Below are 144,179 nucleotides of genomic sequence, written 5' to 3'. Positions count from 1 at the left end.
GATAATGTGACTATAAGCTGGTTCGAAGGCCTGGGCCATAAGTAACACTATAATCTTGGACTACAGTACCTGATATTACTGTGAAACCAGTTTTAAAAATGCTTATAATATGAACAGCATTTAAATTTGCATATTCTTTTTTTGTCTTTTCTGTTAACACCACCAATACTAAAAATACTGAATACATAATTCAGTGACTCTACAGCTATGGCCAAAAGTTTTGCCTCACCCTATAGAATTAACTAATTTTGCTTCATAAAGTTGAATGAAACCTGCTGAATAATGTTACGTTAACATATCAAATTACATACCGCTTTGTAGTTGTGACATTTTTTAATCTAACATGAACTATTGTACTATGGTTATGGCTTCTGATAGACTTGTGCAACATCATTTTGTAGTTTATTTGATGTTCAATAAAAGTTCTAAATTATGTTCATATAGATTTTTAATTTTATTATTTTTTTTAATTGTCTCAATTTTAAAATTGCAAAACTGTTGACCATAGCTGTACAATAGCAGTGCTTCATGTTTTTTGTTTTTTTAATCCCAGAAATATATTTATTTAACAGTTTTCAAAAAAGCAACTTTTATGAACATGTATTTAAGATTATCATTTTTAAGCAAGTGACGAATGTAATTACTGGCTTATGTTAACAGTTTCTGGTTATGTCTTGCTAAGCTACCTGTCAAAATAAAATTTGCCTCAGTGCTTTCTTACTTCCTGGATAAAAATACTTGAACTTGAACTTGAAAACAGAAAGTTCACATGATGGGTGGTCCAGAATGAATCACACAGAAACCACATGTATCTTCTGGAACAGAGACTAAGTAAATCTGAGGTAGTCATTGTTCACAGAGTACAATAACTGAAACCACACATGTGTATTGAAAATGTGAAAATTGTAACTGTGTTCTACATAGCTGCCATCACACGACTGCTGCCATCATCTTGTGAAAACCTTATGCTGCTGACTCATTGCAAGCTTGTCATCTCATCTTTCAGACTAAATTAAAAACGGAAAACAATGGAGAAACTAAATTAAGTGGGGGAGAGTCACTTGAAGATATGTCTTCTCCTTCCAATATATTTACAGCCACTGGGGTTTAATGTGATCTATAAACTCATCTGTCTGTTTACATACCAGCAAATGTATGTCTCTCTGATCCACTTACATCTTGAAGCCTAATGTATACACAGAGCATTGACGTTGTGTATACAAGACACAGAGATAGCTGGGGGCTGTGTGCTGTCCCTGCTTTTACAGCATACTGTCACTCTAATAAATAAAGCATTCATTTGGTTAAAGAGTCTCTGAGAGCCAGAGAGCCACATTGCGTGCAAATCCAGTTCAGTGCTTGAGCTTCCTTGTAGTTGAGGCTAATCCTTACTGACATGTTACAGTAAAAATACTTTATAAAATCAATATTAAATTCACAGCCTTTGACATCATGGGACATCTAAGATGAAGGGGAAATAAGGCGTAAGGTAAATAGTCCTGTAGCTATGTCAGTTGCTCAAGGAGGAAACCAAGGGGAGACACAGGAGACCATGGGGTAAATTAGTGCCATGCTAGTCATGTTTTATACCAAGGTCTTGACATCAATGAAAACATTATAAAACGGCACGCAAACTCTTACAGCTAAAAAAAACAAAACAAAACAAAAAAAAAAACCAGGAAAGATCTGTGAAGTCGTGTAAGCATACAGTCTGTAAATAATATAGCAAGAAGGAAATCTGAGGTGACAATGCATATGACTAGCTTACAATTAACATTAACAAATAACTTTTTACATTTCCCATCCTACCGCAACAACCTTCTTCTTTAAAATATTGATGTCACTGTTTTAAGTTCATGTATTTAAGTACAATGTATGTATTATGGGATTTCATAATATGTCTAAAACACAAGGACTTTCTTGAAATGGAGGGTATTTCAATGTGCGATCCACAGGAGTGGAAATGTTGATAGGCTGTGCAAAGGCAAGACATGCAGCACTGCCTTTGGGTAAATGTTCAATGATGAAAATATAAAACAGTTTTTATAGCTCCTTAATTTGTTCACACATTTTTGGGTTTGCAGATGAAAAAATAATTAATACCTAATTAAAATGTACTTACTGGTATATGAGATTTGTGCTATTCTTTTGTTTTATTGTAATTAAGCATTGATATGTTGTGAAAATCTGGTGCTTTATTAATGCTTGGTATTGTTCATGTAGTATTCAGTGTTAAGTAATACTTAATTTTACACTAATCAAGCAATCAATCAATACAAATGCACTTATGCCTCCATACACTCCACGTTCAATAGCTTGCATAAGAAAGTTGCATTAGATAAGTGGTTCTTAGATAGCTGTAAATATGTAAGTATGACACATAAATCTGATAGAGGGACAGACAGTCATTTGTTAAATAATCTTCCTGGCAAGCTTCATAACAGCTGGTTAAGCAGTTCTCAAGATGTGTGTAAAACAGTATTTATGAATGCTGGGGGTGGATAACAAGAGGAGGCTTAAAGAAATATAAAGTTTCTCTGAAACAGCATTGTAGGTGATACAATATTCCTTCATTATAATGCATAGTTATGAGACGTGTGCATAAAAATTAGAAAGTGTGAGTGAATGGAATTAGATAGGAACCTGGAGTGCCACAACACCTTATAACTTGGTCTGTGCTACAATAGGGTTGCATTACAAGGAGGACGCTGCTGTGGAAAACCTGAATTAAAAAGTGAACGAGGTTGGGTGGCACCTCAATATTTCTGTGTTGGCGACAGCTTTTGAAACGGTGGGAGGCTGTCACAATGTCTTGTTGTGTGGGTGTGTATGCAGTGTTTTTGGAATCATGAATACTAATCTATGATCTAAAGATGGAGTTCTGCTATAATCACCCAGAGTATGTTTTCGGATCCCCAGATCCTCTTAAAATGCCCTTTTAAGTCCAGACATACTGTAGGACATTTTATATAAATAAGCTTAATGGACAAAGGCCGGGGAATGATGAGCATATTAGAAATGTGCAACCATTTCTCGTATCCTCAAATCATTTTAAAATCACTTCAAACGCACTGAGCTAAACCAGTTACAACTGAGTTGACTTTATGGTGATTAAAATAAGCATTAAAACATGGACTTATAGCACTATTCCGGTTTATAAAAGTGTTTCTAATTCAAAAGCATTCTCAATATACTGTGCATGTACAACACATTATCATAATTCAAGGAAAAGAAAGCTGTAAACAGAAGGCCTCAACATGACCCTGCTTTATTTGGTGCTTTTACAGGACAAGTGAAGTTGAGATTTGTTGAACGAGGTGCTAAGTACCACGATGTTCAACTCCTGCCTTTGAATGACACCGGTTACCTGGTCACAAATGAGGTTTCATGAAATGTTAAACAGGCTGATCTGTGTGGATGTGACGTCAGCAGGGAATTAAAATCTGCCTTTGTTGGTTTTTATCCAGCCTCACGCACATGAAAAGGCCAAACTCAATGCTAAGCTCCAGGCCATGTGTCAGCCTGAAATATTACTGGTCTTGTTTTTGCATGCAAGAGCAGAGCTGCGAGAGCCCATACACACAGTGGCCCATCCACAGACATTCAATTAATTCAAATTAACAATATATGTTAATTTAAAACAATTAAAACCTAATTACAACAGTGATTACTGTACATTCATATTCATACATATATATATATATATATATAGTAATAGATCCCACAACTCACACGGTTCGTTGCCCCTTTAATTCAGGACCCAGGACACCAGAAATGGAGTTTAAGCGCTTAAGCGCTATTTTTAATACACAAAATAAAACAAACAAAATAAACAAAACAAACACCTAGCTCTTTCTTGAGCACTAACTACTACACACAGAAACCTAATTAACTCACAGGACGGCTAAGCCGTTTACCTGTCACACAAACACAAATCACCGTACTTTTCTTTCGACTGCTCGGACACAGAGCACACCTTCTGTCTCCCTCTACTCAGCAGTCCAGAGCAGTTTATCTGCCTCTCTTAAATACCCTGCACCTGGGTTTAATTTAACAATAGCTACCAGGTGCGGGGGGTAATTAATAATAAAACAATTAACAAAAATGTGCATATGCACATGTTTTCTGCAGGGAGGATATTAACCTCCTCCCTGCTGCATTACAATATATATATAATTTTTATACACTGCAGTGATATCTCTTTCCAAAACCACACACACACACACACACACACACATGTATATATAATAGCCTTTTATGCTTTACAAATTTTACAACATTTACTATTGGATTTCTCTTAGACCTGCAGCACTGGCAAAAGCAAAAAAATCCACTTATGGTCTGATGTCATGTACTCTACAAGCCATTCCACAGGTTACACTCATTTAGATCTCATACCAAGCATAGACAAGCATGATACAGTATAGAAATGTATTGTAATGTATGCAAAACTCTAAAGAGTAAAGAGCATTCAAATACAGCACATGGGACAAAATGGAAATCTTCAAATGAGTGGAGAGCTTTTGTAAGAATAGGTAAATGGTATACTGTAGTTTTAAACAATCAACAATCAACAAGCATCATTCAATATTCTAACAATAAACTGTTATGCAATGAATTTAACATGCCCAGTGTTGTAAATTAAGTTATCTTAAATCATTTCAAAGCAACCTTATTTTAAAGTACGTTATACCAACTGTGCCCACATTGCAGGTTAAAACCTGCAGTATCTAAAGATAACACTAATAGGAACAATGAAAAAAAAAAAAAGTGTTTGGAAAATCTTTTGTCCCATGAGCCCTATCCTATCGCATATCAATCTAGTATTCTAATCCAGAATGCTTGTTTTGCAATGCTAGAACATAGATAAAACTGTCCTGAAAGACGGGGGATATTTTACATGCTCTGTTAATACCTGGTGATGAAAGATTTCTGACTTTCTTGTTTTGACAAGTACAACTTTCCATCATGAGAGAAAGAGGGCCTTCTTCCCTTTCATTTTGTGGATGCAATCACAGCACAATTTTGTGTTACCTTGTATTAGTGTCAGACTGCAGAATGTCAGTGGTTGAGATTAACTCTCTAATGGCAAGATTTTATACATACCCTGCTGTTCCATCCAGAAATGTAAGGTTGCATTGCAGCACCATGGGAAATGGCGATACACATCAAAATACAGGTACATTAACTATATTGTAATTACTCTGTTCTTATACACTATACATTATTTTAAACACATATACATGGTGTTAATATATGGAGTACATACAATCACAGAATTTAGCACCCATGATAAATATTAGTAAATGTAATATTTGTAATCCAAATGGCTCTTTCTAACCCGCTAAACATAAACAACAGATATTGCTAAGATACTGGACCCTGGAGATGATTCCCAGGATGGCTAGTCTGTCTGGACCAGTAGAGGTTGCGGTGGTGACAGGTTCAACTTTAAGGTTTCATGTCCAACCATCTGTAAACTAGCAAACTGTAAACTAGTGTGCTGATGGTGCCAAATACTTATTTTGCAATTAAGCTCTGCTCTCTACAAAAATACTGTTTATCATTGGGCCTCAAAGGATTTCCTTTTAATCCATCCATCCATCATCAATAACCACTTTTTCTTTTTACAGGGTTGCTGTGAGCTGGAGCCTAACCTGGCCACTATGCCACCGTGCTGCCATTTCCTTTTAATGCCAGTGAAAAAAATAAATATCCCAGTGCACAAGTTATAAAATGTGTCCAGTATTAGATAAGCACTGCTAATAATGCTTTTATTGTAGTTTTCCTTTTATCTTTAAATACGTGTAAAACATCATACACAACACAAGGGAATATCAAGACAATACAACATCTTTATCTGAGTTTATGACCTGACCTAAAAATCAACTTTGCTTTAGCTCTGCATTAGTGTGACTACACAGTGTAGCTGTGAAAACCCAGTCAAACCACAGTCTATTTTTAGCATTTCACTTTCTACTTCACTGCTGCTCATTCAAAGACATTAAGTAAATGTGCACCTATGACTGACGCTTTTAGGACAAGTAAACACACTATGCTGGATGTAGTCAAGCCGTTTGTGGACAATCCGCATCAGGGTTGATTGAGTTCTTACTGTTGCTCCATCTTGATTGAAGGCTGATCAGACCACCCACAGTGCAATAGGCACTAAGACATGCCAGAATGAATTGTGTTTAGCTACAGATTTCTACAATGATTTAGTGGGCACAGTTAATTGATGTTATTGTTGCAGAAACATAGCACCAGGCAGATGCAAATGAGAGATGGGAAGTCAAGCAAATAAAGAAAGGAACGAAACATAAATTGAGTCCAACGAATTCTAAATCAAACTTGTCAAACCCAATTTCATTGCACTTTAACACTGAATGGATATTTGGCTTATTCAATGTTTTTTTTTTCTATCAGTCATACGATTTAGTCGTTTAGATAATCAAATGTGTGGGATGGATATTTGTTGAAATTGTACTTGCATCTTAACACTTTATGTAATGAACACACTTTCTTTACAGCACTTCTTTTACTATTACAAACGTCACTGTCATGCTCATGTGGATGTTGGCTTGAGTACACAACGTTATCTCACTAAGCTCAGTTATAATTCTAACCACCAGAACAAGATGCCAAATGTTTGATTTGGTTTAAAGTTTAGAGGAGTGATAATAACACACCTCCAGTCTTAACTCCAGTTTCACCATTGGTAGTTCTGCACACTGCAACACCTGCCATCAAATGACATATTTTTTAACATACCTGCTGTGTAATGATCACTCTGATGATCCCCCATTCTATTTCTTATTAGCTGGCGAGGGTTTGGATTCTGAAAATCACAGAGCATTTATCATCGACCTGAATAGAGGGCCTTGCTTTGTCAAGGAGCTGTCAACTGATTTACTGTAAATTACCATGTTGTTCGCTTATTAGGTCCCTGTCCATGTACTGCTGGGTAGTGATGTCTGAAACACTGGTGTGTATTCTTTTGCTATAAACTTGAACCTTCTGTGGCATGTTGTTTGTTTAAGACAATCATAGATGATTATTAAGGATTAATAGCAAATATGAAATATGTAATGAACAGTTTTATCCCTAGGCTCTCGTTCATCTCAAAAATTGTTTAATCGCTTCTTGCATATCATAGAAATAATATATATTATTCGAACTAATAGTGTTTGATATGTATGTCAAGCACACAGTAGGTTAATACATGGTTTATGAGTACGGTACAGATTCTAATACATTTTCTTCACAGCAAAACTGACACCACTGAAATAAAAAGATTTGATTTATTTTTATAACCATAAATAATATATATATATATATATATATATATATATATATATATATTATATATATCTATATATATATTATATATATATATATATATATACATACACCTACTGACACACCTACTGTAGCAAAATCCCTAAATGTATTCCATAACATGGAACAGATTTCAAAGCTTTTTATTTTTTAATTCCTAATTGTTATAAGCAGATTCCAAAAGCTAAAGAGCTTTGAGAATCTCATATAAAAACCTATAACCTGATTTATAGTATAACAAAAAAACCTATAGCATAACAAACAAACAACAGGTAATTTAAATCACCGTATGATTGTAGGCCACAATCTGTTTCCTAACTCAAAGCCAGAATACATCCATGTCTACATTACTTCTTAAAGGATGTAAATAAATAATTGTTTGATTAAAAAATGATATTTTATTTTAGAAATCTATCTATCTATCTATCTATCTATCTATCTATCTATCTATCTATCTATCTATCTATCTATCTATCTATCTATCTATCTATCTATCTTTATATATTATTTATCTGTTTATTCACATCGTGTACCTATATTTCCTTTTTCTTTTTGGTACACAGCAGTTTTCCTTGTATGTTGTATATATATATATATATATATATATATATATATATATATATATACAGTGCTCCCTCGCTATAACTTGGGTCTCAGGGACACACAATATGAACGTTATGACCAAGGAGCATTATAAACGGGGGAGGGGGTGGGAGGCGCCGCGGGACACATAACACACATCTGACTAAAATACATAATAAAATAACTCCCTCTCTATAATGGACATATAGTGAAGCAAAAATGTAACTTTCCATGAATTAACCATGCGCCATGTAATCAAAGCTATATTTTTTACAACTAAAAAAATATATAAAAAAAGGTAACATTCCCATTAGTGGATCATTTTAATTAGCATTTTAATATATGTTATCATCAAATGAATATACAAAATACTTGCAATAATTAAATAATAATGTAAAACATCACATCTTCAGTGTGCACAGTAGTCTTTAAAGGTTGCCATAGCAACAGCCCCACACATTCTCAATGAGCAGTGCAGTGAGTCGGCGCTCTCTGAGATGGAAAGCACACAGACACAACATGCCTTTATTAATGGATTGACTTGTGGGAGAAGAAAATCCTGCTCTGTGTATATACTGAATAGTGGACCCATTCTGTACTAACATCTCTACATTGTTGTGCTTGCTTGCCTTCAAAAGCATCAGTACTAAAACAAATAGCAAGGAGGGTTCTCTGTCTGTGATTTCAATTGGTTTTGTAAACTGTACAGATAATTACTGTATTCTTCATTAAAGATTTAGGAGAACAAAATCTAGTTGAGAAATGATTATGAGAATATGTTCATATTATTCGTATTTCTATCTTAGTTAAAACAACTATTTTATTGACTACGATCCTGCATTCCTAAAGCAGAAGCACTGCTATAAATGGAATGTTGTTCTTATGCGTAAACCCTATCTTTCCATGTGATTCACACGTAATAGTTTTGTGCTCAAATTATTGGATCTGTAAATCACAAAATGTTACTTTATTCCTCCTTTAGGCAGAAGTTACCAGGGGTCAACAGGAAGTTGAATGACAGATATGACTGATTTTCATTAATGACATAAAAGCCTGCAGCTAATATATTGATCTAAAACATGCCTAAACATATAGCATATATGGTTGACTCCAAACCATCTATCATGCCATATTATTATTATTATTATTATTATTATTATTATTATTATTATTATTATTATAACTATATACTACTACTACTACTACTACTACTACTAATAATAATAATAATAATAATAATAATAATAAATAATAATAATAATAATAATAATAAAATTGTGGGATTGTTAATGTACATTGGTTCATTTTTACACATGTCAGTACAATGCAATAAAACCTGAAAAACAAATAATATTGATTATATCCTCTAGACTGTATGCTATTTGAACTCATTACCTGCAATAAAGGCTTTTACAAACCTATCCCCTCCAATGGATCATCTGATAATACAAAGTTGTTTTCTATAATACACGCTTCATTTTTTTGACAGTATAATACCGTATCTGTTGCAGTGCCTCTAAAATCACTATCTTAACTTTCTTCATTTCAATGCCAATTTTGTTACAGTCTCAAACCACAACATGGTTAAAAACCGTCTAATGCCTCTTTAAATACATAAACAACATCAACAGTTTGAAGGGAGTGGGCATGGGGAATGAGTCGTGGTACCTTTAAAAAAATAAACAAAAATAGAAATCAACTGTACCTGCAGTCACAACTGATTGTGTAACATTTGCCTTATGAATTGAGGCCCTTTCAACAAGTAGCTTTATGTGTGATCTCACGAACAGGCGTGCCTATAATTCATTCCTTCTCGTTAACGAGTAGTCCTTTGTGCAGGGGGTGATGGACAGCTCATTCCACCCAAGGGGACAGGGCTTGTTAGCAAAGCTCTCTAATAAAGAGTATCAGCAGCACATTTCATCCTAACTATTAGTATCTCTGTTTCCTTTCAGTGAGAAGCTCAGTGTCTCTTTGAAGCAGTGGGAAATAAACCGCTACATCTGAAGTGCCAGCCTGTCTTGTAGACAGCTGGACAGTAAATGTCACACCGTGTACAGAATGTCCATTATCAGAGCTAGTTATTTGTTCTGCTTTTTTTTCTTTTTCGTTGTATTTTTTCTTTTTTCTCAGCAAGCTAATGTAATACAAAATTGACGAATCAAGCCGGGTCTGTGACAAAATATAATGAACGAGAAAGCAGGAGCCAATTCAACACTATTCTCTCGGACCTAATTGGCCTAGTCATCAAAGATGTCACTCAACAAAAGACTTTCTTTAAGTAAATTTTCTCCCTTGTTACGAGTCTATTAAACAGACCACTGAGTTACCATACGCACACACACACACAAAAAAAATATAATAATAAAACTAACAGCAAGCAAAATTTTGTCAATTAAAAACATTATTAACAGCCTCTGTCATATACCAACAATTCAAATTTAGTACTCAAGAAGGCCCATCATATACTGTAGTAACAAGGCAAAAGTGGCTGTTTTTTTAACAATACATTTAAGAAATGTTATGAAATATTTTATTCTTTATCTTAAATATTACATGAAATCCAATGTCTCTGTTCTGTTTGGCACTTTGGCATGTTATGTTGTTTTTTAGACTCTGCAAAATATAATTAAATATTACATTAAAGTTTCACTATAAAACATTTATAATGCCAGTTTATATTACAAAGCACGAACAGTTGTGTAATTACATTGTAATAACAGAGTACTTACTAACGGTTACTGTTCTTACACAGTAACTATTGTGTAATTACATGGTGTTGGGTTTGTGAACAACATTTGTATTTACCTGATGTAATTATATGTGGTACAGGCTAGTTCCTTGTAATTACACACTTATTCCGTGTGAGAACACTAACCATTGATAGTTAGCTTGTTATTCCGATGCTATTACATCATTATATATGCCTAAATCTAAAGTGTTACCAAATCTCCTTGTAAGAAGGCTACATTAACTTCCAAATTTGTTGGCTTCAACATCAGCCATAGTATGGCCAGAGTCACTGCCCCATGAGACAGACAACAGTGTTACAGAGAAATACAACAAAAACAAATGGAAAGGCAGTTCTTTAAAAAGAAAAGATTATTTGCTTTCACTATGGCATTAGTCACTGCTCTGCCTCCACATCACACTAATGCTTTAGATTTTGCCAAATGCAAAAGGAGTCCAGGGTTATACTGTACAGTCATTGTGTGTGACCTACCACACATCTATTTTAGTTTTTTAATATAAATAAATCTGTTGTTGTAAATGTTTAATAAGTAGTTCATATTTTAGTAGTTAATATTATGTTAATATTATGTTTATAATGCGTAATACTTTTAAAAAGTATTAAGCATTGTAAACATAAAATGGGAGGCTTAAATCATATTTCATTTTGTATCCACATACTGTATAATATAATGCAGAACATGTAGCTGAATTTCTGCAAAGCTCTCTAAATTAAATCACAAAAAACCAATCAAATTCTGTTATGATGATAATCACCTTTAATTTGAATGCACAACTTCTGAAGCAAAAGGCTTGGTAGTTTTGAACTGTGAGTGTATACTTCTCTGGGCAATCATGCTTTGTTTGAATTGGGTAATTATTGTAAATTATAATGCATTTCCTTTTAACTCTGTATTTGTATTTGTCTTGCCATGTACATGATTTTGAATGAGCTGCTGCACTTAAATGAGCCTCTATGTACAAAACACTGTCTGCCATCCTTAACCCATCAGAGCTTTGTATCTAAATGTACAGCATCAGCCTTTCCATTGAACTGTTTACAAGCAGAGTTAAGCTTAGAATCGACTCAGGAGCCATTTTTGACACAAACAACTGTGTGCTATGGAGGTTTTAGTATGTGGCTTAGGCATAGAAAGAATTCAGTTCAGTTACGTCTCAGCTTCAAGCCATTTAAGGTTTTTAAGAATTTAGCCTTGCAAAATCAAATGTAGAAAGCCAGGTTTAAACTGTGAGTTAGGAATTAGTGCTGTATAAATTTGAGTTTATTCTAGTAAAGACAACTTTGACAAGGGTATTTTACAGTGAAAAAGACCAGCTTAGGCCTAGAAAGAGTTAAACAAAGTTTCCATTTTCGTATCGCACAAGCCACAGTGTTATAATGACCAAAATGATAAAAACACAACAGAAGAAATTCACAATACAATTTACTGCAATGTACAACATACACATTCTTACTTCAGCTCCCTTCAGCAGGACTAACAGGTTTTACAAGCTCCATAAACAGCCACTTGGCTGGCAGAGGGAAAAGAAACATTAGCAGTTGGCCCAACTGACAATTGATGCATGTAAAACACTGACATGCAATAGGCAACTCATACAAGCAGATATTAAGCAAGACAAGAAGGTAATTGTGCAGTTGGTTGCAGCTTGAGAAAAGGCTTTTTTTTGTTTTTTGCTTTACTGCATAAATGGATAGAATGTATCTTCAGGACTAAAATACAGTATAAAAAGAAAAAAAAAGGCCTTATTTAAAAAAAAAACAAAAAAACTAAAAACTAAATAAATAAAATAATAAATAAAAAAAGCCATTTACTGTTACAAACCTCTGAGAACACTTTCCTTTGTACTTGTACTTGTACAAGCTGAGAACATGTTTGTGTTTGGTTCTATTTGACTTTCTGTGAATCTACAGGGAGCAATCCATTTCATTCTTATAGTTGCATCTATAGTAAAACCCAACAAATAGCTGACCTACAGAATGCTTTCTAACACAATTCTAAAAGCTTTTACTTTTCAGCATTGCTCTTGCGGACTCCATGCTAAATGACTGAACGTTTTTATACACTTGGTACAGGCTGTTCTCAGATTAACTTATAGCAGCTGCCAAAACCCTGTCAGATTTCTGAATACTTGATTACAAAACTCAAAGAAACATGAACTAGAATGAAATATCCACTTATTATGTACTTATTTTAAATACTTCATTGCATGGTTATCAAAGGCCTTGCTACCTAGGAGGATGAGTGGTTTAAGAAGGTATTCTCATGTTCATGCTTAGCTACCTAATAGCCTCTCAGTTCTAGTCTAGCCCCTGCCCCACAATGACACGTTCATCTACCGCAATACTAATTAATTTAATTAGAACAGTGGGAGGGCAGTGGGCTTGCTCTGACTAATGGCATCATCAAGTAACGAAGTAAATTCACACATATTGGTTATTCTGGTTAGTTTTTCTTCTTGGTCCTGTTATCCAGAAGCCCCGTCAAATAGTAATTATTTTAGACAGCGCCAAATTGCTTGTTACCAAATTTAACAATTGACTGTGATAACTGGTTCTCATGGAAGGCATGTGCCATGTGTTACCGATTGTGCACAACCATTTATGAAGTGATTAATTAACCTGTATTCCTTTAGGCAGGGGGATTTTTCAAGACCTTTTCTTTTTCTCAGGTGGGAAGCAAAAAAAGTTGAAGAATAAAACATATTAATGTACAAATGAGGTGTATTTAAAAAAATGTAAGGCGTTACAGGTAGGACTTATTTCATTGGTGATTGCAACAAGTGTTATTTTTCTTTTATTTATGTTGTTCCCTTCTGCAACAATTTGGGGTTTGCAGTCCCACACAATAAAATATACAGTAATATTTTCAGTCCAGGGTGCCAGTGCTTGTGCTCTGTGGTGCTGTACTCCTTGGTAGTGCTATGATGGTGTGGATGCTCGGGGTGGTGCTGTACTCCTTGGTAGTGCTATGATGGTGTGGATGCTCGGGGTGGTGCTGTACTCCTTGGTAGTGCTATGATGGTGTGGATGCTCGGGGTGGTGCTGTACTCCTTGGTAGTGCTATGATGGTGTGGATGCTCGGGGTGGTGCTGTACTCCTTGGTAGTGCTATGATGGTGCGGGTGCTCAGGATGTGCTGGCTTATTAGCAATGGCTCCTGTTCTCTCCGTCTTCAAAATCAAAAAAGAAACAAAAGCAAAACGTAAGGGGCCATACTCGCATAGCTGTGTCCACTTTGTATTGCTAAACTCCTCCCTGTGATCAGTGCGGTGCCACGCTCTATCCAATCTCTGCATGGCTTTAAGAACGTCCTCGATGGCATCAATTTTAATGTAGTTTGTAGTGTATTTATTTGATATCAATATTATTTGTGTCTGTCCCATCTTGCCAACTCGTTCACTATTCACTCTGGCCTGCTATTATAGTTGTGAAATTCTCTGGTACAGACTCCCTTGCAGTGCAGGCTGGCTCCTACCAATCAGATTGGATTAGAACTATCTTTTGTCTCTTGGTATCCTGTCTTACTTGTTCACTGGATGAACAAGTAAGTCTTAAGCTTTTGACACAAACTTTTCGAGCAGCTGTTATTTTTATAACTCAAATGGATGTGAATAAAAAATTAAACAGTTTTGTGGGCAGTTTAATTGATGTAAATTAAACATCCCACAAAAACCCTCAACGGAGTGGCGAAATAGTCAGATTTTAAAACGTCATTGTTCAGAACTAAGTATTTAAATGTGTAGGTGGGCTTAATTTTACATTGTCATTGTAAAACTGAATGACTGTACACATCATCCGATGCAGAGGAGTGTGAGATATCTATGGGTTGTAATTTTATTTTAATACATCAATTAGAAACACATACATATGTCTCCAGTTTTAACTTAAGGATACATCTATGAATGTAACTTTGCTTATTTTACTGTTCCATGTTATATATATATATATATATATATATATATATATATATATATATATATATATATATATATATATATATATATATATATATATATATATATAGTTTTGTTTTTTTACCTATAGTTGTTTTTTTACCTGATATGGGAAGATTTGAGAATTATGAAGTTAATTATTTTCAGGTATAGTACAGATAACACCAGATGATTTAGATTTAGAATCTTGCTGTTCAATAGCAACACCTGGTGGGAGAGGGCTGTAACTATCTGTAGTTTTTCACACAACTGTTACCTGCCCACTGCCAGCGGCTGCTTCTTCTAGGCTGCGCTGCAATTACCATTTGATAACACATAAACAAACACTCCACATAATATGCTTTTATATGTGTAGTATTTCATTTAACATTCCGTTTTCATTTTCTTCTTCGAAATGTTTATATTTTTCGCATGGTTGACTTGTGCCATGTTTTAAAATGGAAGGCTTTGATGAAAGATGGAACGCTGTTGGCTGTAATGTCTATCAGTAGTTCCAAAGGCTCCCACAATACATCTGTGCTGCGCGATCAGGAAACTGCTAGGCAGATGGGGTGCTGCAGTTGCCACATACCAAAGGAACACTATGACTGACTTTGATCAAAACATTGCCTAATTGATTTGAGGGGACTAGGTTTATTATTTCTGGTACAACCTTGATAGTTTTATATATTTCATGGGTCTAAAAATGCTAATGCATTTTTGACGTTCAAATATTATGCCAAACACACCAAGCATTTTGAAACATCACAATAAGACTACACTATAATTAGTAAATCTTCAATTTATTTAAAAATATCTTCAAAAAAAAAAAAAAAAAAAAAAAAAATTCTACTCAAGGTCATTACATTTTTACATTGTACTTTTGCATATACATATACACGGTGACAAATACTTGCCCCCCCCCCCCCCCCACACACACATTTTCACAAAGCATGCATCAAATGTGCTTAGAAATAGCTGTTTCCATAGCAACAGTCTCTCACTGCTATCTGAACATCTTTTGTCACTGTGACTGAAATGGGGTGCTTAAAATGTATAAAATATCACAAATTCTCAAGGGCAACCTTTCCAATTGAATGTAACATTTTTATCTTTTTAAATAGGCCAGAATATATAAGCTCAAATGCCTTTCTGATGCAGACATTTTTTAAAAACATAATTAGCAGCTGAGACTGTTGAAGCAATTTTTTACTGTAGCTGTGTGCCTTAACAAACAGCAGCAGTATGTTTGTGAAAACACTCACCTTGTACTGCATCTCCAGTTTCTGGGTTATATTCAAATATCTGAATTGTTTTTATGTCGAGCTAGCATGCTTTGAGCTGCTGTTAACCCCCCCCCCCCCCCCCCCCCCCCCCCCCCCCCCCCCGCCCCCCCCCAAAAATAAACTAAAAATCAAGCTACGTAATAAAACAACCTTGGAATGAAAATACTTCACACAATTTGCAATATATTTAATTTTTCTAAATGTTTGCAATCTAAATACTGTCTCTTTTTAAACAATAACAGGCCCAAGGTTATGAAAACCACACTTCCAACACCGTATGCTTGCCATTTCCATTATTTATGTATGTAGAAATATTAAGATTTTTTTTTTAGTGATGTAAATGATGAATCTGTTTAGATCAACTGAATTTTGTAATTTTGCTATGCCTGGTAAAGTGCTACTGTAGGCTACATATTCTATCTATATACACCCTCCTTATTAGTCCTTCAGTCGTGCCCTAGTATATGACAGTGAAGTTCACTCACAAGTCCAAAATAAGTTAATGCTGAGCATTTAGTTTGATATAAAACTGTAAGTTATAACATTTTTAAACACATAAACAAATGCAAAGGCGACCAGCAATAAGTCACATGTAGGATGAGTTCTTATTTTACCTTTTCATTTGACTAAGGTCTTCATCAAAGATGCCAATCCAATAGCCTCTACATTTCCATGACTAAGTAAGACTAAATATATTGAGGCGCAAAATAAAGTACTTTATGAGTCAAAATACAATTAGAATACAGCCACAACCATAGATAAAAGGTTGTGACATATCACAAGAACAAAAGATAGTTGTATTTTCATAAAACAGAGCTAAAAAAAACAAAGCAAAAAAGACCAAAAGCAAAGCTTTCAAAATACACGTCATTAATATGATGAGTCCTTGTCAGCATCTGTTGAGTCTTTTAAGTATATACAGACAAAGGCGTGAAGTTTAGGTAAGCAGGTCAATCCACACTTCTTTTAATTTTCTCCAATCTACCTTGAAATACCATGGCATAGAATATGTTTTTTTTGGGTCATTATGTATGATTAATCCATAAGCCATGTGTTTCATCGCACATAACAAAGCCCTGTTGCAGGTGCTCTTCTTTTAGCCAGTTATTTATTGTGTTCCTTAACAAGAAAGCCATTGGCAATACAGTATGTTGTTGACATATCTAATTATCTTTTTCAGTACTAGCGCTCAGCTCCTGCTGAAAGCACTGCTTGAAACTTGGCTACCAAAACTTTAGCTTGTTCCTTTAAAAAAAAAAAACCAGCATACCTTTGAGCTGAGATTATACTATCTATCTATCTATCTATCTATCTATCTATCTATCTATCTATCTATCTATCTATCTATCTATCTATAGCAAGCATTACACAGTGCTCTATTGAATAGTTCTATGTGTAGTATTATAAAAAAAAAAAAAGCTTTTATTTACTGAGTAATTGCTCTTATAGTAGGAAATACAGAGGACAAAGCAATCAGCAGAAGGTCATTCTGCAAAAAAAGCCCCCAGGGTAGTGATTATTTAATAACATTATTGTTATGTTCTAAACTGAGCCATACTGCAAGTTGCAAATCCATTACATTTCAAAAAGAAAAGAAAAAAAAACCACATTATTTTTATAGGATCGTAGCTTTACTTTTCAGCACAACTCAACTAATAGTAACAGTACATTTGAAAAAGTTTGTCTTTCCTGTGGCCAATTTGATTTTGTTCCCTTTTTTCTGTTAATATTTGATATTGAATTTTAAATCAATTAGGCTAAAAACATTTCCAGATGACAGCCGATGGCTGTTTTTATATCACAAACATATGTTTATACTGTTTATATAAATACATTAAATAATATACTACACACCAGCGAAAACCCAGTAACCCAGAGGCGTGTTTAATTGACAATGAGATGCAGGATGTGTTTCTAGCCCTACATGGTATATATATATATACCCCTGTTCTTCATCAGTCACTTCCAGACACATATAGATGTTTGCCATCCCAGCTGTAAAAAAGGATTCCTATTGAAATGTGTAGTAACCTTCTAGATTAGGGATTGGGAAATGACATGAATTAAATTATATATTTGAGACCAAGGGATAAAGTAAACCTATATGGCTTTCACTACAAATATCTATATGGCTTTCACTACATTTTATTTCATTTAACCTCTATTCAAAACTTTTAATAGTGTTAAAAAAAAAGAAAAAAAAAAAAAGATTGAAGCTGAACATGTTTTTGGTTGGCATTAACGAATATGTTCAGTCAAAGATGATTCATTTGCTTATTTTTACATTTGTCATTACTGTAGCTATTGTGCACATGTCACTGACTGAAGTTAAAAATACACTGACATTATCCTCCTGAGCCAGAATTACTTTGTCTTTAAACAATCATAACTAGTATCTGCAAGACAAATGCAAACTACATCCATCCTGTAAGGTACAGTAACATGCAGGAATCTCTATGGGTAGCAGACACATTGTAATGCTGTCTCAGCCTGTCCTGCTCCTCTGCTGGAGTATTGATGGCATGATTACCTGTAGCATAAAAGCATCACTGAGTCAGAGTGAACACCAAAAGAAATCTACAGCAACAACTTGAGAGAATGCTGAGCTAAGGTAAGAAAGTGGCTTTAAAGCATTTGGTTGGTGCCCCTGAACCACATGCGATACTCAACCTGCACAGTCAGGCCAGCAAATTAGCAGTGTATCTGCTGTAGTAGTTGTTATACCTTTTTTCTCCAGTAGGTGGCCCACATGAGGCTTGTGGATAGAGGAATCCTGCATTGTGATTGAGAGGGAGGTAAAACGGTCAAATAAAACTAAAACAAAAGAAGCATGAGCTCAGAATTGTCAATGCTTTATGTATGGCAGAAGTTTTTCTGTTGTACCCCTACAGGTAAAACTGCTGTAATTCCAGAGATTTGTGCAAACTGTAGCATGCCACTCAGCACTCCCTGGAAAAGAGAATTGTATGAGTGGAGTGTAATGGAGTCTACTAATAATGTTAGTTACATCTACCATGGTTGTAAAAACAGCCTTTATAAAACATGATATATCAACACAGTCATGGTAATTACTAAAGCTTTGCTTACTCTAATGTCAAATTGAATCATCTTTATTTCCTGCCTTCTTGATAGTAGGCCACTGTTTAGATAAAGCATTCTTCCACAAAAAATAATTAACAAAAAAAAATTGTTTCCATAACCTCTCTATAGCTAATAGTAGACTCTTTTTTTAAGCAAACACTGCTGGCTAGACTGAAGTCTTATTTGGGCATGAAGCCAAACAAATCTCCCTAAAGCCCTTTTGTATTTGTTTGCTGTTTCAGAAAGTTGAACTGACTGGCAGAATAGTCACCAGAGATTTGCAGGGCAGTGTCTGCTATTAAACCACAACCTTTGAGAAAAGGATCTAAGAAGCTGGAAACTGAATGACTTCGGGTCCGTGTGTGTATAGAATCATAAAATAAATGTATGTAATATTATAAATGCTGTTTAAACAATATACTGTGCATAATAAATATTTAGTCATCACTTTTGCTTTAATGTCTTTTTAATGATTGTTTTTTTTTTTTTACATTTAATTTTTTTAAATTGACATTTACTCTTATTGGGATTGATTCCTAACAAACAGCGCCACCTATTAGTTGAATGTTGTAATTGCACAAACTACCTTAAAGGATCACTAGTGTGTCGATGCAAAACTATTATAATATTTAACTGTATTTTGACGTTAATACAAATTAACAAATAGAAGCTTTGCTGCTAAGTAATAGCTGTGTAAAGCAGTTTCCACATTAACCACTCGTGTCACTCTGTTGTGTTGCTTCCCAAACTTGCCTCTAGATGTCAGTGCAGTACATAAAGTGAGCAACAACGGCAAAGTTCAGAATATATTTATTTTGATGTTTTTTTCCTAAAGCACAAAGGAACATACAGATGAACCCGCTTTTTGTCATGATTGCGGTGCAGCTATAATTCGTGATAAAAGCGAGTTGCACGTTTGCCTATGACAGCACATTACGAGTGAGAGAGAGAGAGAGAGAGAGAGAGAGAGAGAGAGAGAGAGAGAGAGAGAGAGAGAGAGAGAGAGAGAGAGAGAGAGAGAGAAAAGAAAACCAATTAAAGAGTAGTTATTTTAATGCTGTACATTTAGTCGTTCTTTACATTTAAACAAATGGATTTATTTTACTACAGGACACATACGCTTTGTGTCATTAACTGGAACGAAACAGTTTGTGTCATTATCTAGAAAAGGCATGAATTGTCGACTGATGAGAGCTATCGATTAGGCGGGACACTTGGAGGTGTGTGTGTGCGTGCGTGCGAGCGTGCCTGTGTGCGCTTAATATGTTAAAGAAGAACAATTTGGTGACGTTGCTGTTTTGTAACCGAGCTTTATCAAGTTAAGACCGCCCACACAGCATTTGACGGGCTGCATAAAATTTCAGTTTATCAGCCGAGCAGATTATTAGTTATTAGTTGCGTTGGAAATTAAATATTTAGTGTGGTTACTTAGCAAAGCCGGACCACGCAATATTTAACAGGCTGCACACAACGTGACAATATCAGGTTTGTGAGATGATATTAGGAGATGTAGTTTCTCAAAGAACCTATGGTGCATGGCGAGTGGTTTTTAAAAAAATCGTAATAACAAACGGGGTATGATATTAAGCGAGGTGATAGAAAACTGTTTCATCTGTATATGTAAGTTCTTAATTTAAATCTCATTAACAGATAGATGAAAGGATCTTAAAATGCCAGAATTCACATTTCAAACATTGTAAATAGGTTATATGTCAAATTAGCTGGAGGCATAATTAATATCAAGAGTAATGGCTTTGTCAGTTACATAGTAACACCATGGTACAGACCATGTCCATGTTATTACACACTTACTACACTAGCTACCATGTAAAAATCAGAAGTTTTGGTATTTACTCAGGTAATACAAGTTGCCCTATTTTTTGTTTATGTGTGTGGTTAATGCGATTGTGGTATTTGTTTAATGTGGTTAATGCAATAAAATTATATATATATTTTTAAATCAGGTACAATCTATTTCAAGTTGCCTTCTGGTAGCAGTGCACAAACCCAGAACTGAGTCACATAAACACAAATCTTTGCATAACAGACACAAGCTGATGTATTGAGTAAGTACAGTGAGTGAGGAGCTGCAGATGCTCCAGTGAAGTTTAAAAAAGCCCCTGTTTTTCCAAACTTGTGGCTTTTAGTCTTCAGACAAAAATGATTCTGGAAAAGTAACGATAATGAAATACAGAGATATGGTAGCAGAGACTATATTTGACTTTTTTAATGGTAATTTAACAACAACTGCAAAAACACAACAACTACACACACCTGTGGTTTTGTCTGCCCATTAACCCGTAAGGTAGGGGTCTACTCTATCTTGGTATCCTTGAATAAAGAATCTTTGCAATTTCAAAACAGGAAAATATATTTTAGTAAGCAAGACGTCCCACAAGTATTGTGACACCCCAAATGTTATCCTTTTGTTTTTTCTTACTAATACAGAACACTGTGTGGCATTTGTTCTATATTTGACCCTCCAGAAATGAGTTAATGCAAAGGTGACTGCCAACGCAGGACTAACATACAGTGTGTACAGCCTTTAAGGTACAAGGCTTTTAGCAATCACTGTATTTAGCAAATTGTAACAAGCGTTAGAGTAATGAATTTGTAAATTAGTGACCACCAGGGAGCCATAACCTATAAACGGCAATCAGCTTTTAGTCTTGTCTAATGAAAAAAAAAAAAAAAAAAAAAAAAAAAAAAAAAAAAAAAACATACACACTGAAAGTAATAAACAGGTATACTGGGAATCAGAGGTTTGCAAATCCTAATTTAAGGAGAGGGATTGATGAATATGAGGATATGAGAGCTCCTGAAACAGCCCAGCAAACCAGCATTATGTGTTTTAGCTAGTTTGACAATGAATGTTCACTATAACGTGGAAGAATCCCTGATACTAACTGTGAACTATAACATGCCAATATAGAGCAGATTGGTAGCATTCTGTGTTACTCCCATTCAACCAACTATGAATTTGCACACACAGACCAAAGTCAAAAACTTCGATTTAGCTGCCAAATCAACACAATTGGCTGCATGCCATCTAAAAGGATGTTATCACCGGGCCAAACTCAAATACAATACAGTATATATGTTACATTCACTTATTTAAGAACTGACTGTAAGGTTTGTCTTCCTAATTCAGAATTGGTCCCCAATGCCTTGTTGTCCATTGAATTTGCTATCTGAGATAAAGAAAGTTGGAAAGATACAGAAACCTTTCCAAATCTTTAATCTCTTAAGACCAGGAAAAGAGAACATGCCTATCAGATCCCTTGGTAACGGTACTCAATGTTCCCAAAAAAAAATTCTTGCCGTCTGCTTCGTTAATTAGAATTGTACAGAACTAACTACAATATGTTCCTGTTTCTTAGGTTGATTCTCCTTAGGGGATTTGATGATATTTATAAGACATATGTTTTATTTATTTATTCATTAATGTATCTTTTTTGAGAAATGGATGAATAAACCATTGAAATCCAAACAATAATCATTCAAAATCTAGTATCATACTCTGCAGTCACTTTTTACAAAAAGCATTTAAAGTAAAACCAAGAGAATTAGGAGTATTGTAAGAAACAATGGAAAATAGGTACCAGTTCTTTAAAGACGTATGTTTGGAAGATACTGGTAAGTGACAGGTACAGAACAGACAAGTATACAAACAAACAGACAAACAAACAAAAACAACAACAAAAAAATATATTATGACAATGACACAAAACAAATGCATTTAATTGTATAAAAACAAGCATAAAACATCTGAACCTTGGAATTACACATCCTCTTTTCAGCACTAAATAAATATTTCCTTTAAAAAAAAGTGTTACTTTACAAGCAAAAATAAATAGAAGAAACTGTAATTAAATCTCAAATGCTGCTGAGTATGTCTTCAGCAAAGCAATAATTACACAGAGATGTCATAATGGTCTATTAATTCATATCTTATGTGGCACATTCAGATCCTTTTCTGCTTAAGTAGCTCACTAGGAAGAGTGGGATTTTTATCACATTTTACTTCAGCTCTGATGGACTTTACACCCAAACACATTCACAGCATACACAAGCGTTCAGTGTGAGATGTTTTTTTTTTTTTTTTTTTTTTGTTGCATTATTGTTCAGTAATTAAAACAAAAAAACAAAAAACAAAAAGCAGAGCTTTTGGGATACTGCTACACAAACTGAATAATCATATCACCTGAGATACTGGGTTTCTGTCTGTATGTACAAACCTCCATCTGCATGTCACACTTTCATTTCTGCATATACTTTATCTGGGGCACTGTTATCAAATTGTCATGAAAGTGACTATTGACATTTTTTAGCATGTTAATTAGAGAGTCACATTCTGGGGATGTTGGTGTGTGTTTGTATGTAACACATACATTTTTGCATTATCTTGAGAATTGCTTATCAAATTGTGATAAAAGTGTTTAATGGCTAATTCTTTTTTATGCTATTCTGTTTATACTGTTTCATCATACTGATATGCTTAGTTCTGAATATACAGCCGTGGTGGGGGGGTGTATGTTACTGACACGATGCATCTTGAGACTGCAAGCTGCTTATTTCAGGATCTGTTTGCCTTTCTCGTGAGCTTTGCTCATTTCCTTGACAACATGTAGCCTTGGGCTTAATAAATGGAGTGCTGCTGGCGCATGAAGCATTTACTGTTCATCTTTTAAAACGTGTTGCTCAGATGGGAATTTGTTTGAAAATGTACCTTTAATATTACCTGATTTAGTCATCAATGGTATCTGTTTGCAAAGATATGTGCAGCTCTCCAATTGATCTAAATGGTAGGGAATCTAAATACTGTTGTTTGAATCATTAAAATAGTGATTTTACCTGAATATTATCAGAAAACCTGAATATTATCAGAAAATGAAGAAGAAGATAATTATGTAAATGGTAGTAGTTAGATTAGTTGAATAGACCCTCATGGTGTGTTGCATTTGCAAGGGTTTCTACATTTTTTTTTTATTAATTAATTTATAGCTTATAACCCTTTTAATTTGAACAAGAATGACACACTAAACATCTCATTTTTTAAGGAGGACAGGTAGATGCAGTGTTACCATCCAACTTGTAAAAACTCTTTGGTAGAACAAGTCTGGAAATGGATCAATCCCCCGCTGTTTATACAGCTACTCATAATAAAAACAATGTTGTCAAAGACTGAGCAAGAGTTACATATTTATGACAGCATGTGCTGACTCTAAGAAGTATCTAGTTCCAATGCTCAATTAGCCTTCTCATCCAATTATTTCCAGGAGTATAAAGAGCAGTTCTTTCTCTGTATGCCTGTGCGCACCTGAAGCTTGGTTCAATGCAGCTGCTCACCAACATTAAACATGCCAGTTCCTCATGAAAAACAAAACAAAAAACCTAGAGACATTTCCGTTGCAGCACCTGGAATAATTACAGTGGTCTCTTGGATAATGTGTAAGAGGTGCTGTTAAATCTGCCAATCATCCTACTGCTAATGGTCTGTCAAAAGATGTTCCCTCAACCTTTGTTTTTTTGTTTAATCCCAGCCTCTTCTCTCTCTTTCAGTACATTTAGCAGAAAAGCAAGCCATCCGCCCACACAAAATCTCAGTTTCCCTTTCATCCTTTACAATGGCAGACAATAGCACAGAGGTAGGACATTTAGATGAATGGCTTGCAATCAACGAACACATTCAAATAATCTGCATATCTTTTTATTTATGTGGGTGTGTGTTTCCCGGGTTGCACTTTGTCTGGTAATAAATAATAGAGCTCTTCCGCAGCTGCACAACATTTGCAGGGTTTGAAATGACAAACAGCTTGATTTTGCCAATGCCAATGTTGCACCATTTTAGGGGTAAACAAGAAACTTAGTTTGGTCAATAAATGATCTGTAAGATAATGTGTCTGTAGGCTGTTTAAAACAAATATCCTTAATAAGCTGTTTCGATATGTTGATGAAATGCGTAATACCAAACATTATTTACAGCTGATATTTTGATATGAGTAATAGAATGAGTGGCAATGTTGCAATAATTGCTGGCTCATTTGAGGTTGTTTAGCTTGTGCACCAAGCAAGATGGTTAATGAGCACAGCTTCTTATGGCAATTAGTGGAACAGTAGTATCTCACAGATGATTTGCAGCTTGCAAAATATACATAGTAAGTTCTTGTGGTTATGATGGCACTAAAACAGAAACACTGCAGAGGAGTAATGTTGACTTGAGTGTGTGTTTACCTTCACATGGCAGATAACATACAATGGCTGAGAGGTGAGAGGTAAATACTGGAATACAATGATGACAGCAGAACTGCATATTAAACTGTATGACATTAGGAAGCTTTAGTTTATCCTGGTGACTGATATACTTTCCTGTAATCAAATATTAGTCAATACAAACATTTGACAGTATCTATCTTTCTATCCATATATGGTATGTTTCCATTTTCTATTCCATATTAATATATATATAATATATATATATATATATATATATATATATATATATATATATATATATATATATATATATATATATATATATATGGCACTACAATGGCAATGGTTTAGTTAGTGGAGCTAGTCACAATGTCAGCTATGCATGAGCTATTGATATAATGGTCAAAGGGATAACATTTTCCTATTCGGCACACAAATGGTACCAATACAGACTTGCAATGCAATGCATTACCATGGTACCATATTGTACAAGCAGTGTGCTATCATATCAGGACCACATGCATTTTGTTAGTGGTGGGTTCTTGCCTGCTCCCTCAGTACCCTGATAGACATGGTGGGTTGCTGTGCTATAACTACACTATTTTACATAATGTCATCGTGATCCAGTTTAGTAGAAGATAATATAGTACCAAAATGATAAAGAATCAGACTAATGAAATCCTAAAAGTATAAATGATTTTAAATAAGGTTTACTATTCCCAATAAAGCAACCACACACTATACTGTAGGCCCAGAATTAGGTTCATGCTCGCTGTATTATCAGTAAATACATATTGATTCCACGTCTATAACATTGGCCATCCATTGCATATGCCAAATTGTATTCTTGCTTCTATTTTAGATAAAAAACAGGTCAGAGAAGAAATTAATACTTATAATGGCAGGTATTCAGAGACCATGACCTTCCAGTGTAGTGTGCTTCATTGCTTCTTCTTATGGGTAAAGCAGACAATGGCAACCAATACTAATTCATAATGTTGCTTGTTTGTCTCCAATACAGTGTCACAAGTCTAAACCCTTATACCAGTACACAAAAAACATGGACTTACTGAATCTTCATATACTATAGAACATACAGTATTGTGTAGGTGAATTACACCGTGTAACAAATTTTTATTTTTTTTGTTCCTGGGTAGTAAGTGTTATTTCCTAATTGCTTATGCCTCAAAAGTATAGAAAATGGCTATTATTCCCCACAAACTTTGCTTTTGTGACCAGGACAGTGATATTTTGAAATTTACCTATTTTCCAGAACATTCCAGATAGATTCAGTGCTGAATAAACTTGAAGTAACTTCTAGAACTTTCTAGAACTTTCCAGTAATATAAATAGTAGTATAAATACAGGGGCCTTAAGCCCACCAGTTCAGTTTAGTTCCAGCTGCCTACATATCTGCATTTTTCTGAGATGGCATCAAGAGGCTGCAATGGTGGCATCCTGATGGGTCTCCAAGGCGGTTTTACCAAGTTTCCCTGCTATCTTTGCCTTTGGGACAGCAGGGACACCAAGGCGCACTACCACAGGCGGGACTGGCCACAGCGGACCGAGTTCTCTGTGGGGAGGAACAACGTCAAGTGGGAGCCACTGGTGGACCCCCGGAAGGTGCTGATGCCACCACTGCACATCAAATTGGGCCTTATGAAACAATTTGTCAGAGCTCTAGATAAGGAGTCGGCAGCCTTCAAGTACCTTCAAGACTTCTTCCCTAAGCTGTCTGAGGCAAAGGTCAAAGCCGGTGTCTTCGTCGGACCACAGACAAAGAAGATCCTGGAGTGCAATGAATTCCCCAAGAAGCTCACTAGTAAGGAGAAAGTGGCTTGGAACAGCTTTGTCACAGTGGTTCGGGGCTTCCTGGGCAATCACAAGGCTGAAAACTATGTGGAGCTGGTTGAGACTCTGGTGAAGAACTACGGCACAATGGGCTGTAGGATGTCCCTCAAAGTCCATATCCTTGATGCTTATCTTGATAAATTCAAGGAGAACATGGAAGCGGACTCGGAGGAGCAAATCGAGCGCTTCCACCAGGATATACTGGACTTTGAACACCGCTACCAAGGACAGTATAACGAGAACATTATGGGAGACTACATTTGGGGGCTGATTCGTGAAAGTGATTTACAGTATAATCATAAATCTCGAAAAACTACTCACTTCTAAGTCTTTTGTAGTCATTTTTGTATTACTTTAGTATAAATACATGTTCATTTGGATTCATATGCTGTTTTTTTCTGACTTTATGTGAACGAAAAGACACAAATTCGCCCGTTTTCTCATTGGAAATAGGTAAATTTCAAAATATCACTGTCCTGGTCACAAAAGCAAAGTTTGTGGGGAATAATAGCCATTTTCTATACTTTTGAGGCATAAGCAAGTAGGAAATAACACTTACTACCCAGGAACAAAAATTGTGTTACATAGTGTTATCAATGGAAAGTGCTTGGGGCTCAGTTCATACAGAAGGAATTCCCAATACCAACAGTCCAACAGCAAAAATGGTCAAGTGTCAAAATCCCAAATAAATCATTTCAAAATGATTTTCTTTTAATCTGGACAGAACATGCACATGAATCATGTATTGAAATAGTAACATAACCCTGAACAAACTTCATATCTTTCATGTCTTGTCTGACGGTCAGAAAAGAAACCTTCAAATGAAGTTTTAGTCTCTTCCACTAGCTATTGACATCTTATCTGATAAATATTTAACAGTTAATAGACTAATCAAGAAACACATTTATTCAAGTTTTAATTGGTGACATTTAGGTTCTCTTTGTTCAGAATGCTAATTTTACCAAGGGGTTTGGAATATATTTGCTTACTTTTACACTAACATGTTTTTTGTTTTATGTCAATAACTACTCAAAAGTGCCTTTGAACTTAAAGTGATTCTTTGTATTCTTTACATTTGTGGAATTTTTTAGTTCTTATCCGTTTAATATCCTATGACGGGTGCATTCTGTAATTTGACTGTTTCAGCCTAAATCAGTAATACAGCCAGTGGAAAGTGAAAAACATTTTGTTGCAATAGTAAGTAAGAATCATAAATAAGGATCTAAACCAGAGTCCAGCATTTTTATCAAAAAGAGCCACACTCGACCGATGGTCACGGAGAACTTAAGAGCCATAAACACAAAACAAAAAAGGCTGTTTAGCCAGACGGCTTCAGTATTTTATACCCATTAAACACGTTTCCTGACATATTATAATATATAATTTAATAGCCATCTGTTGCACAGCCCTGATCTAAACAAACACAACAAAAGACAGATCAGCATAGGTGATATATAATGTAGATGACATAAAACATCCATTTAAAATAAAGCACAGGTTGACAAACGTGGTATTGTGATGCACACATGGAGTAGTTTAAGAGTGAGAATATTTTGCTCTGGGTGAAACACACAAATGGCAATATTGGTAACTAGTGGTTTCTTTGTTATACCTTAAGAACTTACAGTCTGACTATACAGTATCATTGCCTTCTTGTGCCCTTTGTGTTATTATTATTCTCAAGGTTACAGAAGGTTGTTTTGCCTTTTAAATTAATGTCCTTTTTTGGTTCTGCTCTGCATTATAATCTTCATCTAAAAAAGACTGCTAATTGAAAAATCCTTATTGCATTGAAGTACTTGTAAAAGGCATCTTGTGCTCTCCTTCAAAAGCAGCATTTTAATGACTAATTATCTTTTATGACCTTCAGTTGATTGGGCTAATCTAATAGAGATTAAGGATTACAGGCTGTGAAACCAGCTACATTGGTTACCCATGCCAAGGTTAAACAATGCCAAGGACAGGGACTTTTCAGATCAAAAACCTATTGTTGAAATTTCTACTGAAACTGACCAGTATATTGCAAGACTGAAATGTCTCCATATAAAGTACAGAACAGAGCTTTCCCCGAGAGTAGTTTTCCCAAGAGTTAGCAGGCATTCAGCCACATGTGTTCTAAGACTGGCATCAAGGGGCTAGGTTGATGCAACAGAAATCAAGATTGCAGCCCACAGCGATCCAATCCAAAGGTGGCTATCCAAACCACCACACCCTCTGGGTGGTGCAGAACCTTATGGTAAAGATTTCAAGGGCAGGGCCTCCTCTAGTGGCAATGCACAGAACCACGAGTCTGATGGTGGTGCTTTTATAAAGTTACTTTTTTATATCAAGATGTGCCGGTGTCAAAATCAATAATTGCTTCTGTCTCTTGATAAAACTAAACAAGTTCTTGTGATGCGCTTAGGGAAGTATATTTCAAACCACCACTGAAAATGTTTGCATGTGTTTACCATAAGAAATATGTTTAGCTGTTGTTTTTTGCTGCGGGTAATTGCTTACTTAACAATATGCATCTTATGGGAATAGAGATTTTCCATTGCTTTCTTGTTCTTTATTTCACCCCCATGGTGCATAGGCAGCAATACAGTAACAGACAACAAATGTTTTTTTTAAAAAGTAGCATTATTTTCATACGTTGCTTTATTAGAGAGAAGGTGCTGTATTCTCTATTGCTGTTTCTGTTTAGCTGAATTTATGAAGTGAGGTTTTGGAGAGGACCACTAGAGGTCTGCAACATTCATTTCTGCCCCTTTGCGACTGTGGTTTTGTATAGTAATTTTCCATTGACTAAGTCACAGGTGATGGAAATTACTTCAGAAATTCAGTTTATTAGTCTTTTCAGAAGCAAACCCTGTAGTTGAAAAATGACACATTAAACAAATATCTAAACAGAAACAACAAATGGGAATTATATTAAAATATAATAAGATATAAAACAGATAAGAAATAAAGTACTCTTAAATTGTGAAGCCAATTCTGAAAATCTGTGAACCCTAGCACACTAGAAAATGAAATGCCAGCAAGCCACCTATTGGCACACCTGATGCTCACATCAATACAACCCTGAGAGTTTTATATGTCAGCCAATACATCTCAGAAAGTAAACTAAGGTCTTGTAAATTTTTCTACCTGATTAACTGTTATACATTATGACTTGCTCAGCAAATAATTTTTCTGATTTGAATTAAACATTTTAATGAATTATGGATGGATAAAACATTTACATGGCAGATTTATGCAATGAATTAAGTATCGTATACTAAACAGGCAAATGAAAAGAACCAGCCTTCAAAGTTGGGATTACATGTGAATGACCTTGCAGGCTCAATCATAAATCATCACTCTGTCAATTAACACAGAAACAGCAAAAAGTGTCAAATAAATACAGAATTGACATGTTTAATAAAGTCTGTTGAAAAAGACTGTAATAAATGAATATCTGTATCATTCTAGTGTACTATAATATATCTACACACACACACACACACCGCCCAAACAAAATGTTGTCAGTAATTTATCAAGGTTTTGCACTAAATGTTAGTTTGATTACACCATTCTAAAGCCTAATAAAACACATGCTAGTTCTCAACTTCTCATTTATATTGTCATTTAATTATGGAACAAATTTTCCTTGTGCAGACCATGAAATAACAATCACATTTGCAGAGCACCAATAAGATGACATAAGCTCTTTTGTCAGCTAGAGTGACTTTGCTGCTATATCCATAGGTTGTCAGTAACTGACATTGTGTAAATTACTGTCTGGTATATTCAAATGATACAAAGGGGGAGAAATGGTTGAAAAATAGTATATTAGAAATACTCAATATTATACTGCAATTTATTCAGAAAATATGGTATTACTGATTAGATATCTATGAAAAAACATTGTATATATACCTATACCTATGTCTATATTATCTATGACATTCAGTTGGGTATCACCAGCTGGCTGTTTTGCAAAGTTTCAGCTGCTGATGTCATGTCTGTAAGAAATTACAATTGTTACACAAGTGTTACACAGAGTTACACAGGGGCGAGGAGCAGGACTCATGTGACTGCACCCTAGGGCAAGATTGCAACACCCCCTCCCCTTATAAACAAGCTGTATGATAATTAAGGTTAAAGGAAGCATTGGATTAACACATAGCAAAACAGCAGGACTGCCCGGCCTAAATTAAACTTACTATAATGGTTATTAAAAATGAACCATAATTTAACAGTTTACCATGCTGTTGTGCTTGTAATATTTAGCTTTTTTTTTTTTTTTTGCTATGCTTTTATCAAAGTTTACCACAGATCGGAAAATAATGATTAAAATAAATCCCTTTTGGAGTGACAGTTATGGCTGGTACCTATCTCAAGATAAATGATTGTTACCAGGATATGGGTATTCTTCAATAATAATACAGTATGTTTATTTTGTGTAGCGCCTTTCAATAAAAGAAATCCCAAAGCGCTTTACAGCAACCAATACTGGGCACCTTGCATCATCATGAGGTGTCCTCCATACATGCTCCAAACAGCAAAGTGATAAAAGAATAGTTAGACTAGAGGTTAGACTATCCCAGTTGTACGTTTCAAAAACGTACCCACATTAGCACTGGATAGTCAATCAATGAAAACTGCATTCTTAACATATCAGTCATTTGAACTCCTAAAACTGCAGACAAACTATAATTCATGGTATAGAGACTGCAAATAAGCAGCCTGAAGGTAATCATGAACAATCACAAGATTTGTGTCTTGTTATTTAAAAATGTGTCATCTTTAACTCCCTGTATCTGAAGAAATATGCTAAAGCCTGAGATTTTATTAATATATACTATATATATATTATATATATATATATATATATAATATATATAATATTATATATATATATATATATATATATATATATATATATATACAAGTAATATACTAAATTAACAACATGTGTCAATATGTCAGTGACAATAAAACTAATTGCTGTCAGTGAAGAAGCTGTATAATAAAGTAAAGCCTTATCTCAAAAAAGTGCTCCTTAAAATAATGTGTTACCAACAATTGCTATAGAATAAAAGATAAGCTATAGGTATCCATACAAATGTCCCTGTTAAAAGCAGTTCAACAGGGTGTGACTATACTTACAGAGTTGCAATAATATAGTTTCTTTGCCTACATGTGCAGTCACATCTTCTAAACAACAGATCATAAATAATGAGATACCAACAAACCAACTGTCAGTGAGGTAGTAATTATTATGTTTGTTCTTCTCCGCTCCAACGGCTCCTTCCTTTCACTGTGAGACATGCAAACATAACACACAATTAGAGAAATAATTGATGATCAGTACCTTGGAAGCTTGTGGGGACCTGACTTATGCTTCATAAGTCTAATAATGAGAATGCCAGTTACTTAGTCATTAGGACTCTGCATGTTGCTCTGATGATGCTCGAGAGGTACAACCATATTATACAAAAGGTCTTTATCTGTCCCTTCCTGCGTTAGTTAGTCCCTAATGAACTGAACCGTTGTCCCTTGCTGTTTTTAGATTCCAATTAAAGTTGTTTATGGAAGAGAAAAATAATTAAATGTGTACTTTGTTTTTTCTCTCTCTCTCGCTCGCTCTGAGCTGGGTTGCTGGCAGCAGTGTTGCAATATGTTTTGTGATGTTTACTATTCAATTTCCCTGTTTAAATATTAAAAAGAAAAACAGGTGTCAGCCACAGTAATGGAATATTGCATTGTCTTCATAAACATGCAGTCATCCTCAGTTCTAGTGTAACTAATTATGCCTTTATTAAATGATCGCCTGTCTCACTTGGTGACAAAGGCATATATATATATATATATATATATATATATATATATATATATATATATATATATATATATATATATATATATATATATATATATATATATATAATATAATATATATATATATATATATATATATATATATATATATATATAGATATATATATATATATATATCTTAAAAAAAATATCGTTTGTAATATATATATCTTAAAAAAACCTATCGTTTGTAAGTAATTGTACAGGAGTAAGCAGCACAAAGACTAGTTTAGAAGCTTTTAGAAGCTCTTAATTAAAGGCTCACTGTCTCTAAGTTTAACCTAAGCATCATCTGAAAACACATACAGCTATGGCCAAAAGTTTTGCGTCTAGAATTTAGAATTTTAAGATTCAGACATAATTAAAAAAATATACGATATTGCAAAAGTCTAGAGGAAGCCATAAAAGTAGTACAGTATTTTATATTAGATTTTGAAATGCCACATTTTTTAATTGTTGTCAGTTTTACATTCTGTATGTGGAAAACTACAACACGGTATGCAATTCAGTATGTTAACATAACATTATTCAGCAGGTTTCATTCAACTTTATGAAGCAAATTTAGTTAATTCTATAGGGTGATTGAAAACATGTGGCCACAGCTGTACATAATTAACCTCACAGAGTTTATTACCCACGTTTATCTGAGGCTATTTGTATATATTTTTTTCAGTTTTGGTTTTACTGAATATCTAATTGAATGCCATCAATATTGGTACACTATTAGTTTTCTACTGGATTTTGTATTTATGATAACTGATTTGAAGAGTTGATACTGTTTATTGGATGACCTGTTATCACCAAACACTAGCTTGTTTATTTATGTATTTAATTATTTATTAGTAGACAATTCCACATCTGTAAAGTTCAATATCCAACATAGCATAGTCAGTCAGGACTATTTTGTTGGTGTAGTTTACATTAATGTATAGTATGTGTATAAACTATCCCTATTATAGTGTCCCAATACTTGTTGCACAATTTAAGTTCACAATGCATTACACTACATAGGAATTTTGCATGTGCTGTAGTTGTTGTAAGTGGGTAGGCAGTGGGTTCTGGAAGCTAGCAAAAGAGCTCTGATTGGCTGTAGCTAGTAAATCCCACAGGATCCTAACTGTAACATATACTGTATGTCAATAACATACTGTACTCCCACCCGCCAGAGATGTAAATTCAAAATGATGATACAGTTTCTGACCATGACATATATCTACAGTGTTAACAGAATAGTATAGAATAATAATTAACAAGTTTCATAACAATTTGATAAGTGATTATCCAATTATAAGAGTGATGGGTGAACTAACAGACCCCCAACCCCCTTCTGTATCTCCAGAATCTGATACTCTCAAGAACTTAAACTAAATAATGTGAATACCAAGTTTCTTGACAACTGCACTGTATAAACGACTGCCCAGATATATGTAACGATGTAAGTGAGACATACAGACAACCCCATATAGCTGCAGAATCCATGCTCACACAGTGCTTTTCAAACACTTGACCATTTTTCTCTATACTATTCTACACCTGCTTATGCTTTTACCATGGAATGCCATGGTTTCATAACGAATTGTTGGTCGTTAAAATTAAACTATTACAATAAAATGTACTTCACAATGCTTTTGGGGTCAGCAATTTGCTGTTTCACATTACCCCAAGCTTGGCGTGACATATTTGCTAATGATATAGTGCAACACCTTTCTACAATATTACTAGTGAAAACAATTTACATTTTTGTAATTAATTGTCTCAAACTCTGTGTTTTGATATTTGCAAAAATGAAATGCATGTGTGTTAATTAGTTGTTGAGTGTTTAATTAAAGTAAAATTAAATAATAATCAGATAATTCTCAGTTTTCAGGTTCTGCGATTATATGAAACTCACAGCAAAGAAAGCAGGCAAGACAAGACTTGTATAATAAACCAATACATTCCTTTAAATGGTCATTTAACAAACACTGTAAGACATTTCCCATCATATTGTGAACATGTTATTCACTGGCAATAAATTGATGAAAGTCACAAACAATTTGTTTCACAGAAGTCATAAATAAAATCCCTATTCAGTTATTTTTATTACAAACAAAATTCCCCCAAATAAGTTTGCTGAGAACATTGAGAATGTAATTTACAGACAGTGTCTGAAATATCCATGTATTTATATTACTAAACTTCTAAACTGTCTTCTATGAAGGAGGGAGAAATTACAAACAATTCTCCAATTGAACAGTCATAAGTGGGAAGACAGTGTTGTATGAGGGAGGGAGCATACAAAATTGTATGTAATTACAAGTACTGAACACAAGGGTTCTGGTGGATTCACCCTATTTGACATAACTGTATGTAACTGCTGAGATTATTTCTACCCCAAAGTCCAGTAAGTCTTACAGAGCCAACTGTACATATTACATTAAATTGTATACTTTAGTTACAAATGTCACACATTATAAACACAAATCGCATATGACATGCAGTGTTGCATATTATAATAGATCCTAAGGTACTAAGGGTTAATAAGTTATGGTGAAAGCCTTACTTGACAAGTGTCAGTTACTTATTACTTAATAGACTACTGTACTGCTGAGAGTTTGCAAATATGATCTGAATAACACTTATGTAATTTTAATGACAACGGAATAGCATATCAGTTATTTTAAATGTTAACAACTTGCTAAAGTGTCATGTTTTGCCCTAATTTATGTTATTTTAGATTTCTGCATTATATCTGAACAGCAGGCATGGCTACAGTGACAAAACTGCCATTGCACTGGGAATGAGTTATAATGAAGATGTGATTTTAAAAATGAACTTTGGAGGGCTCTATGGTATAAGGTATAGTAGCTTGCAAATTAATTGAAGCAAAAGATTCCATCCTCAGGTAAGGATTCCCAGGGCTGTTTATTATCAATGCAACCAGATATTTCACATGGGGGAATATAAAAACAATTAGGAAGCATTCACAGATAGCATGGAAAAGTATACAGCAGCATTGCCAAATATGCAGGTAACAGGTTTTAAATAATGCAAAGTATCAAATAGTGTCTAAGGGTTTTATCTGAAAAAATACGATTTAAAAAAAAAAAAAAAATTACATTTTAGAATGATGTTGACTCTACTTAAAAGCACCAAATAATATATTGCAAAGGTTTAAAATGCTGCTTTTTGCACATATTTGGAAAACCAATCCTCCTGTTGTCATTCACCTTTGTATTCATTAATTTGCTTGTAATTTAGCAGCTCATTTTATTTGCTGTTTTTGCATGGGTCAACATGCAATTATAGATACTATCCATGTTATATGCAGTAATACAGAGTTGCATGTGTAAACAACATGCATTTTGTAATTACACATACTGTATATTTGCATAGTTACTACTGTACATAACCATCTGTGTAATTACTAAAGAAACAAGGAAACATGAAAACTCCAAAAATCAACAAAACCAACCATACGTTGAAACTGTTGGATCGTCTCGTTACAAGATAAAATCTCTTAAATATTAAAAGACACTTAATAAATTGTAACAAATGTTTGGACTTGAAGCGTTTCTTGTGACAATTTTCAAAGAGGGCCGGTTGCCTAAAAGAACCAATTTTGGAATTCACATAAGCAACAGGCAAGCAGTGCAACATTTATTCAGGGAATCACAGAATGTTAACATGAAAGAGACAAAAGACTTGGTAACCAAGGTTACACCAGAACAGCATAACACGATTACACATTAAAGCAAGATGAAGCAGGGGAACATCTCAATAACTCGAGGTAAGAGGGACCAGCAGTGAATATGGAATAACAGGCACTAGAATGCAAATTACAGTCTTTTGTTGTTTCAGAATTAAGCTTATGCCTTTTAATTGATTCAATGGGCAAGCAAGAATAGTGTGTATTAAATATCCAGCAGGTAAACAAGTATGTCAGCAACATGTAATACATCTCAAGCTGTAAATTCAAAATGATCAGTATGATAAACTATCAGCATGATGGAAAAGTTGAAAACCATGACATAGCAGTAGTGTATACAGAATAGTATAGAATAGAATTAGCAATGTAATGTTTAATCACAATTTGATAAGAGATTCTCCAAAGAGATGCAAAAAAAGTGTGACATAGTGATGGATGTCTGCACCATTTCAAAAGCCGTTCTTCAGAAAAAGGTATACAGACAAGTTCCACTGGCTCGGACTGTCCCCATACCCAGCCTGTGTTCTTGGCGATCTGGAGTTCCCATCTCGTTTTGTGGGGTATGAATTTATGACAAAACCTCTCTAGATTGCAGAAGGGGAACATCTTTTCAGATCTCCAAGTTGATATTACATGTGATAGGGGCTGTGGGTAATCTGGTGACAAATGGAGAGGACAGTACAGTTAAAATGTTTTTCAGGCGCTCAAGATTAATAATAATAATAATAATAATAATAATAATAATAATAATCTTTATATATGGTCTTTCGTAGTGGACCACCATCACAAACCGCTTTACAAGATAGGAAACTAGGGTGTGAACTATGCATCAGTTGCAGAGTCACTTACAAGAATGTCTCACCCAAAAGACAGAGCACAAGGAGGTTAAGTGTCTTGCTCAGGGACACACAATAGGTCAGTGGAGTTGGGATTTGAACCACCTGGTTACAAGTCTGGGATTTGAACCTCCTGGTTACAGGCCTGTTTCTTTAACCACTGGACCACACAGCCTCCTATATTGGTTAATAAGACAACACACAAAACTAAATCAGGTACAAAAATGTTAGCCTCATCACAATAATACCTATATTAGTTTATGTTTCAGCCCATTTTATAAGCACAATGAACAGAAATTAGATTCTGTGTGAAAAAGTTTATTAAATACTTTTTTGAAAAAACTTGTGTATTTATAAATATTCTTTTATGTACATCTATAACTATTTGAGTCCTAAAATAGTGAGAGTACACCAATTGTACAACAGAGCATGTAAATAATATAAGTTTACATAAAGATTAACTTATCAAGTATTATCAAAACTCATTAAATAACTGCAGCCTGTACAAAATTAATCAACCAGGGACATTTGGATGACTAATCCTTTTGTAGCCCCGAAGCAGCCATTACTTTGCATAATCTCGCTTTTAAAATGAAAGGGAGGCGAGTTGGCTTGGATGTTTAATGAAGGGTCCTTATCATGTCAGCCTTCAGCCAGTGATGCAAGAACAGAAGGATGTATAAATGGGAATCAATACTTACATTATATAAGGTTTGATGTGCAGTCAGCAACAAATATGTACTCTGGATTTACAAAAAAAAAGTCTCACCCACAGCAATGTGTCAGGGCATGCTTTAGAAAATACATAGAAACTGCTTCCAGCTGACTTCCCCTTTATCTATGCCAATGTATATAATGGCCCAAAGTGTTCTGCTATGACCCTGTGGGTACTGCTCTACTGATGTCTATGATTATCAGCACTGGTTTCAAATGTTTTGTGTTAGCGTTAATCTTGTGTTGCCTTCTATATCATCTAAAAAGTGGATCTCAGCACTGTTACTGGCTTTTACAAGACACATTTCCCCTATTATTATGAACTTACATAATTCAGAGAATGTAGATTAGTGCTGAATTAGGAGTTACAGAATCCCCTGGGACTTGTAAAGCATGTGAAACATATAGTTGCAAATTAAAAAAAGAAAAAAATAATTTCCCATCTCATTTCCATAAACAACGTGAAATAGAGCAAAGTAAAATTGTCATGTAAAAAAAGTGAAACGTACGGCCGAGTTCACTGAAGAGCTAAAAGTCGAATATACAGGTTTGTATAAGTTACAAAAACTAGACATATATTCAACAATCGCAACAACTTCTATTATACAGTGATAGTTCTGCTTATCCGGAGGATATTGCTGTTCAAAATGCGCCAGGTCCTTGAAGGATAGATAATAGAAGTTTCCTATGGAGGAGACACAATCTTGTTGAGTCAAATAACTGAACAGTTCAGTCAACTGCAATACAATGAATTTACCAAGATCCGTACATCGGTGATGAGAGAGATTAAAATAACAGAGTGCAGCCCGTTCTTTTGCATTTACAACACTGAGTTTCTTTCTGTCAGTCTTGTCATTCTAGTAGAATATTAATATGAACAGAGTTAATTGCTGGGTAGAGGAAGATCTCAAGCAGTTGAAGTGAAAAGGAAGTGCTTAACTGAAATCTGTCAGTTTTGACAAGATGTAATTTATTTTCTCTTCATGATACATACTTACAGTTCTTAAACCTCACTCTTGTTCATTACATAAATTGCAATGAACAAAATTGCTATGACATTTGACACAGGGTCTTCACCTGCTTTATCATACGCATATAAAGGCTTTTATTATCTCCAGGAAATGTGCTGACAAAATGACAGCCAGGGAATTCTTTTAATTTGCCAATTACTGATAACTTTTTCCCTCCACATCCACTCCAATTTAAAATCTACAATAAAAGATTATTTCACTTTATGACAGATGTAATTTTAGACTAATTTGTTTGGAGATAATGTCTGCTTCATTAGGAGGATGTATTCTTGTTTTAGAGTGACCTTGCAATTAAGCAAACTTCTGTTTTTATTTCCAGCAAATATTTTGATTTTATTGTTATGTATTTATCTATATTACAAGGACATATACATATGCTTTTTTTTGTTAGATTTTTACTTCAACCTTTGCTACCCTTAGCTTAATCCAAATTGACAATACATATTGTCATACAACATTATGTATACTTGGAACAATGATGTCACATACATTTCCAATTTTAAAAAAAAAAGATCACCACAGATGCGCTATTGATGTTTGTCTTTGTAGAAGATATAAAAATGTGACATTACATGGGCTACAACACATCACCATCCATTTTAATAATCTGCACGGGACCTGTCCAGGCCATTTTGTAATACTGCCTACATTGGATTACAGGCCTAATTGACTCTGTATTGTGCAGCACTGTCTTCCCTCTTGCCTATTTTCTGTGACTATACAATTCTTCCATGACTCTGTCAATCATGCAGGCAAAGCATGAACAATTCCTCACAGGAAGCTGTTGATTTTTAAGAATTTCCTGTTACCGCTACTATAAACTATTGCTCTCATAAATTGTGAAGATTTAATAAACAAGAAAAAAGCCAAGCAAATAACACCGCCATCTATGTTTAGTTTTACAATAATATTCTTTGTATCTCTTTATTCCATTCTGTCATAGTTTAGCCTCACTCTGCTATATTAGAAATATACATTGTTTAGACCAGTTTATTTACATGCGGTATTTACTCATAGACAACATGTTCCTGCCTCTTGGTGTAATTGATCTTTTATCACTACTATTGCTGTAAGCATAAGCAGGAGCATGGCTTATATTTGTTAACAGTGTCTTATTAATGAATTTCTCATGCATGTAAATCTTCAAAACCATAAGGGGGAACTACCCCTGTTCTAATGAGGTTTGTGCTGCACAGGGTCATACAGAGTATGTGTAGTCAGGGACCTGTATTCAGAAAGTAGAAGGAGAAAGAAACTATCACTTCTGGTTAGATCTAAGGATGGTTGTTTGTAAGGATTGCCCTGCAGCACTGCAATGCTGTTTTTCTGCTTCATTTCCTTTTGGCTAGGTGATACGTCTGCATTTATTGAGCAGGTCATCTGGAAGCATCAAAGACAGGCAGCATCTGTTGGGCTCAAAAAAAAACAACAAAAAAAAAAAACAAATGCTAAACCAATTGAAAAGATTGGCAATAGCACTCTCTTTCTAACTATTGTATGTGTCCCTTGCACAATAACCAAGTCATTTGCTATCCATGTCTTTGGCTTACTGAAGAACAGTAGACTGGTATCCATAGCAATTAAACTATATTTGTGTCAGCCTGCACTAAGCTCCCTATTTCAATCTCTGAAAAGACATGTGTAGCATTCATCGGTGCTTTCAGAAGCTATTGTAAAAGAAACTGCTTGCAAGATAAGAATGGACTTGCTTGTCAAAGCTTTTCTTTGAACATCACTCTGAAGTTTTTTTTTTTTAAAAGTGATAGTCAGTGGGGACTCCGGATAATGATCTTAGATCTTGGTGGAATTCTACCTGGATTCTATTAGGAACCAAATTTTGAAAAAGGACAATTCAGCATTTTGGCAATGCTCCTGTTTCTGTGTCACATTTCTAGATTCTACAGTTACAGTTACTATATCTATATATATATATATATATATATATATATATATATATATATATATATATATATATATATATATATATATATATATATATCTGTGTAAATGCAACCCAGTACATTTGTAAAGTTATACTGTGGATCAGACTAGAAAAGATCACAACAACCAGTAAAAGGGCTCATTTACTAGGATGTGATGCTGGTCTCAGTTTTGGAGCCCATGTCTAGCTGCTCCCCTTATAAATCTCACACACTAATTGTTCAGTTATTAACACAGGCTCCTTCATTTCCTCCTCATTTCAATATTAAAATGCCACTTCGTGAAAAGCAATATTGGAATTATGACATACTGACTGAGAATGTGGTTAGGGGCAATCAATGTCTATACATTGTTTACTTTAATAGGTCACCCCTTTGCTCCGACTTTATGCTTTATTAAGATATGGACCACTGGATGCCAATAAGGAACATATGAAAAATAAAGATAAACGAATTGGCAGTTTGAAGGTGTTACAGTAAAAGAAAAAAAAAAGAACTTTGTTTTAAAGTTCTGAAACGTTACAACATAAGCTCTTTAAAAAGAAGTCCACAAATACATCATTTATATCACCCTCCGAAACTTAAATCCGATGGACATTTGAGGAGCCAAGGGGAATATATAATGGCAACGTAACTATAGAAATACTATCTGTCACTTCAGCCGGAGATCTTCTAGTCTCTGTGCTCCATTTAACTGAATTCAGGTATGTTTTTGTAATGAATAACAAGAGTCAAACAAAGCACCATAGCCGAATGTGTGCACTATGTAGTCATTATACTGTAGTTCAAGAAATATCCCATCAATGTTATTAAAAATTAAATACTGTGGGGGCAAAAGGGCAATGGTTAAAGAAGGAATAACAGATTTTTCAAGTGATTCCCTCAGAGCGCTTGATATGCTCCAATTGCTTTCCCTACCTAGGTTTTCAAGGTCATGCTGATATCACAATTACTACTTCAATATTATGTTAAAGAAGGAGGAACATACAGCAATAACGTAGAATACTGCTGGAAAAAAAGAATATATATTGATATGCAACCTTAAAGAGATATCATTAACAAGGGAAAATAGCCATTACATACTGTATAAAAAAGGCCAGTAAAACATCCTATTTGTGGCAGACAATTTAATGTATTAGGACTTCAAATGGGGCTCTGTTTCAGTCTCAGTCTCTACCAGTGAGTTATAAGAAAACTTAAAAACTCTGACGCCAAATTCTGAGGTAGTGCTATCAAATATGGTTTAAATACAGTTATTATTATGAACAACATACCTATTCCTGATCTGTTCCTTTGTTAGGTGGTCATAGGAACATTGTATATAAGTGTACGTATTAGGTGCCTGGAGATGGAGATTGAACAGCTTGGAATCTAGAAACTGGGGAGTTTATAGACAAGTTGACAGACACTACTGGTCTTGAATAGCCTTACAACAGGACAAGGTGATAATATGAATTTTAAAGCAAAGTATCTATTGAGAGCACTGTGAAACACAACTCTGATCGCAGGTGGGTAATGATGAGTTAAGCCCCCGGACACGTGTAACACAGTGTATAAAGTAAACCCCTTCAACATGCTTCATATTCATCTGGTAACAGCTTAAATGAGGTATGAGACATGCATTATTTATTTACTGTATAGTAAATGGAAGCTGAAATCTGAAATATGACAACTGAAATCCACCTTAATGAAAGTGTAAATCAGGGGACATTTACACCACTACACAGACTCTGATCAAAATGGTTTATCATCTTAAAGTCTAACTTAAACACTAAAAAGTATACAACTCTTGTACGAGTCTCTGTGTTTACAAGCACACAACATGTACTGAATAATTTGGTGATATTGTCCACAGCACTAGAGACAGCGTTATGTTAATGTCAGTCAGCCTTTTTAAATTTTTTTTTTTTACAGACTATGTTGTGTTTACTTACATCCAGCAGGTGGTGATAGAGGTGTCAAAAGTTTGCAGAAGTTTTGTGAAAGGTGGGGGATAGTTCACCTTTGATTAGCAAGGCGATCCATTAGTTCTCAAGCAATTCTGAAATACCGGGTTCAAGCGAAACTAACTCGTGGTGTTAGGTAGATACTCCAAGTGGACATCTTTCACATCCCAAAACCACAATTGTCAGTTTCTGCTTAAAAAAGATCCCTGGCTCATGAGGGTTTTCTGGACAAGCTTTGTCAAACAGCTTTTGATGTTTGCTTACTTCTGCCATCGAACAAATGTAATGTTCTTAGAGTCCAGCAGATGGGATAATTACATGAATATGCGTCAATGCGCATGATATTTAATATAAGTTCTATTCGTGTACAATCTATTTTATTTTATTACACCACTTTTCTTATAATTACGTACTAAGTACATTATTTTCTTTAAGATTGTGAACATGTTACTTATTTCTTAAGGATACTCTGTTCCGTTAATTTATTGATTTTTAAAGACAGTTGCTTTAAATGAAGACCAAGTGCAAATCAGCTGTATATTCTCACAGAAGGCTAAAATTATTTAAGGTATAAAAATACCAAGAAACTGCTTCCTTCTTGACCATTTTGTGTCACTAGGTGCGTTTTATTCCTCTCGAAACATTTACCTAGAGTACGAGACTGGCAATACGTTCCTTGGCTTGGGGTGTATCCACACTTATCTTGCTGAAGTAAAGTGCTAATTATTGGAACTGGCAAAGAACATAAAAGGAATTAATGATGAATTAACCAATTTCCTCTGATTGCATTTTTTTAAATATGTGGAATCTGGATCCAGGTAGGCTATGCTAATGCTGATTAAAGTGCTAGGCATGCGGTTAAATACTACGACTACTACTATAATAATAATAGTTAAAAGGTCCCTTATTAATAGAGAGTGCTCTAAATATATGCTGGGGTTCAAATAATCTCTGGATATTCAGTAAAAATGGTGTTCTGATACATAACTTTTACTGGTCTGAAGTGAAAAAAGCACTAATGTAAAAGCAATTACCTATGAAACTAAAACAATAAGAATGTCTTAAACAAATATATATATATATATATATATATATATATATATATATATATATATATATATATATATATATATATATATGTGAAAGTTCGCCTATTTTCTATAGTTTAGTTTCGGTCTGTTATTGTTAATCCCTCCCATGTAATTATCTATGCGCTGATTGTGTTTTTTTCTTTCTTTTCTGATGATTGAATACATCCGTTTTGTCATTCCCAGTCAAACAGCACTGCTGTGAAGTAGCCTGCAGCTCAGTTTAGCTCAGCTCAGACAGGCTTCCTTATTCAAAGCGGTTCAAGAATCAGCAATCAGACTCAATACAGTATAGTGACACTTGCGGTGCATGTTCGTACTTACTTCGGTGCATAGATAGACATTTTATGCTTGCTATTATAATATAATATATATTTATATATATATATATATATATATATATATATATATATATATATATATATATATTTTCGTATCACATGCAGTGTAGTCCCACTAGTGTGTGTTCTTCATGCATTACTGGCAGACTGACACTCTCCTGTAACTGCAAATAGGATTTCACGATTTAGAGAAAACGCAGAAGCCCCATTGAAACAAAAGTTTATGGCAATAATATATCACATAGGTCCCTATTAGATGATACTGTTTGTATCACTCACGGTGCTGCATTAGTGGGGGTAATTGAGAAGAGGCGGGATCTGAACGTTTCAACATCTATGCCGTCTAGTGGCTTGATCATCGCCTTTCATTCTTTACAACTGACCGCTTTCCAGTACCTCAGTGCTTTCCTGTTTTCATCCTCTGTTGCGCGCTTTCCTCGTCATTTTCCTCTCGGATCGGGAGGGGGTTTAAAGTTTGTTTTTAAATCCTAAACTTTTCTTTTTCTAAAGTTTTTTGTTTTATTGTTTTGACATTTGGAGGATTCTCATGAGTGTCCCTCCGGTGATCCGTCCTCCGAGCCCCATCCCGGGTGCACAAGGTATCTCTTTCCAAATTCAGATCGGGCTAAGCAGGGAACCGGTGCTCCTTGACTCCAGTGACTTTACCCTGTCACACGTCAGGGAGATGGCATGCTCCATCGTCGACCAGAAGGTAACAAAAACACAAACATTTCCATTTAAAAAAAAATGTAAACTGATGCAACTGGACTTGATTGCAAGTTGATTGCAAACTTTTTAAATCCGCAGTCTCGTGTATGCTGTTTACATTGAGGAAGTTTCGTTTAATACGCAGGACATTAGGCTTGTTGTGCACTGCACCTTCTTTCCAGGTTTTCATGTTGCACTAGTGAGCAGAATCTTATATTGTTGAGACAGAACGCAGTCATGTTGCAAATAAGGCCGAAGCTCAATGCAGCTGTGGAAGATTGATTATTTTGAAGTTACTTTGCAGTATTGGAAGATGTAAGCGCGGCTGGATAATGCGTAACATGTGGTCAGCTGTCAAAATAACAAACATTGCAGGACACAATGCGCCTTTCATAGATGTTGCCTTGGCTAATTAAAAAACAAACAAACAAACAAACAAAAAAAAAACATAAGTCTATTTATCGATTGTTCACCATCATGATCAATATTTTCATGTAAGATAGGTCGAGCAGAAGATTTGACATATGTAAATGTGCAGGACTAAATGCTGTACTTTTTTTGTTTGGTTTAAAACTGCTGAAACAAGTGCGACCATTCAGGAGCTATACAGTTACGTGAAAAAAAGCATTAACTTACTGAAAGTTGAGTTACCAGTACGTCACGAAGAGGTCTCGTGGGCTGACACGAGCCTATATAGTAATTCAATATGAGCTGCACAGTATAGCTTGAAACTATTTACAAGAAAAGGAAACGGGATTTCTAAATAGATTTTATAACAAAATCGCATTATACGTCACAATGTCATTTTAATAAAATGGTAATACATGTTTAACATAAGGTTCTGTATTCTGTGATATTCTGTAGTCTATTTTGTGTTGTGATGGCAGGCTCATTTATTTTAAAGACGTTTGTATTGTTTTGGATTTGTAAGATTTAGTTTGGACAATGACAGACGCATCTCTGGCTTCAGTCAGGTCAGTTTGAATAACTTTGTCAACAGCATTGCTTTCCATACCATATGGTAAAATAATGGGACTTGTTTATTGAACAAGCAATCTTTTTGCACTCAGAATCTAAACAAATTAAACAAAACAAGTGACCCCCATTTAAAAGTGTTTAAGTATGACATTTTACTGTATTTGTTGCTATACATTTACCAGTGGCCATAGAGTAACAACAGTGTTTCAAAATGTTTCAAAACCTTAAGAATGTAATAGTGTTATATGGAAAACCTTCTACTTTGGGGCAAAACTTCAACTTACCAGTTGATATAGGCCTAAATACTGGAGACATTTTGCATATTTACAGTAAAGACAAATGGTGTTCATAAGGAATTCATGCAATAGTTAATTTGTCATATGAGTACAAAAAATTGATAAAAGCCACTTGTGTATCACATGACCACAAGAGGCCAAGATTAGTTGAGGCTATACTGCTATTGCTTAGAAGCAACTGGCAATGCAGATTGCCATTTAGAAGCTGAGGAGGTTATAATGGCAGTTTGATCCATAGGCTGTCAAAACGTATTTAGCTTCCTGTGCTAATGACCTTTGAGCTACTTCCTGGGTATGTAAAATTAAGGGAGAAAAGACACTAATAACACAAAACCATTAAGAATAAATAAACACACACACAGTGATAATATTGCAACTCACTGGCATTTAATTCATACACTGAGCAACTAAAATGACCAGCTTTGATGTCACCAGTTGCACACAAGGTTTCACGTCTACTGTTCATGTCCCTCAAGTTAGATTGCTTTTTTAAATTAAAAAGTAAGGCATCAGAGTTTTAGACTCTGTACACTAGAGACCCTTTTTGATCTATGAAGGTAAATATATTTTGGCCGCCTTTTGTTAAAACAATACTGTAAATCCCATTAAGAAATTGTAAAACAAAGCAAAGGAAGATGTGCTTCTGGGAGCTTGCTATACAATGCAATGTTAATTAAAAATAAGTGCATCAATGTCATGACTCATTGCTGTTGAAAGAACTGCTGTGATGCCTATTCCTATTAGCTTTCAATGAAGTGTTCTGTAGGAACAACTGCAGTTACTCTGTTATATTGCGGTGCTGGCTCTAAAAAAGTGCATTTATAAAACAAATAAAGTGCCTTGGTCTAGATGTAATCCAAATTATGGCTGTACCATAAATTATATAGAATATACTGTAGCTATGGCACCATACTTGTCATATTCTGATTTGTATCTCTGAGAATTTCTGTGCCCTTGTTGTTGGTACACGGTCAGATAAGTTGTTTGAATATGGTGCCATCAGTGAATGACAAGTCACTGTCTTCATGTGCATTGCAGTAATGTGCTGAATTCAAGAAAATTACTGGAAAATGTATTACTGAGGCAGATCTGTTTATGTCTTATGTGTTCAGCAGTGAAAAATTAATGAAAAAATACTATAATTGTTGTTTTAGCTATTTCCCACATCTGAAATGATTTGATTAGTATTACCAATAATTGTGTAATGTGTACACATAACTCAAAATGGTTGTGTATTTGAGTTTTGGTCAGTGGGTACCATATCACCCACGTTTTAGAAATATATATATATATATATATATATATATATATATATATATATATATATATATATATATATATATATAGTACAGGATGTAGCAGGACAGGGGGCCTGCAAACTGAAAAATGTTTTTTTATGGCAGGGACAGAGTTAAAGCCTCCCTGCCAAGGTAATTGTTTTGTTTAATTGTTTAATTATCACCTGCATCTGGCAATTATTAAAAATTAGAGCCTGAAATACAGTAATACAGTAAATAAATGCAGTAATAATAGCAGTGTTTACAAAGTATCCATTCAGCTTGAGTAGAACCCACAAGCTTGTATATTTGGAACAAGGGCTGCTTGAGGCTGTTACTAGACAGGTCAACTTAGAGTTCAAGCTGCTGCTGCAAATTAGTATTGAAACAGGATATCTATACATATGAAATGGGGAATAAAAGTCAGTGAAATGTTTTATTCATAAGACAGAGTTGTTTTTAACTGCTAGAATTACAGTACTGTTACGTTTCACAATTTTCTACGTAGAACTAAAGGCACCGCCAAAATTGGCACCCTTGATAAAGATGAGCAGAAAAGGCAGCATAAAGTAAACACAGGTAATGAGCTATTCTGTAATTTTTCAACATGTGGAATATATTGTACTTTATTAATGATTCATGGGAACCAACCAAAATTACACATTTCTCAAATTATAAATGTATTTCCGAAAAAACATTAAGTGTCACAATTATTGGCACCCTTGTTTTCAGTACTTTGTGCACCCTCCCCTTGCAAGGATAACGGCACTGAGCCTTTTTCTATAATTTTTTATGAGATTGGAGAACATATTGGAAGGAATCTTAGACCATTCCTCCATACAGAATCTTTCCAGATCCTTGATATCCTTTGGTCTGCGCTTATGGACTGCCCTCTTCAACTCAAACCACAGGTTTTCAATGGGATTCAAGTCCGGAGACTGAGATGGCCATTGCAAAATGTTGATTTTGTGGTCAATTAACCATTTCTTTGTGGATTTTGATGTGTGCTTAGGGTCTTGCTGGAAGATCCACTTGTGGCCAAGCTTCAGCCTCCTGGCAGAGGCAACCAGGTTTTTGGCTAAAATGTCCTGGTACTTGGTAGAGTTCATGATGCCGTTGACCTTAACAAGGGCCTGTCACGAAGATGGCGGTAGTGGGTGACGTCAGACCAGAAAAAGGAACCAGGAAATAAACAACAGAGCGGTGGAGTTTGGTGAAGCTGAGCGATTGGTTTCGCTCAGCGTTTAATAATGTAACAGACAGAAAATAAAAGGTTGTAAAGACAAAACACACAGGACACGGCACTTTCACCAAAATAAAGAGACAAACAAAATGGACTACACAGACAAACACGATGAGCTGATATGTAACAATTATTATTATTATTATTATTATTATTATTATTATAACCTCCGTCTCCAATCCTGTTCTCCACTCACCGAACACACAACCCCAAGTGGGTGAAAACATGCTGCTTTTATGCAGCTCGATTGCTAATCAATCATTCAATTGGAGTCGCGGTACAACTGCACGTGAATTAATAAAGTGCAATTCCCCGTGCTCGCATATTATTACATTTTACCTGCACGTGAAGTGCTGTGCAATCCTCGTGCCTAAATACGACTATACATTTTAAACAACTCGTGTTCCACGGACCCATTTATATCCTGTGTACCAATGACTATTCACCAACACACAACACGCAACATATAACATTGAAATACACACAGGGGCGGGCAGCATTGCCACAGGCCCCAGGACCAGTGGAAGCAAAACAGCCCATAACATCAAAAATCCACCACCATATTTTAAAGTAGGTGTGAGGTTCTTTTCTGCATATGCATCCTTCTTTCAACACCAAACCCACCACTGGTGTGCGTGGCCAGAGCTCTATTTTCGTCTCATCTGACAGTAGCATCCTCTACCAGGCAGATTTAGCACTGTTCCACTGGTTTTGAACTTCTTAAATATTGCCCTAATAGTGGCAAGTGGTATATTTAGGATTTTAGCTATTTTTTTGTACCCATTGCCTGATTTATGAAGGTCAACAACCATTTCTCTCTTTTCATTTGTGAGTTCTTTGCCTTTCCCCATGGTGATGGATGACAAATGGATTTTACATGTGTGGTATCTCATTTTTATACCCCAGTGAAACAGGAAGCTATGGAAGGCTACAATACAGTTCCTTAATACTGAGATGTACTTAAAAAAATAGAATGTTAATGCAGATTTAATTTTGTTTGATTTTATTTATATGAATATTTAGGGGTGCCAATAATTTTGACACCTATCTGTTTGAGAAAAAAAAAAATATTACTTGTTAAAAATGAACGTTTTCTCAAAGCAATTTTATTAGTATAAAAGAATATAGTTTTTTTTTTCATATTTTTTTGCATGAAATATAGCTTATTACCAGTGTTGTTTATTTTATACAGCCTTTTTTACTCTTCTTTATCAAGGGTGCCAATAATTTTGGAGGTTGCTGTATGTGATTCCTGCCTTAGTCTGGAAGGTATGTTTTGATTAGATTCTATGTAGAATCAGAATTCTTACATACAGTAGTCTAAAACAAACCCCAGTAAGATAACTTTATGAACTGCATACTGGTATCAGCCCCAAGAATATTGTGTTGAAAATCAACAGTAGTTATAAACTTAGAAACAGCAGACACAGTCCATGTATTGAAAGCAATGCAAGATTTAGGGTGGAGGGCAGGGTCCAGGGTAAATATGGAGTGAGAGTCACTCCTATTGTATAAAAATGAGGAAGTCTACATAAAGCAGTATACTTTAACTCTATAACTGATTGTGATGGTTAAGAAGCAGGGCTTGCAAGCACTAGGTACTAAGTTTGCCCCTAGTTTCCTCTTGGCATGGGTGGCCTTTTTGTGTCGATCCCCACTTCTGCATTTTAAACACTTATGTAAACCGGAATACATTTCTGTATTATTTTGCATAGGGTAGGAGATACAGCTAATTTGTGTTGAGATCATTAAAAGCCTACATGAGGACTCCATCGCCTGCATTAGAATGCATCTGCTCCCGTTTTTTATCCTTGACCACAGTAATTGGGATGAGTAAACTAAAAGGGATCACCCACACTGATTCCCTTATTAATAATACTTTTCCAACTGCCACCTTCAAAATCCTCACCTCCACATTAATTATTTGGCATTAGAAATGGCTATAGTACATAAACCCATTGCTCCCTTGTGGTTTATACACTTTTTAAAAACAGTATCACAAATACTATATTTCCATCTGCACCATGAGTCCCAAGCTGTAAAAGTAAATCTCATCTCACTTAAAAATCAAATTGAGCCTAGTGTTTTGTTAAATGGACATTGAATCACGTGCTTCAAAGTGATTTGATCTCAGTGTGCTCCCTATGGAAACAAGAAGGTCTGCTTTTAAATGACTTTCAATTCAGTCCTAGTGGAATACAGTAACAAGGGTAACGAGGTAAAGAGTAACAAGGGTAATGATTCTTGGTGACAAGTCCCCCTCCTGACCTGTAAGGGCGCTGTGAAAAGGGAACAGAGTGCCCTGGACTGGATGGCCAGATAATTAATTCCCAGGGTTAGGCAGAGGTCGGCCTTCTAGAAAGGGTGCAGGGCTACGGTACACTAAATCATTGACTCGGAAGGGAAACGATGTGCTAGCCGCGGATTGGAGGAGCGGTTGCAGTCTTTAACCAAGTGAGTTTATAGTATAGTGAGGTGATCTGTTCCTTTGTTATGGTGAACGCTAACACAGAAGGAGAAGTATGTTAAAGTATCACAAGTGTTTTGTTTGTTTTGTTGTGTCTAATTATATACCTGTTTGTTATTAATTAGACGGCTAACACGATCTGGAGCTGTCGCTTAAGGTCAGCACAAACCTGGACAACACTGCAGTATTGTTAACAGATCATTTGTATTTGCCCCATTAGCACTAATAGAACTCACCCTGGCCTTGGACCCGTGTTTGTGTATTGTGAGTGTTTAAATACTGTGTTTATGAGTTGGGGACTGAACCCTGTGTTTATTTAGCCTAGCAGCACACATTGTTGTATACTGCCAGTCCTACATTTATTGTTTACTGTTGTCATCAGACTATTGGATTACAAAATAAACCATCATTGCACCAGAAATGTTGTTGTCATTCTCTTGAGCAATACATCACCTCTATACCTGTGCACTGCAAACCACTCTGCCACAGGGTGTCATTTAGGGTAAATTGGCAGCTTATAGATTAACCACTTACTCACACACTCAGAAGTCTACAGTTTGATCCAATATAATGCCCAATGAAAAATTCAGAATAAAGTCCCCCCCCCTTCAATAAACCTTGCTATGTATCTCTCCCAAGCTGTAAGTGCAACTATAAATATGTGAAGACAAGTCTAATTGATGTGTCAAAATAGGCATTTGTACACAGAATGAGACAGGCTGTTTGTAAAGAACTATATGAAAACTTAGCAATTTGTAACAAGTTGTTCTTTTCATTTTGTATTGACAGCCAGGACTTTAGCATTTGTGGTTCTTCAGGAAAGTGTGACACATCACAGTTAAGTTCTGTTTATCTAAATCGAGCCCAGTTTCTTTGCTTGCAGTAAAAATTAACACAATGCAAACAACCATCTGTCAACGTCCGGAAATTTATAATACAGTGTGTAGTTTGTTTCATTTTCTTTAAATAGGTCCTTCAGGCAAGAGTAGAAGATATTCCACCTAAATGCTGGTTTACATAATTTATGAGTTTAAAATAAGTGGGATATGTCTGCTGTTTGTATGACATATGTCTCTTGTATGTGTCATGTGTAAAACATGTAACTGGGATAGACTGGGCTAAGGAATGAATCCCTTCATTTTGTAGTAGAAATTCCAGCCTAACAGATGATTAGGCCTAAGTACTAAAAATTATGGCATTGCAGTAACACATTCAAAACAAAACAAAACTTCCTTTCAGAAATCGCTTAGGTCACTAAATACATCTCTGACCAAAAGTGGCAAATTAATTTGTGCCTACATTCAAATAGGAATAGGAATAGGTAATAGAAATATTCAATATTACAATTTACTATTTTCTCTAATAATAAACTAAGCTCTTTTAGTAAATCTAGAGTGGGGATGTGTAATGTGTCATTTTGTAGGCCTGAAGATAGAAATACTTATATCTGCATTTATAATGCAGATATAAATACTGCAGGATAGCATTGACATCTGGTAGTACCCTAATTTACAACTCCGGCAGCAAGACATGTAATTTAATAGATTTTAGATTATAAAACAGAATATTAAGTATTCAGATCACACTGTTGTTTCTAGTTCACTCATACAGTTACAGTAATTTATGGTACAGGTCGGTTTACAGTCTGGGACTGTTGAGCCTCTAACACAGGTTTTCAGTCTTTTCTTTTAAAACTGTACCCCTTCTGTCAGGAGGCTTCAGCTAAAGTACCCTTTACAATTGTCTCTCTACTGAATGGTACCACAGTTGCAATAGACAAATTAAATAAATAATCAGTTAACTATTTTTTCCCCATTTATTTAATAGTTTTTCACAACAGTTTGGGACTGACAAACTGCTGGTTTAGACAGAATACCAAACAAAAGGCTTAATTCTCAAAATTTAATATCTTTGGATGCACAGCATTAAAATACAGTATTTGGGAATCTTTTTGGAAACACTGGCATTCGCTTTCTATTTGGCAAAGTTATTATAAATAATACAAAATAGTCTGCATTGTAAACGTTTAGCAAATTACCATTTACTTTCCATGTCAGCATAATTTTGTCTGCCATTTTAAATGTTTACAACATCAAAAACATTAACCTGAAGATAAAACTATAATAACTAACAATGATAAACTTTTTTTTTTATTAAAGCCAACAAAAAAAATATCCAAAGGGACTCTGTATAACTCATACCTGTCAATACTTTTCAAAATAAGTATTAGTTTTCAAAATAAAGGATCTTTTCTAAACTGATATCTTAGTGGCTGAATTGAAGTGAATACCTACATAAGACAAGGGTTACAGCTACTTTATTACTTGGTGCTCCTTCTAATTTAAAAGGGAAAACATGTCAAAACCGAAAAAATAACCATGAAATGCTTCACACTCAAATTCTGTCTTGGCCTCTGTGGTTCTTATTGTACAGTTGCATGTGGCTGATACTTGTAAACAGGTCAATAAGTCCATCATACATTTAAAAAAAAAAGTACACAACAACCTGGTATTGCAACATTGTTCATTACACTACACATGTTATCAATCAACCTGCTCAATGGCACCAACATCCCCCCCAAACAGCATCAAAATTGGAAGAGGTCAGGCCAGAAACCTTCCTGAAGTGATTGATTTGATATGGACTGACCCAATTCTTTTGTTTTATTTTGTTTAAGAAAATATGGTGCAAATTTGGCCAAGTGGTAAATGTTTTGTGAACATGGCCCTCCTCTTCCCTGAAATTTCTGTACTCAGTATTTGTTTTTCTTGGGCTCTGTAATTCTTAAGTGTGTGTGTGTGTGTGTGTGTGTATATATATATATGATATATATATAAGGTGTGTATATTCCCTGAATATATATATATATATATATATATATATATATTAATATATATACGACCTACAAACCTACAGCGTGACTACAAACCAACAGCAATGCACACAGTCTGTTAGCTTTGACCGGACTGCTGCATGAAGGGTCTTTATTTTGTAACCTAAAGATATCTGCTTCATGTCACATGACTTCTATTGAAGGAATACAGTAGGTTGGCAAAAATCATAAAATCTTATACATTATTGTTGGACAGTGATAAAAAATAGCTTGTGTTTGAAGACAGGAAAATCTAAATGAAAACAGCTGGAGAAGACTGTACAATTGCTTTGATATTGTAAGATAGAGTCTGTTGGAAGCAGTGAAATCTGTTGGAACTCAGTAGTGAAACATATTCAGAAAATGTTGAGGCTTAGTTACAATGGGGCAGACGTGAGCTGACATAAATATCTGTAAATCTTGTCATATGAGACTCGCCATGAATGTACTTTTTGTTTTGGCTGCTCTCAGCACATTGAATTGCTCCATAGCAACTGGCGCGTGGAGATGTACTTGAAGAGAAAATAAAAAAAATGCTGGGGATGTTGGAAAAAATGCTTTCATCAAGTGGAAAAAATGTACTATTCCTTTTTCAATTAGAAAAGAAAGGAGCTTTTGAAAAAGCAGCCCCCAACTCTGCATTGTGGCCTTCTGGTAATGCACAAAACATTCTTCACCGCAAAAAAATGAGGAAAACATTAAGCTATAAACAAAGAGCTTTAGAAATGTGTGTTGTGAAGCACAATCCAAGGAAATAATAATAATGTTGTTTTTGTTGTATATTGGTATTTCAGAACTGGGCTCCTAGCTTTCCACACCTGAAGGCTGAAATTGGCATTAGTGTGGGAAGATTGGGTACTGGCCATAGCTGTGCTCACTCAATTACCAACAGATGTTGGAAACCTTACACAGCATGCATAGTCCTCTTTCAGAAAGAACTGATGGAAGCTTTTTGAGCTGCTGAAAGAAGTTGCTATGCAGCTGCTGTTTCACACATTTTACTCTGGGACTGGATCCAGGGTTCTAAAATGGAACTACTCAAATGTTGCATTGTGAATGGACTGTGTTTGTATTCAAATATTGTAATTATGGTGTAGTGTCACTATAGACAGAATGAATGGTTCTGAAGCCTGCAAGGCATTTGAATTTATTCTGGAGCGATACAGCAGTACTTTTTCTGTAGCGATACAGCAGTACTTTTTTATTGCCCCTGATTATTGCCCCTAATCCCTTCTGAAACGGAGGTGGAATCTGCAGGCTGTTTTTCAAAATGCCCCACGACTGAGATGTTGTTCAAACCCACTAACTCTAAAGTGACCTGTAAAGGGAAGTCCAGAGCTTCAGGAAAAGAGCAAATGTCCATAAGGTTGGCCAAGTGCAGTTTAAAAGTGGTTCTGAACTTGGAGACACAGTTTTCATCGCAAAGGGCAGTGGCTAATAAAGGTACAGTACCTCACTTGAAATGTTATAGAACAGCCTGCAATGTTTAGAATCAATGCATATCACAGCAAAATAATTTTAAACAATATCCAAATTGCTTTGATATTTATAGTCACACATCATGGGCGAAAATCAGCTGAGGAATACATTCACCTTTGCTAAGAGAGAGAAGGAATTTACCTCCCACAAATACCAGAGTATCAGATATTGCTTCTTTGTGCAACAATGCTGGTGCTCTGATTGAAATGAGTGGAACTAAAAAAAAAACAAAAACAAGCATAATTGTAGGTGGGAGCATGATGTGGGTATTCTGCAATGTTTACAAGAGAATTCCACAGGTGATGCATTATTCATGATGTGTATACAAGTATCAAAACAATCGTGATTATGTTTGACAATAAGTTGATATAATACAGGTAATGCAGTAGGGTGTTCTGTATTAACACTTTGACATTCACATTGGGACTGATCTGTATAAAGTATATTATTGTGTGTATCTGGGTTGGGTTGGGTTGGGTTGGGGTGGGGTGGGTTGTTGGGGTTGGGTTTGGATTTATTAGTGGTGGATTTCTATTTAAATGCTAACCAGCTATTAAAGACTGCCATGTTAAATAACATGGATACAAAGGCCATCTGTAAAGTAAGACGATTTTCACATGTAGACGGTGCCTTGTTAATGTGTTTTTTTAAAAACAGGTTATACTTTATATTGTTTAGATTTTAGGTTTTGTGAGTTCTACAAAACCTTAGAAGAACACACTTTGTACAAGCTCAGCAAAGACCTTCATAGATTGGTGGTCTTTTGTTATAAGACTTACACTACCAGAACACAGAACAAAGAATGTAATGCATTTTATGTTAACAAAACAGCTACAACAAGTTTCTCTGGATCATCGATTTTAATTTACATTCTATTTTGAATTTTTCTTTCTTACCATGTTTCCTCTCAGGATAAACGTCTGATGCTATACTTGATTCAAGCAACTGCTTTAGCGTTGTGCTGTGGGTACAGATAATTTGACAGTTTGAATGATTTTTTAATGTTTAACGACTGTGCTTTTGTTGTTAAACATTATTAAAAATACGTCCCCACAGAACAGGGAAATAGCTTGGGCCATAAAGTGACGCTTTTTGGTAGTAAATCAATTTATAAAGGTTCCTTTATGAGTCATGAGCCCGCCATTGAATAGTGCTAATATAATTCTACTAGAGAGTTGCTTCCTAACCCTAGACGTTAGCAGAGATTTTGCTGATAATTTCCCTGAACATTTTTTTATTTGCTCTTGCTCACCATCATATGGGCACAGCAGGTATTTATAATCTTGTTAAACAACGCTGTCAGCACCTGTTTCCTCTCCATTAGGAAAGTAAGAATCAAAGCATCCATCTGGTTCAAGTTGAAGTTTTTATTTAACAAGTGTATACCTTTTAGACAGGTGGCCATAGAGATTTGCCTACCCCTCATAAGAATGATGTTTAATAGTAGAAAAACTGAATACTGAATACATGACTTCCCAATGAAGTGGTGTCTATGCTAAGAACTTTCATCAGCTTAATGTGTTACAGACCATCCTGCAGTGTTTACATGAAACACATCATGTTATCTATGCTATGTATTGCTTTTGTATTTTCAACATATTGCAGACTGTTAGGGCCCTATTCATAAAAGTACTTGCCGCTTGCTGTAATAAAACTAATTTTGTTTAAAACTAACGAAAGTCATCTATATTTCTATTCATAAAGTGATCTGAGAATACGGGCGATTGTCGCAAACCACTTTATGAATGGGTATACAGTCGTTCAAGAACGAAAATCCGCCTCTTTTTGATGACATCATCAGCATGTTCCCTGGGTGGCGTCGGTAGCTGTTGCAAAAAATATAAAATGGAACTCACCCACAGTACTACTGATACCTGAGTCTGCTACTCCAGTCATGGGCAGTTTGCAAAAGATTCCGATGAAAACAAGAAAAAACAAATAGGTCAATATTTCTTTAAATGCAATAGTAGAACACATGTTTTTTAACACCAGGTTACATTACAACAGGGGTTATTTACCCATATTTTGTCAGAGATCGAACAAGCATTTAATACCAATATACTTTACGTAACTGTTTTCAACTTCTCTGTATGTTATTATTCTTACCAGGACTCTTTTTGAAGCTCAAACAAAAATATATTAATTGCCCGTGTTTATATTTAGTTACACAGTGCAACATTTTCCTCGTATAGAGGGTGATGTAAAAATCAGCGCAAAGTGATTTGCGGGAGCAAAACCCCCACAATGTTGCCTTAAGTCTGATTTCACTGGCCACTAAATGTAGGGCGTATGTAAAGAATGGTGTTCTTCTGACTTTCTGCAACCACTCTCAAATGTTCACTTTGCCATCATTAATCCATTAAAATGATATTAAAATGCATTCAAATGAAGAAAGCATGGAATTGGGTGGGCTTTGGATACTAAGTGGGTGCAAACATTATAATGGGATGTAAGGATTTTTCCTTGCACTTAGGCAATTGCTGACCCTCCAAAAACACCTCTTCTTACAAGGTGCAAACCATTGTAGAAGCGAGCAACTAAGTGCTGTATAAAAGCACACACCTGCAGACCTGTCATTGGCCTCAGGATGGCTGCTGTGGTTCACTTCCTGATGCGGTGACACTTGGCTCTTGTTGAGGAGAGGCAGGAACATGTTCGGAGGAGGAGGGCACGATGAGATGTTTGGGATGTCAGAGGATGCGGTGCTAAAGCGTTATCGTCTCACTCTGCATGTCATCCTTGACCTCATAGCTGAATTGAGGGATGAGCTAGACCCCAGCGTCAATCTAGGAACTGCTATCCCTGCACAAGTGAAAGGGCTGTGTTGTCTGCACTACTTTGCAATTTGTTGAAAAGTACATTGCAATCTCAGTATAAAAAAATAAAACAAAAGACTGTACATTTAGTGTGGTACTGATTGAGAATAGTACTCTGAAAAAGTTAATTAACAGGCTGTGGTCCCAGCTGGTTTGGATTAGCGAGTACTGAACCAATAATTGGCTCGTTGAATAACACTAATTATTGCAATATCAATACAGATCATCCGAACACTGGGATGTGTCTCGTAATAGTTTACTTCTTGATATTATCTTCACCCGATTCACAAAATTGTGAAAACAGAAATGGAAGTACAACAGAATGTTGTGTCTAAAACAAAAAGCCTTCTGTTTTTCATTCTGTATATTAAGTAAGTGTATGACTGTCTGGCTGTAACAACGTGCACTGAAAGCTGCACACCCAGCTTCCCCTCCTTCTGTTACCCTGATAAGTATTTTGATTGTTTCAGCTGTATCCTCTGCATGCACTGGGCTTTGTTAACAGCTCTCCAAACAAATCCTTATAAGGGAGTTTAGAAGTGGCAGTGTGGTTTAATGCATGTAACCACAATGTAATTGTGTAAATGTGTATATTCTAGGACTGAAGTGTTTAATGACTTACGGAGAACATAGACATTACATTAACCTTGAGATATACTTTATGTCTTCAGTTGAAATCACTTTACTGACAGCCAATACAAATACTGGTGGCCTATTTGAATCCTAAAACATAACATCCAAGTCCATTCAAACCTACACCCTGCGCTGTGCTCACATTGAACATTAACACATTTAATTCAGTTTATTTGTACAGTAGTATGTACACAATTTCTGCTACTTATGTGTATAATTCTTCTCAGTTTTGTTTCACATGTTTTATTTTGCCTATATTTGTCTCTGTATAGACCCAAGTGCCCAGGTACAGCATACAGTATGTGCACAGGCCTATTCTCTGTAGTCTGGCAGGGACACGTCATTGAATTCAGAACTGACTTGCACTCACAAAGCAACAATCTTCCATCAATTCAGCTCCAGTTTTGTAAACAAACAGGAAATGTGTGCTTCAATTGATTATTTTTATTTCCTGTTTTGCCACATAGCACAACACCACGTGTCTGGTGTGACTGGCAATAATGAGACACAATACACTGTATTCTTAAAGAAAATGGTACAGAGAGTTTATTGTGTATGGCATCCAACAGGGTTTAGGACCCAGGAGAGCCCTGTGGCAGGCATGCATTCAGTGTGTGAGGCAAGCACACATAGTCAACAAAGGAGGTTGTGTGGTCCAGTGGTTGAAGGAAAGGTCCTGTAACCAGGAGTTTCCCGGTTCAAATCCCGGCTCACTCACTGACTCACTGTGTGACCCTGGGCAATCCACTTAACCTCCTTGTGCTCCATCTTTTGGGTGAGATGTTGTTGTAAGTGACTCTGCAGCTGATGCATAGTTCACACACCCTAGCCTCTGTAAATTGCCTTGGATAAAGGCATCTGCTAAATAAACTCATAATAATAATAATCTACAATGATTGCACATGCAATAAGCTCTCCTGGTCTGGTAAAAAAATAAAATAATGTTGATCCAAATGTCAAGCTTCTTGGACCAAAACATAATCCTAAGCAATGTTGGAAAAAGACATACTTCCAGTAAACTATGGAGGACTGATTTTAACAGAGGTTCGTGGGAGCAAGAATGATGATGTGTATGGTAAGCACGAAAGCACCAAAAAGCCAGTAACGCTCAGAAAACCAGCGCTTCAATAACATGTTTTGTTGCCAAAGGAAAAACAGAGATGCAGAGACCTTTGCATGTTGTGACTAGTTCAGCAAATTTGTAGGCATGTTCCCAGACTCACACATTGCAGAGCATTCTGCCAGAAAGTCTAAAAGCCACACAAACAGAGAAAGAGAAGCATTTCCTTTACAATTTCAGCATCAACCATACTTTAGAAATTCTGATTGATTGATAATATGTGTTTATATACAGCAATAGTGTGTTCATTTAAAATAGCCGATAGTTGACAATGAAATGTAACTGACAGTAGTGATCCGCCACATGTGTGCAGTATGATGATTAACATTGCAGCATCACGTTGTTGTGTATTTTGGCTTTTTTTAATATTGTTTTTATCATGGTGTGGCGGAGTGCCCCTTTATGTTTATTATTGTTTTATGTTGTATGCAGTGTGTTAATGTTGGTGTTTATGTATAAAATACACGGGATATAAATATGGGTTATGAGCACAAGTGTTTAAAATGTATATTTGTATTTAGGCACGAGGATTACACGTGCAGGTAAAATGTAATATGTGAGCACGAGAAATTACATTTAATTAATTCACGTGCAGTTGTACCGAGACTCCAATTGAATGATTGATTAGCAATCGAGTCTCGGTACAGCTGCATAAAAGCAGCATGTTTTCACTCACTCTGGGTTGTGTGTTCGGGAAGTGCAGAATGGGTGAGAGAGAGGAGAGTTAATTTAAAAATATAAGCAATTGCTACAGTGTGCTGGCTAAAAACCAACATGGCACTTGTTTGTTGGGTTCGTCAATGTCCGTTTTGCATTTTGTCTGTTTGTTTGGCCAACGTGCCCTTTATTTTCAGTTGTGAGTTTTGTTTAAATTTTTTGTTTGTTTTTTATTTAATAAAACACTGGACGCCGTAGCGTCTCAGGTTCACCGCCATTACCTGTTTTGGTTTCTGTGTTCTTCCGGGTTTGACATCACCACTACAGTCATTCTGGTTACAGATGGACTTTGAATTTAGAATTTTTTTCTTGTTATAAAGTAGGTGCCATAGTTCGTTCGTTGATGACAAGGTCAGCCTTTAGGTTTGTTGTGTGATGAAAGTAACATTGCCAGCTGGACCTGTTTACTGTATAGGCTGCTGCCAGATTATTGTGCTGCTACAACTACAGCACAATAACAACCACAGGGGCCAAGAGAGAACTGGATTGTGAAGCATGCCATGGTTGTTTTTCTGTTTGATATTTTTCCTTTTTAAACACAATTAGAAGGAAGTAATAAAGTACAATAGTTGTATGCCTTTGTCTTATGTAGGTATTCACTTCAATTTAGGCCACTAAGATTTCAGTTTACTGAAATAAGCTCCCTTATTTTGAAAACTCAATGTTGAAAGGTATGGTTGTATCATGAGTTGGTCAACTCCAGGCTTTATCAATCTGGCTGTGACTTGCATGACCCAATCAAACATTTGCTGGAAATTTTGACCCATTCAAATGAAAAGCAGTGGATATTTTATAATTACTTTTATCAGCTGGAGTGCAAAGTAGCCTGGTTGACCTTAAGTCTGAAAGCGTATGCATTAGCATTGGGCATGGGTCAAGGGTTAATGCCAGTAAATTTATTCTGCAACATGTAATTGTGAAAATCTGCTGATGTTAACAATAGGCCCCCTCTGTCACATTACTGCCTTCACTATCTAACCTTTTCAGCCATGAAGTATAAGGACAACGTGACACTGAAAAACAAATATAAAATCTGGATAATGACAAAATGCGGACAAAATAATATCAACATTTTTCAGTTCTTTTATGGAGATGTTTAGCCATTAAAACCCCATATAATATTCCAGTATAATTGGTTTGATTTCTAACATTACAGCATATCATATATAAGAAATCATGTGCACCAGTCTGCAAAATACCAGCACATCTGTATCTTACAGAAGCTAAACCATGCAGAAAACATTGGAATTCTAATGTTTAAAAACAGCACTTTTTTGTTTAAATGAAGAGCATTATTTTAATGGTAGTTGGGCATTTCATCTGTAAAAACAGGGCCAAAATATTAATGACAACATCCCCCTGCCACCTTTAGTCCTGTTTACAGTTAGACCAAAGTGCAGAATTTGTAACTTTGGGGTGATTTACAGCTGTGAAAAGGCAACATTAGTGCTACTTTGCTTCATTAAAAAAAGTAATTAGAGCAGATTTTATTGAGTAAAATTAGGCCAGTGATGCTGATGTTTAAATACTGTTCTCACCATTCCTATTGAGTCCTTATTAGTCACTGAGCTATTCGTTAATCCTGGCAAGTGTGAACGTATTCCTTCTGTCAGGCCTTACAGTGTAGCTGTGAATAAGTTTTCACACATCCACCCCGGCTTGCTGAAGTATTGTACCATCCCTTCTCTTTTATCTTTATTCTGTTTATACTGTCACACCTTTCTTAACTAAATTTATATAACAGAACCCCAAATAAAAAAAAAAAAGCGCTGTTCCAGTAATTATGTTTTTGTTCCAGGCTTTTGGACACAATTGTATATAGTTATTTTGCCATATTACCTTGTGATATTAAAACCAAAGTTGTAGGTATATCTTATCTATGTAATGGACAGAGAGCAAATTACCTTTATTCTTGTATGAAAAACCAATACTACTTTTCATATAGAGAATTTTTTTTCCCCCAGAGTAATCAGAGTTTAACTCGCATGTTTTTTTGTGGACTGGTTCATCCTCTCTAAAATGATGATATTGGTATTCTCTGCCTGGATAATGTTGTTGCTCAGCAACACATTGTGATTTACTCTAAAGTGGTTATTTCAACTGCATTAGTTTGGAGAGGGCAATGTTTGTAATTGTAAGATGATGTTCATGTAACTGTGGTTACCAAATTTTAAGAAGGTGTCATTCTGAGTATGATAAACCATCATTTACAAGATATTCAAGCACTAAATTCCTCAGCAGGCTTTACTGGTTTCTTTGGGCTTATGACAACTATTATAGACTTGCAAGACTGTAGTTCACTGTATGTTTGACTCAATTTTGTTTACTTGCCGGTAGACCCAAATTATTCTTATTGTGATCAAAGATTCTACACAGAATTTATTGTTATTAGCAATCCCTTATGTTATCCCTCTTCTAAAGGACACATCAACTTAATAAGACATTGGAGTGTTACGCAGTATTTAGCAAGTCAGTGAAATCAGTATAGTTCGTGTGGGTTGTTCAGGGTATCACCATCAGAATAATCAAAACATCTAAAAGTACTTCTCTATGGAATTGAATTAGGAAACCACATGGACGTAATTAGTCCTGTGCTCAAGTACAACGAACGTCTAGATTTGAAAAAAAAGATTTATAACGTTTTATGCCCATGATATTGTACCAGATGCTCTGTAAGTATATTTTTGCAAAATAGTTGTGCTAATGTACGGCATCAATAATTTGAAACTAATTGAACTGAAGTGTAATGTAATAGAAACTATGCTTTGTAGCATTACTCTGGAATAATGTGTCCTCTTTCCAGATCACTGAGCTGAAACCAAACTGCACAATTAGCTTGATTTCCTCTAAGCAACAACCCTTCACAGCCAGTGTCACCGGCAGGTGACAGGAAGAACAATGTTTTTTACTCATGTTAGTTAAAGACAAACACACATGAAATGCAAGGGTTGGACTTAATTTTCACATAATTTGGCTTATAGTGTTGCTGCATCTAAAAGAAAATGTATTAGAAAATGGGTAGTCATTATTATTCTTTGGAATGTAAATTCAAACACAGAAGTGACTTAACTTCCCCACAATTGCTGTATTCCTTAAGGAACCAATCATAATACACGAGAATAATCTTAAAAACACATTAAAATAATTATAATTAGAGGAAGCATGCCTAAAAGACATTTGAGGGGGTATTTTATACATAGTATAATTCATCCTCATACAGTATGATGTTTGTGTCAGTTTTCAATCGGCTGATCTGCTTTCCTCGCCTCTCTGTACTCAAGTGCATACAGGAAAAACAGGGTAAAAGGATAAGGAAGCACGTTCCCCAAATAGACTTGTGTTGCAGGAAATGTGTGAAAGAACATAAGCCATTATCATGCTAAGTTTTATGACACGCATCTCATGACATGAGACTTTCTTTCACAGTTATGTATTACGTGCCTAAACTCCAGGATAAACAGCACTGCAAACACTGACTTGGAGTGTGCAGGTATGTATGGCGTGCTATTTTAACTGAAGAAAAACACATATCACACAATACAGCTGTCGAATTCAGCTGAAGTTTTATTTCTAGTCTTTATGTCAGTTTGACCTCCACTCGTTGCTCATAGAGGTTTATCATGTCAATAGAGACTTTTCATATCTCGCAAACCGCAATGCAACTTAGCTATGCCATGTTATAGGTTACGTTCATCTTTGCACGTGGAGCTGTTTCCAACCTGTGTGTCTACTTTTACAATGTTGTTACATCAGCATCTAGTGATCAATGGTAATTAAAACAGTAGGACCAGATTCTGCATTGCCTTGGCCCACAACCATGTTGAAATCACTGCCTCTTAGTGATGTTTTGCAGATTTAATCTACTGGAGTCCATGTCAATGTCATTGAATATACTGCAGTCCATGACAATGTGAATGTCAATTAATCTACTGCGTTCCAAATGCAGTTCAAATGAGTGCTAACCAGTGCTTTAAAATCAATTTTATTTCTTACCTTTTATTTTTGTTTATGAGCATAATTTCTGCTGCCCTAGGTTTAAACAGTTCTGTTGGTTTTATTTCTTTAGAAAATTGTTTTACAACATGGTGTATAAGTGGCAATTATGAGGGTATACTGCAATCATACATTTTACAGTCTTTTAAATAATGTGTGGTTTGCAAATTAAGGAATTTGACAGTTGTGCTGCTGTTTTGCAAACCATGAGCAGACATGTGATACAAGAACGTCCAAACATAAATTCATAGGAGGAAAGGTGTGCACAGCCTATTTACACAAATAGACTAAAATTATCACAAAGCTGTAACACATATCTCTGGTTTATTTTAATTGACAAATTGTGCTGTTATTTTTCTGTATTTGAAATTACCCATTTCAATTAAGGCAGTACAGAAACTTTTTTTTTTCCCCCAAGTATGCTGAACCTTTAAGTCATTTTAGTGTTCATCAATGTCTCTTATTATATCTCTTTTATCTAGCAATACAGGATATCCTTTAAATACTACAAAGGAGATGAAAACTCATTAATTAAAGTCTATTGTGTACAATAGCCCACATTATCTCTGAATTGTTGTTAGAGGTTCTTAAGGAAACATAGGATGCTACATTAATTGATTTCTAGAATTTCTGGAATTAAACCCTGACATTATTTATGAGGAAATTGAGCAATTTGCGTAAAGGCTATCTAATTTTCTTTTTATTATAAGTGTGTTATTTTTCCACTTCTTATCTTATCTTTGGTATTCACAACCTGTAAAATGTGGGATCTGTTTAATTACCTTTCTGGACATGAGCAAGGCTATCATATTTAAAATGCCAGGTCATATACACTCACCATGTTCTCAAATGTGTGTGTTGATATAACACAACACGATTGAACATAAGGGAGCTGTGTGAGATATGTTATTCACAATTGTTACAGAAATGTATCTAACTCACCCAGTGACAAAAAATGCTGTAGCATTCATATTTTTAGCAGATTTCTGTGGCATGGGAAAGCTGTGAAAAGCTTAGTAATCGGGAAGATTTTAGTGCCAAATCCATAATCATTTTCTGCTCTAGTAAATATTGCTGTGAGTCTGACGCAAGATACTATTAAAAGAAGTAAAGGAAAACTAGACCTAAAAGCTGTTATTATGGGCACCAGAACTACCCCTGAAAAACTAGTTAACTAGAATTAAACACCTGTTCATAAAGTTGAACCACTTCATCACTGGTGTAACATGACTTAAAAACTGAAGTGTTCGTATATTCGTGCAAATACTGTACTTTATTGTATGCGTTTGCATAGTTTTAGGAGTAGGGGAATGTCCTTTGTCATGCAGCAACTGTGTGTTCATGCATTTGATGAACAGCATAGACTTATCTTGTCTTAAAAGAGCTGCTCCTAGCAACCACTGTCTTGCTGTATCACTGAGAGAGAATGCAAATGGATCTTAGTCCTACTTGCAGACTCTTCCAGCATCAAAAAACTTTACGTGAATTATACAGAGGTTGAGTGTATAGCACACACTTGTGCACACTACTGATTATTTGTTATGCAAATAGAGGCCATTACAGAAATTTCAGTGAGAATGGGTAGGACAGCAGGTCTTTTGTAATAGGTTTGTTGGCAGGTGATGACTGTGGGCCATTTCCATGTTGGAAAAAACAAGCTGTATTAATTAAGAAATGGACACTGCAGAACAATTTACACAAACCTGCAGTCTCGTCTCATTAAAAAACACTACTGGCAAAGCAGTGATGATTTCGCTCATTTCCATCTAGCTGCTGTAGAAGGTCATTTGCTCATTCCATTAATTACAAAAATGTATTATAATCATAAATATCACTGTCAATCTGCATTCTCAATATCACATTTGTGTAAAGCGTCTTTCTTTTGGATAGATCAGACATATTTTGTTTTCATCGCCTAATGTTCCCATCCTTGCATTCGTTAAAAGGTTTGATTGGACAGCCAGAATGATACACGTTTGTAGGTCAGACTTAATTAGAGTGTCATTATTGCCATTATACAGCATCCTTTCATTTTAATTTTAAAACTGCTAACCTGTGAAATCTGGCCTCATAGACATGATGAGAGAACACGGAAGGAATGTGGAATTTTTTTACAATCATCAATTTAAATTGCCCCTGTCCGGTTTGAGTGTATAATTCTAATGAAGAGTCATAGTTTTGAAAAAGCCCACAAGCCCACTGTAATTTTGTCTCTGCAGATTGGAAGTAACTAGTGGATGTCAAATGGGTGTGAGAATGTCATTGCAACACTTGCAAAGTAGTCACTAATAATGTGTGACCGTGTATAATTATAGTGATTAAGGTGACAATGAGAAGAACTAATGGTCACCTTCTATTAGCAATCAGATTCTTGCCCAAGTGAAAAGTTTAGAAAATGAACTAGAGACTATTTGAAAAGAAAAAAAAAATGTGTGTCTAAGGAATACAAACCTATTCCTAAGTAAGATCTTTTCATAATACATCGTTTGTTTACATTACATTTTCCAGAGTAATTTCGGAAATCTATTTTAATTTGCTCATTTTCAATATATGAAATGTGATGGCCAGTTTCAGACATTTATATATTGCAGAATACACATAATGGATTCTATTTTCATAGCAAAACGAATCAGTCATGGGCAGTTCATGTGAGGCATGGCCAGCTTCCTCAAGCACATGCTGTAATTTTTTTTAATGCTCTGTATAATCCACAAAACATTTTCAAGTGTGCTAAATACAAAGTATGCCGTTTAGTATAATTATAGTGTTCTGTAAAGTGTACTATATGTTCTACGATAGTATAGAATTGGTGCACACACTATGTGATGGGATGGATGCAATAGTTCACTTGGACTGAGAGCTGGAAGATTTTAAGATCATTTATCTAGTGTTACTTTATGAGGTTTCTCCCTCAAAATCCTGTCAAGCCACATCTACTTAGCCTCAGAAGCACACTCCTGGATAGTGTTAGCCTTGTATACTCTCTACTTAGTTTCTGTGTTTTTGTTCTGGCCTGTCTGGGCTGAAACACACAATTGTGTTTTCAATTTGTACTGAATGTGGCAGTGGTTTAGTTACAGTGGTTTAAGTGTTAGCCATGACTACCTGGCCTTTAGACTGGTGGGATTCATTTGACATAGATGCCAAAGGGCTGGCAAATAGCAATGTATCTGAGATGACTCGTATCTGATTCCTTTCCTCAGAAATCAATGAATGGTATTTAAGAGTGTATTTTCAAATTATGATAAATTAAGCATGTGTTAAGGGAAGAGATGAAGAAACAGCACTGGTGACTACCAGGGCCTCAGTATAGAGATACAACCTGAAAAGCAGGAACCTCATATTTAAACCTGGGGTTTTAATACTTTATAGAGGTTTAAGTGCTATTCAAACATATACAATTTTGCCTAAACTTAAAAGGTTTAAACATACAAAAATATTAATTTTAAACAGAGCTGTTAACCTCATGGGGTGATCTGATCAACCTATGTCATGCAGGTATATACCACAGAAGGTATTATTTTAAATGATTTAACATCCAAAAATAAGTGGTTGTTGCAAACCAGGGAGATTCCCCAGTGCTGTAAATTTTTTAAAAAATCCAGTTTGGCTATCCCTGTGAGGTATAGGTTGATACAATCAAGCCATTATTGTTTATATATTTGAGCTTAAACAGAACAAGGATAATTTATTTAATATGTATTCATGCTGTAACCATTTAGTGTTCTATACATAATGCTGCAGGAAAAAAAGCATGGCTTCGCATGTTTGGTTAAAATGAAAAAAAAAAAAGGTTTAGAAAGGAGTTTAGGAAATTAAATAAAATCTAACATGCCTAGTTCAAATCACCTTGGGCTTCTTTTAAGCAAAATAATTATTAAGTTCTGATTTATCATATGTATTTTGTAGCTAGAACATTGTGAGTCTCTCTTGTAACATTCTAATGATTCTACAGGAGACAATCAGAGAAAGACATGTAAAAGGACCATCATTGAAAACTGTTATGTTTTTAGAATAATGTTCTTAGAATTATCAACTAGGTATCTAATGTGATAAAATAATACTGTAATCATTTAATCAGATACAATTATTATCATGTACCTGGGTTGTTGTTAAAAAAACTAACAAACAAAAAAACAAACAACAGGGGAGCGTTTTTTTTTTTTCATTTTACCGAGCATTATTATTAATGTACTGCATTTACTGAAGCCCTTTGGAAATTAGATCACTAAGTAAACCAGACAACAGGCTTTCATTTGAATGTGTTTTTCGAGACCACTGGCAACATAAAATGTTTACAGCAAGATACTGGTCATTAGTGTTTTTAGGAGGTTGTTGGTTCCATACCCACTGTAGCTGGGGTTAATGAAGAAAGAGCTGAACGGGAAGCTCTCATGGTACCTGACTGCAGTCAGTTCCAAGGTCCCTCGTTTTATTAGCACTATAAAGTGTCTTTTGGAAGCAGATGCATTTACCTCAGAGAGGCATGTGTCAGGTTAAGCTTGCCCACAAACGCGTCTTCAAAGAAAGCAGGCATTATTTTGGAATGCAGCTTTCCAATCATCCTGTTCAGAACTGCCGTCTATTCACTTGATCTCTTAATAGGTTTGGGGATCAGAACATCAGTAATGGGGGTACTGTACTCTCTGAATGTCTTCAAAGAGGCTCTGCCTAGGGTTTCACCTGATACTTGAGCCTCAACATATTGTCATCATTAGCTGAGTCGTCACTAAGATGCTTAGTGGGAATAGAGTTTTTATTAATTGGAAATTTAAGATATTCAAGGCTGATTGCATTGGAATGGAATCACACGATGTCCTTACACAATGACAACTGGAAGTGAAACAAGTGGGTGACAGTTTCACTTCTAGGATATCGGGGGTTGTTGGCCAGTCCGCCAACAACCCCCAAACTGTAAAATAAGAATTTGTAAATAATCCTTATTAACTCCAATACCGCAGGAATCATCTAATCTAATTTTATACCAGCATAAGAAATAATCTCCAATACTGCACTCTGAACCCTTTAAAAGTGGAGTGGCATTAACTGGCACAACACTGGCTGGTTTTGTGGATGGATGACATTCTTGTTTTGCTTTCTTCAGCTGGTTCTAGGCGTTAATATAAAGTTAGTTTTGACAGATTTAAAAAACAAAAAACAAAAAAACAAAAAAACATTGATAGTCATATAAATCACACAGTGGGTTTGTGTTTGTACAGGTGTAATTGTGACCATAAGTGAACAAAAGGTGATCATTTTATTTTCTTTGTAAACAGTAATTACATCTTTGTTCTTGTGGAAGACTGCTGTTTGAGCAGCCCTCCTACTTGCTCAATTGTATATTGAAATGTATAAAATACAATGATATCATATTAGTGTTTATATTATGAATTACACATTGGAGAACTCCTGCACATAAAATACATTCTATCACATTTATTCATCCATTGCATTGCCTCAGAATCACTACAGGTGTTTATTACTGTGCAGTAAAATAAAAATAAAATACTGTTTTTGATGTTTCTTAGCTTACTCAAACTGTGGACATTTTTTTGAGCTATACACCACTTATAAGTTACACCCACAATAACAAAAAAAAGGCTCTATGGAAATACTGGTCCTCAAGGACCTCCTAACTTTTTGAATGAGAGGCTTAGGTCTGCAGCGTTTACACAAGTTTTCAAGATATTGTTTGTTACTGTATGTGTGGTTACTTGGTTTTAAACATTTGTCATTTGGATAACATACGGTATATTCGAGACTAATGTAGGAATCCCTTTCCTGGAGAAAACAGCACTACAGCAAGCTCTATTATCTTTTTTTTTGTAAATGCTCCCCAAGCGTAGGCCTTTCACCACTATTGCACACCAGAAGAGCCCACTCTGTGGGTTGTACAGCACTGTGCCTACATAATGACACAAGCTCTCAGGTCGCACTGAAGCGTTAAGTGTCACTGTATGCCACAACATGGGAATGAAGTGGAACTAAAATGTTGTCATTAACCAGTGATCCAGCAGATATCCTTTACTGTAAAATCACCACCATATAAACCAAGCCTTTTTTTAAACATTTGTAATAAAGCTATCTTTAGATATTTCGGAATTCTCCAGGGCTAAAACTGCTCTAATAAACCCAGTGGTGGTTTATGCCAGAAGGGATAAACCATCGCTGAAAATTTAATTTTTTCTTTAAAAACACAAAATTATTGTTGTACATCAGATGTGATAACTTGATATTTTCCAATTTAGAAATACTGAACCTTACTTGGGTTGTTTCAGGGCAATTTTACACCCTTCTTTTTGTATAATTACTGTATAACTGTGTGAGGTAAGCATAGCCTACGCAATTGTATATTTCTAGAATTCCTTTTTTGACCCATGGATTCAATATTATCGTATTTGGTGAAATGTGTTGACAACATCCAGGTGGCCATTTGTGCAAAATAATCACATATGCAATATTGATTAAGTCTGCAAGAGCCAGCAGTAAAGCCACATGTTTATAAAGAGAATGTTCACTGCTGTGATACTTCTGGAACTGATTACTATGGACTAATCTCTTAATTACAAGTATACATTTATACCCGCTTGGAGCGTTATCTCCTGAAAGAGACTTTTACACAGCGAGATGAAAGTTTATTTGACATGGTTTCAGAATATCCCATCCTGGTTTTTCAGACATTTGTGCAATCAAGAATGTATTGTATTGTTTTCCAGCGACACAATGGCAGGAATGGATTTGTTATGGCTGAGTGTAGCAGTTAATTTAGTGTTGTGAGAGAAACTGCTAGAAACTTTCACAGAAAAAAAATCAAAACATTCTCTAGTCAGCACAGTGAAAAATGTTGTATTACCTTAGTGATATAAAGTCTGTAGATGCTACTGGAGCCAGCCACTGTTGAGCCGTTCAAACACATCTTATCCTTATACTTAACATGGATCTAAATGCTGCCATTATGTAGGGCACTGCAATACTGTTTAGATATTTAGATTTGCCTCCATTTACAAAAAGCAGACGATTGCTCTTCATATTTGCTTTTTGGTTTATAGATAATAGAGTTTATATATTAGCTTAAAAGTTAAAGCACTGCACTGTGCCATGAGGGATGGATTGTTTTTGTTCACAATAACACAAAAGTATAGTTTCTTCATTCAATCAGACAACATGTTTTAATGTACCGTACAAGGTGGAGGAAAAACACTGTTCCTTCCTAACTGTAAACATCAGTTTTCTCTTGTCCCTGTGGGAAATCTTTATAGATAGTTCTAGCTGTAGTGGTTAGAGCTGGCCTAGTTCCCTTGCATGTCTTGCAACAGAACAAGACAAGTCATCGATTTTTGCAGTGTGGTATTTTTGAAAATGGTACTTGTGACCTTGAAAAGGAAGAGTTAGATCACATTTCAATTGTGGCATATAGAAACATGCTTAAGCCACTTCATGTTGTCTTTAGCTAGGACAGAATAAGGGTGTTGGAGAAAATATTCTGTAGAACTAGTGCCTGTGGACATTTTTGTTCACTGCTTTACAAATTAGGTTTTATTTTTCTAAGTGGAAGGCCTGTAGACGGACACATACAGCACTGGAAATAAATGACTGCTTTTCTTTATTTTATCAGGGAAGCCCCGCTGGTCTGCTCTTGATAAGAGGCTCCAAAAAGGAAATTGTTGAATGGCATCTTTCCAGAAGCTTTACAAGAGCAATGGATTGTTGAATAGCAATAACATCCTTCCGTTGCAGTTGAAACTTAACAACCAGTCATGAACATTTGTTTGATTTTCCTACCAAAAAACAATCCAAATGTTCAATATCACATTATTGTTATTACTTTGGTTACAAATGACATGTGTCTGTGTAAAAAAAAAGCCTCTACAAATTTAATTATGGTATTTTAAAATTATTAATAGTTCTAATTCATTTTGAATATATTATACTTTTCCTAGTAGCTAGTGGTTAAAAAATAGCTCCTAAGGTGCTCCTTATGCAGATGTTTTGTTAGAGGAATGTTTATAGAGAAAATTAATCTGCCCATAGACTTTTCATAGGAGATGCATCTTGGTAAGGTTTTGGAGAAAACAGGGAGAAACTGGCTAGACCGCAGGGGTTCCAGTACATGTTGTCGGTCATCTGTGTCGATGTAAGTCTTTGGGAAGACCTTGGGGAGCTCTGCACCCCCAGCTGCCCCCCCATTTGAGATATCAAGAATAGAGGTATTAGCTTTAATTATAACACAGTAGGACTGAACATTCTGGCTCAGCGATCTTGCTGGGTATCACCTTGTAATGATTAAGTTTATGCATACTACCTAACCCTAAGCTGTGCATTGGATTACCGCCTACTCTTACCCAATGACAAATTTAGTTTTGAAGTGCAATAAGACTAGTTTTCGAGCCGTGAAGACATTGTAAAATCAAAACTCGAGTCTAGTGTGAACAAGAAGGTACAGATATTCCCAAATGTATTGTTTAAGGGAGCAGAAGAAAACGTGACTGGCCTAAACTGAGTAATTGTTTTGTGCAGCACCATGTGAAAAATAAGTTATCTGCATATGAAGACAATTATTCTTTGATGATTTTTAATTAAATACTGGTTGTTTATTTTACTTGCACAGATCAAATGATTTGTATTTATTTTTTTATGCTTTTATTTTTTTATTTAATGTGTCCAGTTATTTTACCCCTCATTTTCTCCCCAATTTGGAATGTCCAATAATTTTTTCCCCTCACTGCAAACTCTCCACACACCTCAGGTGAATTGAAGGTTCAGTGGGCGTCCTCCAATCCCACGACTGAGCCAGCTTCCTCTTTACACTCAGGAACTCAATAGTGGAGCAAGCTACCGACCTCTGGAGGACAAAGGCCAAACCTGAAGGTGTATGGTTTTTAGCTAGCTTAGCATCTGGCCAACAGAGCTCGCTGTAGCGTGATGAGGAGAAACAGTCCCTGCCAGTTTTGCCTCCCTAACCTTTGAGAGCACCAATGCCAATGCGATGTTCCCTTCAGAATCCCCAGCGAAAACCGTCCACTTCGCACAGCCAGGACACACACCTGCGCTGTATGACTCTCCCTGCACACCACACTGCTGTGCTTTTTATCAGGTGAGGTGTTCCTTATTTCAAATAAGGAATGTTGCAATTTTAATATTTACTTCACTGATTGATATGCCTAATTGGATAATATTAAATATCTTCTGGAAGTATTTATTTTGCTTCCATTTGCTTTTCACAATCATGCAGGCATTCACAAGGAAGCAAAATCTTGCAAAGATGAATAGATTCATATTGAAAGTCAAGAATTTAATATACAGTACATTTCTAATTAATTTACACAGAAATAAATGCCAATAGAGCTCTGAACCACAAGTTCGTATTTGGGTTCTGGATTGTGAATATGTTTGTGGAATTGTTTGTGTGCACAGTATAGTCCCAATATTCCCAACCAATAGAGCATCTATGGTTTGTACTCTCTTTTTTATTGTCAACCTTTCTGGAGAAAAATAAAATACTGATGAAAGAATACTGGTTGGTCATTGTTTGAGTCGACAGGTTGGAGAAATGCCTGAAAGGGGTTTGCTAATAAAGTGGTCACGGCATAAGGATGCATAATAGTTTGCCCAGGGACACTACACTTTCTTTTGTTTAGAATTGTTTTATACACTGGTGGGCATAGCTGTGAAGTTATTCTGAGATCTCTGAGGTGACTGCTTTTAAAGTTGTGATACATTCCATGCTCACCTGTGGTTCTTCATTCAATTCTGACCTTCTGTTTTAAAAGACATATATATATATATATATATATATATATATATATATATATATATATATATATATATATATATATATATATATATATATATATATATGGCAAATAGTAAGCAAAAAGAGAACTTGCACAGTAGAAGCAAGGTTTATATCACAGCGATATTGTATGTTATATTACCGTATATGCCATTTCCTTATGGTGTTAAGAAAATGCGAAGCTCTTGTATTTCTGTTATTGTCCATGTAGAATGTCATGAAAACACATTATCAAAGAAGAAATCTGGGCTGTGTTTTCTCAGGAGATTTTCTTTAATAGCTTAGAAAGTAATGGGCCACATTAGTACAAAGGATCATACGACCATAAACGTGCATGCATTTTCTGACATGATGTGTGTGTTATCTGGCTGTCAAAATGCATCTCCTGTAATGACAATCTATTCAGTTTCAAGCCATAGAAGTGAGTAGATGAGCTCTTAATTGGTAACTCATTCGTGTTGGAGATTTCTTAATAAAGATATGAGAGATTTTCAGAGCTTGAGTATTAACCATTAAGGACTAGTTTACTTTTGCTATTCAGTGAATATAGTTTATTAGATTTGATGTAGGACTTTCCTCAATTATCTTGGGCCTGTGGACAAAGAGATGTATTAAAGGGAGTTTAGGTCTCATACTAATGACTTGGGTGACTCAGACTTTCCATGTGGGGGCTCTGCAAGGTCATCTTGTGTTACTGGAATGTGGATTCTTTATTAGGGGAAAGCACTGGACACAGAAAGGATACATTATGCATGAGCCACTTGAACTATAGTCCTGGTGGTACACAATTGACTCCATTGAGACCAAACCGACACTGGGCACTTTCTTAGCTCATTCCTTCAACTTGGCGGTGGAATATTAATATATTAATACACAAAACTGCAAAGGCCTGAGCATGTGAAGGGCATTGCCTGTTGTTTGGAATTAAGGATCTTTTGTTGAAGTGTAAACACTGTTGATTGGAGTAATATAATTATGTCTCAACGATTGTATTATTTCCAAGAGTCAATCTGAAGAACCTTCCTATTTCTGATGAGCGATGTTATAAATTTGTTTTCTAAAAGCAGCTCCAGGCATTTTAGTCCATGTAATGCTGGACCATATTTCAATATAGTCTCACTGTCACTTTATTGGAATGTATTACCTAGATTAATATCTGTTAAGAAATGTGTTACAAGATGCTGCTTTCATGCAAAAAATTATATTATTTTTGTTAACATAAGGAGGCTATCTAACCCATGTAAGTAAAACAAAATTGAATCAAGGGCATACGTACCTGCCATGTATAAGTAAGATGAAAGCCTAATGTTTTAGTTCATTGAGCCCAGCACAAAGTTTAGGTCAATTTAATCAATGTGTCATGCTGTGTGGCACAACAATTGTGTTTTGATTGCCAGTTGTTACCTTCAAGTGTGTATTAGCTGTCTGTTTACAATAGTTTCAAACTGGTTTATATTCGCATTATGCTTTTAAAATTGGGTCTTTACTATTCCCCTTACCAAGACTTGTGCATGCATGTCCTATTATCCTAGTAGATCAAAATCCAAGGTGTTATTACTGCTAATTAATATGGATAGATGTTTCCTTGGACTTTGAAAATAAGCAACGTAAAGATTAAAATTATCCCTTTTTTATTCTGTCAAAATACCAAATAGCTGTGCAGAACAACGTTGCAATCATGTTCTTTAATTGACTTCAGAAGAAAATTAAATTGATACTGCAGCATTTAAGTATAATTGGGAAACATGTATTGCGGTTTTTGCACTAAACCAGTTACATACCTTAACCAATTGCTAATTTCTTAAATAATATAAAACGTGTTGATAAAAATATACCGTCTCCTTGAGCCCAGAAATCATAACACTTGCTGCAGTATGTTTAATAATGTATCTCCAAGGCTGTCTTGACACTTGACTCTTTCAGTTAATTAAGTTTGTAACAAGCTCTGCTAGCATGAGCATGACAGTATATTATCTAGTTTGCAATTATTTTCTTTAGTTGCCTATTTTAGCAGCAACACAGTGCATTTATCAACATCATAGATAGATAAAAGAAACAAGTGTTGGGTTTGTAATTCTCACATTCTCTTTGTATTTGCATCACTGTATATTAAAAGTTTATATTGAAATGTATAAAACCAAGTACAACATTAGCAACCAACTGCACATACAAGTTATTAAAACATAAGGAAGGGCTGTCCAATGGATGACTTTTGAAGCATTATGGCTCATTGAGATCCAAAGTATGGCTCTTATAATTAAAGGTACAGCATCATATTATAGGCTGCTAAGGGGTTGAAAGACAATACAGGAAAATTTGACTCCTTTATGCTAAATACAGTCAAATGATACAAAACTAATGTATGGCAAAAAAGCTACCAAAAATGCATAAAAAAAGGAAAACATAAAAAAAAAAAAACCTGATATAGGGGCTGATGTAAGGATAGGTGGTGTGCAAACAATTGAGGCTGCACAATCCAAATTGCCTAGCGACCAGGGAATTATTTTGCACTGCAGCCTATGCAAGCTTAAGAGCAATGCAAATTACTCAACACGCACAATGAGCTGCAATCATGATAATGAGGGTTGCAATGAGTGCCGCCTGTGCATCGGGGTATTTAGCGGACGCACTTACAGCCCAGAGGTGAGGTAAGTTAGGAGTACAGAGAGCAGTATCTTATCTCATTTCTTTGTTAATATTTAGTCAGCTTTTAAGTTAACTTAACCAATTTAGGGTTTTGTGCACTGTTTACATTTTATATTTCATAGTTACTGTGAAGCTACTGAGTTTTTTTTTTTTTTTCATTTATTGTAAATTGTAAAAGATTAACAGGTTAATGTAGTCCACTGATGAGAAAGTAGAATAAGCTAGTTTAGTAATAGCTAAAGTAAGAGCTATACAGTAGGCCATTACAGTATAAAGTAGATTACACCCTTGTGAAAATAACTCTTTTGTTTCTTGATTTCCTGAGACCAGGACGCACAGAGAGTGTTCAGTGGATGGACTTTCCTAATGGGATAGTATAAAAATTAACAAAGACATGGGACTTTTCTTGTGCTAAAATATTTCTAATTGTTTAAATGGTTAAGTCACTGCATGCATCCACATTTCCTGTCCCAAATGACACTACATAGGACCAGTCAGCAAAAAATATCAGTGATGTGAGTAGTGGATGGATTCTAATTGCTTTTATTAAAGCAAGCAAATTAGTTATCCAAGTTTAAGGCATGGGTGCCTTAAGCATAATTTTGTACACATTTGGCATTTATGGGAAACCATTAAAGTATTTTCTTTTAGTTTTGTGACAATCAACAACAAAAAGCACTACTTTTTACATTCGCTGCATTCATTTCAGGCACTGGGATAATTATGCTGTACACAGTCCACTCTGCTCAATGTGTGAGCATCATTTGTACCTCATTAAGATAATGAACGAAACATACAATGTTCTTATTAAACACAAAAATACTTCTTTGTTTAACAGTGACAACTTTGTTTGCATGTGAGACAGCGTGAAGTGCTTTTTATTTCAGCTGTTAAACAGTACATCTCATTACTGTTGTGTGAATAAGTTTTGGTTGCATACTAAAGCTCATTAAATGATTATTTTTCAGTATAATCTGTCAGAGTAGTATGTTTTTGTGCACAATTGTGGCAAAGCTCATTCATTAATTATCACCACCTGTAATTGGTTTACATGATCATTTCTTGTACAGGCTTGTATTGAGTGGTTACAGAAACAAAATATTTTGGGAGTAAAACTAATTGCAGGGAATGTAGAAGGTAGATTAAGCTTGTGTCCTAATTAGCTGAACTTCCTTTTCACTGTTGCACTCAAGGGAAGCTATTACATTGTCCAGTGTTTTCTTTGAACATACTCTGAAGCGGAGTGAAAGTTTTTAATGGCTAAAAAAAAAAAAAAAAAAAAATCATATAACTAACACAATGTGAGGTCAACACTGCAAACCACATCAGACTCATCCACTCTGAGCATGCTACAGATCTAATTATTGTACCTTATTTTCATACAGTTCCAGTGTCCCTTATTGTTTTGCCACACGGCAATGTCAGTTGTCATTAGGATCTGAAAGAACAGGTTATGGTCAGATGTGTTCAGTCATTGAGGACAAAGATTTAAAGTAGGGAAGTGAATCTAAGAACCCCTATGGCCAGCCTTATATGGTCATGTATAATTGTGTGATTAGACCAATATGTAACACATGCACGGCCCACGATGACAGCACTGCCAATTGTGAAAGTAGTTTTTGACACTTCAACCTTTACGCTTCATTCCCTATCTCACACACTCACATGATTTACAGGCATTGATCCACAAACAAGATAAATAACTGTCATCGGCTGCATAAACTAGAGCCTGTTGTCTATGGTAGTTGCATTGACAGTAAAACTGAAATTATTAGGTTAGAAAATGATCAGATTATAATAAGAACAGTGAAGTGTGTTACATAAGCATGACTGTCAAAGAAAACAGTCAGAGGGGGAGCTCTGCTGATAAAGACATAGGCCTTGATTTCCATGGTAATGATATGTAGCAAAGAATTGTAAACAATATTTTTGAAAGAAAATTCAACACGCAACTTTCTAACTTCTGCCAAAACAGACCGCTTAGTTTTGTTCTCTTTACTGGCCAGTTGGCATTTGACCAAACTAGTCAAAATTACATTTTCCATCATGTCAAAACTATGTCTACAGTTGTACTGGTTATTGTTATCCAAATATTCTCTTTCTGAAACTGCTAATTAAATTTGAACTAAACTTAGTTACACCCTGAAGGGCTGTAATGCAGATTTAATTTTCTTTCCTTCTTTACACCTGAACTCAACAGGCCTTATTCAGCATCAAGTCTCAAATGTGGTTATAATTGAACAGAAATCCCACTGATACGGTCTGCACTTTGGATTTTGTTGCAAATTAATTTGTTTTCATTTGTGCAGAATCGTTAATACAATTAAGTAACTAAAACCCAATTGTGGACTGGTCAGTAATGCCTTGTATGTAAAGAATCACATCTACAATTGCAATACAACTTCCACAAGGTATAGTTTTTGAGCTCATGAGAATCTGGGGGTACATCAAGGCCCTCTCCGACTGTCTGTCCATTCATATGCATATTTTTTCATGATACTGAAAGATCTCATTTTGTATTTACAACCTGGGCAAAATTCTCAAAAGGTCATTTTGCCAAAATAAGCTGTAATATTTAATTAATTTACTCCAGATGTATTGTTCTTAGTAGGTTGTAATACTGTAGGTATTTGTAAGGCAAACAAAAAATACTTAATTTTTCAAAAACAAAATGTTGCTATTTTATCAACTGCCTAACAGTTGACTAAATGCATCAACAGTAATTAAGTGCTTATTAGCATTATTATCCAACTGTTCTTAGAAATCATATGTGATAACTGGTTAAATAACACAAAGAAAAGTATCTTTTAATGGAAAGAAGTTAAATATTGAGGGTAGTCAATTAGTGAAGGATCCTTTACAATAAGTGCGACTGGTAAAGTCGCTGCTGGACCTTATCCTGTTTGTTATCTGAACTATATTAAAATGCCTCATCGTGTCTTTGTTTTTTTTTTGTTTTTGATACAATTCATCAAAAATCAGTGAGAACTCTTGGAATCAAAATACAAAGACGGCTGTTTTAAATACCCATAAATAAAATGATTGTATGAAGTATGGATTGTACAGTGATTTTCAGTCTGCATTTCACTGTGATAGCATGGTTAAGACCATTGGTCAGTTTGGACTGGCTACTGTACATTTTTTATTGTATGACTAATACTGTATGAAAGGTATTAATGACATTTCTTCAATCATCGATAGATTACACTTTTGGTAAATATTAGTTTTTCCGACATTTTTGTAGACGGTGGTTAACGACAAGCTTAGTACCATTTTATTTTTGATGGCTGAGACATGCAGCAGATACGTGTGCATTTGTTCAGTCAAATAAATGAATATTATTCAATCAGGAAAGAGCCTTGGGTTGTGCTGCCATGACAACTGTACTGTTATAGTGGCTCTGCTGTCATGATGACCTCAGTACCATACTCAGTATCTGTGTAGCTTTTTGAAAGTACCTTATTAGAAGCATAAAGAAAAAGCCATGTTTAGAGTAGATGAAAAGGATCTCTTTAAAAAACAAAACAGTAACAAGCGTTTTTGTGTACAAACACTATTCAAATAGTTTGGTTACAGTTCATAGCAGCGCAATCTACAGTGGAAATTAATACGCTAGTGCTAGTGCACTGTATTTTATTTTAAAATAATGTGTCAGTGTATTAATAAATATCCATATTGCTAGCAAGAAATAAAACAAGTATTTTGGAAAAAGTAAATGCGAACATACACATGTAGGGCTTGAACTTTTCGGGTTTTATACCTGATGTGATCTAATTTAGAACCGGACTCGGTGGTGGTCTGTAGTCCGGTTTTCGGGTACAGTATTAAACGCTGTGTAATGGAGACGTAAACTCTCCTGTATCCCTCATCCTGTCTCCCGCATTGTTCTTATTTGAATTTGATCCCATTTTCTACTGATTTGATTTTGCTGTATTTTAGAACTGGTGTTACCTATAATGTGATATTCTATAATGTGATGCTCTATAATATGATATTCTATAATGTGATGCTCTATAATGTGATACGCTATAATGTGATATTCTGTAATGTGATATTTTATAATGAGATATTTTGTAATGTGATACTTTGTACTGTAATACCTTATAACAATTGCAAGTCGCCTGGATAAGGACGTCTGCTAAGAAAATAAATAATAATTACTGTTTAATATTTCTACTCCACTTACTACAAGATCTAATGTTTAATAAATTAATACTTTATTGATGCGTAAATAATGAGGTCAATTTGAAGCTATTATAATACCATAAGCTAGTCCAGAAGCAAATATATACATATTCTTTGAACATTATGACAAATGTGTTGAATCTGCTAGTAGATCCCAACACAGCCAAACGTGGGGGAAAAATGTTTCACCTACAATATTATATATTGAAGTTAGTCTTCCGTTAGTTATAAAAATGCTGCTTTCAGGCACATTTCCCCCAAGCTGCTGAAGGCAATTTTATACAGCAATTAAATAAAGGTTAGTTTACCATCAGAGGAAGCAGGGTTACAGAGGAGCTGCACAATCCTGCTGAATACAGTATATCTGATAGAATGAATTGATGGTTTCAGTGGCGAGGTACTTAAAGAGCTTCTGTTGTTGTGAGTATGTAAATTTATCAGCGTCCACCCACTCAGTTGTTACTCCTGACGAGCAACATAATTAGAAAACATACATGAAGAGATTCTAACATCACGTGATGACAAATCAGTGTGAACAAACTGACACTGTATAAATACAGGTGATAACTTACTTTTAAGTAACAATCCTATCTACTGTATACAAATATGTAATTGCTGTAGAAATTCGAATTATTGTTCCTTATCTTCTACAGAACGGTTGCCTCAGCTCAGGATATTTTTTATTAGGGAACACGCCTGCTAATTTCACCCTTAATTCCTTTTTCTTTAAACATTTCTATTTTCTTAATTTAGGCTGCAAATGTTTTCAACCTGTTTATTTGTGTGGCGTGATTCTCTTCAGGTTTTGCTGTCCTGGAATTGTTGCTGAACTGATAGCGAGCTTGAAGTTCAGTTAGAGAATTGTCTACAGCAGTAGTGTGACCAAACTGAAAACAGTCAATACGTTGGAATACAGTACAACACTTACAGGAGAGGACAGCATTTAATCAGTATTGTTTTCCTGTGACACTGCATTGATTTGTGAAGGGCACAGTTAAAAATAGCAAACACCTATTTTCCAACATTTAGACATTCCCGTGAATTGAGCTTTCAAAACTTTAATGACCATCAATAACTTTACTCAGAACCAAAAGGTAGATTGGGTTGTACAATATATTTCCAGTAAAACCTTATATCAAGGTCACCTCAGAAAATGGCTGCCTCCCAATTAAAGCCATTCTTTAACAGTTACGATTTGCTTTTATTGGCAGCAATATAAAGGCCGTCCTGCATTCAGTATTAATGCCACCATCCACAGTCCCAAATGTAACAAGCAACTGCTAAATTACCTCTCTAATAAGACCAGCATGCGCTTCACTACCCTTGGGAAACTTTGCACATTTCATTTAGATTTTATAATACAAATATTAAAAACTAAAACAGTAAGTTAGAACAGCTTGGACAGAAGAAAACTAAAATAAATAACATCTTTGAGAAATGTTTTGACAACGTACAGTACTTTCAGTTGTTAGGGCCCCTCCTGTGAAGGCCACATTTTTTTTCATGGACAAGCCTCAATAGTAAGATTTCACTGTAGTTGAATAGAACAGAATCAGTATGGCAGAAATGAACAGATAACAGCCTGGCTGTTTCTGTCAAGCAACAGCTTCTTCTTCTGTGTTTACAAATCATTACCTAAGAGAATTACTGTGCACAGTTCCAGTCTGTGAACATATGCAAAGCGGAAACTGTTAAATATATGTGTTTTCCATTTTACTATGGAAGTCAGTAATGTAGTCTCTGTGAACTTTCAGGAAGTTGGCAGCAGCATCGTTTTACTAAAATGATCAAATGAGATCATCTGTACCAAAGCAAGATTAAAAATTGACTTTAATTTAAAGTGAAGCTGCTGAAAAGCCTAAAAACACTTGGATCAACGAGCAATAAAACAAAAGAAAAATGTAACATATCATAAAAGGTAGGCGATGCTCCAGTTTCATTCTTCATGAAAATGGAATGCGTTCAGACATGTAGCAGCTCCTTTTGGTGTTTTTGTAACAGTTACGTTGGTGACTTTTTTTTATAACATAAAAAGTAATGCCTTTTTTTCTCTTTTATTTGTAGTTCCCAGAATGTGGCTTTTATGGAATGTATGATAAAATTCTATTGTTTCGACATGACCCGAACTCAGACAATATTCTACAACTGGTAAAATCTGCCACTGAAATTCAAGAGGGAAACCTTGTTGAAGTTGTCCTTTCAGGTAAGTATTCCAGCATTCCTGTTTATCGTTATGTGTCACTGTTACTTTGCTACATACTGTATTTGTTTACTTGAAGATCTAGATCTTAGAGGAGGCTTTGGTGCCTAAAATAAAATATATTGCTGCACTGTGACAAATATTAGGTGCACACTTTTGCCAACTGATATTTTCCTTGCAATAGTTGTCTGGCCCCCTACCCCTGAGTTTATCACTTTTGCAACACTATATTGTTTACAATACTATATGTTTCCAAAAAAATATATATATATACTTTTTTATGCCTTCTGGCTGCATAGATATGGGAAACAAAAAAGAAACCTTTACTGCATTTTCATACTTAATACATTTCTAGATGACATTACATCTTCACTTCAAAAAAAAAAAAAAATTCAATTTGCTCATCGCTTAATAATAAAACTACATGTAAGCACATGTAAACAAAGAGAGTTACTGGCAATGGACATATTAACAAATGAACTACAATCCCAAGGACACACAGTGATATATATATATATATATACACACACACACACACACACACACACACACACACACACACACACACACACACACACACACACACTCGGATGAGGTTGAACTTATCCTGAAAACCGTCTTTTTGTTTATTTTTTATCAGTTCATATTTTTATCTGACAAGATTTCTAATTATGATCCATGTTTAAAGTCATGAATGCAACGAGCAATGGTCACGCACACGCTCCTAAAATAAAATTAATGATCCCACCATCCATTTTTGTTGTCTGATATGTGACCAAATTGGGTGCAGTTTAGAGCCCTGGGCCTTGGGCCTACTTACAATCACCTGAGCATGATATTATGAGGTGGGATAATGGCCTGAATCACTTTTAATGTGTCAACAACTGAATGAATCAGTACACCACATATTGCTAGCAATTTACACAAATATCACACAGACTAAAGCTTTACTTCAAAAATCATTGTGCTAGTGCTCTGCAAAAGCCACTACTCTTCACCCTGACGTATCCACAGAATACTGGTTCTCAGAAATCAAAGACGTCAAAGCTAAATTATAACACACTTTCTTTATAAAAGGTCTAGTCTGATGAACAGGTCATAGGTTAAAAGGTGCCTGTCTTAGCTATGAATTGGTGTGAAATGTCTATTGGTTCAATTGCTGTCTGCTCTTCTTGTCTTCCTGCAAAGATATCTAATTTTCAGTCATTTTTTCCACATTTAAAGCAGTCAGAATTAAGATGTAATCTGTTGATAAACATATTCTAGGTTAAAATAAGCAAGAAACTACCTTCTCTCTTTCCACTAACTCTAGGAGATCGTCACGGGTTATGTTTTCCAACGATTGCATTGTTTATTTACTGCAAAAACATAGGATTTATAGCATACTTTAAAACAGTAGAGAAATGAGCAAACAGCTTCCTTGTTTGTTTTTGTGGGTTTATTGAAAACCTGTTTTATTTTCAGCTGGGCTGCTGTAGTATGCAAAAGCTATTTGACACGGATGCTTCAGTTTGAGATGCGTTTTTATTTGAAATCATGCATGACACCTTTATCGTGTTTTAACAAGCGCTTTGCAGGTCTTCTGGGAGAACACTTGTGTTTTATTTTAAGTAATTGATTAAAATGTGGTCTGTGGAAATCACAGTGAATCACAGCGTCTCCGCCAGAGGCTCTATACGTAATTCAGTAATGATTTTTCTGAAACAGCTGGAACAGATAAATTATCAAACAATTTCTGTGAAACTGTCACATTATTCAGCAGTGATAGAATCATTAGATAAAGCTTCCAGCAGATTAAAAATGTACATTATATTGTCAGACTGTTTTTGCATAACAGAAGGAAAATAAATGTTGCATGTTCACTAATTTAGGCATGTACACAGTAATTACACATGATTGCTTATAAATCATAGCAAAACAGGTACAATAAAACAGAGAGACACAATTATAGTATGTAAAACATGTACAGTAAGGAGAAAAACATGTAGGAAAACCATTTCACACACACACACATATATATATATGAAATGGTTATATATACACTGATGCACAAAAGAAACACAACACTGAGGTCTAATGGATTTAAATTTAATCAAATATTTTAAACATATATATCAAACAAAATCACAGAAAATGTGAATAAAAATACAGATCAAAGAATCATGATAAGTTTTCAGGATTAAACGTCAATGAAAGACGTCGATTTCAGCTTTCAGCTGTCAACATGTTAACCCTGAATGGCCTCCGAGCATGCCAATCATTTTAATGCAGACGGCGAGCTACAGTCATTCTGCTGATGAATTTCTCATGCTGTAGCCAGTGCAGTTTGAAAACGATTGCACAGATGGATTAGTGGATGTGACTGTCCTGTGGTGACCCTCTGCCTTCCAGGACGTGGCCTGTCCCTCACAAAGCCAGTTTCCTGGTTTCTCTGGACTATTCTGCAGATTTTTGAAGCAGAACATCTCATTCTCTAGGCAACTTCTCTCACAGACAGGCCACCTTCAATCATGCCGATAGCAACCAGGCAATCTTCATTACTCAAGCGGGGCGTGGCCGTATCTTTCCCTGTTCTTACGTTAATTAAAATGATGTCTTTTCGAATTGCTATTTAAACTGATTCTTAATTAACTAATTTTGGCAATTTGATCTCTACTCATATACCAAGCACAGAGCACCTGGCGTTTTTATGAAATCACATGACTTGAGCTCACTGTTTTGTTATCCCAAGGAACAATACTACCCAGACAATCAACAAACCTATCTGCTCACTATTTAAATGTAAATAACATTATGCATGTGCCCAATGAGCTATTGATGTAAAACTGCTGAATATATATATATATATATATATATATATATATATATATATATATATATATATATATATATATATATATATATATAGAGTCAACCTTGGCTAACTCAACACCCCACGGGGATGCCATTTAGTGTTGACTTATCCAAGAAGGCTGGTGTGTGTGTAATGGAGCAAATAAGTTAATGCTAGACTCTTTCAGGCAATAGTGTGGGTTAACTTCACTGCTTCAGTACATTAGCGTGGGAAATGAGATAGAAATATCATGTTTTTAAAGCAGGCAAAAAAAGTGTTCGACAATACAATTCTTAAACCCAATCTACTGAACTAATAGCTCCACCATTTTTTTTTATTTCATGTCATGTCATTAAATTTATAATTTTAACCAGATAATGGTACACACTGAAGATGCACATATTTTCATCTCCAAATACGCTTGTGGGGAACAACATGCATTTATTTTTCAGTTGACTGTTCAGGGATTCTTGCTTGTTGCCTTGTAGTTGACAATAAAACCCCTTGGTGGCACAGATTGTGTTGTGTTATTAGAATAATCACTTCCAAGAAGGCAGATAACACAATTCCTAATTAAATAAATCACTGTTAACTAAAGACATACAGAGAGAGGCTAAAGAATATGACCTCAGGAAAAGGGCTTCTGTTTGGTAGCAATTTTTGTATTAACGCTTGACACATAAGACAGACAAAACTTCTAACCTTCTCTAAGATGATTGTGAACTGCAAACTTGATTACATTTTTTAAAAATTGACTTTAAAAAAAAAACAGTCCTAAACAAAACATTGCTTAAAACAGTCCATAAAGATTTTTTTGAATAGGGCCCACTGTTATTTATAATTGGAAGACCTGCAGCAAACCATTGGTTGGATTTGTTGTTCGTAAACACAGTGAGTTTGGTTGACTTCAGAAGGGAAGTTACTACAGTGCCATCTTGCATCTGCTTAACAATTCACAATCTCTGTGTATACCTTTTATCAAAACATTGCTACACATTCTGAACAAGAAGTTACACTTATAACAGTGACTGCATGACCTCTTGTTCTCCTCCCCTCAAGTAAGATCTTAAGAATGATGAGCATAGTGTTAAATCTCACTGTGTGGCTAAAGCCAATACAAGAGAGTGGTATTGACAGTACCCTTAGAATAAGCAACCGTTGTAAGCCAGGATGTGCAGTATTGCATTGATTTCAATATATTTAATTTAATTGAGGCACTAATTATTTACACCAGATGAACATCTTTTATGCATGCGCTTCATTTTGCATAATAATTCAGAGTGTTACTGTTTTTGCTTAGATCATCATATAATGAGAGAGCGCGTGTCATTTAGAGGTCATATACATATGCAATGCATTCTGTAAGAGGCCTGATTTATTTCCTGTGACTAGATTTAGATTTTGTACTACTTTGTTTCAGGTTGTACACATGATTCAACAAGACAACTGCAGTGCATGTTTTTTTCTAGGAATACATTTTGCTCTATAAACTGTGTAAAAAATAACATGCTTTTTTTAAATTCACTTTCAGTACAGATCAATGACTGTGATGCACCACAGAGCGTTGTTGTCAATAACGGTCAGTTTGTTGCAATTGCATGGTCTCACTGCTTTGTTAAGTTGGCCATAATAAAGTGTACTACATGGCCACAGTAATTGTATCTGCTCAACATTTTTTCCTCCAGAACTTGGCCATTCATTATTGTCTAACAATAAAATGGCAAGCAAACTGATTTTACCATTGTTACAGCATGTTTGAATTTTTATTTCATTTGCCGCTATGAATTGTCTTTTTATAATGCAACATTTTCCTTCTGTCTTTAAATAAATGCTTAATGAGGGTTCCATTTATGCTACGGTGACTGGATATGTATAAATTACCTTGCAATTTTTATTGTAACTTTCTGACAAGATTAGGACGTATAAATTTGCATATGGATGTAGAGGACTATTGCAGTTTAACAATAGTTGAACAGTAAATGATCCAATTATGGCAACCAGATGGCCTAGTGGTTAGTATTTGGAGGACGTGGATTCAATCCCCATGAGAACCTCTGTGATAAAACGCAAAATGCATCCCCATAGGAATTGAAGTAAGTTGCTCAGATTGTAGAAAGCATGTACAGCTACAGACTTTATATAATAAACATATAGTGAATGAGAGCACTGGAATTGTTAAGTACGCCCCTCACTGTAATTTCTGTTTTAAACAAGGGTGTAATAATAATTAGAAACCTGATATACAGTAATACTGTCAATAGCTTGTAGGGTCACCGTGGACAGCCGGAATTTAGGGTATATCAGTTTAAGGTGAGTAATTTTTTAAGGTGACTACCAGGGATTTACATAAGGACCTATTACATGATAGGAACCTCTGCTGATGCAGAATTATACGGTATGTTTTTTTTTTTTTAAGTTCTCTTTCCGATTGCTTTGTAAAATCTTGATTATCAATTACGGTGTGGTTGAAAAGGAACAAAGGCTTTGATGTTGTTTGTCTAAATTGTGGGTAAATCTACAACAGGCTTTTGAGATGCTTTATTTATCTTCATGCAAAAATACTGTGCACTAATTAGCATCAGTGATGGATAGCAAGTACTTTGTTGACTGTTCATGAAGGGATAATATTAGTGTTAGAAAAGGCCTCAAGCACTTAAGTATCACTGGCTAATTTACATTGAAAGCACAGACAGCATGCTATGACTGTTGCACTATTACTCCTGAAAAAAAATGCCATGACCATGTCCTTTTTTTATTTTGACAAGGGTTCACAACATACTTCTAAGTGCCACTCCAGTGGGTGTCATTTTATGAAAATTAAGGAGGGGCTATGCTCATATTTCATATAGCACATACACATCATAAGAACATACCAACAATTAACCGTGCATTGCATTAAAAAATATATTTACAACAGCTTTGTAAGATTTTGGAATAATAGTACAGAAACGTTGTCCAGTGTAATTACTTGTTAAATATGTATAGCGATATTCCCTCATAGCACTAAAGTCATCCCCTAATGTGGTGTGCTAAAGTTGTGTTACTTCTGGTTTAAATTAAGTTTTTTTTTTTTTTTTTTAAACAGTGTAAGTTAGCATGTGCTTTATTTTTTGGTTACTCGTTGCTTATTGACTCAGAATTGCTACATACACTGTAACATGATCTAAATAAAAAATGTGTCTGGTGAAAGATGTACGATTCTTAACTTGAAATCGCTTGATTTTCAAAGAAAGGCTACAACTGCTATAATTATTATAAGTACTAAAATATTTTTCAGCAGTGGGATTTGATGCTAAGGATTTATTGCTTTATCTAAACAGAGAGCTCAGCTTGGTGTTGAGATTTCAATGATTTATCAGTCACAGTCTGGAGGTATGTATATCAACTTGTGTGTTGCATTTATTCATGTATTTTTGAAATTCCTGAGAATGTATTTTTGACAATCGTGGGGAAGCACTGATGTAGCTCTGTGTCCTGTCCTTGTTGGGGGTGTATTTCTTTCTCTCTTAGTAAGATGATGATTTTTCAATTTGTACCTTGGATTTGACCCATGGAATGAAGTTAATCATACCAAACTGGCATTGGCTTTCCCCTGCCAGGAACTCCGAGCTTTGAACATGCTTCTTTAATACTATGATGGAATGATAACATCAAAATTCTAGAAAAAGAATGTTCCATTCTGGCTGCCAGAAGCTGTTGTAAACATAGCTATTGTTTTTCTTTAAAGGAAATGTTTTCCTGTACGATAGGCACTGTAAGACAATTTACACATAACCGACTTAATTGACATTAAATAAAAGCGTAAATAAAACAGGCACATACAAAATAGTCCCCTTAACAATGTTTGAATTGCACTTGAAAAGTGATGTTTACCTGCCTCACTATGATATTGAATAACAAAAACAACATTCATTTTGACTGTAGTATTACCATAGGTATATAATGTGCACTGTGGGTTAAAAATACAAATACAGAACATTTAGTTTTAGAACAATATAGATTTACTGTGGCATTGTCAGCTTTACAGTCATATTGAGCTTTTCTCTGGTATTATTTCTGAAAATGTATCCCTGTGTAAGGTGACAAAAACAAGGAAAGGTAATAGCTTGACTTTGACAGGGATTACAGGACTCCAGACGAGCACTGGTACATAAGCAGGCCCTTGCCTTTAGCTAAAACAAAAGATAACCTGCCCTCAAAATGCACTGATATTATAACTACAGGAGGAAGAACGGCAGTAGCTAAAAATGTCATATGGCACGCATTGTGTTTGCTCAGTGATTCCAAGCTAGTTAGAAGACGCCTTTGTGCTCTTCGGTGTATTCAGTTTCCATCTGTCACTGCTGTTTTCTTTCTGTTTTGCACTGCTGAACCTCAGAAAGAATACTCCCTCCCATTCTTTCCGCACACAGCCTGAAGAACCTTGTAAACGCTCCCAGTCCTCTCCTGGGCACAGTTATCACCGGTGCAACACGTGCACACCCACCAAGGACTGGCAGGCTATGCCTCTCCGCTGCCAGCATTCATTATAGTCAAACACCCTTGGAAAAAGCAGTCCGTTGTGGCTTTATAATAGAAACACAAGTACAACCATGTAACAACCAAGGATAACTTTAATGGCCAGGTTAATCATTTCACGAAGACGCTCTCGTCTATGAACCCGAGGGGTCACAGGTTTTAATCCTTCCTAAAGAAACACTGGGAACCTATATCTAAATGTTTAACATGGTAAATGTACAGTTTTTCTATACATAGTTTACAATGCATTACCTTACTGCTGTGTTTGAGCATGCATGCATATGTTCTAAGCTTGACTTGTATGGTCTATTGAATGAGATGTAAAAGGAAAGGTACCTCTTACTAGTACTGACTCTTCTGTTCTTTCATTTGAAGTTTTTTTTTGTTGCATTTAAAACCTACACTTATTTAATGCTATAGATGAAAATTGCTGTTGATTCCAGGTACCTTGTCACTTGACATGCAAAGTATAATGTATGTCTATGCGATGAAAATTTCCTTCAGTGCCTATTGTACAGAAAAAGTACCTTGTTGCCTAATTTCCTAGATGAGAAAAAGTAAATATCATACAGTAATAAAAATCCCTGCTGAAAATGTTATTTGCTTTATTGCTGGTTTATTCTTAGAAACAGGAAGCTATAACAGTAATTTGAACCAAATAATTATATATTGTAAATAGTCATTTTGACAACTATCTAAATTTGTTTTCATATGGTAAATTAACAGACTTTATACTGTATATATACTATTGGGATATCTGCTGAGGCCAGGCCACCCTGGGGCCCTGTAACATCACAGTCCCCACTGGTGTCTGGCAGTGTTGGACCTGTCCATAAAACATCCGGGACACAATTGTACTAAATAAAGTGGCCAAAATGGATCTCAGTGATCGATCAGACTCATTATATATCAGGCCTTGCTTACACGTAAACCTTAAATACTTGCGTTAATGCTTCTTTTCAGTCAATACAGACTCAATCTTACTTGCTGCGTGCCAATGTAGAAATTGAGACTATACATCTCAGATGGCAGATTTGCACTCATGCTGGGACCAGAGCGGAGTCCATCAACCGTTTCTTTATCTAAATCAGCAGGTGACCCAAAATCAGCAGAATGATGTTAAGTAACCTCCTTCTTAATCAGCATGTCCACTATGTTCACACTGAACAGACCAAAGACTGACAACAGTTTTAAACTGTTAAAGCCATACGTATCCTTGTGAGCGGTATACTAATATTTTGGTTATCCTTATATAAAGCATATATACCACTGGTTAAACTTTATACCATATACATTTTCAGAATATGTCATTTCTTACATGTTACCTGTTACATTGTATCATTTGGTGTAATTATCTACTGCTCTTTAGACCAGACTTACTTACTAATATCCTAACCAGGGAAGCTGCTTCAAAAACTACTCCTAAAGCTGGATTTCTGAAATAACCACTAGGAGAGTGCAACTGTAATATCTGACCCCTCCTGTGAAGTTAGTTTATGAAAAATATACAAAAATCACAGTTTCAGAAGGGACAGACATTACAGCTGTGCACACTTTTTTTCAAATCAGTTTTTAGGAATATTTTCAGGAGCGGTTCCTTATAATAAAGTTGAATAAATGAAAACTCAATAATATATGCTCAAATCCACACCTGTGTTTCTATATTACTGCAGCTGCCGTTGTGATACCACTGCTGCCTTGTACTGAACCATGCATTGACCCTGAATATAATGTAGTTTGTGACTAAATAGGCAGCTTATGTCTGGGGATGCATCATGATTTAAACAAACATCAAGTAACAATATACAGTAGCTCATTCAAAATTACATATCAGAAATTAACCAATCACGGTGAAGTATTTACCAAAATTCCAGTACACCTTATCCTGTGTACAGATGTGTGGCAGTGGGGCAGGGTGAAAGCCCTGCCAAGGCATGGGCATGTGTATGGGGGGAATATTGGGTGGCAGGGAGGGAGTTAAAATCCTCCCTGCAATAACATGTGGGAATGTGGCCACAGTTGTGTAAATAGGCGATCCCAGGTGTTAGAATAGTTAGTGTTTTGGCCCTTGTGCCATTTATTTAGGTAGTGTGTTTTGTTCTGTGCTCTGTCCAGTGTTTTGTTTATTTATTTGATTAAATATATGCATTAGCACTTGAAACCTGCAGCTTCTGTGTCTTTGTCTCCCTTTCTGGTCTAAACATCATTGCGAGTGACACTGTCCTGTCACAAGATATCCCGTGCATAGAACATCACACCTAATTCCAGTGTTCAAAAATCAAAACAAAAAACACCTGGTACCTTTTGTAAAATGGATTATCCTATTAACTCCACTCTTTAATGTGTTATGAATTTGACACTAGTTTTTCAGAGTGCACTTGAGTTTTTAATAAAAAGCTTCGTATCACACAGTTTGGGCAGCCTTAACAGCTCAGCTTCGCTTCTCTGTCCTGTCGCCCCAACTGCAAAAGATAACATGCAATAAGAGACACCCTACACACGACATATTAACTTATAAGATGGTTTGTTATTGTTTTCCAGCTTCCGCTACAGTTGAAGATTTTCAGATCCGACCACACACACTGTTTGTCCATTCATACAGAGCACCAGCATTTTGTGATCACTGTGGAGAGATGCTTTGGGGGCTTGTACGACAGGGTCTTAAATGTGAAGGTAATCCAGTCATGTTTTCTCACTGTTTTCCAATTGTTCTAGTTGTAGAATACATTACATAACAATATCACAATCCTGTATTACTACAAGGTCTTCTTTTGAAAATATTTTATATTTTTAAATCACAAGTTCTTAAGTGAGGTGGTTTAAGTACTGCTAGGGGTATCCAGCTGCCATTTCTAAATTCCAAGTTTGACATGTTTATTTATATGCTTTACCATACCTTGCTGTTCTTTATAATGCTTGCCTATGCCTTACCATACTTTCATTATGCTTCATTGCACTTTGCTGTGCTTTTACTACAGTACACTTTATAAGGGTACAAGGAGATAAGCAAACCCGACTGAAACCAAACATTGTATTGCTGCAGATAGATACATATCTGTGTACTCTCTCTCTACGAATAATAATGTTTACAATGCACCCTTCAAGACACGTTTCACTTGATTCTACATTAATGTCCCCATCGCTTTCTTTCTTTCCAAAAGGATGTGGGTTGAACTATCATAAGCGCTGTGCTTTCAAAATTCCTAACAACTGCAGTGGAATACGAAAGAGACGACTGTCCAATCTTTCTTTAACTGGTTTGACTACCTCCAGGTCAGTCTCGGCTGAACCATCCCCCAGCACCCCAGATGAAGCACTGCTGGTAAGATCATTCTAGGGGTTATCAGGACCACTACTTTCTAAGCCACCCAAACAATGGTTCTTGTGCTATGGAGTATTTAAATTATAGAGTGTTGTAATCATGTATACTCTATGTAAGTCTCTGTCTGTCAATCTGTACAGTATGTCAATATGTCATTCTGTCCTTCTAAGTAGAAATAAGCACAGACCTTCAAGCTCTTTGAAGGACAAACATATTGTACATCATTATTTGTAGTTATGAAATAAATGAAATACAGCTTTGACTTAGATCCTTATCATTATGGACCATACATGTATAAATAAAACAAAACAGTGTAATTGCCATCTGTTGATGCTTGCAATTCTGCTGTGTTGTTCCTCATATCTGGTAAATGGTGATGGTGGTTATTTTCGTTTACTTGACAAAAGCATCTTTGCAGGTAAAAATGTACAGGTACCATCATCTAATGGGTACTTTCCTGGGCCACCAAACAACAGAGCATGCACCTTCTTGTGTAAAATAGCCATTTTTGTTTATATAAAGTGAGTTCTTCATTTTCATGAGTTAAAAAAACTGAACTGGCTGGTTATTTAACACAAATAATTTAAAGTGTCAGTAAGATAAAATAGAATTAACAGTTAATGATGAAAAAAATGGAAATACACCAAATGATATCAGTATAACAAAGAAAAAAACACACACACTTGTGATTTTCCAACAACATTACAAATTACAGCACTGTCACTAACATCAGAAAACTTTCCAATTAGTCTGAACAGTTGAACAATAGCGGAGGCAATACAGTGAATGAAAGAAAATCTAAACTAATGAGCGACCCACTGTGTGCAATTTATAATTTCATACCACATGTTAGCAATTACAGCAATATTTGCTATTTGCATGGTATGGCATAGTTAAGAGTTTCCAGTTAAATAATCACTACTTTCTGTTTCCCTTTTGCATTGTTGCCTGTTTATGTCCTCTTTCTCTGCATGCATCAGTCTCCTCTCAGCCCCAGCATTGAGGTATGTACTGTCTTAATCACCTGTTTTTCTTGACAGATTATGATATTCTCCACCCTTAATGTAATCCAAGATATACATTTAATCTTTAGTATTGAGATAAAAATGCTGATCTCAAGAAAAACACCTTTTTGTAGCAATATTCCAATTTTGGTATACATAATTCAGTGCTGAATATTAATTAAACCATCCATGCATATTTTATTGCTAAAATCACTTTTAGGTTGAACAATAGAAGGATTCATTTCTTCCACTAAAAAGGCACATCTTGTTAAAAACCAAAATGTTATATATTTGTACTATGCATATGATGTGAAATTCTTACCAAGTGTTATTCTTATGAAGTGCTGGTTTACCCTCTCCTTTCTTAATGAGCTTTCTGTTAAAAAATACATCAATCACTACAGCCCTCCAGCAATAGACAAAGAGATATAGGGATCTATTTCAGCAATCCAAGAAAAGTGTGCTGCCAGGTAAATGTTTTAAGGTCCTTTGCTACTTAGTGCCTCACTCCCGGTTCTTAATTACACTGACTACAATGAAAATAGAAAATCTGGTAGAGCAAAACTACCTGGTTTTACCAATATGATTTGGTTGAAGTTTAACACTGTGATATGTGGACAAATCAATGCTGAAGATACAACTTTCAGAATAATTGAATGGCAAACGCTCTATAGTTAAAAACTTGCCGTGTAATTATATATATATACATACACACACGCACACACTCACACACCCGGAACCCTCGTTATATTGCTCCCCATTTTTACAGTAAATTGCACATGCCTTAGCTGCACTATACAGAGACAATTTCACTTAGAATTACTATCCATTTTATTTTGTACTGCACATCACAAACTAATATATACACAACAAGTAAAAACAAAGCTTTAATATTATACTGTTATCATATACACATGCATTGCACAATAACACAAAGCAAATTGAATATCTTCTTGCAGAAGCATTTATTTAAGCAATGCACTTGCAAAAGTCACAGGGCAGTGACATCAGCTCCCTAGCAACAAGCCTCCTATGTTGGGAATGGATTCTTTCAATGCAGCGGTTTGGGCATTTGAGAAAGGAGGGGAAGATTCATGAAATTAATTGGAGACTTAAGTTGATGAGAAGCAATTACCCGGCACAGTACGAATGCTGCTTTTTATACTCTACTAGAAAAACCAGATTGCATAGAGGTTTTATATTGGACCCTGATGCCCATGATAAAACGAGGGAGTGGTTGTACAGTATTTGTTAGCCTAATTCTATGGGTCCTGCTCTATCGTGGGAGTCGGGGTCCAATACAAATCCGCTGTATATCGAGGGCGAGTGGGTTGTGTATATATGTATGTGTGTGTATCTATCTATCTATCTATCTGTCTATCTATCTATCTATCTATCTATCTATCTATCTATCTATCTATCTATCTATATATATATATATATATATATATATATATATATATATATATATATATATATATATATATATATGTACTGTGTATAGATGTATGTGTATTCCTCATACAGTATTTGTATAATTGTGTTTAAATGTCTTTGTTTAAAACTGTTAGTTGTATGTGTATATCTGTGCGTATTATGTATGTTTTCTAACACAATTATAATCTACTAGGCAATGATGCTAAATATTACTTTTGTTATAACCTGATATGTTGTGCCCTTATTGTTTTGCTTAGTTAGTTGAAATACTCTTTGATAATACCAGTGTAGTATTATGCATGCTTAATAGTAACAAGCAGATATAGTCTAACTATGTAAACATTTGAAAAATGCATAGTACTGTTAATATACAGTGCAATTTGAACATTAATAAATATGTTATTTGCCAAACAGTTTTACTGAACTTACATGGTTACGAAAAATCAGAAAAGAAATGTGCATTTTTGTTAGAAATGTGCTTCACAATGTATGTAGTCAACAGGAATTTGTAATGTGGAAGTAAATGTATAGTATTTAGGGTTGTATTATGTAAAAAGCCAACCTCTTACATTCCCTTATAGCAAAAAACTCAGTCTGAGTCATTCATTGGACGAGAAAAGAGGTCAAACTCGCAGTCATACATTGGACGCCCGATTCAACTGGACAAGATACTGCTGTCAAAAGTGAAAGTACCTCACACTCTTGTTGTCCACTCATACACACGCCCCACTGTTTGCCAGTACTGTAAGAAGCTACTTAAAGGGCTTTTTAGGCAGGGCTTGCAATGTAAAGGTAGGTATCCTTCACTTCTGCATTGTTTCAAGAGATTAGCTTTATGCTGCGCATGTCAAAACTGAGGTGCCTGCAACAGCTATAGGGATCATAATAAATAAGGCTAGACTGCCTGCTCATCTTTGGGGTTCAAATGTTGACTGTGTTAATAGAATAGCAAAGTGACAGTAAAAACACATAGAATTGTGGAAAGGTACTGCAGAACCAATGTTTAACCTAGATAGTAAATGCAAAGAGTAACAAGGCAAACTGCTAATTTACTATGGTAAATGGTTTCTTACACTAACATGTAAACGGATACCCTTATTGTAGGGAAATATGCCCTTTTGTTTTTTTGTTTGCAGGAAGTTATGAATTCAAGTAAAATAAATGCACACAGGCACACTGTGGTGATTATTGATTGTTTTTCACAGCACCACGTCAACACATAAAGACGACCTTGCTAAAATCAAATACCAACTTTATGTTCAGATCTGTCATTTAATTTCCACACATTTCTATATTGTATTTTTAATCATGAACCAAAACTTCTTGCAAATCATGATTTTGTAATTATACCTGGAGGTAGGGAGGGTTATTCCTATATAAATATCAATCAGTCCAAAGATTGGAAATAACAAGCATACATACAAAAAAAAAGTAATTGGATTAGCTTTATAGTCCTTTAGACTGAGTAGGACAGAGCACAGCATCAAGTGATATGTTTTTGTCAAAGCCTCCATTCTTATTATAGCCCATCAATTTTGACCCAATGTAATTTCGGTATATATATATATATATATATATATATATATATATATATATATATATATATATATATATATATAACCCACACCCAACCCCAAAGTGGATCAATAAGGAACAGTACGTATGGCATAACTGCACAATTAAATATTCTTTCTTTCTTTCTTTCTTTCTTTCTTTCTTATAGATTGCAAGTTCAACTGCCATAAACGCTGCGCCCCCAAAGTGCCAAACAACTGTCTTGGTGAACTAGCCATTAACGGAGGCAAGTGTCTTAATACTAATTGCAGAACACATCATATGCCTATCAAAATCCCAGCATTGGATACAATCATTTAATACATTAAGATTAACACTTTAAAAAGGGAAGATGATGCCCCAATATGAACACGATTTTAAATGTCAGGTCTATTGGCTCATTTGTTAAAATGTACAGTTACCTGAGTGGTTGTTTTTACACAATGGGATTGTGAATGCCACTAATAGACAGCAGAAGGGCTGGAGTAAAGCTGCGGCAGGAAATTTTCAGGTTGCTCCACAGTAACCCCTGCTGGAGAGGCAGTGTAGGTGAACCTTCATGGCTCTAATCTGACCTCAGTCTGGACTGGATATGTAGTGCCTACTAACCTAAATGAATTTAGACTACAGCTTTACTAAACTAGATATTCTGTATTTAAAAGTCTGTTTTAAAAGTCTATCCCAGATCACTGAAGAACTCTGAATTATATTAAATCAGCTCAGGTCATGCTGTTAGAATTCATTCAGCAACATCTAATGTATGACCTAGGCATGTCTTGTCAGTCTGAAACTGTTCCTTTAGTTGCGATTATTGATGTATTTAATTAGAACATTTGGGCTATATTCGTATTTACCCTAGTATGTTTGTCATATTTTTTTTGTAAAACAAACAAAAAAAAAAGCTGATGTTACAGGACTAGCAAGAAGCAACAAAGGTAAGAGCTCTTACATGAATTGGAAGCTTTGTAACATCGACATTTATTTTTATGTTTTGGATAAATGTACTTCTTGAATTCTGAGTTCATGTGGTCTGTGCTCATACAGTATAGAAAATACCATATTTATTATTATAATTGTGATTAGATTTAATCAGTCCCGGTGCAGAGTCTGACATTGTTATGGAAGAAGGCAGTGATGACAATGACAGTGAACGAAACAGTGGGCTTCTGGATGATATGGAAGAATCCATGACACACGAAATATCGATGACAGGGAGCCACAGTGACACTGGAGAAATGCACGACCACGATCCAGACCACGATGACTCCAATAGAATGATCAGGTCAGAAAGCATTGACATACGTTATACAGTTGGTACTGTACGTGCTGATTGCCAACACTTCAATATGCATTGTATTTGTTGTGCCAGCCACCTTTATCCTTCTTAGCATGTACACTGCTATGCCTCTTAAAAACTAGTGATATTGACAAAGTGTCTGAACCAAAGGCGAAACATGCTTCAGAAACTTCTAAACAGCGGCCGTGCTTTGTGCTCACTCTTTGATAGGCTGAGGGTGAAAGTAACAAGGATACGTTTTTAATTCTCTATATTGCAATCTTTGTCTCCATAGTCCTGCAACAAGCAACAATATACCTTTGATGAGAGTGGTACAGTCTGTCAAGCACACGAAAAGGAAAAGCAGCAATGTGATGAAAGAAGGATGGATGGTTCATTTTACCAATAAGGACCCAATGGTAATTTAACTTCAATGGATATCAATGTTGGTACAGTGCACCCTCGCTATAACGAATCTGTTGGGGTCCGAGCCTTTAGTTCGTTACATCTAGGGGTTTGTCATAGCAAAAGGACAATCAAAATGAAGGATAAACTGTTGGAGTAATTTAATGAGATGAGATTGTGAATAAAAGTAGAATTACATGTACCTGTTCGTTTCATCTATGCAGTATTCTGCCTTATTAAAACTCAGTACAAAAAGCAAAAATACCGAATTGAAGCTGAATTTATATTCAAAATCAATATGATGTGAATCATTTCAAAGTTCACCAAATCTTAATCCAACAGGCAAGAATCCCAACCTGAACTTTTATTTTAAATCACCCTGACATGAAAAGTGTGACTTGAGTGTGCCTTGTGTTTTATAAGCCCCTGGCAGAGTGGTTATCTCGTGGTGACCATCCTCTTTCCTCATCACTCAATCAAATGGCTTAAAACTGGAAGGTATAGTACATAACATACTATATAGCCAAAAATATTTATAAATATTATATATATATATATATATTATATATATATATATATATAATATATATATATATATATTAATAATTTAGGGCTGTCAAGTTTTTTCTAAAAATGATTAATCATAATGATTAAATTAATTGCTAATTAATCTACCAATTAAAACAATTCATCTTAGTTAATCTCGGTTTTAATCTCATATTAAATTGATACAATTACTACATCCATCTAATTTAAATTTGTTTTATTATTATTTTATTATTATTATTATTATTATTATTATTATTATTATTATTATTATTAACTGTAAATACAATTGTTTATAATGTATTTACTGTATGTATTTATTTAACCAGGAAACGTACCCATTGAGACTGACCAAAATTTACTAGGGGCAATAATTAAAAAATTACAAATACAATCAACACAATAAAACGTGTGGTTCAAACATGATCAGAAGCATACAGAGATCAGAAAACACAATAAATAGGATATCTATTTTTAAATGTGATTGTGGACTGAAATAAATTAGCTTTTTTAAATACAATTATAAATATGTAGCTACAGTAAGCACTTCTAGGAAATGAACTGTTAATTGTTTAGAGAACATGGAAATGTGGGTGGGCCCCAATTTAAGTTGGACAGTCAAAGACCAAAGCTCTGACATCACAGGAAATAGTTAACATTTCAGAAATTATTTCAATCAGTTAAAACCCTGAATACATCAAATATTTCCCCTGTAAATCCATTTAAAATGTTTGAAGTAGACAACAAATAAATGTACATATATTGGCAGTGAGTGCGCTTTAAAAAGCCAGACCAGTGAGAAAACAGTAATATTACATTTTAAGCAATTATTAAATAAAATGAGTCAGTAAATGACTTACCATTGCCTAGTTAACATCCTCTCTTCTCCGCTGCACCTTACAGGATAAGGCGTCAGGCTTGCTGTTGAATATTGCAATTATATATAGTCATACTCCTTTCAAACCACAGACGAGACAGCATGTTCTTCAACAACTTGTCAGCATTGAGGCTTACAACAGTTGTATAAATCCTGTTCATGGTGTACAGTTGGTCATTGGGATCAAAACTCTTAATAGTGAGTGCATATTTGGAAAGGTAACAAGTGGCAATAATAAAAAAAAAACGTAAATTGTTGTTGGATATTTTTTCCCCACGGTCGATTTGCGCTTTATTTGTTGAACGAAAAGGCTCTAGACACAGCAATGCGATTAATGTACTTACAAAAAAATTAATGCATTAATCACAGAAGTTAAATGTGATTTTAATTGATAGCCCTATCAATATATATATATATATATATATATATATATATATATATATATATATATATATATATATATATATATATATATATATATATATATATATATATATATATATATATATATATATATATATATATATATATATATATATATATATATATATACACACACACACACACACACACACACACATTGGCTATCTCTTCAAGATATTGTATATACTATAAAAGTTAATGAGAAACAGTCATGTAGAAACATAATAATAATCATAATAATAATAATAACAACTGCTGGTTCTCTTGCAGTGCACAGACTGTTGTGTTTCATAAGGTGCAATTTGTAAAGTATTTTTTTTATTTATTTTAAGCAGGGGACATTTGTGTTCTAAGGAATTCTCTCTACTGATATGTTAACTGCAAATAACAACTATAATCCTCTGTGCACTGTTTATTCCTCTAATATTCCTCTAATATTTGACCCTGAAACAAAAAAAAAAAGCTGAAATAGGAACATTTTACACAGCCTTGTAATCAGAAAATACCTGGAATGAAGTCAAAACCAGGCCCACTCTCTCATGTATGTTGATATTGTCCAGCGCTGTAAACGATTCATTTAAAGTTGTATTTTATTACATGTTATTATCAGAGTTTGGCTAAGCTTTTGTATTTACCCTCAGTCAGAAACCTTCTCTCTCCATCTGGTAAATTGTGGTGTAAGATCTCACTTAGCTTGCTGCCTCTGAGAGAAAGATTCAAACTCTTAGAGCAGTAATAGAAGTATGAGATTGAAGGTTAAGTTGTTTACATGTGTTTTTTCTTTCAAGTGAATGAGCTCAGAATAAATCTGATCAAACTCTCCCTTCTCTCCATCTGAGCGTCACCTAAAAAGCACATGTCCCTAAATCTCTGGGGTTTGCTGGGATAGAATCCAGACAGGCACCTGACACTTGAGGGTCTCATTGGCTATCTGTTCAAGACTTAATCTGACAGTTACTAATGGGATTTACTGCATGTCTTTCATTGAAACAGCGGAAGAGGCACTACTGGAGACTGGACAGCAAGTGTATTACACTGTTTCAGAATGACACAGGAAGCAAATACTACAAGGTAAAGTACACTTTAAACTTTGAATTATTAATGATTGCAACCTTGGACAAACTATTGTCCAAACCAATGGTTTGCCCATCAATTTCTCATTGCGTATTATTTAATATTCAGTGTTTGGTACTCTGTTTATTCGCATTCTTATGGGCTAAGAATAATGTAGTTGTACCTATCAAGCTAAAGTAATTGAACGGTAGATTATTCAGTGGCATCTTCAGGTCCAGTGTATAGTTTTTGATCAGTTAGGCTTTTTATACAATTTTGTCAGAGCAAAGTGATTTTTTAGAAGGATAATCCTAAAATTAATAATGAAAAAGTTGTATTAACAGTTACAAAAGAAATAAGTAAAAAATGGCACAAATAATGAAAAACTGTTTATATATATTTACTTGTCTGTGGTTTTGTGGGTGAGTTATCTTTCCTAGACCTGTATACAGACAGACAATCTCAAATCTATGTTTTCATGCAGCTTGATCATTTGGTATGTCGCCTCTAAAAAAAGGGTGGGGGTGGGGGGTGATCAAGGCATTTTTACAGTTGCTTCACCATCATTTATGTATTTAAATTAGAGAATGACTGTCTTGGTTTATCCCTTGTTTTGCAAACATCTTTCTCCCTGATTGTGTATCGTTTGCATGGCTAATTTAGAGAGGATCTCTGGACTTTACTGCTTGCTGTAAATATCCTGCTCTAGCTTCTGTAACCAACTCCTCTCTAATTCTTTCGGACCAAATCAACAGCTTTGTGTTCCTTCTTTTGTGTTGCTCCAGATGTTTACTCAGAGGCATGTATTAGTTTGTTTTGTTTGCTTTCACTTTGACAAGAGCAAAAACCTGTATAGTACTGAAGAGGAATATTGAATATATACCTCAATGAGGAAATACCTAAACTCAAGATACAACCACTAAGAATAAATCAAGAATATTACACATTTAAATTAAAAGGGAGAGAATGGCTTTGCTTTTATTTTAGATGGTTCACTGTGACTGATTAAGCTAAACATATTGATAACTGAAAACGCTGCGGTTGTTCATTTAACTGAGTACAAATTGGATATTTTATGTCTCTTACTAGTGAAGTATAATTACTTTGAAGTTCTAATTATCTTTTTTAATTCTGTTTTAATGATCTCGTCCAGGAAATTCCATTATCTGAAGTTTTATCCTTGGAGCCAGCAAAAAATGTAAGCTTGCTGCCTCCAGGAGTCAATCCGCACTGTTTTGAGATCACCACTGCAAATATGGTTTATAGTGTTGGGGAAAATTTAGTCAAAACCGGGAACACACCAGCTAACAACAACGTGCTCATAAGTGGCGTTGGGCATGATGTTGCAAGGATGTGGGAGATGGCCATACAGCATGCCTTAATGCCTGTCATTCCAAAAGGGGTCTCGCATGGATCAAGACATGGCCAGCACAGTAAGTGTCTCTGTTGTCTAAATCAATTCATTTTATTTGTCTGATGTGATATTTGTTTCAAATGGGTCGGGTCTGATAACTTTTTCCAGCTCTAACATTGGTGTCTTTTTCCTTCCTTGTGGAGTCTCTTGTGGTCTGAAATAAAAACGAATTTGGTGAATATGTATATGTTTACAGTTCTGCAGTAATAGCTGTAATGCATTGTATGGCATCATTGTTCACAAGTCAAGGTAATGAAGGTAAAATGATGCATATTCAACTTTACCTGCATACCCAGAGAGTGAGTATGCTGATGTCTGAAAAAAACAACAGCAATAATTTATTAGCAAAACCATTAGCCTTACGTTCTGTTGCTATAGAAACTGAAAAGAAAAGTATCCACTAAGTTTTTTTTTATTTTGTTAGCCAAACTACTGCAAAGCTACTAATGACCTCATGGTGAAATAACAGCAAAGATTGTATTATTCAAATGACTCTTTAACAAGCATCTGTAACAGTCAGACCTGCTCTTACAGTATTGTAAACTGCATGGCCCACAGAACTAGAGAATGTCCTGTATTTAACATGTAGTTCTGTAGATTCTGTAGTGGTTAAAGTCCAGTGCTTGTAACCAGAAGGTCACCAGTTCAAATCCCACCTTTGCCACTGACTGACTCACTGTGTAACCCTGAGCAAGTCACTTAACCTCCTTGTGCTCCGTCCTGTGGGTGAGATGTTAACTCTGTAAGTGACTCTGCATATAATGCACAGTTCTTAGCCTACCTCTGTAAAGCACTTAGTGATGGTGGTCCACTATGAAAGGCACTTTATACAGAAAAAAGATGTTACAGGAATTAAAGCAGTGAGATATGTAGGAAGATACTCTTTTACATGAGAAATATCAAGTTAATCTGTGAGTTACTGTATGTGATTAACTACTAGTACTACTTTTCCACTGAGGGGCCAGTAAAAAAATATACAATTTGAGCTTTAACTTTGGAGCATTTCTGTCCTGTCATAGATAAGGACATACTGTATTTGACTATTGTGAACATTGGACATCAAACAGCCAAAATTTCACTTTATTTTAATATGGAAGAGATTATTAATAACTCAACTTCTGTAACAATTTGAAAATGTAACCTTGTCTTCATAGGCTTATTTGGTCCCTGTGCTGTATTTGTACCCGTTTGCTTACTGTAAGCATATGAGTCTTATCTATTTTTGTTTACCCAACAGAAGATGTTTCTGTTAGCATTTCTGTGTCCAATTGCCAAGTTCAAGAAAACGTGGTAAGTAACTACATTTTGTTTATTATGCCTTTTTTTAAAATATGCTGCAATACCCTTAATTCCCACTTTAGGATGCTCTTTGCATTATCAGCGACCTACTTTTCTCATAGCCTCGTGCCTGGCTTAGGGTTACCGGTAAGCTTCTGATTTAAGAGTAGGTGCAGGCCTAATGTGCAAAAAGATCCCTTTAAATCTGTGGACAGTATTAGTTGGTGTTTGTGTATTCACGAGTTGCATGCTTTTTAAACCTTGTGTTTCCAAATGAAATACAATACAGCAAACCTGAGGTCAGAGCAAGCCTTCGTTTACCAAAGCATATTTAAATGTAAGAGAAATTAAATTAACTTGGGTCTACGCTCGTCTTACTTGTATGACCTAGTATCTGAATAGCATGTAAATATTGCAGCATATGTGATAAACAGCCATGCAGAATGAATAACAATGTTCTTTATAAAGTATGGCCGCACTTAGGCTGAAGCCCTTACTGTATTTATTTCTGGCACAAATACACCGTACTGCAGTCAGGATTTTTGCTGTCAGGTCTTCTTAGCAGATATGGTAGACTAATCTCTCACCTTTCTTATTTTGGGATAGAATGTGTAACGTCAGCAGACATGTGGTTTAGTTTAAGATCATATTAAAACAGATCCCAACGTACAGTACTAACTCTCAGGTCTTCAGAATGTACAGTTAATTTTCAAACATCTTGTGAGACTTCTGACCCCAAAGAAAGTGATCACCAGCGACCTATTTTATCAGGCCCCTTACATTTATTCTTCTGCACGGTGCTCGAACTGTGATTAGCCAACAGTACAGCCTTTTTCTTCAAATGTTTTAGCAGTTTCTATTGACAGTTTGCTGTTTTTTGTTTTATTCTACTGAAATAACAGATGGTAAGTATGAGATTTCACAAGAAGCAACTACACTGACCAAAATGCTTTCCTTAATTAGAAAAATTGTCCTATTTGAAGACTTTTTTTTCTTGTTATAGGAAAAAATGAAGAATAATATAATAACAAGAAATAATTTCTTACCTGATAAAGAATTTATTTTTGTTTTACTGTCCTATCCTATAAGTCGTGACATAAACTTTTCTTAATAGGTTTGGTGTTGCACTAATTTTGTGATTATGATGATATTTGTGAATGTGAATGATGCATAGGTTGCCAAATAAATTAAGTACCTGCAAAGCACAGTGAAACACAATATAATGTCAATGAAGAACCTCCGATCAACACTGTGCAGTTTGTAATGCTACAGATACTTGAAGCAACTGCAAAAATGTCTCTATGAAACTTTCCTCTTCTTCCAACAGGACATTAGTTCGGTTTACCAGATTTTCCCTGATGAAGTGCTAGGATCAGGACAGTTTGGAATAGTATATGGAGGTAATAAACATGCTTAAAAATATGAGACATTGCTTCAGTTAATTAACATGAACTTTAATATATATATATAATATATATATATATATATATATATATATATATATATATATATATATATATATATATATATATATATAAGAAATCTGTGAAGGTATATTGAATGTGTTGCTAACATTGTAAATTCTTCAGTGAAGTGAATGTGTTGCTAACATTGACATTCATTTCAATTTTCAGAAAAATTAAAAAACAAAGTAACAAAACTGGCAGTACTATGGGGGAAAATTAGTTTTTAATTAAAAATTGATAGGCAATTTAGAGAAAAAAAATGCATGCTGTTAATTCTGGAGGTGTAATTTGTTTCACGTTTCATCTGCTCCAAACCCTCTTCTATTTGCGTTCTATTCATTTAATCTAATTTTGCAATCTTTTAAAAGGAAGTAAGTAGGATATATACTGTTTTAATATAATGCACATTTTTACAACAAGTCAATAATCCCTAAATTGTGTGCTGTCTAATTTTCAGTGAAAATCTTGAAGAATCACTTAAAAAAAAAATTAAAAAATTAAAAAATATATATAGAAGAGGTTACAGAATTTTTAAATCGAATGATCTGTGTTCTGAACCAGTGCTAACCAGAGTTGTTATGCAAATTGTTTCACTGTGTTCTCTAAAAGCACTCAATTTTATAGTCAGTTTCAGTAAGACAGCAGATGTTTTGACAACAGATTGACACTGTTGCAGGCACATGGTTTGAAGATTTATCAGTATCCAATAGGCTTGTGGAATGAATGCCATCATATCTGCCCATAGTAGCTCTGCACTCCAATCACAGTGTATGGCAGCTATAATCTGACGTGCAATATATAATAGATCTTAATGAATACCTTCATATTGTGTAGGTGATAACTGAATCTATCTTTTAGGAAAACACAGAAAGACAGGAAGAGATGTTGCAATCAAAATAATCGATAAGCTAAGGTTTCCAACCAAACAGGAGAGCCAACTGCGTAATGAGGTTGCTATTTTACAGGTAAAATAAAAAACAATAATAATGACACAGCTGCATGTAGTTACTTTATGGAACATTAACTAATGTGTTTTGAGTTCTTACTAGCTTAATAGCCACTGTTAAAAAAAAAAAAAATCTTAATTTAATTTAAATTTAAATGAAAGGGAACTATGAATTATAGTCATTCCATTTTTCAATAAAGCACCCTTATAAATACTATTTTACAAAATGAAATTCAGTTTCTCCATTATGTTGCTATAAAACAACATCCATCCAAACAGGGAGAAAACACTAATTGAAGCTTTTTCGTGTGTATTCATCCACAGAACCTCCATCATCCTGGTGTTGTCAACTTGGAGTGCATGTTTGAGACTCCTGAACGCGTGTTTGTTGTCATGGAGAAGCTCCATGGTGACATGCTGGAAATGATCTTGTCAAGCGAAAAGGGAAGACTGCCAGAGCGCATTACAAAGTTTTTAATTACGCAGGTAGGCCATTCGGTTATAAAGTGCATATACAGTACATGAAAAAAAAAAAAAAAAACTCTTAGGCTAAATATGTGTTTAATTTAAAATAAAGTGTGCTTATGTTAATTGGTTTATTTAGAGACACTGGTTCATGTGGAGATGTATACCTATAGAATAATACAGTATTGCTTTTATTTATATCAAAAAAACAAAAACATTCATTTCTGGCAAATCTGAATTGTTGGGCCCTTTTTTATTTTAATGGTACTTTTCTAGATCCCCATATCTCTTGTTTCCTTGGTTATGATGTCAGAGCTCTGTCTCACTGACATCATCAATGCCCCCAAACCACAGGAATGTTGCTTGTCTATTTCGTACAGAGCTTAAGTTATGATGTTTAGAATGATCACACAGACAGTAACTGCCACCTTGCACCAACACTAAAAACCAAGGTGCTGTATTGACGGGAAGCCTGTCACAAGCACTTGCACTTCATATACTGTACACCCCAAGTGACTCTACAACACAAGACTAGTTAGAGTTAGACCATCATACAACAGATGAAATTACATTACTGCATACATAATACTTGCCAGAGAGAGGAAGGACAGGTATTGAACCTTAAACATCTAGCACTAAAAGGAGTTTCTTTTTGTAACCCTTAATGTGCTCAATCGAGTGAATCTATAAACATATCTATTTAAAATGTCAACACCAGGGTAGGAAAACAAGTTGAACACCCCTTTTCAAGTCGTCTCAAGAGGCAACACTATATTCACGTTACATGGTAGCACACTGCATTCCTACACAAGCAATCACATTATGACTATTCAAAATATAAATATGGACCCTGGTGACTGGTTTTAATATAAAAAAAAGTGTATTTTTGGATTTCTATTAAAATAGGTGGTGCTGAGGAAGCATGTAAATCTGTGACAGATGGCATTTCGTCAGTCTGGGAATGTCAAATACTGTAGATTTTATGGAACATTAACACGGAGGATGAAACACGCGTCTTCCGAAACGTGTTCCTGCCAACCCATAATTTTTCACACTGCAGATCCAAAGTAAAGCCAGACCTGTAGTGCTGGAGGACAACGCAGATCTGAATGGCTCCATTGCAGACCCACAGGCGCCCTATCAGCCACAGGGGTTGGTGGTGCGTGCTGAACCATGGATTTGGTGATCGGCCAATTATGCACCGCCCCTAGGAACCCCCAGTCACGGTTGACGTGATCTCCAGGCTATAGGGAGCGTCCTGCACTCCATGCGGAGCGACTTTACCTGATGCGCCTCATGGAAGTTTTTAAAACATAAACTGTTAGAAAGTACTTTGACAAGCAAACAAATTATGGAAAATCTGTTTTAAAAATGTACTTAAATAAAAATGTGAATTCATGTTTTAAGAACCAAAAAAAAAAAAAAAACACTCATCATATCGACTGGTTTCACCGACCCGGTTAACAATACATTTATTTCAGGTAATTCAAGGTTAGTTGAGTTAGTGAAACCAGCCATTAATGTTAGAAGTGCTTCTCTGTTAGCGCATTATAATCAGAAGAGTTTTTTGCAAACAAGTTGCAATAATATGATCAATGTCTTTAATTTACAGATTCTTGTAGCACTGAGACATCTTCACTTTAAAAACATTGTTCACTGTGACCTCAAACCTGAGAATGTATTACTGGCATCAGCTGATCCCTTCCCACAGGTAAACAGATCATACATTTATTTTATTATAGAATTGTAATTGGTGTTTTGTCCTTTATGAAAAAAAAGATTGAGCTAATGATGATTTGGAGTAAAACTCTTTGAGAATCTAGCCCCATAACTGTTATTTTAGAAAAGTTTTATTGTCCAGATATTTGTTGACAGGCACCGGGAGAGCTTTTTCTTCAGTAGTTAATAGGTAGGTAATTGTGCGCTGTTTGAACCACTCTCTTAAAACAGTTCCATATTAGAGATGCATGTTCAACACAATTTGGTATGATATAGAAAGAGAATGTATGTATAACTTTATTTTTTATTTATTTATTTTTTTACATTTCACTTCAAGGTTAAATTGTGTGATTTTGGATTTGCACGGATTATTGGGGAGAAATCTTTCAGGCGTTCTGTGGTCGGAACCCCTGCATACCTGGCGCCAGAGGTCCTGAGGAACAAGGGCTACAACAGATCGCTGGACATGTGGTCTGTTGGTGTCATCATTTATGTTAGCCTCAGTGGCACCTTTCCATTTAACGAAGATGAAGACATTCATGATCAAATCCAGAATGCAGCATTCATGTATCCCCCAAACCCCTGGAAGGAGACTTCCCAAGAAGGTAGGTAAATTAAAGTTCTGTTAGTATGCCAAAAAGTGGCCTGTACTGTATCAGTTTGCTTTTAGGAAGCTTAAAGAACCCCTCTTAGTTAAGGAGCCTTTTTTGAGTGTTTTTAAACATGTTCTTTACATTGAAAAATGAAAATAAACAAATAAAACAATACAAAATGTTTTATGAACTGCAAACTTGAAAATGGAAACAGGTTTTAAAAAACATTCCCTAATAAGTTATTCCTTAAAACCGTGATTAAAGTGATTTGTGAAAAACAAGTGTTTTTAGATGTTTCTTTGTGTTTTTTGAGAAACAAACGTGTAAAAAAAAAAAAAAAAGTTACAGATTTGGATTGTTCTAATAAGTAAAAATAAATTAAATAATATGACTCGGAACTATAAGTATTAAGGTTGTGTGCAATGATGAAAGCTTGGTTATCAATGACAGAATTATACATGTAAAAGTACTATATCTCAGTTCGGATTAACATAATCTCTTTGCTCTTCGACATCGTAGTATAATATAACAAGATATCAATTTAGGCATTATATTAACTAAGCTGCAGCATATTTGCTTTCGGTAAAATTTTAATAAAGCTAGCTTGGGAAATAATTGAGATTTATTTAACAAGGAATTACTGTGTTTTTGTGTATTGGCCTAACTGACAAAATCCCCTAGATATGTGACTGCTTTCACATGTCAAACAAGTGGATTTCAGGGTTCTATTCTGTTGGTCATCTTCAGCTTCAAAGTCCTTGTTTCAGACTGAGGCAGAGTCAGCCTTCATGAGCTACTGCAAAAACAAGTTCATGTTTCAAAGGTATCTTGCCGCCTACATTGCGCAATATCCGTAACATTCACAGAACCCGAATCTTTGCTCCTTTGTTTGAATGATACATCAATACATGAAAAGCTCTCTAGTGTTCATTTGTAAGTTAGTCTTTAAGTAAAAAAGATCACAAGAATGTGGAGATATAATTCCCTAGGATAATAATGTTTGCTTTCTTTTATGAACACTTCAATTTATTTAGCCTCCTTTGTTAATGTAGAATAATAATGTCATCCAGTCAGGTATTTTACATTTTTCTGTACTTAACCACTAAAATCAGGATAAATGACAAAGAAAAAAGTACCGTTGAAGGTATCAGTTTTCTTACATAGGTCGCTGTTCCCGTTATTTGTTTCTTTACTTCACTATTTTCAGTACGTAAAGATGAACTGCACACATATCTATTTTCCACCTTTTCCATTTCATTTCATATCCACGTGTACATTTTCATTTGTATGGGTTTTTTTTTTTTCAATCCACATTGATATTGGCATGTTGTGTCCTGTTTAGTTATAATGTAGATCTGATTAAAATGTACAGGTCTAGGCTGCCATTCATGTCTGAAAACCTAATTTAAAACCCCTTAAAACCTAATTTACATGACCATGTCTGCTTTCAAACCAATTACTAGTCAAAACTGGCAATTCATATATTGTATTTAACGACATACAGAACATGATGACTTTGCTGTGCCTCATGTTGCCCTGAAAATGAACCCAGGTTTTTTTTTTTTTTTTTTTTTTTTAATAGTGCTGCTTAACAAATCACACAACAGCACAGATCACACCTTCGCACTCTAGATTGAGTTGGCAATTGAAATGTAATTTAAGAACTGTTTAAGAGATTTGCAGCTGTTGTACTGAGACGGGGGAAACATTTGATGTTTTAACTAAGCAGCTGTAAACAGGCTTATACCTTTATGCTTGGCATATTTATTTTTGTGACTGTCCATTCATTTGAATAATGCTGACGGATGGGTTTTGCAATTGGTGGCCTCAAGGTCAAAAATCCACAATCAGTGTCAGAAGCACTTGACCCCTAAAACAAGCTTAACGTTTTGTTTGCTTTGGCCCTTATTCCCTTCTTGAATCTGAGAAGACTGCCTACGGACCTTTAAGCCTTTTTTTATGTTAAGACATGTTTACTGAAGATATTTTTTGTTTTGCAGCAATTGATCTCATTAATAACTTATTGCAAGTGAAAATGAGGAAACGCTACAGTGTGGACAAGACCCTCAGTCATCCCTGGTTACAGGTAAGTCGTTCTTTTCTAGAAAAACCATTAACTTATCAACTTCGCCATAGTCTTTATTTGAGCTAGTAGCTTTCTAAGTGCTATTTGTTTTTATTTTCAGTGCTAAAGCATTTGGATATTTGGGTTAATAAAAAAAAATGAGGTACTTTCTTGTCATTTCTTCCATTCTGTTTTGGGAGTCAGTATTTTAATCAATAAAAATAAATTATGAAGAAATGCTTGTTATAAGTTTATTGTGGCTTTCTTGTCATAGTATAATACCTGTGAATTACATGACACTGTAACAGTGAACACACACACATACACCCATAGTGGGGTATATTCAATAGGTCTAAACGGTGACCAATTTTAAAACCAACAGTATTTAAATCAATTCATGTTTTACATTTTGTAAAAGAAATACAGTAAGTTCACAGTTGTTTCTTTGGTGGTGGTATAAAAGCACTGTTTCGATCAATTTGAGGAGGCTGCGTGGTCCAGTTATTAAAGAAAGGCTTGTAACCAGGAAGTACCCAATTCAAATCCCAGCTCAGCCACTGACTCATTGTGTGACCCTGAGCAAGTCACTTAACCTACTTGTGCTCTGTCTTTCAGGTGAGATGTTCTTGTAAGTGACTGTGCAACTGATGCCTAGTTCACACACCCTAGTCTTGTATTTTGTAAAGTGCTTTGTGATGGTGGTACACTATGAAAGGCGCTATATAAAGATTATTATTATACATTTCCATATGTTTGTAATGGGGGGTCTCTTTTTTTGTATTTATTCTTTTAGAACCCACATATAAAACGTAGATGTAATTTAGTCATAATATACTGTTCGTTGTACTGTCTGAGACCCTTGCACTGAAATTTGAGTGTCCCTTCGAGCCATCTGATTCAGTGCCACTCGTACAAAGATCTTCCTGGTGCATCTGTCTTGTGTGCCCACCTACATACAACCAAATTGGTGCTTGCATCACGGTAAACACAAGCAGACTGGATAAAAAAAAAAAAAACACCTGAAATAAAATCAATAACATGTCAAAAAAAACTAATAATTTGTCAATTTGAAGCGCTGGAAAGTTGATCAGTGGGTTGAGGCTTTATGGCATTGCAGCCCCCAGCCTATGGGCAGAGCCTGATTTGCACAATTTTTTCTCGTTGGATAGACGATTTGAAATCCAGTGTTTCTGATGACACAACACTAGAGAATGCTGGAAAAGATAAGCTTGTATGTTCTTAGAGTCTTTAGACTGCTGCTTTAGAATGTTAGAAGAGTAGGTGTAGTATAGCCCATGCAAAAATAACCGTAGTGTGTCAGCAGTGTGGATATACAATTCATGCATCCGTGAACCATGTAAAAATGATTTAGAGCTGTCCTGCCAGTTTTTAAGTAACTCAGAAGGAATGAGATAACACTGCTGTTTATAGGCTATCAGCACACTGGCGTGGATAAAACATGGCCTATGTGCTTAAGATCTTAGTCAGTGTGACCAGTGTGATCACTCACACCAGTTTATATGCTATCGACTGACTGGAAGGATTCATAATAGTTAAACCAACAGTTTGTGGTCTGCTGTTATATGTCTGTGACAAGAATCCGAAATTACAGGTTATTTTATTTAACATTTCAATCTTGTTTATATAAATGTTCTGGAGGTATTTGCTCTGAATCCATAAATATTTATTCTCTACTGCTTCTAACTGTCTAGAAAGGATAACATGTTTGTTTTAAGAACAGTTCTGCATGCCATACCTGTCTGTAAAGCACAGAATGATTCTAATAAGTTGTTTAAATAAACACAGGCTGTAAATGTAACTTGGCCATGGATAAAGACCTCACCCTTTGTGGAGGCAAGACTTGTGAATGGTGTATGTCACAGTCTTTGGGGTCTGATTAAGCTTAGACAAACATATTTTTAGTCTCTATAGAAACCACTTTGGCCACACAGTCCTTTTACCTTTCTTTCTGGTGTGATTCACTGTGTGTGCATTGCAGATTTTACTGTTCTCAATCCTTTCCCATGCAATCCATAGCTCCACCTTCCCTTGGCTGATTTTAATTGCTGAACCTTGAAAGTGGTCAAAGGATGACATAAGACATTTTAGTGGGTTTTCATCCAATTAAAAAAAAAAGTTTGGCACTCACACCTGGGTCTGGACCTGGGTTCTGGCTACCCGGGTCACAATCCCGCATAGTGTGAATCCACGTACCTGGGTTGTACCTGGGTTAACCCAGGTCCCAGTGACCCACCTCAGGATGTGGATTGACACGCTTTGACCCGGGTGGAGCGAGACAAAATGCATGATGCTGGATGAAATAACAAACAGCCACATCTGTGTGAAGGTTTCACTTCTTCAAGGAACGTTTTTGTTTATTATGTTTAACCATTTTTTTTTTTGGCTTGAGACACACTATGAGTCAGATTGCAGCAGGGATGTAGAAACATTTGCTCTAATCAGCATTTGGGGCAACGGTTCAGTCCAAAGAAGCTTGGATGGAAGCATCTGTAACAAGCTGCTTCCAGGGTATTGATACACGTATTGTTTACTTACGCCTGTCACCCAGGTCAACCCTGCTTGATCAAAAACAGTGCAAAATCATGAAGCCGACTCAATTGACTCGGGTCAAGCATGCCAGTGTGAAAGGGGCTTAAGATAAGATTCTTAGCAGGGATAATGGATTTGCTGAAACAATCAGTAGATTATTTTTAGTGGAACCTACATACATACATACACACATATACAGTATAGATAGATAGATAGATAGATAGATAGATAGATAGATGATACGTTACACATCAATAATTATAATATATTAATTGGTTCATTAAGGATGTGAATCAAAGTTTAAACTTATATTTTCAATCAAAAAGTAAACTTTTATTAGTATTTATAGTCTTTTTGACATTTTACTTTTGTGCGCGTAAAAATTTGTCATACATTTCCATATACAATATTCAACTACAGCAGTTTACAGTGTATGAAGATGCTGAAACATTTTGAAAAACTGAATATCAGAGCAAGATCCTCCTAAAATGAGACCTCTTTGATTAAATTTTTAAAATGCAGCCTAAACTTTTAGAGCCTTATTCATAATAGTAATTGGCTCAGGAAGCTTAAGAATAGCTGTATTCAATAATCTAGCAGGAGGATAAACCCTGATTTACTGTCCCTTTTTTCTTTAATTACAGGACTACCAAACATGGCTAGATCTACGTGACCTTGAATGTAAAATGGGAGAGCGCTATATCACTCACGAGAGTGACGACTCGCGCTGGGAACAGTTTGCAGGACAGCACGGCCTGCAGTATCCTCCACACCTGGTGAACAAGCACACAGACTGCAGCGAGGAACCAGAGACAGAGGAGGCTGAGATGAGGGCCCTCAGCGAGCGTGTCAGCGTCCTCTAAACAACAACACGGACCTCTTACACTGTGGAATTAATAAAAAGACAACCGCCAGCTTTAACTTATGCCTTGCAAAATACTGCCATCCCACCAAAAATAGCACAATCTAGAATGTACTCTTGCCGTCTTCTAACATTGTAAAGTATTACCCATCTCAGTTTCCTAACGCCTCAAAGAACATTCTTGTCGTCTTGATGCTAGTATGTGAAGTCGACAAACTGTTTCTGTCAACACAAGAGCTATCATTGTCTGTCATTTGTTTCCAGATTTTTTTTTTCTGTCAAACAAAGAATGTTGTAGTGTGCCTTTGCTTGTATTACCCTGATATGTCATCTTGAACAATATTGTCTTTGTAATTATTATTATTATTATTATTATTATTATTATTATTATTATTATTATTATTATTATTAGCAGTATTGTGAGCAACCTTTTCAGAACCTAGGTTTTGTCTACTGTTCAGGATCATTGTCTTACTCCTTTAGATCAACTGATCCATGAAGGCGGCAGTGTGTTTTCACGGAAGACCATCAGAACACTGTCTTTTAAAGAAGAGAAGTAAATTATGAGCAAACGGGTCAAACCTAACTGTACAATTATAGCGCAAGTGCTTTATGTAAAAAGCAAGCCTTAATGCCTTAGAAACATGTTAATTGCAGGATAGTTCTGATGAAACGACATTCCTTTTCTTAAAGATTGATCTTAATGCAGTTCAGCAGCTTGTTATCATGTGGCCTCTGTGGAAGTTTTCAATAAAAGTCTTGTCAAGATTTCTATTGGTGAAGTAGGTCACTACATCACATCTGAATCTGCAATATGTGTTTCATTATTGTTTTATATATTATCAAATTACTGTGCAGTTCTATAAGCACTGCTGTTTATATTAATATACTGGAGTATTGTATTATTTTCTCTATCTTTGGGGTCTCCACATATTAGTGATTAATTCTTGTAACAATCCATATATATCTGCCAGCTCTCATTTAGGAATTATTAAGCAGGAAAGCTTGCACTTAATTGATTATTAGTTTCAGGTTTATCTTATGTTCGACTTTCTCTCTGAAACCTTCCCATGAGCTTTCTGACATCTTAATAATGATTGATCCTATAGGTCCTTGCCCATTTTGGTTATCTGATCCTTTTGATTTTAGGGTCCGTGATTTGGAAATTGTGCAACTTTCACAAGAAGACATTTTGCACAGAATGGCAGTGTTGAACCTTTCAATCTTTCTGTGCTATGTTGCACCAGTATTGATTTTTATAGTATATTTATAGGATTATGAGGGTCTGTGTATGGGTGGTATTGGCACTCCAAGTCTGTAAACAGACTTTGGCTTTCAGCCTCAGTCCGTTTACTTCTACTTATGCCAATATTGTGCACATGCACAGAAATGAGGCTCCCTATAAACCTGTACTGTAACAGATTGACATGGCCAGTTCCTGCAAGTGCCCTCGTAAATTTCAATTTACTGACAGTCTCAATAATATGCACTTTTAACTGTATACTGTAGATCACAGTAATCCCTTTTTATTGCAATTGTAAGTATAACCAGGTGTATTTACATTTAGTCTTAGAGTAAAGTCTTTAAAGCAGAATCAGATACAGATTACTCCCCCCTGCATAACCTGCACAATATCAGAGACCATCAAAGACTCCCCAAAAAAAGAGTTACGTGAACATTATAAATCCAAAGATCAAACAGTAACAATTGGGCAGATTGTTTTCCATTAAATCGGCTTCTGAAGATTCTTCTGATCAATCCTCAATGATCTAATACCACCTTACAGGTAACAATCCTTCCACCTTTATTCATGTTTAGATATTGATTTACAGTACTTGCCTATTAAACTTGATCCCCAGTGCAATGGTAGGTAAGAAAGAAATGATAACCTGATAACAAACTCAGTGAAAACAGGAAGCAACAACCATGCCCATTCTCTCCTCATTTGTATTTCATCTGAAAGTGAAGATTATCAGTACATGGGTTTATCAGGAGGCTTGTTTTTCTAAATCCTTTTCTACCTCAAGGCTACTGTCCCAGTAGTGTTAGCTGATTTACATTAAAACAAAGCTGGGCTGTTAACTTACAATTTAAAAACATTACAGCGTAGGTGGTAACATTATTACTTTTTAATGTATTCCTTTCCATACATGCATCTACATCTACACCTACATTGAACACAAACTGCCAACAGGTTCTTTGTGATCCAGTATCAGTGTGTATTTTACCTTTGTGACCCAATAACAAAACACCTTTTTGACACAATAACAAAACAGATAGAGTTCCTGTCAACAGAGAATTATTTTAAGGACTATCCAAACCTATGGTACAGCATGTGAGTATGTGTGTGTGTGTGTATATGTACTGTATGTATGTATGTATGTATGTATTGCAGACTGTAAGAGAAATCTAGTCTAAACTGTGAAATTCTGAAGTGATCAATACAAGTAAATATGTAGATGAAGTAAAGCTAGTTTTAAAGACCCCTAAGGTCATTCAGTGCTAACCATGTGGACACTTGCTGATTTATCCAGGGGGGTCCACTGTAACCTTAATCCAGCCCATTCATCTCTCACTATTACCTAAATCCCACAGTAATGATGTGGACTGCTTTGATGGACACGCCCAATCTCACACAGGCAGACATAACACAAAACAGGCTCTGTTGAAGGTTTTAATTACATTGTACATGTTGATTGGCGGTGTTCTAAAATGGGAAGACTGGGGTTAGAAAATGATGGACTTCAAGAGTAGGGCAAGTGTACATTAAAAAGACAAACATTACTATTAAAATCCCTTATTGTTGGATAACTTTGTACGCCTGGAGGGCTTTATGTGAATGCAAATAAAACAATGCTGTTAAAATACTACGAAAATGCCTTCCTGATACCTATAATACAAGTTTGTTGTTTGTTTGTATGACATGTTGATATAAACACTTCATTGACAAAGGACCAAACAAAAATTAAAATGTGTACAGGCAGAAACACTCAAGGACCATGTAATTGTATACCCTTGCTCATTTTTAGAGAATTGGGTGTCTGCATTGTTACCTTTGGGACTGCAAACTGGTTAAATCATTATCTATTTCTAAGGAGGATTTATACTCATCATTTAGGCAAGAGAGCAGAGTTAAGCTGCAATGAATATTATATACTCTCAACTTTCTTTTAATGAAACTATCCTACATCCTTGGATAGCTTAATAAATTAAATTATATCCTACTCAATCTACTCATCAGTAAACAAGCTTGTTCTTTTTTTATAATTCAGGTCAGATACCGCATATTAACATCACAGTGAGTGGGATAATGGAGAATGTGTGATTAAACATCCACTAGAAAATGAACCACAAAGTGAAAAAGAAAAGTTTACTTTAGTGACTTAAATAATTGTTGGGCCAGTTGAGATCATACTATTTCTATTATGTAATAATAATCACTGAAGGGATGGGTATGGTTTATGGGTTTAGATGTATGAATGTTAAAGTTATATATTCAAGAATATGTTTGCATTATCAGATTGCATGTATGTTATTTACAAATGTAATAACAGATATTTTTTAAATAAAAAGGTTATTTCTGCATATTACTCAATAAAGTTTCTCCTGGCTTTCAATCAATCAATAACATGTAGTATACATTTCTCTGACAATGTAAACATATATAAACATGTCCTGTCAAAATGTAACATGAAAACAATAACACACGTGAAGGCATGGATTGTACTGATATGACCCACCCCTCAGGTATGCTGTGATGCACAAGGCACAGCAGAGCCCTTCAGCCACTTCAGGGAGCTGATGGACAGAATAACACTTTACCATATATATTACAGTATTTAACTGTATGAAAATAGAGAGCAGAGCTGCTCAATACATACCCGTGCTCTCAAATATTAACCATTACATATCATATAGAGAGGATTTTTTTTTTTTACTTAAAAAGTAAATAGCAAATATAATGTAGGCAAAAAGAGCTCTTTATCTGTATTATGTTAGTACATAAAAAAATGTTTAACCAAATGAGATTTATTCACTTGGCTTTAGCAATGCAATACCCTCTGAAAACCCAAATGGGAAATGAAAACTTAGATACTCAGGATCTTCTATTGGAAAACAGGTACCTTCCAAATCTCTCCTTTGAAATTTTAGTTTACTGTGGTGGTGACCATTTAGTGACCAGGACTTTCTCGCTCCCTTGTGGTATTGTAACTTCACAAATGGGGGTGGGGGGGGGTGGGATGGGGGGGGGGGGGGGGAAGCTACCTTGAAATGTTTAATATCATAAAGGTGCATTAACTGAATTATAATTAATGGCTGAGTGATTGCAACATCCTTCCGCTGTTTACTTTCTGTCCTTTCTGCTTAATTGGAAAACAGACATTGTTGGCTTACTAGTTACATTATACAAGGTAGTCTGCGCTACATGAACACAAGCTTCCTCTCTCATTGAAGTGAGTGTCAAACTTTTACTTCTACCTATAGCAGTATTAACTTAGGGAAGAAAACAACACATTGTACAATAGCAATATTTTACAAGAAATACCTACGAAGATGTTATTTTCACCATGGTTTATTGCATTCTATTCTAACAGGTAACAGTACTGTTTTACATTGTAAAGTAATACATGTGTACCTCTAACAGTATAAGACACGATTAGTAAGTTAACTTGGTTAACTTGTGGCAAGTAGCTAAAACAATAACATTTAATAAAACAATAGCTGTTTTAATAATAAAGCTGTCAAATTACTGAAGACTACAAGTCAGAGATATATATGTTACAACATAGTATACCAAAACGCTTCTTTAGAACGCTGGGGGTAATGCAATGGAAATCTGATTCGTCTTTAAGATCTTTCTTCCGCCAGATGGCACTCCAAGCAAAACAATTTCTTCACCCATAAGACCCAACTAAAAGAATCTTGACAACATTATTATTGTATTTTCTGTTGGCATCTGCGATAAATTATCTAAACTTAACACATGTTCCCAACGAAAATTGTAAACACTGAGGTAACTATGAATCAAACTATCAATGCGTCAATTAAACGAGTCTATCTTTCTTTCTATCTATCTATCTATCTATCTATCTATCTATCTATCTATCTATCTATCTATCTATCTACACACACACACACACACACACACACACACACACACACACACACACACACACACGAAAGGTATTGTCTTTATAAACTGAAATATGGCGATCAACAAGCAAGAATTTGAATAGTAGATTCATCAGATATTTACAAAAAAAATAGGAAATTGTAATATTGTAATATAATGTAATAATATATATATATATATATATATATATATATATATATATATATATATATATATATATATATATATATATATATATATATATATATATATATAATTGTGTTCTGATAATAATATCGACAGCGATTTAATGTATCGATTGTCTATCTATCTATCTATTAAAACAAAAATAATAATTATGCTTGGTTTGGCAGTACACATAAAGATAGAACAAAGGTGTTACAAAACAAAGTAAACGTTACAAAGAAACAAAATATGATTCGCATTCACAAATAGGATTCGTATTAACAAATGAATACGCAAGAATACTTTAGGTTTAGTACCTTGATAATGTGATATTACAAATGGGACAACAGCGAGAATGAACACGTTAAACGCGCACCTATTTCATGATTTAAACTGCAAAATAAAAAGGACTCCAATGAATTTGGTCTACACGTGCTTTATTTTAATTGGATAGCACATTCGTTATTTAATAGCGTGAAAATACGAATGACTTAAATACTGATAGGTGTCAACTTTTCCATTTTTAACAGTTAATATGTAACAGCGATTAATACTTTTAACGAAGCGATATTTGTGTTTAGTTAATCTTGGTAAGCACACTAATTAGCATATCGGATCTCTTGTATATTAAGACCCGAGTGTTCCTAGTTGTTTGGTAAAGCGCACCTGTGAAAACAAAAGAAGAGGTTTCACACCTCACACTTTTCAGCCTTAGGTAAGAAAGTCAGTGTTGTGAGACCTCACAGAGGAAGAACTGTAACATGAAACCGAGCCACTCTTAGCAGAGTAAAAGAGAACCCTCTGGGTAACAACAGCCTTTTGTTTGACATGATTAAATCCTCTTTGTTCATACATACATGAATGCAAAAACAAACAGTCAACTCGAGATAAAGGAAGGATTGCAATACTTATTTTTTTTTTTTTTGCATCTGGCTTTTACGGCTCTTGGATGCCTAAAGAAACCACAATGCTTCAGATACAATTGATGGAACCTGCAAGCAGGTGTACAAGAAAACGTTTGGCTCCAATAGGTGTACACAACATGACAGGGACGGGATCCAAAGATAAGGAGGACGGATTCTTACTTCGCTGTCAAATTAATTCCCTCTACAAATCAAGCCTGTGATTCTTACATCTCAGATGTCTGTAAGCCGCAGAAACCTTTCCATTGAAAACAAACTTTGGTCTCTTTTTGGTCCAGGCAAACATAAAACCTTAAAATACAGTTTATAAAGAAGCATACTAAGACACATACTAAAATAATTAAATAATCTTAAATCAGAGACATATTTTGGTTTTAACAAATGGAAGCGCAGTGTATTCATTTTAATCAAATAACAGATAACGCATTGGATTAGTTCCCAAGCATATATAATTGAAACTATGCTGATTGATCTCCCCAATTGAAACTTTTCTGTCTTTACAAACGGGGAGATCCTATACAAAACAGAAGCAGTAAGCAATTACAATAATTTGGTTACATCAGTGGGTGAAACTAACCATAAGCAATACCTTATTGCTTCCCACAATCAGCAATTACCTTTTTATTATTCCCACACCATCGGAATGTTGTTTGTGCTCTATTAAAATCACCCGTTTCAAACCACACGTTTCATTTGTATTAGATGTTAACACCCAATCTCTTGATGTTTCTGTATATTTATTGTTACTCCATTGTATCACACTTCGATCTAGTACACGTAATATGTTTATATTATTGTAATGCTTTGCATTATAAACTGCCAGCAAAATAATAACAACGCAACTGGAAAATGTTATGTAGCATATATGTTGATTTGAAGGGTGTTTCGGATAAATCTATTCGTCAGATATGGCAAATTCCCACTTCTAAAATCCTCATATTTCGTGGTTTTCGGCTTAAGGGCAGAAGAATTCACCTAAATACGGTAAACGACTAAAGGGATTCGTGTGCGTTCATTTAACAAGCCGTTTAACCACCTTAGTTAACTATACTCGAACATTGTTCGACCTAAAATAATAATAAGTAGTCTTCTAAAAGGATTAGAACCTCCGTGAAACTGAATGGAAACAATCTGGGGGGACCACTGGTTTTAAAACATGACTATTTGTGAAATCCTAGCGACAAGGAATGCAAAGAAAGGAATGTATTTCCAAGTCCAAAATGTAGCTAAGCGACCTAAATCCACCTTAGATAATATTAATTTCAATGGAATGTAAAGGTTATGTACAATTATTTTATAAATAGAAAAAAAAAGTATTTTCAATTTATTGTCATTCCAGTGTAATTCTATGTTATATATAGGATTATTTATTACTTTACATTATGTCAGTATAACAGCGATTTAATGTATCGATTAGTATAAAGATGAATCTATTTGCTGTACACGCAAACTGCATGTATGTACAACAAATGAATCCATAGCGTATATGAAACGGACACAACATGTTACAAAATGATTACAAATATTAACTTTTATGAAAAAGTATGGAAAACTATTGCTTACAAATACAAGCACTGTCACCTATTAAAATGACATATAAGTTAAATATATGTATATCGTTCTTTGTTGTTCAAATCGTGATGGAAATTTTAATAAAAAGCAAACGTGCGCAGCTTTCCAATATATTATTGTTAGACGTAGCCTAGTGGTAACTTTATTCATTTTGTAAGCTCTGACATTGTTGCTGGCATGTTAATGAGAAGTCACAGTTCCATTTATAATAAGCCATATGCTCTACAGCATATTGCGAGAAAGGGTAGAACGTGATTGTTGCTTAGTAACTCGTGTATTCATTCTGTCAGTGTTGGCACAGATAATTTCACTTATAGGAAAACAAGTATAATAGTTTCCCACATATGAATTATTTAGTGTTTCTGTTGGAAAACAATAGCACAACAGTACAATATTTCTTATGTGTTCATTTTGACATACAGAGTACACACTAGCAAAAAAAATCAATGCCGAATAGAGAAAAAAAAAGAAAAACAGCCAGTCCTAAACATATTAATTTCAATAGAGAATTAAACGAAATTGAACAATATTGTTTACGTTGACGGCTTTTAAAAAGTTCCAAAAACCACTGAGATGTTTATACATGGCACGACTCAGCATTTGTTTGTTTGAAGACACAGTAGGCTATGCGTTTTTCGTTTATATAGATCGACAATACCGGTACCTATAATTTTATATATTTATTAGATTAGACAATACAACGCTATTTGAGGATTAGCCTATCCAATATATTAGTTTTTATTTAACTGACACCTTTGTGTCAGATAACAATTTAACTCTAATAATCCCTTCAGATTAAACCAGAGAAACTCTGATGGACTCGTGGTGGGCAACATCCTTTATACCCGATTAATTCCTGAAGGGAACAGTTAAATCTATTGCAGTGATGAAAGAGAAAATCGTTGAGAGGAAAGGCAGGCTCCTGTTCTTCGAACCTGCAGCGCACCTGCACAGTTGTATCAGTGCTACTCATCCTTGAGGGCATTGTGCCCCTGTAAACAACAAACAGTTTACATCTGTGAGGTACACCGGCCATACACTCGTGTAAGTGGAATCACATTCCAACTATCTCTATATCATAGAATAACAAACATTAAAGAGAATACCACTTGCCCTTTTTGTGTTTTTGCAAATGTTATTCAATTCTTGACAGTTTTTGTATGTACAATCTTTAAACATAACCAAAAGCTCCCCACATTAATGAATAGATGTTAATTTCAGACAGTTTCCTGCTCTGAACACGCACATATTACATTCAGGTATTAACGCCATATAAATATGTTACAAAATAGTAATTAAGGTAATTTTTTTTTTTCACAAAGAATAATGGTAATTTAAAAGTAAAAACAAAACAAGCAAACAAAAAATATGAATACATACATAAATAGCACAAAATCTTTCGGTATCCTGGCATTATATTGTTATCTAAACAAATCTTCTGCACTGTAGACGCGTGTCAGTACATCAATAGTAATAACATTTTGTCTTAATGTTTCATCCCATTTCTGAACCAATCACTTATAAAGCAGCATGGGCAATAACCTAATGTGAGGGCCTGCGCTTATGTTAAAATTCCTACTATATTATTATTATTATTATTATTATTATTATTATTATTATTTTATTATTATAGTCTTTTTTTTTTTTTTTTTTTTTTTAGTTAATAATGTCAGAACAATGCACATGCATACGCTTTCGGGCATTTATCACTGTATTCTATATACTTTGTGCAAGCAGAAATGCATTTGCTGGTGGTTAACAGGAGCGCTCCACAAACCTTTCCAATGGAACGCAAAACTGAACCACACTGAAATCCAATCTCCTGCCGATAACGACTCTGTATTAACACGCTGCAAAGTGTTTCAGCCTATCAGAGCTCTGCATTGTTGTTCTTTCCTGAGTTTCACAGAACCTACACTGTCACATTAGAAAACCGCAATCAAATTGCATCACCGTTTCCCTTTCTAAAAACGAACAAACACAGCGCACTGCCATCGAGACAGAAAAGCAACTACATTGACAGCCAAATAGTCCAAGATAACAATACAGGTACAAATAAACCTGTTTGAAAGACAGACTTAAACTAGGGGGAAAAAAACTCTCACAAATTTGTTATGCTGCTTCCAGTTCTAATCTTACTGTCACAATCACTAACTAATGTAATCATTACTCAACTCCTAAGCATGGCGCATAAACATAAACTTTTTTTTTTTTTTTTTTTTTTTTTTTTAAATCTTACACCTGGCAGCTAAACATTTAACATCACTACTACTACTAACACGACTTTTATGTGTTAATGATTAGGAAATGTATTATTTTTAATATAACACATAATATATTATTTTTCTTCCCTCTGACATACTTGGTCTAAGATGAAATATTTTATTGCTCTTTTCAAGGCTTGAACCAAACTGATCTGCTTCCATTTACTCATTACTACCACTAAATAAACAGTAGAACCCTTTAAGTTTAAAATGTCTGTTTTGCCTCTACCAACTGCGCGAGATTACACCCAAGTCCACAATTATGAAGCCGACATTTTGCAAACCAATGGTACGCACAAAGCGTAACGGGCGTGCAGGTGCGGACGCCAATGGTCGTACATGCTAGAGTACATTCAAATATGCTTTATTCCTTCAATAACTAAAAACGCTGATAAGTTGTACTTATGAAGGCGGTCACCAGGGGGCATGTCGCGACTGAACCAAAGCGCATGTTAACATTTTAAGAAATAAACAACATGTTGCATGTTTGTTCTGATACTTATAATAAAGTTTCCATTTTCAATTCATGATGATAATGATACAAACAAACCAAAAACTGTAAAGATATAACTGTCATTTGGAATGAAGGACAGAAATGTAGTTTGTCACGTTATTAATTAAAATAATTAACAAACAAACAAGCAAGCAATCAAAAAAACGTTATATTCAACTGGCATAATTTACAACCTTGGAGTATGCTTTTACCACCTACCATGCTATTATGAGAGTTTGTTGGTAAAAAGTAAGCAAAGGCTATGTTTGCTCTACAGATGGTTGACCTCTTTCATTTAATGGCTGCATAACTCATTTAAAGAATTACACAGGTCACAATGGGGGTAATCTAAATAATTTAGTCTCAGGGTATTTCTCAGGCACTACTGACAGTCAGAAGGGTTCCAGCTGTTTTCTGTACCTGGAATTGAACTCCAACATTGAGTAAGCTGTTAGTGTTAGAGTTTCAGTCACTAAGACGTTGACAGTGTCCACAAATACCTTTTAATGACAGGACACATTTCCTGTGTCAAGAGGGTCTTATACCTTGTAAAGAAACATATTTTCAATAAAGTCAAACACTTTAGCACTAGCATCTCCCCTTCTATTACCTACATGGTCAAAGGACTAGAGAACTTTTGCAAAGTTGAGAGCATCTTAAAATGTTATGAGCAGAAATGCAAAAACTTTAAAATGCTTTTTCCTCCCTGTTCCCCCTACAGGGAGCTGTTCAAATCTGCCAATTGGACTAGCTAAATATTATGATAACCTTTTCCATCCTAATTTGTACTGCAGGCTGCATGTGTGCTAGGATCAACATTAATTACTGTATAACATTTCAACGCGTAGTTCACTGAAATGTCAAGGAGTTAGCTGAAGGGGATGTGGGGTCCTGAAATCAGAAGGAGGGAAGTGCCCTTGTGCACAGTGCCGCAAAGCATGATGGGAAGCAACATTTTTCAATACCCTATGTAGGCACTACACTCTAGCCAGACCAAATTTCTGTAATACCTCAGTGGGGAATAAAACAAGCTATTATATTTGCAAGTCTTAAGTTACAATGTATTGAAGTTGCAAAAACGATGACAGCATCTGCTATCCAAGAGTGAGTGATTTGTTCTAATAGTCGTTCTTAAATCCTGCAGCTAGTTTAAGCTGATGCTCTGCTGGTACGCCTTAATGAGCATTTGTAAGTTCCATTTTACATGCAGCCAGCATATCTTTACAGAAGCTGTTTGACCAAGAAATGCTGCCTTGCTTATTCATCTGCACCCTGAGTATTCATGAATCAGTTTGTTCTGGGTCGCCACATTGCCCTGCAAGAATGAGAGAAAACTCTTCAGTGGTTGAATGTATATATAGTACATCAAAGCCTTATGTCTGTACTGCAGTGAGGTTTCTGGGATTGCTGTTTTGTAGGAGCTGGACAGAGTTTGGAATCATCCCTGTAAACAGCAGGGGTCACCTTAGTACAATTTGCAAAATTGCCCACCCTCCGCCTAGAAATCCATAAAATACAATTCCAGTAATAATTGTTGTCTGACTTTCATAATGCACTTCTATTCATGTATTGAGTGACATTTCAATACACACCTTTGGATAGGTATTTATACACCTATCGACTCAACTGTTAAAACAGTCTTGTCAGTTTATATTTTTCATTAAAACCTATCTCCATGCTCTTGGCACATGGCTACAGGTACATTATGTCTGTCAAAAGCTTCAAGTTGTCAGCAATAAGCTCTGCCTCCTGTTTTGAGAACAAATAATTTGTATTAATGCAGTTACTGCAATATCTATAGGTTCAACTAAATCTGAAAAAAACAGAACAGGTTTTGCAAACCAGAAAAACATGACCACATTTCAATTTTTATCTTTATTAGTGTGAAGATACGATCTCAAGATATTATAATGAACAGTATGAGCTAAGGCTGATTTAGGAAATTAGGCCTGAAGCAAGATATCAAAAATGTAGCTATTTTAATGAGACAGTATTAACAGTAATGGCATGTAATTCAGAAGTGGTTTGCACACCTTGTTCTTGTGCGATGCCTAACATCACCTTGGAAACCATAATCATAAAAGGACTCTGCAAATCACCCAAAGTGTGATAGAAGTAAAATCGAGTCTTGGTCTAATAAAGGGTCTTAATGATAAACCAATGTTTTAAGACATAACATCTAATTACATTTTATATGAAGCAACACCATCTTTATGGAACTGATGGTTATTAGCTAATAGTCTATTAGCAGCTTGATATTAACAATGCATGTCATTCTGCCAATTCGGTAGGTTGAAAAATCAGTTAGGCCACTTGGTGCAATTGAAGTGGACAAAAAAATGTGAAATGCTTGCAATATGTAGCAGATATTGTGAAAAATCGCATTTAATCATGAAGGACTGATCAGACAGACTTTATTAGAGGGCTGATAGCAGAAGCACTATGTCGGCAGTTTCGAATGTGATGATTATGGATTATTCTGGAGAACAGACAGCACATTTCAACACTTCACTGAAGGAATTATCAAGGTGGCAATCACTGAGAAATCGTCACGTGTCTCTCCAGAATAATTTCAACAACTATTAAATAATAATTAAATAATCATAGTTCCTGTAGAGGCCCTACTTTGTATTAGATTTTTGTCCAATCCCTGCACCTTGAGCAGAGATAATGAATGAGTAACAACTGATCAAACCTGCAGTACTGTAAGTACATGTAGAATCTGAATAGCTGGGTTCTCAACGGTTCAAGTAATAAAAACATTCAAATCTGGAGTGTAAGCTGAACCATACAAGTGTGATTCAAATCCCAGTTATTCCAAGTAATGCATTAGCTCTCATGGGCTCAGTTCCATATATGAAGCTATCAAAGTTTAAGAAATACCTGTCACTATAAGATAGTACTTTCACGAATGCTGGTCATTCATTCCCCAAAATATCATACACACATACATAACAAATAACACTGTATTCAAGATCAGACCTCAAGGAAGCAGAGGCATAGTTTGCTCTGAGGGTTTGTTCCCAGTAAAATCATGTTTTTTTTTTTTTTTTTTTTGTTAGTTTTTTTCCTAATAATGCATTAGACTTTGCTGCATCCAGTGGGCAGCAAAATGTAGTGGTACCAAAAAGCATTTAGACATAAAAAAAACTCCCATCCAAATGTGAAAGTCTAGATGCAAAAGTAAGAATGGATATTGAAACTATTAGGGTTACGGTCTGAATATTGTTTTCTGTACTACAGTTACCCAAAGAGAACTCGTGTTTCTTGATCCATCAGGTGCTGAACCCAGCTATGTGGGGACTTGTGTAAAGATTATATCACACATATAATGTATTAAGGGAGTGGCGTGTATTAAGCTTAGTGCCTTAATAAGGATGTAGAAATCAAGTAAGTAAAAGACTGAAAGAGAAGACCACAGGGATGAAGATAAATCGATAGAGCATAGATATCAGCGAAACTGGCAACTTAGGGGATAAGGAAAGACAAAAAGATATGCAAACCTTTAAATCATTTTTTGTTGTGGTGTCTTTTTTGATCTGTACTCTGTACAGTGTGCTTCCCATTTTATTAATACGGCATTTCTTTGGAAGTAATTGTACTCTCATTGTATTATTAACTTTTTACTTTCATGCATGAAAAGTTTTAAGGATATGGTCTGTGTTTTTCTTCCTCTTGATAAAGTTGACTGATATTATGTTTTAGATCTGCAGCAACTCTAGTCATAAAAACAAAATGGCTGTTAGTATGAGTTTCATTTTTTTTTCATTAAATCAATGAAGTAAATGCAAAATGAAGCCCTCCCAAACCCAGCAAGTGAAGCATTCACTTTTGACATAGGCATTAATACTAATAATAATAAAAAAAAACACTCCTATTACCTCAACTCCTTAAGCATTACAGATCTAAAGAAGTGGGAGAAATCTGGAGAATTGTACAAATCATCATAATTTTGTAGGATTTGACCTAAATTAGAAAACTTTTCAGGACATAGCACAACAAGAAGAGTTTAAATGCCTGTGTGGAGCACATTCGGCTTGAGGGAGATATAATGAAGGGGTTGGATAGAAATGGATACCTACTTTAGTTCAAAGGTAACATTGTGATAGTATTCTATATCCTGAAGCTATAAAGATAATGTTAATGAGTAATACACACTCTTCTATGTTTTAATTTATCATAATCTTCATCTATCAAATACTACTACGACTGCTACTACTAATAATAATATGGCAAGGGAAATAATACAAAATAGAGTTTTTAGTGTAAATATAAATTTAAAAGAATTTAGTGTTTAGTAAGACATTTAAAACTGCAGCTTTAATTGGCACTATTCTGAGACAGATTCTTACATTAAAAAACAATTCATATCTTCCATATTGAGATGGATTTAATGTTTTTGTTTTTCTTCCCACGTCAAACCAATAGGCAGGGAATCCATCTCCATATTATTTTTTAATTTTCAATTTAGTTTATTCCATTTTTTGCTCAAGTGACCACAGTAGAACACATTTCATATGGCCACTTCTGTTTTCTTTGTGATTGCAAAATTATATTAGAAACAAAAGTCTGTTTGAAAGTAGCTTGCAGTTAAAAAATATGTTTAATAACAGATGAACACTGGAAACTATGCAAACAAAATGGCAGACATGAATGACTTCATTTAAGGCATAATTGCTTCTCATCAACCCAAGAAATCATGCAGAACCCCCCTCCCCCCTTCTTTCACCCAAACAGGAAGAGCCAGAATTCACTCAGGCAGACTCTAATGGAAAGCTTACTCCTGGGTCCCAGCAAGGCAACTGCTCCACACATAGATCTAAGCCTAAAGACAATAGCCCTCAGAATCAGTTAATCATAACATATTATAGATCAAGTAAAACCATACATCATTTTTGTCATTGTGTGGACTGGTGTCATTTTGTGGAAACTAGTTTTACACAACTGAGGAGTACTTCCATATGTTAAGTGCTGTGGTACGTCTCTGGCAAGTACACTTTAAAGGGCCATGTGCATTTATGTAGAATAATGACTTTTATAATCAAGTAAAAGTTATAAGCCGAGCAGATAAACATTTCAGCTAATTTATGTCTTCAATAATTGTTACAGCGTTATCATTCCTCTTTTGAAATATACCTCCAAATAGCTGTGCATTCAATGCCATGTTAATTACCCCAAATTCAAGGAATGTACTCCCTCAGCTTTAAAATGCTCGTTGCAATTACTGTCTTTTACATGCTTTACAAAAAAGCTTTTTTGCCTTTTGGACAAGCTGATCCCTGTACTAATAATTAAAAAGTCACATTAGCCAGACCTGTGAATTTCACATTGTAAGCACTGTCACATGTTTCATAAACAAAAGCTTTTTGTGCTGTGTGAGGCAAATGATTTATCTCTGTTTCAACACATGAAACACCATTTAAAACCATTGCTTTGACAATCTGTACAAGTAATACTGCTCTGAACTATGTGAAGTACGTGACTGTACTTCGCTAATTCTGTATATTTAATATTTGTTTAATTTTAATGTGCACATCTGTTTTATGTGTTAATGCAAGCATTCATTGTTTTGCTTTATATCAGTTAAGTGTAATCCTGCATGATTCAAAGCAAATGACAAAAACCCAGTTTAATTAGGTTACAAGTATAACTCATACAGATTTTTGGTAAGAATTCCCCTTGAGACTAACATGCATTTGAATAGTGTGATTGTTTTATTGTATGTCTAATAATTATCAGGTAGATTTCACATATATTACACTTATCAAACAATACTAATAATATAAATGTATTAGTGCTTTATGGTCACTTTCAGCCCACTGGAACAATTGATGGATTGTCATCTTATGGTGAAGGTCCAGTTTAAAATTCATGATCTTGTATTATAATCAAAAACATATTAGTATTTATTATTCTTATTGTTGTTTGTATTATTATTATTATTATTATTATTATTATTATTATTATTATTATACCTTTACTGACTTGCTCCACTGTCAAAGGGTACAGAAACTCCATACCAACATTCCTTTACAACACATGAGCATATTTTTATACTATATAAAAATGCCTTTTCTGTGTCCCTGTTACATTTAAAACACTGTTCCTCTTTGAATTGATAATTTATATACAATTTATTAGGTTATATCTGATGCTTTAAGCATAGGTAATACCCTGTGGCTGCAAGGCATTAAAATAATCTCACTTATTTATTTTATATGCAAAAGATTATTATTATTGCCAACAAGCATAATACAATATTGCTAATGAATAAACAAGGCTTGCAATGGTTTAATCACCAGATAACTGATATTCACTGGAAAACATATCATGTGTTTGTACAATCTCTATTTAAAAAGTACTATAATAACACCACAAATCTGTCTTGTTAAATGCAAAGTTTGCAAAGATGTTTCTACCTTTCTGAAGCAATTAAAGCAATTACAGCACTTCAAATATCCAAGTAGAAAAACTGGAGAATACAACGAAATATTATCTAAACCTTAACAGAATTAAACAAAAACCACAGGTATATTACAGAGCCCTGATACGCCAAGATCACTGCAGGGAATCCTACATTAACAGGCACACTGGTAATTAAATCATTTGTTACTTTGTCTGCATGTTTCAATGTTTCACTGATACTCTGTCAGAGCTCTTTATGCGGATCAGGGCTAATCAAAGGTAATCAATTTTCAGCATTGAAGAAATCTGTGAATGATTATACATTCATCAGATCATTTAGTGAAGTGCGTGGAAAGTGCAATGCAATTAATCTTCCAGCATGTGGAAAAATTACCACCATAGTATTCCATGGTTATAATTAATTTTGCTGCCTTGCTGTGAATTTTGAGTACTTTTCTTTGGACGACATTGCACAAATAACGACTCAAAGTTAAGTATTTGCAAAGCAAGCACAACAGTGTGCTACACAAGTTTAAACAGACAGACCGCCGACTTCAGGGTGTTTATTACTCAACATAATCCTGATTATATCAAATCTTCCACCAAAGGCAGCCATCTATACTGAAGTGTAAAAGGCATTAAAAGCACAATATAAAGTATTTAAAAGAGTTAGTAAAAAATAATGGTATTTTATGTAAAACAACCCAATGAAAAATGGAATTCCACAAAACATGTTATGAGAGAGAAACTGGGCCTTGAAACCAGGGGTGGGTGGTGGAATCCATGCCATTCAACATGGAACACATCTGTATGCAAACTGACCATTATTCCTCTCTCAGTGCAAGTGTAGTCAAAACAGGGGAGCAGGCAAACTTAGACATCAGCCAGGAGCCCCTTTTCTTTTTAAGAAACTGTGCCAATTTCCCATGCTTTATTTAAAGTTTTGAAGATGGTTATTTATAAGACCTTTATCTGTGGTTTCTCAAGATGTTTGTTTTATCAAAAATTTTAGCGAGGCAGTTAATAAAACACCTGCTATTATAATCACATTGATACTGTGCATGTCCCTTCTGGAATATAATGGAAGTCAAAGGGGTTCAAGCTTCAGATAATATTAATTTGGTTCATGTCCTGTTCCATCTCTCATACAACTGAATTCCATGCCACATAATATGTCTTTGGAAAATAAAAGCATAAGATTAGAAAGTTTACATGTATGTTCTGATATTTAGATTATGGTAAGACAATAAAACAAACAGAACAAAGCAAATCTGGACAGTAACATCAAAGTACTGCTGTCCTGTAATAACAGTGCAGTTTGAGTTATTCTCAGGCCAAGAATGAAATCTTGCAACCTTTTAAAAGTGGTTCCAAACATTTGTATAGCTATACACAAATTCAAAAGAACATTAGACGTCAACTAAGGATGTACATTTAAACATTTTGTGTGAATGCTCCTTTACCATTTCAAGTGTTTTCCACATTAAGACTTGATTTGATCTAGTCATCTTTATATTATACTTTTTACAACAATTCTTCACATATAGTTATATGGTTAACATATAAATTAAGATACTATAAACAATGCCATTTCTTCAACAAACAAACCAAAAAAAAAAAAAAAAAAAAAAATCATGAAATCATGACCCTGGTGAAACAAAAATTGTCAGTCAAACTTTAAGCTTAAAGTGCTATGCTGTTTATGATTTGTTATATTTGTTTACCATTTAAACATAGAAACCATTATAGCCATATTGTTAACCATAATTCCACTATTGATTTTAACCAGCAAATAAGATTAATGTCATTCATTGCTCCACTACCTTCTAATGACAGAAGTTACAGACTCTCATGAGCTATTTCATTCAAATGTATTCCTGTAAAAGCAATTAAAAAAATAAATTATGCTTTTATGAAATTAATTTTCTAAGCAATGACTTTTTTAATTGGCTATCAACAGACCTACTATATTCCATACATTATACATAGATCACCTTATTAAAATAATAGGGTATATTAATATGTAATATGAAATAGCAGTTAGGTATTTCTTGACTTTAAACTTCACTTTCTAATTATTTTTTCTAAGTATTACTAATTGTATTCTTACATTTCACCCCATATTAACTGTGCATGACCCCTACCAATATATTCCTGTAATAACTAACAAATACTTTTCTCAAGAAAGGTCCAAAAGCTAACATCACAAGCACAAACTAACTAAACTTATAACATGAACCATGCGAGTATCAGATGCATTTGGCTTCTTATACTCCACCTCATTATATAAGATGATTATTTTTAAAAGGAAATTAGAAAAGCTACACATAAAAAAAGATTAATACTTAATCTTTGAATTTAACCTGCATAGCTGTTTTAGATCAATATACTGCTAAAATAATTTTCTTGCTGCTTTAAAAACTGTAGATCACATTATTATTATTATTATTATTAATAATAATAATGTATTTATTTATTAGCAGGGCGACTTACAGTTGTTACAAAGTATCACATTACAAAATGTCACATTACAGCTAATAGCAGTTATAAAATACAATAAAATCAGTAATAAGAGAAAATACAAATGAGAGAACATAAAAAATACAGTAAATAATTATGTTTGAGCAGAAATAATAAAAAAGGAGTGTGACATATTTCTCAGATCTCATCTCTTCAGTTCTGCATCGTTTGAATTAAAAGTATAAATCTAACTGTAATTAGAAAGGCTCTATTGAAATTTGTTTCAGGTCAAGAAGCCATTCCAGTGTTTCATTTAAAAATAAATTATTTAAAAAATAAATTAATAAAACATTGAGAAAGGTACTGTACTGATGTATAGAATGCCTTATTCAGAATCTACAACATGTTTTCTTTTTAATTGTATATGTATATGTAATCATCAACACATTATCAAACAGTGTAGAATTGTTACTTCAGTACAATACTGCTGCACTTGACAGGTCATATTGAATATGAGGAAAATGGCAAATAACTCCAATTATAAATATGTCATAACTACAGTGATGCTGAGATTACATTTTAATAGGTTTATTTCGTTGTCACATGAAAATACAGTAGAATATTTACTTTGTGGGTTCCCTGCCTAGCTGCATGCTATGTAGTGCTGGGAGTGTTGACCAGAACTCTGGGAATCGCTGTGAAGACTATAGTAATGGAAAGAATAGGAGAAAAAGTGGATGGCATCTGTGGATAGAAAACTTATTAAAAACCCCAACCCTTTTTTAAATTTAGAAATGGACGACCCTGTGGGAGATCCATTTCTTACAAACTGAAGTCAGCAGGACTCATTACTTGTAAATCAGGCACCGGGGTTGTAATAGTCCCCGGAATGCTTCAGCTGTTCAGGTAGAAAACTTGGTCCTTTATCCACCTCAGGACAATGCCTAGCCACTTCAGAAGCTGCTTGCAAATGTCAGGCCTTTGAATGTAACTGCAGGTGTTGCTTCCCAAAGACTTCTGCTACCCTCCTATGTGACCTGCTATTGAATAATAAGGAAATGCGCTTTGGAATTCAAACAGAAATTGAAATAATAGCAGCACCATTTTGAGACTTCCTTCTCCATTTTCCCCCCTGAAGTGTTCTACTAGACCATGACTAATACCCCGAGGGCAAACACATTGGGTGTGTTAATAACTTAAAATTTCAACATTTCCTAAATCTTCCACAAAGCTGCTATATTGTTTTTATCATGGTAATACTTTAAAAAAACAGTAACTAGTTATTTATGTATTTTTTTTTCTGTATTTGCAGGGGCCAAACTAGCAAATAGTTTAAAAGACATGACAGAGAAAGGGAATGACCAATGACAGACATACAGACACACATACAAATACAAATATAGCTTTTGTACACCATTAGCTCCTGGCAGTTCTTGAAGATTGTTCCAGAAAGCTTTTTTGTAATTCTCAGTATTTGCTGATTACTGTCATTAGTTTACTCTATACATACTGTCTCGAAAAATCTTCTGAGTTTCAATATTTTAGAATTATTATTTTTACTGATTGCCTACCAATGCTCTGACAAGCACTTGACCATGTCATTATCACCCCCATTTTCTCATTCTATTTACATACTGAAAGTGTAAACTTCCTTTATGAAGAGAAGCCTTCTCTCAATAAAATAATGCCAGTGCTTGTTGATAACTTGGTATGCCAGCATTTGTTTTAAAACCTGTTACAGCTTATTCCCTAAATTTTATAAAACTGTTTCTGCTTTACGCTTTGAAAATCAGTTTACCATAAGGGCTTGTTTGTTTCTAAATAGGAACATCTGTGCAACAGCCTGCCTGAGAGGTCTGCATGCAGTGTGCAACACTGAAACAAAGGCAGTGCTGCTCCAGCTGGTTTGGTCTCATGTGTTTTTGTTCCTTGGTGGTTTACCTGCAAGGTAAAAACTCACTACTGCAGTTATTATTTCGATATAATTAGAAGCCTTAATTACCGGGTAATCGCTGTGCAGGCTCATACCCTGCTTCCAGTCAGTGACTGAGTCGGTATAGTTGAACCGAAGTTTGTGAGTCACCCATCGGTCAAAATGGTTGAATTTCCCTGGTTACATTTTAAAGATAAAACAAGTAATTCACTTTTGGAAAACATAAAAAAAGAACAGGGAATGATCTGACATTATCATCATCATCTGGTGAAGGTGCATTTTGAAAACTTCAGTAGAAATGGCAGGGCTAAATGGAGCATGTGTTAGGAATAATGAAAGAAAACCATTCAAAAATCGTCTTTCTTATTCATTTCAACACTTCTCTGTTTTTTATTTTTACTGAAAAACATTCCTGATCTAGTAGTTTTGCCTGTATTTATTATTTGAAGCTTGGAAAGATTATCTCTTGAGTTTCAATAACCCCTGTCTCAGTGGCATCTGACAAAATACTTGGCTACAATCCTTGCATATATACTCACAACAAACAGAAGGTGTGTGTGTGTGTGTGTGTGTGTGTGTGTGTGTGTGTGTGTGTGTGTGGGGGGGGGGGGGGGTCTTACTTTCCTCTGACAGTTAACAGTTGTCTTTCTGCCATTTCAGACCTATATAATTAATTGATGTACATGGTGGAGAAATTGTATGGAACTATTATGTTACCTACCTTTAATAAATTGGAAAAAAAAAATAACTCCAACAAAATCATTGTTCTGGTTCTGCCTTCTTCTGCTGCTGGTCTTTTGTAATGTACTGCACAGTAGCACTCAAAGCAGCCCTGATTGAATTTATTTACTGCCTGAAATCACAGCGCTTTTATAGGTACCACATCTAATTTCCTATAATCGTTTTAAAGCCCACAGGAGATTAATTTTGCCCACACACAGAAACTTTTATTGTAATGCTCTAAAATTGGCCTTTCAGCTCCCAGTAGCCAGTTTATGTTACTGTACTGTGTCATTACAGAAGGTATGGGCAATTTTGTATGGAATGAAGACCACGCATTATTCTTCTAGACTGGGCACATTTTGTATGCTAATGAAACAGACAAACTATAAAACAGCTATCGGGGAAGAGGAGAAGAGAAGAAGAAGCAGGTAATTATTCTTCTCTAGTGGGTAGACGGTAAGCCCCTGATAGAGAAAAGGCACCCCCTGTGGTAAATGATCAAACACCCAGCAGTGCAGCGATCGCAGTCAGAGACAGGGGGTCGGCGCACCAGCATGCTGAACCATCGCACTCACTTTTATGTATTTGAACGTGTTTTAAAAGAATACACGGCTGATGAGGGACTTCCATGTGTTTGGGTGTCTGTGATGGAAAAATTCCAAAGAGAACATCTGAAACATTCAATAATAAAATACAGGTTTGTTTTGTTCCCTCTTCTAACGAAAAAGAGCCACGAGTACTTCATGTTTTCTATTTACTACCCTGTGCCTGGTGGGTACAACATGTACAGTATACACTAATAGCAAGCTGCTGGGTTAACCAACTTGCAATTCTTTAATGTTCCATTGAACACTGTGCGGGGAATGGCAGAACATTATAAATAATGTTGATAAAAAAATAAGGGCGTTAGGAAGGCATCAAAATAATCTTTTTGGTAGATCCCATGTTATTGATATTATTTTTTTTTGATGTGAAGAAAAAAAAAAAGATTTTAAAATGAAACTGGGGCACTTTACTTTGCTAGGTGAATTCTTCAAAATCAGCAACCGTAGCTTAGTAAGCCCTATCTAGGCAGCAGTAAGAAGCAAGGTTTAACCCTTAAAATGGTTCCAAACCTGTATTTTATCTGAAATTTGTTAGAGGAAAGGGTAAGGAGCCCAAATCTAAGAACAGTAGATTATGTAACTACCATAATATATATATATATATATATATATATATATATATATATATATATATATATATATATATATATATATATATATATACCGGTATACGCCCCTCCCCTCCATATCTTTCTGGTAGTTTATCATTGTTCTCTGCAGGTGTCTATTACTTATTTGCATATTTCATATCATCTTCTATATATATTATTTAATCTTTATAACAGATTCTTTAACTAAAGCCTTAAGTGATAATTGTACAGCTTTTATTCTGTTTACAGCATAATAATGACCTAGTCTAACATCTCTGATTACTTCTCCACAATCATGCACATTCAGAATGAACTGATCAGAACTATGTAGATGACTGTTGGGTGTCAATATTTTTGGAAAAAAAATGCTTTACATTAGGAAGAAAACAAACAGGCTTTTGATACGTTTATCTGTTTTAGTTTGGCTTGGTGTGACATTTGGCAAGTTGTACGTATGCAAAACTAAAGTGCTATGTGGCATGTGAAAACAGATGACCAGTAAGAGGCAAAAACACATCTATTTACCACCTAATCATTATCTACTGATGAGGGGAAAAAAATAAGTAATAGTAGTTGAATAACGTAATTAGCCCTAATCCCCCTTTGAAACACAGTTTTGTAATCCATGCCAATTCACAGCTCTGATTTTTTTTTTTTTAAGTTACTAAGGGCTGTTTGACAAATGCTTCTTTCAAAACTGTACAAAACCTTTGGAGAAAAGTCAGTTTTGATCCAGGTTTAAATTAGAAGAAAGGGGCAATTAGATGTAAACAAGTAAGACAGAATGGGACTATTCTTTGTGACATACCAGCCTCAAGTACAGGACAACAACTTTAATTCCCTGATTGACAGATGGATGTCACATAAGACGAAAATGAAAACTGACTCGGTGGACTGAAGAATAACTTCCTCTTGACAGTGCCTCAACCTCTGACCTTTAACCTGACTCCTGTTAGCTTTACGAACGCAAGGCAATTGTCACAGGTGCAGTATAAAAGGAACATACATAAGACCCACCAGACTGGCTCGAAGTGGCTACAGATTTATTGTTTACGGTGCACACAACCTAACTGTTGAAAAAATGTCAAAAAAGTCATGACCTTTTCTGACCTTTCAGGACTTGAAGTAATACAACAGGGAAAACAAAATGTGATGAGATGTAAAAATGCAAACTGTAACGGTCTCACTTTCTATTACAACAAAAAGAGTATTGTCAGGTTACTCCAATTGTGTTGTTTGAAACCATGAAAGTGAAATCTTTAGCTAGAATTATAAAAATAAATTATTGTTTTGGTGACACTTGCATTAATGAATCCTACCGCAGGCTTGCTAATCCAGACAGGTTAGTACAGGGCTCTGTTCAGATCTATTCTTATATGTTTTTTATACTTTTATATTATCAAAAATAAAACAGTAATACAGATCCAGCTGTAAATGTTTACATACTTGCTGGTAGCATGGGCCGCAATAGATCCCAATAGATTTAGATAAAGGTCAAGCTCCTTCTTTATAACTGAAAATTATCATATATTGTATATTCAATGTATTGTCGCAGTTGATCAGGGAAACACAGGTAAATGATGATGACACAGTTCTGTGTGTAATTGGTATTTTTGTGTGATACACTTTCATTATATCCACAGTCGATGAGATGAGATGAGGTTAGAAGTGCTGTACCACGGGTGCAGAAGAGCCTGGCATTTTGCATGGTGGTTAAGATCCTCTTTGTGGAGTGCGGGGTCACTGTTCTCAACCGACCTCCTAGTAACATTGGTGGCATGAGTCATAGATCACCGGGGTTAAAGGTCGTGGGGGGGAATATTTCCTCTGTTGGTGGGACGAGATGAGGTTAAAAGCTCTAGAACCACACATGCAGAAGAGCCCGGCAACTCTTTTACATAGTGGTTAAGATGTGGGGTCGTGTGCATAAAAATAAATTAACCGATTTATTTAAATGAATCTATTTATTATATGAAATGTTATCTACTGTTATCTACTTGTTTTTAACTTACAAATGATATTTTATAATATGAACATTATTGGGACAATGTATCATGGTGTCTAAAAGATAGGTAAGTTCTGTTCTGTTTTCCATTCAAGATCATAAATCATTTGAAAAGACAACATATAAAAATGTCATAATTATTGATTTAAATCAATATATTTAATTTATTTTACATTTAACATTGTGCATAATTTTGTTTCAATAATTATCACGATTAAAAAAAGTAAAATATACTGTATATGCCCTATAGCAATGAGGAGGAATGAGAAACTATTAATAGGCAGCACAGGGCTTTCTGCAAAGATCAGAAGAATAACAGCATGATTACAGTATGCTATCAAGAAAATTAGTTGTTTCAGTTGTGCATATCCCCAGTAAACTGTAGCAACATAATAACCTGCCTTTGTTTACAAAATGTTTCATTATGTAAAGACAAGCTCAAGGTTTCAAACACCTGCTGCTGTGAAACAGCATATTCAATTATTGTGCTTGTTTAGGATCATCCAAATATTTGGTCCACTTACAATGAACAAAGACATTACTAAACAGATTACACTAGTGGAATCGGATTTCCATTCAAAAACTGCAGTGCCTAAAGATCTCTAGGTACTAAAAAGCACAAATTACTCCAAAATTCCTTAAAGGTTGCAAGCAGGGTCAGAGGTCTTGCCCTATGGTTATTATTCATCCACAAAATGCTTTGATGAGTAATATGACACTAACTTTGTATATAAAGGCCACAGGATAATTGTTCCAACAAAATGCTTATATTATGTTACTCCTTAAGAGTTGTTAATTTGATACTCTATTGAAGTCAAATTTGAGCAGTGTGGTCCTGTAATACTCGCTTAATATTTAAATATTGCCAGATATTCACAGATTATAATGTACTGGTGACTGTGCACCGTGTCATGACATCTTATCCCCACACTGCCAACAATGAGATTAAAAGTCGACATATATGAATTGTGCACATGATAACCCTATATTCTGGGCTGTTAATGAAAAACAAAATGTAGGGATAATTAACAAATACCTATTTGTCTGGGAGATATATTCATTAGTGACCTGCTTTAGGCCACGCAAATCTGTGCAACAAAAAAATGACTCTTTGTTCAGGAAGTTCCCCTTGGATTTGGGGAAAAAAATCTGTCTGTTTGTCCATTGTCATAGTGACAGGCAGTTGACATGTCCTAGACTAAAACCAGTGGCAAAACAGGGGGAGGTGAAACATGCAGAAAAAAAGAACCATTCATTCTTCTACAAAGAAAAGGTGTTTCTTAGCATAGTCAAACCTGTGTGGAGGCTGGAATTAGGTCTCAGAGTTTGAAGGTCATATCTGTGAAGTCAATGCTATTTCTTGTCAATCTTCATTCTCTAATGGCACATGAATTGGATATTAAAACAAAGTATAAGAAGAGAATAGCCTGAAGGTGAATGTCTATTTTGTGTATTTTATAACCTCTCCCCAAGAAAAACCTGGGAACTCTGGCCAATGTTTCCTTGTGTAGTTTGAGTGACAATACAGTTGTGAAGCCGAAGAAAAAGGGACAGTGTGATGGGAATGCCACTTCCAATCTCAATTGCCTCCTCCACTCCAATCAGCTTGGTGGAGCTTTAATGAAGTGCAATTCTCTGTCCTTTTCCTCACACTTCCATCTCTAGAATGAGTCTCACATTTGAGTTTGACAGCAGTACAATCAGTTTGCCATTCATCGCTGGCCCTGTTTTAACCTTACTGAGAAAAGGGTTAATGTATGTGGCAGTAATGGCAATTAGGCAGAAAAGCAATATTAGGAATAGACAAAGCCCTGGGTATCTCAGCAATACAGGTGTTGTTTTTTATAGTCCTTGACAGATCAGAAAAAAAGTAGGCAGTGTTGTTTAGTTCCCTTCGTCTGTCTTCCCCTTTTACTAATAATTCAACAGCTACTGAGTTCAGCTAATTAGAGTTGTGGAGTGCCTAATATAAACCACATTCCAGACTACTGAGAAGACACACTTAACAGTGAACACAAAGGGGCTCTTGCAATTCCTGTGGATGCCTTAACAATAAGAGAACTACATGTATGTATCAATCATAACAAAGTTAAGCTAAAAATAAAAATCAAGTTGTTAGTAAGATGAATATAAAGTGTGATTTTCTACACAAAACTCTCTCTCTCTCTCACTCTCTCTCTCTCTCTCTCTCTCTCTCTCTCTCTCTATATATATATATATATATATATATATAATTTATTAAAATGTAACACAACAATTAAATTAAGACATTCCAAAATTAATTTATCTTGCGCATTGTATTAGCAGCAGTTTTTTTTTTAATTTTTAGCACAAAAATAACCCTAACAAACATAGGTTAGATTTTGAATTGATCTTTTTTGTCATAATTAAAAAATGCCAATCCCAATCACAA

The 144,179-nt window shown here is 35.1% G+C and overlaps 1 protein-coding gene across 2 annotated transcripts; it reads left to right on the top strand.

Annotated features, from left to right (window-relative positions):
* Window positions 1-44,666: 44,666 nt before the first annotated feature.
* Window positions 44,667-117,597, top strand: prkd1 (protein kinase D1). 2 transcript variants are annotated; one of them, XM_041276709.1, is made up of 19 exons: window positions 44,668-45,177; window positions 83,753-83,891; window positions 93,781-93,912; window positions 94,401-94,561; window positions 95,542-95,565; window positions 97,584-97,794; window positions 98,726-98,803; window positions 99,640-99,838; window positions 100,128-100,251; window positions 103,077-103,154; window positions 104,290-104,569; window positions 105,788-105,840; window positions 107,156-107,228; window positions 108,153-108,259; window positions 108,565-108,726; window positions 110,318-110,416; window positions 110,762-111,029; window positions 113,018-113,103; window positions 116,277-117,279. In XM_041276709.1, the coding sequence occupies exons 1-19, from the start codon at window positions 45,013-45,015 to the stop codon at window positions 116,493-116,495; spliced, it is 2,658 nt and encodes an 885-aa protein (XP_041132643.1). In that variant the 5' UTR covers window positions 44,668-45,012; the 3' UTR covers window positions 116,496-117,279. The 2 variants fall into 2 exon arrangements, with proteins under 2 accessions (XP_041132645.1, XP_041132643.1); XM_041276711.1 differs by lacking the exon at window positions 95,542-95,565 and having other exon boundaries at window positions 44,667-45,177; window positions 116,277-117,597.
* Window positions 117,598-144,179: the final 26,582 nt, after the last annotated feature.

This window comes from Polyodon spathula, chromosome 17, assembly GCF_017654505.1.
Source record: "Polyodon spathula isolate WHYD16114869_AA chromosome 17, ASM1765450v1, whole genome shotgun sequence".
Lineage (NCBI taxonomy): Eukaryota > Metazoa > Chordata > Actinopteri > Acipenseriformes > Polyodontidae > Polyodon > Polyodon spathula.
Note: the sequence above shows the minus strand (reverse complement) of the source record. Positions and strands in the feature narration are given on the sequence as shown.

Bases quoted from the DNA above. Each gene is read 5' to 3' on its own strand.
- prkd1 (XM_041276709.1), top strand. From the start codon at position 45,013: ATGAGTGTCCCTCCGGTGATCCGTCCTCCGAGCCCCATCCCGGGTGCA. The intron at 99,839-100,127 runs GTCAGAAAGCAT...TTGTCTCCATAG, and splicing joins GACTCCAATAGAATGATCAG to TCCTGCAACAAGCAACAATA. The intron at 103,155-104,289 runs GTAAAGTACACT...GATCTCGTCCAG, and splicing joins CAGGAAGCAAATACTACAAG to GAAATTCCATTATCTGAAGT.